The sequence below is a fragment of the Paramormyrops kingsleyae genome, chromosome 10 (assembly GCF_048594095.1).
Source record: "Paramormyrops kingsleyae isolate MSU_618 chromosome 10, PKINGS_0.4, whole genome shotgun sequence".
Classification (NCBI taxonomy): Eukaryota; Metazoa; Chordata; class Actinopteri; order Osteoglossiformes; family Mormyridae; genus Paramormyrops; species Paramormyrops kingsleyae.
Genome location: NC_132806.1, coordinates 13,722,596 through 13,847,438, shown reverse-complemented (window position 1 = coordinate 13,847,438; position 124,843 = coordinate 13,722,596). Strand labels below are relative to the sequence as shown.

Sequence of the window (124,843 nt, the reverse complement as noted above, 5' to 3'; positions counted from 1 at the left end):
TGGCCCATGCGGGACAAACAAAAACAAACAAACCTCCAGAAGAGGTGTACTCGTGTAAGAACGGCATGAGGGGTGGGTCGGCTCTTTCGCTCCGGTCACCAGCTCCACCTTGGTGGATTGTCCCCAAGGACACGCTGGCTTGCAGGCTTGCTGCTCATGCGCAAAAAAGCAATTAAATCCCCATTAGGAGGGATCCATTTGCCATGGGAGCAGCTGAAGGGACAGAGAGAGAGACACACACACAGGGAGAGGGCGGGAGAAGGAAAAGGAGGGATAGATGGAGAGAGCGAGAGACAACGGATCCTGTGGAGCAGTCCAGAGGCTGTGGTGTGTTTCCACAGGGCGCCCCCTACCTCTCCATCGAGGGAGTGCTTCCTGTTCTCCTACCACCTTGGCTTTTGGCTGAAGGACGTAAGCTTGGCAGATGTGGCGTGAACACCTGGAGGGATGTGACACGTGTGACATTGCAGGCCGGCGTGCAAATGATGTGAAACGGAGGCCAGAGGGGCAGCATGGGGGAATGCATCTTACGTGACGTGAGGGGAATCTCAGGGTGAAGTGGAGCCCTCCCTCCACCGGAAACCCAGTGCTTTGGTCACCCCAGGGTGCCATGGGTGGGGGCACTCTTTCGTCGCATCTCCCATTGACACGGAAAGGCAGGAGAACAACGAGAACCTTCTCCCGTCCGAGCAGAGGGCCAAGGCCGCCATTCCGAAGCACAGCGGCGGTAGCTAAGTCCCCCTTAAGAAGCTGTCATGTACGTGTCATTCGGGATTTTCGGGATCACCGCCAACCTAATTTCACAGCGCCAACTGTGACCACGAGCGCAATCATAGCCATATTAATGCGAAAGCCGTTCAGTCAGCTAGCCGCCCCAGGGGCCAGGCGGTCCAGCCTGCCTCCTGCACGAGAGGTTTGGGAGACACGCGTGTTGAGTCAAGTCTGAGGCTTGGAGTAACCTCTTAAAGTTGACTAATCAGGTCAGCGAGAAGTTCGGCTCACGTGCCTCGTTTCTGAAATGCATTCCACTCAGTATGAAGACTCCTTCCTCAGCCTGGAGTGTCATTTCATTTCAGCTACTGAAGCGAGGTCTGTGTCATCTGTGAGGGGACATTCTGCTGCTGCCCCCCTACTGGAGCATTGGCGGGAACCGAGTTCGCCCTCGATGGCCGCTACTTCTGAACGTGACGCCTGCTACCCCGTCTTCCAATATGTTTCAATAATTACAGGGCAAAAACATGGCAGCGGATATAAAATGTTGGAAAATAGATACCCAGAAACGTAAGAGAAGCGTGCCGGGGCCCCATTTTTCCATCTCCAGGCTGCATGACCTGCCGCTAACAGCTCCTAACAGGGGGTCATCCTCACTCTCACCTTTTATCAAGCAAATCACAGCATCGGGTTGTACACTGAACCTATGAGACATGAATTCAGATGCTGGCAGCTGGTGGGCTTGGACCAAAAACACTACTGCTGCCACTGCCTAAAATGTATTTTACAGAATGGTGATTTACAGAAAGGACTAGTGGGAAAAGGGACTCATTTTACAAGGCAGTGTTTAAATGCGCCGTCACCCTCCAGCTCCAAGCAGAGGATCTGTCAACCGCAGCCCTCCCAACAAAGCCAGCTCGCTGCCAGTGGGAGCTTGTTAGCGATACTTTAATCAGGAAACCGATTATTCCCCGTTCCTGCAGAACGTAATTCCTAGTCTCCTGAGCATCAACGTATAGTTTATTTCATTTGCACACCTTAAACTCATCGTTCAGACCAGAGTAGGCATGCACTGCTGCTGTCGCCAATTCAGCTGCATAGTGTAGGGCGCTGTTACAGTATGACCCCAATCGCTGAAGCGTCTTAGCAGGTTAGAACAGGGGATGCTTGTTTGGGATTTTAAGGGACATTTGCTCCTGACGTCCCCATAGCGATCCCAAAGGTCGCGGTGCCAGCCGTGGGTGTAGCACTGCGGGTGAAGCAGGTGATGGATTTGATTGCTGCCAGGCCGATCTGCTGTCGTCTCTAGCATCACCTGCCATCCAGCTTGGAGGTGACTCAGCAGCCGGTGATGTGCTGTCGCCTTTCAGCTGACACCGATAATGCCAGCAACATGCGAAGTCTTGTTGTGGGAAGATGAGCGAGGAGTTGCTCTTCAACTTGGTGGGGGTGCTCTTGTTATTCACTTTAATCACAATTACTTTGTTCAGTACTTGTGTAACCTGTTGCCTAAAATGCTAAGATTCGTCACCATTGATCCAACACAATAGTTTTAATCAGTTTCTTTGTTTTCTAGTCATTAGGGGCAGCTGATTAGTATTGATTGTTTTGAGGCTCATTGGCTGGGGTGGGTGTCTTTGGTGACCCTGCTCAGCGTATCTCTGGGTTTAAAACCAGAGTACAAGTTCGTTCCCTTTGGTGGGTTCCAGAGAAGGAACCTGCCCCTTCCCTGGCCCATTCCTGATGCGCCACGTCGGAGAAAACCTCTGCAGTGATCACCGGTGGGCTTCCGGTGTTGTGGAAAGAAGACCTGAAGGCAGAGGTAGCATAATGAGCAGCTTGCGTGGGAAGGACAGGAGTGGCATGGCCATCAAAAGCCGCCGCGTTAGCCTGGGAGAGCAGGAGAACGCCAAAGGCAGCCGACATAACCCTTCATAAGAGTTCACAGTGGAAGAGTGGAGACCAATCACGATGAAGCAGCCGCAAACTGGGCCAGTGGAGAAGAATAAAAACGTCTAAAGAAAATTCTAAATTATAACTCAGTAACTTAATGTATTGCCGTCACGTTAAACCAAAGAGGGACATGATGATGAGTTTCCATATTCAGTTCTATATTCTGACCCCTGGAGATATGCAGACGCCTTACCATGATCAGCTAAAGATGGATTATGTAGAAACATGCTTGTGCATAAATAGTTTTATATAAGTTAAAAAATGGGACGATTGATTTGGTAACTTCAGTATCTAAAACCGTGCAGGAGGCTCAGTTTAGAAGGAATGACGGGCTTTAAAAGTCACCGGTCTCCGATCACTCCGGCACCAACACGCAGGGGCGCCGTAAGGGGGAGGAAAGCTAGGACGATTCCAAGGGCCCCTGAGTGACAGGGGCCCTAAAAAATTAGGAATATAACTGGATTGGTTTGGACTGGGGGGCCTAATATGATATGCTTTCATGGGGCCCAAAATCTCTAGCAACGCCCCTGCCAACACGTATGGTCCAGCATGTCCTGCTAGCTCCTGGGAGATGTAGCTGTGAATGACACCACTTTCCCCGTGACTTTCCTGCCTCTCTGAAAGCTCATTTGCTTGGTTTTGATTTACTTGGTAATCAGAGACAGTCCCAGGTAACCTGCTACACCCCTGGACAACCTGCACATACCTGCAGATCTCAGTTTAATCACATTCTTACACGCACGCTTGTGATTTGCCTGCTCACGCCCAGCAGCACGATGACCTGGAAAGACATGTATAACATAAGGAATGCTTCCCTTTGACCATACAACCAACCACACAAATGACCCTGATTAAGTTGGCATCCAGTGTGGAAAACATTGATTTATTCTTAACTCACAGAAGATTCCTGTTCCCTGGTTAGTCCTTGAACTTACTGCATGGACAGTTCCTGTTCTGGACCTCAGTTCCCTGATTAGCCATTGACCTTACTGCATGGACGGTTCCTGTCTTGAACCTCAGCACCCTGATTAGCCATTGACCTTACCACATGGATGGTTCCTGTCCAGTCCTGTCCTGGACCCTGGCTCCCCAATTAGCCCTTTATCTTACTACATGTATGCTTTCAATCCCAGACCTCAGATCTCTGATTAGCTCTTGACTGTCCCACATGGTCAGTTCCTGTCCTGGACCTCAGATCTCTAATTAGCTCTTGACTGTCCCACATGGACGGTTCCTGTCCTGGACCTCAGCTTTCAGATTAGCTCTTGACTGTCCCACATGGTCAGTTCCTGTCCTGGACCTCAGATCTCTAATTAGCTCTTGACTGTACCACATGGACGGTTCCTGCCCTGGTCCTCAGCTTTCTGATTAGCTCTTGACTGTACCACATTGATGATTTGTGTCCTGGACCTCTGCTGAGGTTAGCTTTTGTTCATTTTACACGGACTGTTCCAGCCTTCAGCAGGCCATAGCTGCTGGCAGGACATTCTTGCAGTTGTTTGCATTTTATTTTTTTATTTATTATGATATTGACTTTTTATATCAGTTTCAATATGTTGTAATTAAAACCTAGAAATCTGGTAACATTATTTATTAATGGAGGTTGTTGATGGTTTTATAGTTGTTTGAGGGTTTAACTTGGTTGACCTGGTTTTTCAAGATATTTCAAAGTTTGAATAGACACGCTGGTTTCTATTGAATTTTTGTTTTCCCTCATTGAAGGCTTTTGGAGGAACTAATCTTACGGTGGGCCTGAGGCTGAGTGCGACGTAGACGGCTTCTCAAAGGCCAAAGGGCAGAGCCCCAGTATCTTCTGAAAACATGTAAAACAAGACAGCAGAACATTGCTCCAGAAGGGACCCAGCAGAGAACCACTGAGATAGATGGATCTACATCTATAAACTTTATCCCTGAGGTGAAATTAATGCTGTTAACTCAGGCATTGAACCAAATCCATGGCTTATGGCTTCAGTAAAGCAGAAATCCTCAGTAAACAGCTGCATACACATTGTGCTGCTTGTGGGACAGATTCCTAAAGATAAAGTTGCTTCATTTTACTGACTAGAGTATTAATACACTGACAAAATGCAATACGCTGGTTTACTAAATATATTCAACAAGTTGCTCAATGTTTCACGGCGTTTATTGGAAAGCAATAAATGTCTCCTAACGTCTCTTTAGGAAGGGATATATATTGATCTAATAAAGTGGTGTGTGACATGCAGAACATGAGGAATCCCCTGGCTGTGGTGCTGTTTTCTCACTTTTTGCTTTTCCTCAGGCTGCCAGGAGCCGCGACTCCTGTCTAACCAGCAGGGTTGTTTTATCGGTGGTCTGGTCTTCGTGTTCTTCTTCCCAGCCTCAATGCCGGTTTGAATTTTATGACTTTGCTGTGCCAGGGCCATTGGGAGGCACTGTACCAGCAGAGACACTCATGCCATGGTAACACCCAGAAGCGGTTCCGTATCTTTGGAGCTGCCCGGCCAGTCTGCTACTGTTGGGCGTCTCTGGAGCCCGTAGGCTACTGGCTGTGTAGTGGCTGGGAGCAGCAGGAGCTGGGGCAGAGGGTGATGTTGGGTGGGCACCCCCCGTGCCCAGGGGGACTGTGCCATCTGGCCAGGCTGGCTGGAGACCCGTCTCAGTGCATGCATGATGGAAATGCAACAAGCTTGTAGTACTTCATATAAACTCCATCCTGAGGTACTCTGGGCTGTAAACAAGACCTGATTTATGTTGAAGAACCTCTGCCTGTTTCGCGTAGGCAACAGGGCCAGCCTAGCCATCAGGATAGCGTCCAAAAGTTAGGCAGGACTGCTAAGACTATCAGAGACATGTTTATTTGGGTTCCATAAGTAGTTTCCACTCATTACTCTTGCCTTATTTCACTTGGGTATTTGACCGGTTGCTTGTCTGTTTTCTCACTGAGGTGAGTGGAGCTCTGTCTCCCTGAGGAACATGAAGTATATCAGAGGGGTCGTGTGTAGAGAGCTGCTCTGTCTCTGATAGCATGTACAGGTGATTGCCAGTGACTTGCCGTCTTTTCCTGTGTGGTCTCTGCCATCTGTCAGGTTGTTTTACGGGCTCCTCGCCTTGGGGGAGAGGCTTCCAGCAGGATGTCAGTGGTCGGTGCCACCAAAAAATGGCCAAATCTCCAGGTCTTCCAGGTTTTTATCCCTCCCTCATTCTCCCTCTCTTTTTATTGAGGTGTCAGAGCAGGCTGGGTTAGCACTTGGGTTCCCTTCATAATGTATGTGGTCCAGAATGATGCTGGCATCACATGCCATACTGGAAACATACCCAACCCTTTCACAATTGGGCTCAGTGCCTCTTGACAGGGCAGTTATATTTCCACGCCGATTAGACAGATGATGAGACAACCGTCATGGCACCACCACCCACAACATACAGTTCACTCTGAATTTCTAGGTTGGATCTGTTTAGGAGGTATAATTAGGGTACCTTCTGAAGTAACAAACCAGCAGTAACAAAAGACCGGGAACAGCCTGTTGAACAAATAGCAACATGAGGTATAGATCGCTGGGGGTATGTAGTGGGGATCTGAGTAGACAGAGAGTGTAAAAGAGAAGCTTGGTGCTGGCAGAGCATCAAGAATCCTTGACCACAGCCGGCACTGTGGGGGGGGGCAGGGGGTTGTTATGGAGACCTCCTGGCTCTCGTCCCCATCCCGTCCCGGCCCGGGAAGGTGAATGGCACAGAGCAGTGACAGCTGGGCCGGCTCCCAGCTCCCAGCTTGGTGCTCCATTCCCGAGTGTTGCATAACTCCCGCGATCCGCCAGCAAGGCCTGCCGCTGACCTGTGAGTAACCTGTACGGATGGCTGTAAAAGCATGTATGCTGTGAACCTGCTCTGACCAGCAGACCAGACGGCACTGCCCTCGAGTACTGGGCAACCACACATCTCCAAGTTCAACTGGTCAGACTTTTTGATTTCGAGAACTTACGTGGGAGAGATGATACCGCAGCCCTCCAGGGCTCAATCAGAGGACGCGTCCAGGAGGTGCGAGGGGCTGCTGTTCTCTTGATTAAAATGGCCACCTTGGGGTGTCTGCCCTACTCCATCAGATTACCTGCCCCTTTCTCATTTGTGACAGTTAACGTGGTGGAAAGAGCCATATGTCCACTGGAAATGCCCACGTTGCATTCGGAACCACGAAGGAAGTTTGACTCCGAACACGCCTTCGTTACGTCTCGGGACCGGAGAGAAGTCTGTATTAATGGATGTGTCAAAACATGTTTATTTATGCTTCCGTGATTTTGTGCTTTTTTAAAACACGCCTTCACAGCCGTGAGAAAGTGGATTGTACAGTCGTCACATAGCAGGCTCTGTCGTTACCGAGTGGGCCGACTGCGACTGAAATAACACATTCCCCTCAACCTCTTCGCATTATGACACTGATTTTTTTTATTCTCTTCTTTAGCAAAGAAGATCATGTTACAGTGAATCATAGTACTATTTCGTATCCTCAGTTGGTCAGAAAGGTTCCCTGTTTCTGGCTACCGTGCTATTGTTCCGTAAATTGGGTGGCCCTACCATAAAACCATCTCAGTTCAATCGCTGTGGACTTGGTCTCAAGTTTCTGATGACCCATTAGCAGGTACAGACTAATCATTGACCTGCATTGTGCAGGCAGGTATTGTACTTTATCACGTGCATTAGCTAGTGTCTACATAGACCAGTGCCCAGAAGATTACCTTCAGTTTAATTTTGCATGAGCACAGGGAATTGTGGGAAGTAAGTGGCAAGTGCATTTTGGAAATAACACTCAGACAAGAGGGAAACTTGCTCCGAGTGCTAAAGATTTCAGGAGTGTCCCAGGGCAGAGCGTGGTGGGCTTTCTTGGATGTGTATCTTGTTAGTTGTTGTGGCCTGAGCTACCCCATCTCACATCAAACCACCTTGGTTCATGACAAACATCTGCACTTCTCCAGTTGCTGTGGTCTTGGTCGTGTGTGCTTTTCAGGTGACAGGCATGTTCCCATCTTCCAAAACATCAGCTGGAGTTCGTCGATGAGTCGTTGGGAAAAGTGTGTCAGCTGGATCCCTCGACCTCACCTTCGGCAAGTCCGCATGATTATCCACTGAGGATTGCATTAGAACCCCTCTGAATGTCCTACACTCCTAGAAAACCCTGGAAGGCTTCATATCTGAAGCATACAGCAGGCAGAGGACAAGCTGATTGTAAATGCAGCCAGCTTCCTCTGTGTCTGTTTACACCCCACACAGCACGACCCTGTTCCACCGTGACTAAATGTCTTACACAAACAGGTTTGTTTTTCCCGTTGGAAGTCTAACAAGGCACTGAGGAGCCTCTGGATTGTGACATGACACATCCATAGGACTGAGTGCTGCTCTGCTCCTCAACCCATTGATCTCTAATGATTCAAACATTGGTAATACCTGCTAATCGAGTTCTTGGTAATTGTGTAATTTTCATAAGATGGTGACAATGTCAGTGTGGCCCCATGACTGTGTTTCCAATGCAGTGCCCCCCAGTGGTGATGCCCATGAGACATCATAGGCAGGCCTTACCACCGATACTCCCTCCGGCAAAAATCACCAGCCCGATTTCACTTTGTTTCAGATGCATACATGCCGATGGCCGCCTGGGCAATTTAAACTCTGATATTTCACTATTCCTTTATTTTGCTGAAATCTAGCTGTTTGTTTGTGAAATGTTTGCATATGTCTCAGATATTAAGATGACATGCGAGTGCAGAGCAGTGTGCAACGTGCGTCTGACTCCTGCTCTCCGGCGGTTGGTGTACTTTGGAGATTCTCGCCTCTGCCACGTGCTCCTATCTCCGAACGGCCACTCTACCCCCAAAGCGGGAGTGACCCAGATCGCTTCGGCACGGTCGTCTGTCACTCTGCCTCGTAGAGTGTAATCGAGGAAGCCCGGGGGTGTAATTTATCTCCACTCTGTTCCCTTGTTTTGAGCAGCTTCAGTGACACCCCATTGGCAGCGGGCTGCTGGCCGTGACAGAGGTGTCACATACCTGCTGAGGCGAGGACTGAGGAGAGAAGATAAAAGGCAGTAGATACGAGGCAAGGACACTGGCATCTAACCAAAAGGTTTGCCAGTTAAAATCATAAGAGAAAAGTCTCAAACGTGTCAATGTCCTGGTGAATAATGTATCATAATCCCTTACCTGAATAAAGTGCTTAGAACTAATGTGTCTGCTAATTAAAATAAATTCATGCTAACCTGCTACGGTGTTCTTTTGTGGTTCCAGCAGTACAATGCTTTTGCCAAGCAGATTGTTCCTGATCGTGGGCCACACTGTTCATAAATGGTACGACAGCAGAATATCGTACCTGCTTGCAGGCCCAGCCCGCCCTGTAGGCCACATAGGAATTCACATAGGGTGCCATTAGGGGGCGCTAATGAGCGAGTGAAAAAAATACCTCTGGTTGCATTCCATGACATTGCAGTTATTTGCACAAGTTTTAATATTTCATTAAATTTCTTGTGAAACGGACATAAATAATCTAGCTAGTTAGCGACCAAATACCATGTGCTACTGAAATGTTTCTAATATAAATGAACTGAGAAGATTTGATTTTAGCTGCTCGGGAGGGGGGGGGGGCTCAGCAGAATCTCACCTTGGGTGCCAAAACACCCAGGTCAGCTCGGTCTTCTATCCCCAGAGGGCCTCAGGGCAACGAGTGCAGATGTTTCCAGACCAAGGAACTTGTGGACAAGTGTTCCATTCTCTATGGTGACACCTGGTATGCTCTGTCGTTATAGCGACTAGCATCAAAAACCAGCACCACAAGTGTCATGGCAGCCGTCATGGACACCTGGGTCGCCTCCCTTCAGTTCTGGGTTAAAGGTTAAAGAATCTAATGACATGTGCTAGAACTATGTTTAGCTATACATGCCAAACTTTGGTCTATATTATCATAGCTCCTACCTATTGGGTTTGTCTTCGCAGCACTATAACTGGCCAGGGTTAAGTTCGAACGTGGCCAATGCATATTAGAAATGCATGTTAGAAAACTTTTACTCATAGCCAGTGTGGCTGTTGAAAATTGAAACCATTTGAAAGAAACTGCATGAATTCTATAGCACTAATTATACGCTCCAGCCCTTCTCAGTATGCGGTCGTGGAAACCAAAAGGCTCTGCTAATATTTTAGAGATGCATCAGTGGTCCTAGTGGAATGAAGATAGCGTGTGGATAAGCATTAGCATCCGTGCTTATAGTGGAATGGAGCTGGTGTGTGGATAAATATTAGCGTCTGTGGTTATAGTAAATTGGAGTTAGCATGCGACCAAACTTTGCTATGAATCATCCATAGTGGAATAAATCCAGTATGTCAGTAAACATTAGCATGGTGGTCAAGGAGCTCCAGGACATGGTATCAGTACAGAGTTTTACTGGACAAAGGGGTGGCCCACAATTCTTTCTTCCCTTAGCAGCAGGCCAAGCAGCTTTCATACTCAGCCCTTAATACTCTGAATACCCTATATACCAAGTCACCACACCACTCCTGTAGAGTAAAAGCTAACAAGTAATAAGACACCATCCTGGGGCAGGGGCTGATCACCACCCTAGTGCTTGAGGAGCATCTATCTTTGCTGTAGGGTTAGGGCGCTCTCATGACAGTGCACACCTCCACTGCTAATGTTTAAAGAAGATTCTTGAGCTTTGCTTATATGGTGTCACGTATTTTGTGTCTTCAAAAGGATTCATACCGAATACTGTTCAAACAATATGGAATCAACAGTAGATAAGAGGTTACTATAATTGCCTTTGTGGAAGTAGCTATTAACTGAGAGAAAATGTGGGCCTTCAGGAAGATTTCCGTAAGGTGTTACTCCAGTAACAAAAAAAGCATAAAAATACCAGTCTTTATTCCCCTTGTGGGCAGGCATTTCCGAAGATTACAGGTGTCCTTAATGATCACATTCCTGCCTTCCTTTGCCAATCTATGTCTTTTCCTCTAAACATGCTGGAATTTTGCTTGTGTAACAACAATTTGAACATGTCCTCATTTGAGGAGCGCAATGGTATGTTTCCCATTTGAGAGAATTGCTTGGCTCCTCACTGAAAAGCTCTTGGTTTTATTTTCCCAGCAGACTGCAGTAATCCCCATGCTGTGGCTTAATGGTTTGGCCCGCAGTTGGTGTTTTCTCCACCTGTCCCTTTGTCAAAGAGGATGGGGACTTTTCCGTTGGGAGTTACTTTGGAATAATGCTGAATGGCAGTGCTGTAACGAGATCCTGAAGTCAGGCATTGCTGCCTCTGTTTGGCGAATGACAACGACCATCCTCGACCAAACTAAAAATCATGCAAACAATGCCATACTCTCGTGACTGTTTGATCTCAGGAGCCATTGATATGCCTCTGTATTGAGGTCGCTGTGTGAAACGTTGAAGCCCATTGTTGCTGGTTGGGCGTGGTTTATCTTGTCCAGTGTCACACGAAGGGACCGACACATGAAACCTTTACATGGACCACATTTATGCCCCCACTCTGCCACCAGCAGCATTTGTGAGTTTGAATTGCACAAAAAATGCAGGTTCAAAGCAGGAGGCCAAAAACAAATGGAACTCCTCATTCTAACTTGACATTGTCCTCAGAGACATCAGTGGTGGGTGAGATTACTGAAATTATACACCATCATGACGACTTCAGAAGCATGGCATTAAACAATGCTGCAAGCTATGTAGAGTTGGAATTTTTAATTTTGGGGTTTTGGGTTTGAGCCCCAAGTTGTTTCAAGAATTTTGTCCCTGGGATCAGTAAAGTTTATCCTCTGTTATTGTCTGTGAAACCAAAGAGATTTTCTGTAGAAAACCAAGCAGCAGACCAGTCGACAAGCCCCATCACGACGCGTAATCTCGGCTTGGCGCTCGGGTCTGTTTTGGTGAAGCCACGCGGCTCCCTGGGCTCCCACGTCCGTTTCAGCCGCTGTCCAATTAACTTTCAAACGGGACACGTTTGTTGTGCTTTGAAGTCGTGCTTCAGGCTTTCTGTCTGGACGCCGACGCACTCACACTGTCAGAGAAGATTCCAGGGAGGCCTGGATTACCCTTTGAAATACGTGGCAAGCAGAACACATTCTAGGCAGAATGTTTATTTCGTAAATTTACTTTTCGTTTTTTTGCTTATCTCCCCATCCTGAAGTAAATCATCTTCATCTTTGCAAATGATATCTCCCCTTTTTAAGAGAATTTGTCACTTTGTGTTTTCTTCACATTTTTCTCGAGGAAATATTAGATATCTTGCCTTTTAAAAGCACTGCCTTGCACTGGGCGATATTCCCCTGATTCCGGATACAAAACCCAGAAATTTCACTCGTAATCTCTGATAAATTCCCCCTGTTCCCACTGGTTAAGAGGATTACACCACATATAAGTAATTACTGATTAGACTCTTCTGTGCACTCTATGTGCCTCTTGCTTGGGGCTCTTTCCCAGTCATACCATCAGACCACGGCCTTTGAAAGGGGACCAGGACCATGTCCGGCACCACACTAGAACGGCCAGGCCCCAGGGCTAGGGCCTGCTTTGATTCCCCTGAAGGATCATCAAACGTGGGTGGGTCACAACGTCAGCCTGTGTGAGTCAGGTTTGCAGTGACAAGTCGTTCATGCATGTGTGGGGACAGGGTCAGTGCTCACGAGAGCTGGGCTTCCTCGTTCGATAGCGACGCCCGTTCCTGCATGAACAACGTAATATGGGTGCATTGACTCCGCCACAGCGGACGGTCCAGCCACATAGCTGCACGGTGACGCGCTCGACCTTTGTGATTCCTCAGACCCTCATTCATGAAGAGGGTGGGGTCTCAGCTCACTCATCCCAGCGGCCCGCCACGAGTCCCCCGCCTCCCGTCCCACGCGGGCTCCCGCTTGCGCAGATATGCGTTGCACAAAGCGCCCTTTATTGGCCTGCCTCTGGGCGCAGGCTGCTCTCGGGCCCCGGCCTCCATTCACACGCGGCTTCCGCTGCGGCTCCCTGCCAATAGCCTGGATGCCTGGATCCCTCAGCCAGTGCTGCTGTCAGCCAAGGTTCCTCCGACTCTAAATGGAAGGTGCCTGTTTTTTTTTGTTTTTTTTTATCCCTGTTCGCTGTGCATCTCTCCCATTCCTCATAATATCTTATTTTGCCTTGGATTGAATTCACAAATATTCGCTCAGAGGCCTTTTTCCCTCCAGTCAAGCTTTTGACCAGGAACACAAGGTATTCTCAGATAAGTGGAATCTGGAGATGACAGGAGATGGACTATCTCCATACATCACAGGCGTGCCTTAAATATTTTCATGGATAAACACTGCGCTCCTAATCGCGAGGTACTTTGACCTCCTTAAGAGAAACCTTCACTTTCCTGTGACGGTGGCACATCTTGCAGTGACCCATGATGTCAGCACAGGTGACGCCTGGGTTGCAGGGAGTGGCCACTACACATGTAGTGCAGCCTGAAGCAAACTGGGAGAGGGGGAACCAGCGTGAGGGATAATGGAGCCAGTCAGCTGACAGCCCAAGAGACGCTTCGGAGGGAAAATGGGAAGGATGAGGGGAAAGAGTTTAAAAATGCATTACATTCATCAATGGGCATGGAGGGCCCAGCAGCCTCACTGTGGGGCTCAGCTCTGGCCGGGATCACGAGACCTCCCCACCGGATCCCCTTCCTCATCTTTAACTATTCATCCACGTTATTGTATGTGCCGGCCACAAAAACCCGATAACCCATCGCCATGACGCTAAAGAGAGGCGGGAGGGACGCAGCGTAGACAAGCTTTCCGGCACGCGTGCCTCAGCCCGCACTGGCTGTTTGTGTCTCCATGGCAGCGCTCCGGGCTGCTGGGGGCAGTGTGGAGGCCCAGTTCCCTCCGTCTGCTAGGTGGGAACAGCGTCACCCCGGGTAACGATTTAACGTTCCTGAGGACGTCATGGAATGTTGAAACTCCCGGAGAATTCAGGTGGTTTCTACAACGCAAACATTGAAATAACCCAAATCATCCCCAGAATGATCTTCGGGACTCGTAAGGGTTCTTACCTGAAGGGTAGTACTGAAGGAAGAGGTGAGGTTTCGTGTCTAATTTGCCTGGTTTCTCTTCGTTTCAGGTTATTGTGCTGTACAAATAATAATAATAATAAACCTGAGCGTCACTCCTGGTCTTAGCGGAGCTCAAAAACATGGCAGAGTTGCGCATCTACACCTCTGTGTTGACACAGCTGCTCTTGTGAATGAGCCCAGGAAGTGCTGCATGCGTCGCTGTGTAACCAGATAACTACCCTTTAAAATGAAGAAATGGTTTTAGCGTCGTGTTTGCAAAACCCAGGGTAGCATAAACAGGTGTCCAGGGTAGTGGTTGGTACAACAGCGACCCCCTTGTACTGGTGCTGACTTGACACCATCAGATACTAATTGAGGAGGACAGCTGGCCAGCCACAATTAATGGCCCCATTTAACTGCTGTTTATTTACGCGCTGATAGCAGTGTGGGTCCTCCCGCAGTTCGAACCCGTGGGGGTTTGCTCTCCCGCGGGTCGTGTTAGTCTCCTGACACGTGAAATGCGGATTACGGTGGGCCGTGCTCCAGAAGGCCTACCCTCCTGTTACTCTGTGCTGCCCCTGGCCTCCCCACTGCCGCTTCCCCCCTCCCTGGCTGACCCCCAGGCGTGCGCAGTCCCTCATCACTGTGCCTTTCTTTGTTTGGACAGCAGGTTCTGCTGCACGGATGAGTTTATCACCCCTGGTGAATTAAATCACTCCCACATGCCTCAAATAAACCCCCGTCTTCAGGGATTACATATTCATCACACCGGGCAGTGAGGAGGGACAAATGTCGTCTTTCACTAGTCAGGTTTTTTAGAGGAATAGAAGTCCGTTCATGTGAAACCGCTCCTGCTTTGTCGAGAGTACCCTGATTGTTGTTACAGGGAAGGGGCTCTGCCGTTTCAAAGAATGTTAAAGTGTACCTCAGAAATGTCTTATCAGAGCATTCCTGTAATAATATTCCTGTAATAAGCGTAGCATCAGGTGAACCAGAGAAGGTTTTACGGATTTAGCGGGTCCCGTCCTCGCTGACAGCAGCCCTAAATCAGCAGCGCTCTCTCCGTGCAGATGCTGACAACCTTGGCGCTGAGACAATGGAGACGGGATTCGGGATTCTGATGAGGAATGTGATGAAATTCCCCGACGAAGCCTGACAGGCCCTACAAATCAAATGCTCAAACTTCATCTTTACATCAAAATTTAACGGCACCAAAAAAAACGAACCATACTTGGCTTGTTTACATGAAAGAAGATGATCTACTTATTTGTACATTTATGGTGTGAATACACTTTTATAATGTAGATGCTTTAATGAGAATATGGATATTTATAGTCTGAAATGAGTGTAATTATACTTTTAAATGCGTCTAGTTGTTGTGGGAACTTTCTTGGCATTTAAAGTTGAATTGCGGATGCATTTCCTGAATCCATGTTCTGAGCTGGCCTTTTCTAGGTACTTCCTGGTAAAAACATCCCACACAGCAATACAAACGGACCATTTTCAGCAGCACGGGAGGAACGGGAGGGAAACGCGTGACTAAGATGCGAGTATGACGTCGGGGGGGGTGTAGGGGGGAGCGGCGTTACGCAACCGTATCTGCGCCGGGTGCCCTTATCGTACATGAAGCCACTCACCACAAGCTGCGGGTATTAATGCGACGGGATTAACCATGCAAATTTACGGAGGCATGAGGCCGCTTGAAGGGATGCGCAGGGTAGGACGTCTACTGGGAGAAGCCCCCCCCCCCACCCCACCCCGCGTGACTGCCTTGGCCTGTGTGCAGCTTTGGGGAGCCGAAAATAGACCCATGGAGGACCAGTCCTTCACAGCAAGGCAGGAGAAAGAGTGGGCTTCAGCAGAGAGACCCCCCTCGCACTCATGTGCTGGTTGCTTGCAGTCAGGGAACTTTGTGTTAGCCTGCAGGCTACATGCTGCCTGAAGGGAGCATGTGGAATGACAGTTATCATCCTCCCTTTTCGCACAAAATCAGCCTTTTGAAGACCAGAAACAAAACAATGAAAGGAAAATAGTTTTTTCACAAGGCTGATTCATCTTCTTATGTCGCCATTTCCATGGAAACCAGCTCTGAGCCCGCATGGGTAAACAAAACAAACAGCTTTCAGACTGCAGAGGAACTTTAAAATGTTGTTTCTGGTGGCCTGGGGGCGAAGTCAAGTCTGTAAATGTTGGGAAAATTTAATGGTTTTAGAGGCCCGTCCCCCGCCTGCCCCCCCTCCGCCTCCTTGACGTGACTGCCTTCCTGACACCACACCCTAATTATTGAATACCTTCTTGCAGTGGTTGCCTGGGCTGTCTCTGGATGGATGTTCACTGGCAGAGGGCTCTGACGGAGTGTTCCAGAAAGAACCGGAAGAAGCCGCCCTCCCTCTGCCCGTGGCGCTCCTGTAGGTATGAGCTGTTCAGCCTCCATACAAGTGAACAAAAGAATCTGACAGCTGTCAAGACGGGCCTCGGGGGCACCTGAGCCCCCCCAGCCAGTGTAGACACGTCAAACCCTTTGAAGGCAACAAGCATCTCCAGTAGGGGTCAAACAAGCAATTTTGAGCGATTCTAGGATTTTACCCTTATGGTTTTTGACCCATTTGATTCTAGCATTTGACCCCCAGCCATCTGAAGAAATATGGGATGCCTCCTAAATTCCTCTTTCCACGATAAATTTTTCAGAGCAAGAGGTACAAAATGTGTATGAAATTACAGGACAAATCGTTGAATGTGTTATAATGACTATTTCACTGGAGGGGCTAAAGTCCCCTTATTAAGGTCTAGAACCGCCTTTCAAGTGAAACATGCTTGATGAGCCCCCCAAACAGATTTCTCATTAATAAAAATGGTAAGGAATACATGCCCCCACAAACATCTTTGAAGCAGTAGGTCCTTGTCAAAACAGGATGGGCGTCCAAGGATGAGAGAAGCTCTCCTGCTTCCATCGCCACTTTCTGTGCATGAGAGAGAGTTTAGGCCAATTGCATCATGGGAGCAAGGAACCATCCTGGATATTTTTGCTGTTCGCTGAGCCTCTGATCTTCAGCTTATCTCAGAAATGTCTGGAATGAGCTTTATTATTCGACCCTGATTAGCAGTGAGCTGTAAGTAATGATGTTTTGATGTGGTCCTGGGGAATTAGGAGGTTTAAATGCATTTCCTCATAATTCAGCTATTCCCTTAAACATGAGGTGATTTTCTTGATGGCTAATCAGGCAGGCTGGCTAGGGAAAAGGATACTCCCTTGTTTAGCTAAGTGAAATTGTACATCTTGTCCTGTTTCTTATACGTGATGGGTTTCTCATCCAGTTTGGAGATTGGGTAAATACATGGCTCCTCTCCCAGTTGGCTGTCCAGCAGCCCAATCCTGTCTTATCGAGGCACAAGGTCTAACCTGGTTGACGGCGGGTTGATGCCCCATCACTGCTTGGGAACAAGGCTATCGTGCAGACTGGAGTCCCCTCTGCCTTAATGACTGGACAGGATGATCTATGCTTTCCTGGCTCCTGGCCAGTCAGGAGAGGGTCCAACACTGTTACTTTCCTGCCAGAGTCAAAGCTGACCGCTGATTTTTTGCCATATTTCCACAGGCATGTTTCCCAGCCCCTGATTCCCTTTCTCATTTACGTAGCCCCTGACCCAGTTTGAGGCCTCACATCGCTCCCCCCTGCCCGCCCCCCGCAGGTCCGCTGGCGATGAACTGCACCGGGCAGTTTTGTCAGGTGCTCCGTGTACAACTCGCGGCCCCGAGACAAAGCATTACAGATGGTAACTGGTTTCTTATTCACGGCCCTGAGCAGGAGCCAGGTGGCAAAGCGCTCGTTTGGCAGCAGACGCGGCCCCGTTCTGCTCGAGCGGCCCGGCCGCGCGCCACAGACGGCGCAGGGCGAGTCGCGAGGAAGCCCGTGATCCCGGGACGCCGAGCCGTTAACGGCTAAGCGGGAAGCGGGGTTCTTCACCCTCCTCCGACACCTCCCTGCTCGGGGTGGGGGCCGGAGACAGCGCGGCCTGCCATCCTCATTCAGCTTCCATTACGAGCCGAGGTGCGGAGGAGTTCGGATATCGGCACGGCTAGATCTCACTCGGGAGCGGGAGAGGCGATTTTGCCAGTCTGACCCGCACGGCTGTCTGCACGGTGAAACATGTCGCAGGCGAGCCGGGCGATTAGGGCGAGGCTGCTGTTAGTCACAGACCAGCGCTTATGTTATCCGTCACTGCAGGCAAACGTTCGTCCTTTTTCCGAGGAACACCGAGGGCTCTGCTTTGTGTCGTGCGACCTGGAGCGTGCAGGACAGCAGGAGCCCCTCCTGGGAGTGCTGGCGCACGGCCATGGGGGGGGTCAGCCCAGAGGCCCAATCCCGCTCCACACGGGTGGCTGACCCGCTGCCCACTGACGGCTTGAAGTGAGGTGTGGTGGCCACACTCTCTCTCTCTCTCTCTCGCTTGCAGCTAATTTCCTATTCCTTTCAGGGACAAGCCGTGCCTTCTAAGGACACCATTTTTCAGAGCAGCTTCTGCTTTGATTCGCACGCCTCCCGCTCTGAATAAAGATTGCGGCCCAGCCGGCTGGCGCCGCGCAAAGTGCCGCACGAGCACGGACAGCTGGGGCGACAGGCTGCGCTGGAGCCTCCCGCAGCTGGGCCGCCGGTCTGCACCGCGAGCTCTGTGGCTCAAATGCGGCCCTGCCAGCAGACGGGGGGGCACGGCCCTCGCCGAGGTCTCCCACCGGTGCATCTCTGCTGATCAGGTACACAAAAACCCATCAGTCACGTCAGACACGTAAACAAGTGTCGGTGGATTGACCAGTTGGTGTTTCGGTCCAAATTTGAGGATAGTGTCCTCACTCACCCTGGTGCCTGGCTATACTCTATCCATGCTGCAAATCAGCAAAATGCGCCAGTGTGAGCCTGATGTCTGTCTGCGTTTCCATCCTCACCACGTGACTCGGGAAACGCGGCTGTGATATCTGTGTAAATGGCATGGCTGGCAGAAAGTTGCCACAAACAGCATTCCACCTTAAGCGGCACAGAGAACCTGGCCCATAGCTCTGAGGGGGGAAATGGCTTGTGGAGGCACAGAGGAACTTAATGAGGATGACGAAGGTGAGTGATGTCTAAACGGGCCGAGGATGTGAGCTGAGGATGTGAGCTTCTCGAGGCAGCACCAGAAAACCGGTCATTAATCAGTGCAGGTCCTGTAATGACTGTTCATCTCAATTTCACGGGCAGGAATCCTAACCGTCCCATGAACCGGAGCTACGTGCTAGACATGTTTAGCTTTTATGGGGAGTGCAGCAAACTGAAGGCTGAGATCAGCTCTGATTAAACACAAAATTGCGCCAGCTGTGACACGATGAGCCAGAACGAAGGAATTTTTCACAAAAGACTACATTTAAAGGCCAGTTATTCTGCTGTAATATTTAGCAATCACCCAATTCTATCATGGCGAGTGTGTAATAAGCACAGAGCTCCGGCGACAAATAAGGAAATGTCCCGGAATTGAAAATAAAGCATCAGTAGTTTGCTGTCTTAATTTGGATAGATGACAGAATTACAAGCAGTCAGCATAACTTCCTGTAAAAGTGCTGCAAAACATAGAAGGTTTCCTTCCTTAAAGGACATGTGGTTAATACATAAAAGCTGAAACCCATGTGGTGATGAACAGTTCAAATGTTCTCCTGGTTTAGATTAGTCTTTGACACCAGGGACTTGACTGTATATACACTGATAAATAATTCAGACTAGCTTAAACCAGTTGAGACTAGTTAAATAGGTTTCAGTGGGAAATGCATGACACACTGGATATCAAGTCCTGTGGTTTCTACAGGCCACCTGAGGGTAATACAGTGCTCGTCCGATAGTGAGGGTGCACTCAGACTAAACAGCACTGCAGTCTCCCCACCCAAGACAGAATCAGGCCAAACCAGGCCAGGCTGGATATATATTTTTTTCCATTACAATCAGGAACCCAGAGTAGGACAGTCGTCATACGGTACTGCAATGCTCATCGAAACTCCCAGCTTGCCGTCCATTTAATTCAATTCAACTTACTTTATAAAACGCCTTTCACAGGAGTCGCCCCCCAGCCGCTTTATATGAATGTGTTGTAATACATTCTTACATCATTTATACAGAATAATTCAAAAACAGTGAAGACAAAGAAAGAAAGAAGGAATACCAGATGACAACGGAGGAGAGGAACCAAAAACTTTCTAGTAGGGAGAAAAAAATCCTCTAGGGGTTCAGAGTCGACTGGTTACCCACCCCCCTGGGCGACAGGACATCCAACTGGCTAACCTGATTTGAGTCACCTGAGGTGGATCCTTTCCCAGGCAACAAAGCACACAACCTACAGAAAATATAGGTGCCCCATCAAGCTCCACAGGGAGGGAAACTATAAGAAACTCGCACAACATGCAAGCTCCATACACGCCGATGGAGGTGGTATTCGAACCCACAACCCTGGAGGCGTGAGGCAACAGTGCTGCCCAACACTCCACCTTAAAGACACTACAAGCATTAATGCAAAGGAAGGCCGGAACACCAGCTCAGACTCCTGGCTAAAGTAGGGCTTCCCAAGGATCCCACCGAGCCACTGAACTCTGGCTGTTTTCTGTGAATTTGGTTAATTTCCAAAAATAAACTATTTACTTCCTATTTTTTACAACCCCTCTCTTTCACACATTCTATTTGCATCAGAAGACGATGTAAATGGTTAAACTGATGGTTAAACCTGGTTAACTACCCCATACCTCACCTTAGCTTTTTTATCGATTTGTGAAATTATCGTACGATATAAATGGTCCGCGAACACCCAAACGCTGGGAGCCCCTAGGTTAAGAGGACTATAGTCCCCTCCTGCCCCTTCCCCGTGGCCCCTTCCCCTTTAATGTTGGTCTGCAGACTAAAAACACAAAACACTCTTTCATTCACACACTTCAGACTGATGACTTCAAGTCCCACCTGCAGATCCTCTGCCAAAGCAGAGATAAATCATTGGATGTTGTTATTGTTTTGATTTTGCGTCACTGACTGACAACCACCAAACCAGCGTGGAAAATTAACAACCAGCAGCATGCAAGGCATCCTTGTGAAATGCGCTCCTCTCCAGTGTAACAACACAGTGTGGAAGTGGCCACAGAGATGACAGAACTTAAGTCTCCAGCCCTGAAGTTCCTCCTATGGAACAAAGCCGTCATGGTTTGTCACAGGTATTCACACAGAAAATGGTAATGGAATCATGACCCTTCTAGGTACGTTCTGGCCTGGTTATACAAGGGAGAGACAACAGAAGGATGTCTAGACTTTCCTACCTTTATTATAGAATCAGACTGTTGTTCATTAAAAACTGTGCTTTATGGGTAGGGTCATCTTGGAAAGGTCACCTTTGTGCAAATTCCAGTACAAGTTTTGAACACGTTGCAAATTTTGGACAACTGGCCTATTAGTCTGTGTAGGAAACAATATCTTAAGTAAACGAACACACCTTCAATGTACCAATTGAGATCAAGTAGAAATGCCTAGGGGTTTCGGCTAAAATTTCTATTAGGGCATGGGTACATGGTTTGAAGTTGTCTTCCAGATACATTTTGACGCGTATAGACCGAACATCCCTTTCTAAGTGAAAACGCCAATTACTTGCTCTGCCCTTGAACAAACAAAAAGCCCAATCAAACACAATTATCTTGGTTTTCACGGGGCCAGACTCTTCATTTGTCGTCTTTGTGCGCCTTGCCATTGTTTCCGCTCTTCTTTCCGTGCTGCACTTGTCTTTCAGATGTGACTGATTCGCCGGCTTGTCCTGCATATTAATGAGACGGGGTGAAGCGTTTTTAAAAGCGCCGCTGACTGCGCTCAATGGGCAGAGAGCAGGAGCGCTACGACGCGCGGAGAGGCGCTCAGGGAGGGAGGTACCGGCTACATACCGCAGTTAGAGCCCATCGCGAACAGCAACTCACATCTATACATACCGCATACTGAACAACGGGACATATCTGTGGACGTCCTCATCCGAGACGCGATGAATCGCTGCACGGCTGCGTTACTTCTCCTGGTTATTGCTATATATTCCCTGAACGTCGAAGGTGAGCCTTTATGATTTCATTCCGTCTTTATCGAATTTGGAGGTGTTTTTGTCCATTATAATGCGTTAGAGTGATTTAGGCAAGCAACTTTTTTGCCTAGTGACAGCCTTTCGAATAGGAGCCAGAGCTGTGCATTCACAGCGCATACGGCTGATATCCTTTATTTGCCGAAGAGACCGCATTTCTAAATTACCTTCACGTCTCTGTTTAACACAGTAGCTGTTTTTTTTTTAACTCCGTTCGCATACTCAGCAGTGAACCAGTTCGAAGATACGGTTGTATTTGCCATGATCACTTACCCGTCTATTTCGGAAGAGACTATGCGCCAGATATCGTTTATAAAACCATCCGCCAAATCACGCAAATCCTGTATAACTCGTCCAAACGGATCGTAATTGCTAGAAACATTGTTTCACCTTCGCCCGCTGCTCGGCTCAGAGCCGGTAGCACAGTTTGGAAACGCCAGGTGTTTGCTTCCAAAACTTACGGGGCTTTGCGGCGTTTTAATGTGGAATCTTAATTTATGTAGTCTGCGGCATTCGGACCTGCCAGAAAACCATGTATTTCTCTGTATTGTGTCCTACATTTCCTTATACTGGGTTTCATGATCAGGACGGAGACGCGGATCTGTATGCGGACTTTCGGACACTTTAAGCTGTGTATGTATAAATCTGGAGACCCTGCAAGAATGACTCAACCATGGAGCAGAAAGTGTTGCGAGCGCTGCACTGATCGGATTTCGCAGATATGAAAATATAACAGGTTTTATATTACAGCGAGTTTTAATGCATCGGGATATTTTTATAAAATTTGGTTGCCTCATTAAATCGCGTCGCAATTCTATAAATTAATTGGGGTTAATATTAATTGGGCTTTCGAGGAACTTTCTGAATACGGAATTACTGACTGACAGCTTTGATCGTTTAAACCTTCGTTGTTTAAATGTCTATCGTTCAGGGTTTGTAGTTTACTGATTAAATTGACATTTCTCGCTGGTAACAAACAATGCAGTCCCGACCCCTTAGTAAGAACATTAGTTTTATTTTTTAGAAAATAGATTTTTGCCTTAAATATAATTAAGTGGAGAACGGAAAAGCGCTAAACTTGTTACACATTTCGTACGCTCTAATTCTACTTTATTAAGTAACCCAGATATATTTTTATTTACTCAACTCTAGGCTGATCGTTTGGTGCGTCAGAAGTAATGTATTTCATCCATATACACTTCCCCAGAACATGAACGCCAGGTCACCTGTGAAACCGAGGAATAAACAGGATTTAAACACATATTTTAAATTAGCATAATGGCTTAGTTTTAAAGCCTTTGAAAGGGGAAACATTGGCTTCGGTTTCAGTATTCATAGTGGTGACTCTGTGGATCCCCGGTACTGTTTGTCCGGAGTTTTTCCTGATGGTGCAGAGACAGCTGGTACATTTCACGTGGGATTAAAAGGTTGCCTTGTTAAATCGAGAAATATAATCCATCCGGCAAGACAGGCCTTGTGTCAACCTCTATCGAGTTTAACCGGTAACAGCAGAATGTGAAAAGGTGAATGTTAAACGCAAATTTTATTTTACGTGCAAATGAGCCGGAATGTGAACGGCAGATGAGTAAGAAGCGCACTGGGCGGGATGGGAACGGGGCTGATGCCGGGGCCCTGGTACCCATCTCCCAACTGCTCCCGCCGTGACTTTGATACCCTGATCCTCCGCTTCGCAGCCTACAAGTGCCGCTGTACCCGAAAAGGACCGAAGATCCGCTACAAGGACGTACAGAAGTTGGAGATCAAACCTAAACACCCCTTCTGCCAAGAGAAGATGATTTTGTGAGCTATTACTTATCTTCGGTAGTTTTCAACGGGTTAACTTATATTATGTCAACATGTTAAAGTTCATGGCTTTGATCAGTTCATTCAATTATGTAATTTAATAGGCTACTATATCAAGTTACACAGGTATATTAATATTCAGCTCAATTAATTAGTTTATCCTTATGGCAAACGTGTTAACACATTTCATTAATTACATTCATCTTACATTGGTGCCTGTGTAATCATTAATCAGGGTCTAATTTTCTGCTCGGACTGGTTTTGTTTGTGTGGGGTTTGCGTCCCGACGCCCCCATTTTGACCGTAGATATTTATAAACTGCTCTCTTCAAGCGCGCCCTGCTGTGCAGCGTCCCCAGCCGGGCGGCTGAAGCGCACTCGCCAGGCCTTTTCTGGAGCAGCACATGTGCACTCGAAAGCTGAGCGTCTCCCACAGGGCCGCGATGCCAGCTGCGTGTAGGAGCGCCGGTGCGGCTCCCTGCTGGGGAAGGTGCTGCGCTGCGCTTGCGGATCCGCGTGAAGCACGACTGACGATGCGCCAATTCCCCGTCGGCAGATCATGCATGTGCCCGCTGTGTTGTCAGAGGTCGCCGCTCCAGTAACGAGGGCCAACACCTCATATTGTAGCCTTCAGTTTAAAACGTCACCTTTTCCTTTAGGGATCGGGAAGTCCTCATTTCTATAAAAAAAAAAGCTGTTGGTTCTGTGGACAGTGCCATGGTGGGCTTGCCTTAATTCTGGGTTTCCTCTCATCCCAATCTTATCCTCTGGTTCCGGATATGATTAATAAAATGTTGCGGAGCTCTATTCTCACCTTCCTAGAGTCGGTTACTCTCTTTCGACTGTCATTGCGGTTTTTGTGCTTTTTTCATCTCTTTTTCCAAAGGAGCCCCCTTGTCCGCTCAGATCATTGGACAAAAGGGTTACTGTTGTGTGGAGAGGCCTCTCTTGTTAAGCATGTGCTTAAACAACTGCAAATGGTCCTTCTCATTTAGCTCTCGTCACCGTAAACAGAGAAGCTGCGTGTAGGGAGGCACCTTGAACACCCTAAATATGTTTCGGATATTTAAACGTGTTGCATTGTAAGATTAAAAGCAAGCACTCGCATGTTTAAAATGGTCACATAAGAAGTTTAGTGAATGAGTTGCGTTCACCAGATGTCACCAATAACGTTGTCTGGGTCCATCTGGTGGTCACCCGTGGTATTGCAGCAAATGTTTCCCTACGGACAACGCGATGGCTGTGAGTCACAGGAAACACTAACAGAACATGATATTAATAAAAAATACCGTCTTCTCGCGTTTGCATTGCTTGGTTGGTAAAATGAAGGCATTCTGGTGTTTCTGTAACACACCCTTTGTTTGGGCCCTGTGCTGGCTATTATCAGTTTAGTGCTTTTGGGACTTAAGGGTTGATTGACTAAAGGTTGGCCACTTGAAAACACAGCCACAGGCATATTGCAAAAAAAGAGAACTCCCAATGGGCTACGGGAACACAGCCCATTCCCTGTGTGTGGTGTGTGTCATTTACGTTACCATTCAGGGAGCCTTTCCCTGCCTAAACACAGTGCCTGGACCTGAACAGGAAGGTAAAATAATGCAAAGATACACATGGTGCTGGTATGTGAGCACAGCTGCTGACGGGCACTGCCCTCTGATTATCGGTGTGAGCTGAAAGGAACCTGTGACCTGTGCTGTTTTTTTTTGTTTTTTTTTTTTTTTGCTGAGGGTGCGTAGAAAGTGGCTTTCACTGCATAGCACCCTTTAATATCCGGCATCTTTTTTTGAAGTAAACAATGTAACGGTTGTTTGGTTTGGGTCTTTTATATTTCTGTTCTGTGTGGTCAATTAGTGAAATGTTCCTTTTTGTTAATGTTCCTTCTCTGCAGTGTGACCATGGAGAACGTATCACGGTTCAAAGGTCAGGAATACTGCCTGCACCCCAAACTGCAGAGCACCAAGAACCTGGTGAAGTGGTTCAGGATCTGGAAGGACAAACACAGGTGTGCTGGGCTTCTTTACAGTTAACACTTTAATGTGCTTTGTGCCACCTACTGCCCACTGCATGTACTGCAGGACCTGTTCAATCTGCATGACGTCAGGATTTTGTCTTTGTGTTCACTATCCATGTCTTCTTTTTCAGGGTATATGAAGCTTGAGACTGTCCTGGATATGCAAGGGTAGAAAATGAAAGGAAGAACAGAATGTTTTTATAAAGCACAAGACATATCCCAAAACAAACAGCTATGGCGGGCACAGATGTGCAGGGTGGGATTTATCAAGGACGGCAGATATATATTTTTTTGTTTTGCTGGTGCCATTTTAAAATCAAGTATCCTAGTAGAACTGACTTAAAATATCAGTTTGTAGCAAATGGCCTATATGTATATATTTGACTATATATCTATATCAGAATTAACCTATATTGCTGTGGGACAAGTCCTTGATATATCTGGTCCATAGTGTTTGGGTAGAGAATGGTAGTCCTGGAATGATGTATGTCTATGGGACTGTGTAACTCTTTGCAAGCACATGATTGCAGTAGTATCACCTGGACATGACACTCCTGTAATTGTGTGCTTTCCAGAAGTATCAGAAATATGGTACAGGAGTGAAATGGAAGAAGGGGGTTTTATTAAAACCTTTTAATTCTTTATGTTAAAATCAGTTTTTTCCCATACCCTCCCATAATTCCTACTTTCAATTTTTTTTATATACATATATTTCAACATAACGACTGTTGTATAAGTATTTCATTGTATGAATCGTTACTGTAACTGGGTTTATTTAAGAATGACATCTAAGTGACCAGTATCTTTAAGGCTCTGGGCAGTGTCATGTATGACTCTCAGCATTCAGCTGGAAAGGTTGTAGCCTGGAGCCAGTGGTGGCACCAGATCGTTTTTTTTCTTGGGTGGGGTGGGGTGCAAAATAGTAAAATGGGGGGGGGCATCAAAAGAGGAAAAATGAAGGCTTTCACCATCTTTTTACTAAGCTCAAAATATAGATGAAAACATATTTTTTTTAAAAGTACACAATTATTATGACTATGACTCATTCTACATTATATGATCTATATCAATCAAAGGGGGGGGGGGGCTACCTGAATTTTAACTATGATTTTCCTGGTGTAAGGGTTCCCAGTTTATTTAGTATTTTATGTGAAATGCATTGTCAGGTTTGTGAGTACAAGGCAAAGTCCTGCATTTCATATCAGGGACAGCATTTAACGAGAACCCTGAATGTGGACCTAAATGAAGATTGCGGTCATGCTGTAATCAGCATTCCCCAGAGATACTGAACAGTGTCTTTAATGTCACCTGGGTGTTAGGGATTGGTGAGGTTTTACAATGGGATTGGTCAGTTCATCCTCAGATTTACTCCATCTGTTTCAAGTGGAGATGTGTCCATCCATGCAAAGACCCTTACTTCTTAGGGAGGATATTTTTAAGTGTTTACTGCCACCTGTCTTTGGTTTGCTGCCACTAGCATTTTCCACCAAACTGAAGGTTTGTAAATCTAATACTTTTCTTTGCTAAACCTGTGCATTTCACTTGTTTTATATCTTATATATACAAATGTATAAATGAGCATATTGTAAATAAATATCAAATGGTACAGATAAAATTCATTTAATATATCTTAGTGTATTGCAGTTATCATTTTGCTATTTAAATGTTCAATAACATTCATGTCAGACTTTTTCGTTGGAATTTATCATCCAACATGTTTTTAAGGCATTCCAAGGAGAGTGTGTAATTACCAAGCAATAAAATAAGTTTGAAATGATAAGGCTTTGGATTTTACTCTCACAATGCTGTTAATCATTTTGTGATTTGTAAGTGGGCAGCACTGTTACCTCACACATCTGTGTGGATGGTTTGCATATTCTCCCTGTGTTATCATGCAACTAAAATACATGCAGTTTGGCTAATTGGTGTCTCAAAACGAATATGAATGTGAGACTGCCATTGTATCCATGGTGTACCCCATGCTGCCACCTACCCCCTACCTTAACCAGAATAGGCTGTAGATGGAGGTGGGATAGATGGATGGTGTGTAATTATGCATCTGGTGTCCTCTCCAGAGTGCCTCATTCCCTGTGCTTACTGGGATAGCTCCAGTCTGACTAAGACTCTGCACTGGATAAGCAGTTTGAAGATGGATGAATGAATGGAGAGAAATTAATCTACAATTGCTAGGCCTATTCCTCATCATATTTATGCTGACCTGCATTTAAAGACTCTTTCATTGTCGTAAATTGCATATTAAAACTTTCAACTCCCACCAAGCAACACATGCGTAATATTCTTGAATGTCCATAAATGATTTTTTTTATCATTTGACTGTCAGCCTCCTGCAATTTGCCAAACCACCGCCATGTTACCGCAAGCCGATGGTTCGCTCTGTACTCCAAATGACATATGCGTGCTGCTCAACGGTTAGCGACGCCTCCGCCCTGTTACGCGAACTCGTCCAATGAGCGGTCCGATCAGTGGAGTTGGCGACATAGGGACCAATCAGCAAGCTCAGGCTGGAGGGTGCCGTGTTGTCAGCAGTCCGTTATCGGCCTGGGGGCGGAGCTGCGGGCCTAGTCTTTTCAGGATTGACACCGTATCGTGCTGCCCGTACTCGGAAGTGCACTCCACCAGATACCGTGAGAAGCGAACAACACTAGCTTTGATAAAGAAAATAAACTAGTTCGTCTCACCACAAATATTATAACGCAAGATCGTCGTTGTATCCGACATCTTGTCTCAATCTAGCTGCTTTTGGAAGGGCAGGTAAGTGTGCGCATGCGTAAAGCGCCGAACATCAGCGTTGCCAAATTTTTGTGGTTTAGGGCTTTAGGGTGGAGTATTAGGCAGGTCCGGTGTTTTATCTCTCTAAAAACGTCAACTGCCGCAGTCCGGTTCATTGCGATGCGTACACCCAGCGGATTCATTAATTAATCGCCACAGTGTTTATATAACATGTGTTTTGCCGATATCTGTCCATTCAAGTGTGAGACTGGCAGTGTTGCATTACCGCTTGTCCTTTCAGTTGCATATGTCCATTTCGTATATAGATAAAACGCAAATACTGCATCACTTTCTGGAAATGTAGGTTAAATAATATATTACGTATGTGTTGGGATTATAGTCACATCTGTGATATCTAGTGAGTATAATTGTAATTCGCACAATATCCCGAATAACGATACATTACGATTATTAACCCCTTGTCTGATGAAAACCGCTAAATTATTGCACTTCGCACTGTGTGGTAATGCATAGGTATGAACAGTAGGTGGCGTTCGTGGTCTTTCTTTGAGTGGTCCCTGGTTGTTTCCGTTTAGTGTTGTGAGGATCCGGAGACTTTTCCTGAAGCACCGCTGGTACAGATTACTATAGCGTTGTTGTTTAATTGACATCCATCTATGTATTATGGTCTTAAACACCTCATAACAGTTATAAATGGAATGGTTCAGAATATGCGCCTTGTTGAAGACCACAACAGCCAAAGAGGATATCCGTGTCGTGTCTAATAATCTTAACATGATCACCAGAAAAGCGGTTATCATATTTCTCGTTTTTTATCCCGCTCATTGTCGCAACGTTTACTTTTATTTGCAGATTGCATATAACAGCGCTGCCACTCCTGAAAACTGAACACAGAAAGTCATGTCGGGCCTCGCAAATATAAACAGTTTAAGAATGGTGTGGTTTAGGTAAAAGAGTTTAAAGTGCTTTGCTGGACTTTGATAGTTTGATGTACCGTTTGAGCCGACAGCATTTGCTGGCTATATTGTACATAGGTTTATTGCGCAGCGGCAATAAACCCGAGGCAGGCGTGCTACTTGTCTTATTATCGGAGCAGGTGTTTCATTAATCCGGGCTGCTGTGAGGAGTTGGAGGGTCCGGTCCGGTGCTTAGTAGTGATCAAACCGACAGGTGCACTTACATTAATCGGATTTTCTCATAAGGTTTTCCTGAACTGTAGAACGTCCGTACGGAAGCAGTGATTTTTTTTCGCTACGTCTACCCCACTATTGCATATATTCAATTACATGTACAGTAAAGCAGCATTTTAACAGAAAATGAGATGGTGGAAAATTGTAAAATGAGCCCATATGGACGAAATAAGAAGGTCATTAATAAAAAGTTTCTACCATGCTACATTTTCACATTCAAAGGGTTACAAAACGTATGTACAGTTACAACAATCGTTTGGTGTGTATCATTTACTATGTAACGGAATAATCATTAAGATATTCAATTAGATAAGACTAAAATGTTATATTGTTCATTTCAGGCTGAGGCGGTTTTTTTTCAGGCATGAGTTTGAATGTATTCAAATCATACATGGTGTTCATTATGTAGTGGGAATGGTGAAATTTACTGTTCAGTTTCGTGTTCGTCTCGCGTAGTACAAGATCCCGCATAACAAATATTCTGGAAATGCGCGAGGCGCTAACGTTAGCCACGAGCTGCACTGAGACTACTCGAGCTCCCACTTAGAGAATGTTCTGGAAATCCGCGAGACGCCAGCTTTAGGGGGCTTTATCGTGTTCCCATACGACACAGTATCCAAGCGACGGAAATTTGATAAACGAACCCTTATCGTGAGGCACTTACAATGAAATATTTCAATAAAACCTGTCTAATAATCGCCGAAGCTGGCCAAAGTGGCCGGTGGCACCCTATAGCTGCGCAGTCGACGGGCGAAGTTTCCCGGGTCGCGGACTCAGCGAGACTGAGGAGGGGGAGGAGGCGGGACACAAGTCAGATAGTCGAGCCTCGTAGTGGGCGTGAGCGCTTTCTTCACGGCGAACCAGGGTTAGCTGTTAGCTCAACGAAGGAGGGTTTCCAGTTTGTCTGAGGAAGGACCGACGAGCAGTTTCCATCATTAAACGGGGAGTGATGTCGCCTTTGGCCGCCGTCTTGTTATAACAAGCCGCTCGACATCACCTTAGCTGAAAAAAAAAACACGACGCTGTTTATCCCTCGCATCACCGGCTCCTGGGTTTGACCTGGTAGGTGCGTCGCCTCGCCCCGGCAACGCCAGTTGGAGCGCTGCGATGTTTTGTCTCTTCATCACGCTTAAATGTGTTGTGTGTTTGCAAGGAGCGGTTTATCTGTATTTCATCGGCCACGGGCGACGTTAGTTAGCGTTAACGTGTTGGTAGTTAGCAAGCTAGCTAACCCTGTGTTGGGCGAGTCGCCCCAATTCCGGTTTTTTTTTTATGACAGTGATTGTTGTGGAGACGAAACCGAAACCCATACATGACTTAGCGAATCCAGCAGAAATGTCCCCCTACAGAAATTAGGTTGGTTAATTAAAAAAAAATATATATATGGTTGGTTGGGTCCGCTTGGGACCTGTGGATGTCAGTTTCTTCCATCTATTCATCCATCCAGCAGTCCGTCTTCGGTCCAGTTTTCTTGGAGTTGCGGTGAACAATAAAATATGAATATTCACCTTTACGGTACTGATGTTAATACCAATGTCAGTTATATTAGTGGTGAAGTTTTAATAGCCTGCCGGGTCGTCTCCATGCTTGATAATCTGGGCATTTGAGACGTGACCTTAAACTCATCACCGCGCGCAGAATCTTGGGGTCGGTCCCATTTCAACGAGGTTATATACAGCATGAATTAGAAGTCCCAAGGTGATTCCTCTCCCTGCCGTCCTAACCACTTTCTTCAATGCAGTTATATGTATAGAATGATATTTAAGAAAAAATTACCGGTGTTCTTCCTTAACGTTACTTGAATTTTATGTAGTTAACGCTTCATTTGTGGTTGGATATTAACGGTAAATAAATGAACTGTTACTGTTTAGTATTAACCTAAATTGGTATTAAAAAAATATTTTTGGAATGTCTCTGTGACTGCCACCCTCAACAAGGGATCTGGAGATACGTAGATGTATGTATGTATTTTTATAATGGAATAATTGTGCATAAATTGTCTTTTTAAGCACCTGTTGTATTTCTGTTTTATCCAAAGTCACATAAGATGGGACATGTCAAGCTGCCAGAGTAAACAGCTCTTTATTATGTCAGGACACACCTGAAACCTTGTAGCCCAGGATGACAAGTGATATGTTTGACATGTAGTGCCTGTATAAAAGAAGTCTGCACAGTACTTACATCTAGGGCAAAGGTGTAGGTCCTTGTGCCAAGCAGTATTCTGCTATTAATAGACTGCGGAGCTCTGGCATTAACATCTAATTTCTTTCATATTTCTTATAGTAAATATACCACCTTGTGCCAGTACATATATCTTCACTTAGATTTCAATTTACTTTTGACCTGTATTATATATTTACATAAAGTTTGTAAATAATGAAGAAAGGCCTTTAAAAATGTTTTGCTAGTAAAGTTTGATAACTGGTTTTTGTGTTTCAAGGAACATTTTACATGAAAGTAAGGATTACATGACAGGTTTGCAGTGGTGGTTTGATTATTGTGGGCAGTCTGCAGTTATACCATAGTGGTGGTGGTCTGTTGCTCTGCTCAGCAATAATTCATATGTCCTTTGGTTAAAGAAGCAGGGATGACCCCCATTTTTGCTTTGAAATAATGTGTCTGCCAAACCCTCTGTACCTCAAGTAGTATTTTGGGTGTACCGTAATATTTATTACTTTTATTGCTCTGACTAGCTATGCATGTGTCATTGTGTCATTTGCAGGCATTGCTGGTTGTGTGGCAGAATATGAAACTCAAGGTCACTGTGCTTTTTGCTTACACATGCTGTTTAGGTCTATGCATAATCCTTCTTTCCTCATATCAGATGTTTCACAGTATCCTTTTGGTAGCATTTTGGGTTTGTTGTAGTTGTACCATTTTTGGAGCATTTCTGTCACTGAAAATTTAAAATAGGGAAGAAATGTAATGAAAAAGAAATAGAGTGTGAAATACATTTATCATCTGAGGAAGTGTTCTGTAAACCTTGTTTGTCAGACACAGACGTGTGATCAGTATGTAACAATTTTTGTGTTCTTTAGCCTCAGGCAGCACTGATTGTAGATGGGTTTTTTTATTGAGCCATTAGTAGATCCTTCATACAGGTCTCATGTCATATAGACATTCTGCTGCCCTTGTGGTGTACTGTGAAATGCTTCCAGCGACAATGTTAGGAAATATAGAAACTGAGTCCCTCTCCCAGGCTTAGCATGGAAGACTGAATTCAAAACAAGGTCACAAAAAATGTATTTTTTTAAAACAACATGACTTGTGAAGGGCATGCTTCCATAAATAGAATAAAGTATTGTTAAGGCTCTCTGCTGCGTTGTGGGAACTTTTCCATTTTCTTTTCCAGGAAAATATTTGCATAAATACTTATATATTATATATATATTTGGCTTATTAAATGTAAATGAATATATTGGTTTGTTTCTGAGAAGCATCTTTGGATAACAGAGAGAGAGATAAATCATGTTAATTTATCAAATGGAAGTGAGGCCCTGTATGATACTTAGTATTTTAGTATTATAATCTTAGATATCAGTATTTGTGATGTGAATTAAAAAGAAACCTAGGCATGTCTAGGTTAGCAGTTTAGCTTATATGGTGGAAACCAGGGCAAGGAAAATGCTGAAGGACTCAAGACACCCAGCTACACGCTGCATGGGAGTGTATGTGAGAGATATGGTTGCTTTTGTTTTTTAAAGTCAGCAGGCTGGGTGAAATTGAGCAGGTTGGGTAATTTTGGGGGGGGAGCTAAGGCCACTGAGTCTCAAAGGATGGACTAGGCCATGACATTGGTGTTGGAATCAGTCCAAACTTTTAGTGAGTTCCAAGAGCACAGTTGTTGGAAGAACAGCTTCTTGGAATAGTTAACCCTCCACAACCCTCCTCCCACCCACAGTATGGAGGTAGATCCTATTCACTTAGTGTGGAGGGATGTTTTAGAGAAGGCATCTTGTCCTTCTAAACATGCTGATCAGGTCCTGTTCAGATTACCAGCTGGAGTTGGCTGTCCTTCAGGCGATTTTCCCATCTTGCCTGTTCTTCGTAGTGATGGTCTCGCACACAGGCTTTCTTAGTGCAGCAGCCTTGGCAGGCCAGAGCTCCATTTCGAACAGCACCATGTTCATTTCCATATATCTGCTCCCCCATAGACAAGCGTCTGTTTTGCTTTTTCCAGGATGTTTTTTTTTTGTACGCTATTTGTACAAGGGTCATTCCATCTTGGTTCATCTGATTTAAGAAAAACTTCCTCCCTCGACAGATTTGCCTTAGAAAATCCAGGGGGAAAATATACTCCTTATTAGGAAAAGTACACAATTTCCCTACTATCATTAGTTTCCTCAAAAAAAAATTTAAGGGATCGCAGTAGGGGTGTGTTCAAGCCATTTTTTAGCATTGTGTATTGAGAGGCTATTTAAAAACTGCAATTGTTGAGCTAGGTTCTTCAAATTTTATAAATTAAGTATATGGTTCTATGAATCTGGAATTTCAGGAGTATAGCTTAGGGTTCACAAAGAATGCTGAGTGCTTGAGTATCCCCCCCCCAAAAAAAAAATCAGCTCTGCGGCCTCAATTTTAAAGGCAGGGGAGTAATATTTTATATACAGCTTCACATATACAATATGCAAGTATCCCCTAAGTTACAAATGATATCCGTTCCCAAAGCCTGTCTTTAAGTCAAATTTGTAGGCAAGTTGGAAAAATAATAATGCAGTACATAATAATAATACAGTTATAAAGTAACTAAATGTGGTACTGTAAGAACTGCCGACGAACTGCTGAAGCCGCGATTGTCACAAAGTAGTGCGCGTGTTTATTACAAACCATTGTCTTTAACCCAAATTTTTTATGCGACAGGTTCGTAAGTACAAGATGTCTGTAGGTCCAGCATTCTTATCCCAGGGACTGCCTATATTGTCTTAAACAGTCCAAATCAGATTGATGGTTTCAGAGATGTTAAAATTTGAAGAAAAAAAATCATTTTCAACTTCAATGCAATATTCCCCAGGTATGGTGCTATGTACCATATTTACCAAATATGTGGATGTGAATTATCTTCAGTAACCAGGTCAAGATTTGTGGTAAAAGACATTACTGCCAAATTTTTCACATGTATTTTTTTGGACTTTAAACACCACAGAAAGGATGCCACTCACTCCCATTATTTTCGAAAACTCCCATTTCTTTGGCCGATATCTTCAAAACTAGGCAACTCCCAGTAGACCAACCTATATGAATAGCTAGAACTAAAGCCCCTATAAAACTTATCTTTTTCAGTTTTGGGGTGAACTGCCCCTTTAAGCCCTATATGTTGAAAAACTAGTTTTTACAAGTGTTTTTTTTTTATTATTCAATTACCCGGCATTGTATGTTTAAACTTGAACTACACTCCTGAAAGTCCATAGTCATAGTACTATATATTTACCCTATACAACTTGAAGCACCCAGCTCAAGTATTTTTCTAGATATTGCAGTTTTAAAATTGCCCCTCACTACATGATGTTAGAAAAAGGTCTAAAACACCTCGATCCCGTCCCTTAAACTTATTTTGAGAAAACTAATGAGAGGAGAGACTTGAAATTTGTTACTTTTCCTATTAAGAAGTATATCTTCCCCCTAGATTTTTTTTTAGGCAAATCTGAAGTAGTCAGGTGGTTTCTCTTATTTAAATGTCATTTGTAAACGGATAAGGTTTTTTGGCTTTTAAATTTAACAAAATTTACTTGAAAATTTTAATTGTATAAACTTGATTTGTTCTGAGCTATGATCTTTTTTTTTTATTTAATAAAAAATTATATATTCTGGTATCTCTACTAAATGTCAGAATGAGTTAATTTCTTGACTCATTAAGGATTTAGCTAGCTAAACTAAGTTTGAGATATTTCTAGTAATAGAAATATCTGGTAATTGAAATTTAACCATGTATGATTAATTTTTACATGAGGCACAATTGTAGTTTTTCAGTACTTTGTGGTTTGTTTGGTCCCAACTTACTTGATTGATGATGCTTACATTATATTATTAAAAATTGAAGTGTGTAACGGTGAAGTAATTTTTTAAAAGTTCTTACCATGCATTTCAGTTCCCACTATGGGGCTGCAGGGAGCCATCTATACAGCACTGTTCTCTTCTTATTCTCTGGTTTGCAACTGCAGGCACATTTCGTGGCTAGAATGGCACACATTCTATAAATTGCTTAGAGCATGTTAAGCCTCACGTCCGACCATATCTCCCTTTTTTTTTTTTTTTACTCCTTTTCACTTCACATCGTTCTGTTGATATCCAGTGATACCACTCATCACCAATGCAGTACAATGACAGTGAGTCCAAATTAGATTAAATTAATTAGATTAAATTCAGTTTTTATAATTTAATTGTTCAATTGCTAAAAATGGCACATTAATCATTGCAAATTATCAAATCTATTTGCATTTGAATAGAATTTGGATACCTAGTTTCTTTTGTTACTTGACCCACAAAGTATTCAAAGCACTTCACATTTATTAATAAACAGCTCTAAATGTGTTGAAGTGAACTACCATTGAAAAGTAGCTGATTATTTTTGTAGTACAGTATTCCTTTTAAGGGCAGACTTGCTTAGAGTCTTATCTCTTATTAAATCTGTGTACTCTGTATAAATGTATTCTTTGGTGAAGTAGTATGTTCTGTTACCTTTTCAAGTCTAGGGAGAGAGAACACCTGTTACATGTTAACTGAAATGAATTCAGAGATGCAGTGTTTCCCCCCCCCCCCCCCCCCCAACCTGAACCACGGCTTGGGCAGACCTGAAGTGAAAAGTGACCCAGTGGGTATTAAGAAACCTCACAAAGAGTTCTTTTAAGAGCTAATGTCACCTTTAGACCCAGTTAGGGACATTTTAAGTGGGCTCTATGGGAGTCACGAGAGAAGAAATCAGTTTGATCATGCTCAGTAGAATGGCTAGATATATGCTCCAGAAAGCAGCATCTGAATGAGAATAGAATATTAACATGGGATATCTGTGATGGGTGCATCTGTGATAGGAGTTCTCTAAATTGCTGTAAATGTGTTTTTATGGCTGAAGCTGAAACATGATTTTCCACTTGCAAGGATTAATTTGTTCTTTAGAGCACAAGAAACTGTATACTTTAGGCCACACAAACGAGGCCAGCATGATCTGAAAACAGTGGCTTGCCTGGAATGTTCTGCTGCCACAGGTGGTGGCATGGGCACCTGTCTGTTTTATTTGGTCTCCTGGTCCTCTCTGAATCCACTGCCGTGAGAGAGAACTTGACTGTACACGTCAAGGGGTCATTTGGTGTACAGCACAGCATGTCACGACACTTATGGCATCTGCCCTCCTCACCTAGTGGGCGCTGTGTCACCTGCTCTGGTCTCATAACCATCGTCATAAACTGGGGGAACCATGTATTTGGAATGCAGAGAATGTGTGCCATTAGGAAAGATTGCACAAAAGCCAGATTGAATGCCATGCTTGCATAATTCTGTGGCGGGGAGGGGGGAGATATTTACACTTAGCATGCGGGTGAGGGCCAGTTTGCAGACACTCCTGATCTGAGCAGCCGCAAAAGAGCTAAATGGCACTTGGTAGGGTGCTTGGGAAACAGGCATCTCATCTCTATAGAAAACATGTCATCGCCCAGCCTGCCAGAAACAAAGCTAGCATTGTGGTTGGAAAGGGCACACAGGATTAATACTGCAAAAGGCCTGTCATTTATTCACCCCTCTGCACAAGCAGCAAGGTTTTCAGCCAGCTGGATCTAATGCACAGTGTGGTCTGAAGCACACTTTGGAGGACTGAGTGATCTTTTTTTGTGTGGGTAAGGAAAGAAGGCAAAGCATCTCTGTTTAGAAGCTCTGCAAGAATGAGGAAATATATGTGAAAGAAAAATTATTTATAACCCTAATGCCCCCCCCCCCCAAGGGGAGGCTGGGAGTGAAGCATTATTCATACGGCTGCCACTGGACGACAATTTTTCTATCGATTAATCTATCAACTATTTCAACGATTGGCTGATTAATCTAAACGATTCATTTTTCTCCAGAAAAAATTGACTGTTTCATTTCTTATTTTGATAACAAAAAATTGTATGCCATTTCATTAGATAACGGATGCCAGCTTTTTGGCACTATATGTTACTTGACCCACAATTGGATAAGCATATTAGTAGTACACCTAAAATATTAATGAAAGGTATATTCTGATGCTCAGAAGTTAGTAATCTGTAATCTGTATAGATTCATCGTATTCTTATGCTTATTAAATTCGGTTAGCGGTGCACGCCACATGCGACTGTTTTGTTGTACCATGGAAGCAATAAGCACTGAAGTTGCAGTGAAGAAAGGGACAGCTCAGCAGCCACAATGTCTTTTAAAAAGGAGATATTGCGGTTAAACAAAGTGAAAAGATACTTTTTGCAGTTTAATACCCGGCACTTTTTTTTTGTAAATGTAGTTTCTCTATTTCTATTTTAGCTCCCGAATACTTTAAAAAAAAAAATTAGTTTCTGGTTTGTTTTAGTTTATGATAGTAACACTGGTCCTTACCAGCTCAACACTAGTGAGGTCCTTAGCTATGTGTTAACTTTTAAAATGGCAGTTTTTCCTGAACTCCCCCTTTTATCTTGTGATGCATTGTAAAAAATATTCCTGGCAACATTTTTCAGTTTTATTGATGTTTAAAGGTGGCTGAAGCAGCTCGAATGGCTAAAGCCTAGTTTAGTCATCCACTGTTGGTAATACTAACTAATCTGTTGGGTCATTCATTTGATTGTTAGCAAAAATGTGCTAAACATCTTATTTTTTGCAGTTTACCATATTTCTTAACATTTGGTAAATTAAGAAAAATCAAGAATCATTAAAACATCAAGAATCATAAAGTTTGACCAAATGAAACAGCATGTAAAAAATTGAAAATATGTGAAACTTAAATTTGTGACAAAAGTTATGAACAACAAAAGGCATTATCTTAAAAAGTTCTTATTGCGTGGTTGGTACCTGAATTTTTTAAATAACAATTACTTAAAAAAATACAGTTATTGCAATCAAGAAAATGAGTGTAGAAAAATATGCTAGAGAGCACCCTTGATGCTAAACTGAAAAAAAAGATGCTTAGCACATTTTTGCTAACAATCAAATGAATGACCCGAGAGGTTAACATGTATTACTGAATGTGGATGACTAAACTAGGCATTAGCCATTCGAGCTGCTTCAGCAACCTCTAAACATGTTTGGAAAATCATCGGAAAATTCCTGAAATGTTTTCTTATTTCTTATATAAGATAACAAAATTAGGGAGTGAGAACTGCCATTTTCAGATTTTTAAGGACCACTCTACTGAACACCCGCACACACCAAAACCATTAATCAACACAGAACAGATTCTAGCCTAGTCATTTTCCCAAACACTTATTTGATGGAAATTCCAAGGTAGAAGGCAAACAAATTTATGGCTTTAATAATGAGTGTATTTAGCAGATACAAGGACAAAACATATTAAAAAGCTATCCATATTAATGGTAATTTAATATCCATGAATAGACAACACTTAAGGTAGGTCTGCCTGTTCTGGTGGTCCACAAAGTAGGATTTTTTAGTTAACTTATGCTACAAGTCATGATTGTCCAATAACGGTTTAGGTAAGGAGCAATCCTATTGGACAATAATGACTTCTAACTTAACTCCGCTAACTGAGAAATCCTGCTTTGTGGAACACCCCCCTGTGTGTTTTCTCTTCAGGTGCTCATGAATAGATGAATAGTGCTAGTGCCACCGTGGTATGTCATCGAAACCTTGCACCATATACACTCACCTAAAGGATTATTAGGAACATCTGTTCAATTTCTCATTAATGCAATTATCTAATCAACCAATCACATGGCAGTTGCTTCAATGCATTTAGGGGTGTGGTCCTGGTCAAGACAATCTCCTGAACTCCAAACTGAATGTCAGAATGGGAAAGAAAGGTGATTTAAGCAATTTTGAGCGTGGCATGGTTGTTGGTGCCAGACGGGCCGGTCTGAGTATTTCACAATCTGCTCAGTTACTGGGATTTTCACGCACAACCATTGCTAGGGTTTACAAAGAATGGTGTGCAAAGGGAAAAACATCCAGTATGCGGCAGTCCTGTGGGCGAAAATGCCTTGTTGATGCTAGAGGTCAGAGGAGAATGGGCCGACTGATTCAAGCTGATAGAAGAGCAACTTTGACTGAAATAACCACTCGTTACAACTGAGGTATGCAGCAAAGCATTTGTGAAGCCACAACACACACAACCTTGAGGCAGATGGGCTACAACAGCAGAAGACCCCACCGGGTACCACTCATCTCCACTACAAATAGGAAAAAGAGGCTACAATTTGCACTAGCTCACCAAAATTGGACAGTTGAAGACTGGAAAAATGTTGCCTGGTCTGATGAGTCTCGGTTTCTGTTGAGACATTCAAATGGTAGAGTCAGAATTTGGCATAAACAGAATGAGAACATGGATCCATCATGCCTTGTTACCACTGTGCAGGCTGGTGGTGTAATGGTGTGGGGGATGTTTTCTTGGCACACTTTAGACCCCTTAGTGCCAATTGGGCATCGTTTAAATGCCACGGCCTACCTGAGCATTGTTTCTGACCATGTCCATCCCTTTATGACCACCATGTACCCATCCTCTGATGGCTACTTCCAGCAGGATAATGCACCATGTCACAAAGCTCGAATCATTTCAAATTGGTTTCTTGAACATGACAATGAGTTCACTGTACTAAAATGGCCCCCACAGTCACCAGATCTCAACCCAATAGAGCATCTTTGGGATGTGGTGGAACGGGAGCTTCGTGCCCTGGATGTGCATCCCACAAATCTCCATCAACTGCAAGATGCTATCCTATCAATATGGGCCAACATTTCTAAAGAATGCTTTCAGCACCTTGTTGAATCAATGCCACGTAGAATTAAGGCAGTTCTGAAGGCGAAAGGGGGTCAAACACCGTATTAGTATGGTGTTCCTAATAATCCTTTAGGTGAGTGTATAAACCACCTTTTCGTTTTGTGACAATTTGAACTACTCCCATGATTGCATAGCAATATTGTAGGAAAGCATTTGTTATAATGATCTGAAGTGTTTCACAAATCAAAAAGATACTTAATTAAAATCACAAAAAAAAACTAAAAACTGCGTAGATTTCAAATATTGATGTTGACACATTTTCAACGTTGACGTTAGGGTTGAACGATTTATCGATTTCAAATCGAAATCGCGATTTGAAACAACGCGATTAGCAAATCGCAAAGGCTGTGATTTAGGACATACATTATACAGCACGTCGGACCCAGGGTTTAAATCTGTTGTAAGAATAGTTTTCCAAACTCATACCATGCTTCCTATGTGACAGTCGTTCTCACCAATCACAAGCGCCGTGCTCCTTATGTGACAGTCATGCTCACCAATCAGAAGTGGCCCGAGGCGACAGAGTACACGCCCACTAACAGCGAACACGTGAAGAAAATGTTGCATTCGCGGTGCGGAAAAAATACTGATTCCTCTACTGAGCTATAAGTGAATTGCCTTCCTATTTCATGGTCCGAGATTGTTTCAGAAAGGTCCTATCATCAATAGAACCGGCGACCTCCTTTTAAACACCAGCTGCGATATACTTCAGCGTATCACACCTTTTTGTTTTTGTTAATGGGAAATCACATTAGCATATTACCCGTCAAAACAACGAGACAGTCGGTAATCCTCAGCAGTCTGTGACCCCCAGAAATGCTGTAAAATCCATAATACAGTCGTGTTTTTGTCATATGTTTTTGTGCTCATTGATTTTCCATAGATTAATCTTGTGAAATTAATCTTAATACCACAACAGTAATAAAATGAAAGCCTCGCTTTAACACAAATACTAAAAGAACAGATCGCTTTAATCGTTATTACAGTTGGATATGGGAATGGTCTTATTGTTTAAAAAAGGTATAAAAAAGTGACGCATATAATGTTTTCTCCGTTTTATATTTGTCAGAGCAACAATTAAGGCAAAGGAATGATAAGCTGCTTCAGTCGAATCTTTGGTCAGCTGCCTGGAGTGAGGCTTTCTGTTTGAGACGAGTCTGCACATACATTTACGTGTATGTAAAAGTTTTATTACCATGTAAATACAGTAAAACTGGTCTAAGTCGCCGGCTTGTAACTCGTCAATGTGCACAAGTCGACGCTCAAGCAAAAGTCCCGATTTTTCCTAATGATGTTTCCTTTAAAATTCCTTGTGTAACTCGCCGCTTGTAAGTCGTCAAATTCCCTTAGTCGTCACCTAAATCCCGAACAACACAAATGAATGGATCTTCCTACCTGTAAGTCGACGCCCCAATCGCTGCATTCCCGCCGCCTGCTTCACACCGCCTGCTTGTCACCACGGCAACGTAGAAACGGGGAATCCCCACCTATCGCACTAGTCGCTCCCTGGTCTTAAGTCTCGCGTGTATAGTGCGGTATCACAGTAGGCCTGTAGCACATGGAAGGGTGCGGTTCTTTGCCACTGTTATTCAAAATGGCTAGTGGCAGTTCAAGGCGCAAATTAAGTACAAAAACTTATAAAGAGAAGTATGAAATCATAAAGTACACGGAGGCCAATCCAGGTCTAACAAAGATGGAGATTGCAGCGAAATTTGGCATCAAAAGGCCAACATTATTCAATATTATGAAAAACAAACAGAAGGTTATCGACGCCATTGAGAAAGGTGAGACTGTGGACACAAGGACAGGGTCAGTTAAACGAATCAAGCACGTGTCGTTTGAAAATGTTGACTCTGCACTCATAAAATGGTTTCGTCAGGTTGATTCTAAACCTGAAATCCGGGTTGGTGGTGAGATGCTGTTAGTCAAGGCACGCCAGTTTGCTGCAGATTTGGGGTATGACGACGTAGAGAAAATCAATGACGGTTGGATCGAAAGATTTAAAACGAGGTATGAAAATAGAAAAGTATTAAAGGCAGGCGAGTCTGGTGGTGTCGGTACAGAAGTCGTTGTGGAATGGAAAACCGGTAAACTGAAGGACATTTTGAAGCGTTACAAAGTGAAGGACATTTTCAACGCAGATGAAACTGGGCTGTTTTATCTGATGCTCCCAGAGAATACCCTCGGCTTTCTTGGTCAGTCCCATCATGGGACCAAAGAAAGTAAGGTCAGGATTACGTTGCTAGTAGCAGCTAACATGGATGGATCAGAAAAGTTACCCATGTACGTGATAGGGAAGAGCAAAAATCCGAGGGCTTTCAAGAATGTACGCAATTTGCCGGTTTCATATTGTGCGAACAAAAAAGCTTGGATTACGTCAACGCTGTTCGATGACTGGTTGAAGAAGCTTGATCGACAAATGGCAAAGGAGAAACGAAAGATCTGCATGGTGATTGACAACTGCCCTGCGCACCCCAACTACGAGTATGAGAACATCGAACTTGTCTTTTTGCCACCTGGAACTACAAGCCATACACAGCCTATGGATGGCGGGGTAATCAAGAATTTTAAGTGTCACTATCGCAGGATTCTTGCAACCCGACGTCTGGATGCAGCTGAGCAGGGAGTCCCCCTGAAATGGGACCTACTTGACACGCTGTACGCTGTCAAAACAGCATGGGGACGTGTAAAACAGTGAACCATTGCCAACTGCTTCCGCTCTGTGGGATTTGTCGCTGAAAATGATGATGTCGGTGATGGACCAGAAATTGATCGTGACAACCTGGAGGTGGTCGAAGATGAGGAGGAGACAAGGGAGTTTCGTAACGTTTGGGATAGGCTCAAGGATTTCTTCGCGGCTGATGCCATGCCATCCTTTGGAGAATATGTTGATGTTGACAGACATAAGTCGCCGAAGTGTCGACTTAGGTGTGCAGTTTTAAGCTGGTCGTCACTTTTAAGCTGGTCCCGCGAGTGTCGACTTAGACCGGTTTTACTGTAGTCTGTAGGGTATGCAAACTGCCTTAACGTTTTTGATGCAGCTAAGTTCATAATGGAATAATTTAGATTTGCCATAAGATTTCTTGCGTGAGAGTCTGAAAGCGTGTTACCCAAACCCGTGAGAGTTCTCAACCCTGAACACATACATTTTTTGTTTCCCCTGAATTGATTTGTATAAAAATAAACGTATACAATTGTTAAAAAGCGGAAACGTAGACCAACATGACCACCAATAAACTACGTGTATTTATTCGACATTTTATAAAATGCATACTACATTTGAAACTTTCCAGCTTTAAAGTTTCAGGACAGAACAGCCACTCTGTTATGAACATTGCAGCTTTTTGAGTGTTAGATTCGCTGCTGTTAATAACACTAATAACACATTAGCGCAAACAAAACATGCATACACCGAAGTAGTTCTTGCTTGTTCACTGGTGTGGGAAAGGCGGTTCTAGTGTTATTAAGGGGGTAATCAGCGTTACCTGCAAGATCGCTATTGTTTTTCTTTTTGCTGCATTTGTTCATTATTACATTATTTAACTTAACACACCACATCTTTAATATTTTGATGGTATCTCATGTGGTAATGCTGCATCATATGTTTTAAATTTACTACACACTGAATATTCAGCTGAAGCTTGACATAAAAAATTATATCGCAAATCAAATCATAATCGCAATGTCTGTCAGAAAAATCGCGATTCAATATTTTCCCCAAATCATTCAGCCCTAGTTGACGTCATAGACTACATCGACTAATTGCAGCCGCCCTTGTTATTTATATTATGTGTATATCTTATATTTTGTGTGATCCCTCTCATGGCACCTTGAGGTGGGGGTGTGAAATTGTCTTTTTTGGACCAGCCTAAGGGACTGTGATATCATAGCTGGAGGATATGATGCATCATGGCATTCTTGCGAGCTGCTACCCCTGAATTGCTGTTGACGTTTGCAGCAGATAAAAGCTTCTGCTCAGCTTATCTAATTACGAGTGTGTCCCACATGACAGCTGTTGCAGACGTGATGGAATTAACGTTTGCTGAAGCTCTTTCATCTGCTTGCTTTATTTGTAATGCTGTGCCATGCATGTCTGTTAAAGTAATGCACGGTTCATTCTGAGATTAGATTTTTAATGAGTATTTAGTGCACAAAATGTCCTTTTAATTATATATTTTATATAGCAAAAGTATTTGAGCAGACATTTGTTGTTTAAATATAAATGCATTGATAATAAAATCATTGAGTGTAAAGTAATCTGAACACTTACCTTTATGATGATTTTTCCTTTTTCCCCAGCTTAACCACTGAAGTCCTGAAGGGGATTTGCGGTCCGTCAATGAGGAACTACAGGCTTATCTTTTGCCACAACCTGAAGCAGCCATAGATGACCCTTCTATTCACTGCAAGTGGGCGGAGCAGAAGATAAGGCCAACTTTTGGGTGTTTGCATACTCAAAGGTGAGTTATCAAGTGACTTTTAATCTGTATACTATTTTGATGATCATACATGAGTGCAGCATTTGCTGTGCAGTGTTCATTATGTGAAGACAGGAATGCTGCTCTGATGGATGAGCTGTATGTGTTTGACTTGTTTGTATAAAAGGCTATTCCGAGTTTTGGTCTTTTCGGTTTTCACCACGGGGGGCAGTGCAGTGTAAGGGTGGTGCAGTGGTTAGCACTATTGCCTAACACCCCTAGGACCAAGGTTCAAGTCTCTGCCAGGGTTCCATGTGTGTAGAGTTTGCATGTTCTCTCTGTGTTTTTGTGGGGTCTTCTACAGGTACTCCAGTTTCCCCCCACAGTCCAAAAATATGCTATACCAATAACTCATACATGTAACCAGCTTGCATCTGAAGCCAGGTCTCATAACTCTCCCCTTAAAATGAGTTTTTCTGTCAGATGTTTTTTTTTTTTTTTTTAAATTGGACCTCCTTATCTAGACTGCTGTACTGGGGTAGGGGTGGTGGTAAGGATAAATAAGTGAGAATTAGTCCCAGAACAAGTGCATTTACTTGCCTCTTTTTTTTTTGTATGCTATGTCTTTTGGAACCCCGTACCCCTTCTATTCAGAACGAGTGGAAGCAGCTCGGCTGTGGAAGCGATGAGGAAGAGCTTCTCCCCTGCCCTCGGTGACTCTCTTAGCACAGCCAGGGTCTTTGGGATCCCTCTGGAGGAGGTGCGCCGGAGTGGGCAACCTGGACAGGAGGTCCCCCTGCTGGTGAAGCACATTGTGGAGTACATTGAGGAGCATGGTGAGTGATGGCAACCAGCCCGGCCCGGCTTGGTGTAAAGGCTGAAGTTGCCATGAGATGCATGTCCAGGGTTTGAGTTATTTAGTAGCCTGGCACAGTGGCAACCTTTCTCCCAGTTACTCAACATTCACACAAGCAGGATGTAGCACTTGGCTTTTTGTTGAAATGTACCAAAAGGACAAAGAAAATCACAAAAGCAGACGTGAGATAGAGGAGCTGGGGAATCTTATGTGGCCCATCTGGGCTCTGCAGGCTGCTGCCAGCAACATATGAGGTTCTTCAGAACCTGCTGGTTTCTACCCTTCTTCAGAATTACTGCACAGGTTTTATATACCAGGAATCTCATGACTATTTTGCCCCCCACCTATTTTCCCTGAAATCATGAAAATGTCACATGATGGCTTGATAAGCCCACTTCAAAATGCCCGGCTGATGAAAGATACGTTTCCTACATCATAACACACCCTGATCTTTTTTGGACTTGATATCCATCTGTAGGAAAAAAGGGTGTGCTTCAGTGTTTGCTTTGGTTCAGTTTACTTAGGCTGAGACACACTGAGGCTTGCTCCATTCTGATTGTGTCAGCTTGACCTGCTGTGTTTTACAGAAAGTCGCTTGTTTTTTAGCTTGACTTGACTTTATATGGCATTGTGGGAAATGAGGCCTATTTCAAATGTTATGTAATGTGATTCCTGCTCCTCCTGGTCCCCCACCACATGCAGTGCTCCCCTGTGTTGCACAGTCCCGCGTTCTGTGCTTTCTTTAATCCGTCTTTGTACAAACAGGATGCCATAGCAATGATCTCACTAGAAACCTGGTGGGTGGGGGCAGCATTCTGATGCATGCTGACATGCTGATATATTTCACTCCAAACTTATTCTCACCCAACCTGTCATGGTGGAACATCTCAGTGTAATAGAAAGTAGGTGAGAGAAGCTGCTGGAAAATGAAATCAGTTTAAATAGAATGAGAGAGAAGCCGGTACAGCTTCCTGCGTAAGAATGTACGTTGGTGTTTGTATCTCTCAGGGAGCTAAAGCAGACTTGGAGGGTTCCTTCTGGGGTTTGATTTGTAGGTGATTTTCAGGCTCCCGAGTGTGGTGGATTAAAAACTGTCAACTTATGTCCAAAGGTTTTGGCCTGAAAGGAACGAGAAGTAGCTGCCCTATGCTAGCATATATGACCCATGAGTAGAAGCTGAGGAACATTGCTTCAGGTGCCTCAGGACCCCTCACTGGCAAGCTTGTGACAGGTGTTTTTGTGTGTGCGTGTGTGCGTGCATGTGTGTGTGTATGTGTGTGCGTGTGTGTGTGTGTGTGTGTACGCACCAGGGGGCTTGGACCTGGAGGGCCTGTTCATGGTGAATGGCAATGCAGAGCGTGTAGAGTGGCTGCGGCAGCGCTACGACAGCGGTGAGGAGGTGGACCTGGAGAAAGAGGCTGATCTGGCCTCGGCTGTCAGCCTGCTGCGCCTCTTCTTGCAGGAGCTCCCAGAGCCTGTAATCCCTGCCAACCTGCAGGCCCACATCCTGCAACTGTACCAAGGTGCCCTACCCTGGCCTTAATGCTCAATCATCTCCTACCTGCCCTTACCACCTTGTTTTAAGACTTTCCCTGTCTCCTTCCCGTCTTCCTGTTGTCTTCCTTCTGTTCTCCCTTACCCTTTGAGTTCCAGTGTTCACCATTGGTTTTTCCCTGGGCTGGTACCATATCCCTTTGCCTGCTTCACAATAACCTGGCTGATCTGAGATGCTATGGTAAATAACTGGATGAGATGTCAGGGGTACAGTCGCGGTTCTGTCTCTTCTAGACCAGCGTGTACCTCTTTGTCACAAACTGCAACCAGTCACACCTCTGCTGTCTTTTCTCTGTAGCATCATATTTATCACTCTAATCCTGTTGTTTTATGGATCTTCCTTCAGAACACATCGTTACCGGTCCTTCCTCTGTTTTTTTTACTCATGCTGTTTATTTCTTAATTTTCTGTCCATCTTTAGGTTACAACAATGAGGAGGAGCTGGCTAAGAACATAAAGTATTTCCTGCAGCAGTTGCCTCAGGTCAACTATAGCTTGCTGCGTTTCCTGTGTCGTTTCCTGTCCAGCGTGGCATCCCTCCAGGAGGAGAGCTGGAGCATCGCGGGCCTTGCAGCAGTCTTCGGCCCTGATGTCTTCCAGTAAGAGGAGCTCTGAGTGTGTGGTCTGGCTTTAGGCAACGTGTAACATGTCTTTATGGTCCATGGTCTGGTTTGAATGAGATTCTGATGTACTGGTGAAGGGTCCAGAGGATACATGCAACCCAGTTAAATGTACCTGTATGTTTTTATAGACATGACTACTCAATTTTCTCTCAGGCAAACTTGTGATTTTTTTCATACCTGAAGCAATATTTGAAGCACTAGAGTAATGGAATATAAGAAAGGTTTTTGAAATTGCTTGGATGATGACAGGGCTCCTACTTGAGAATGCTGAAAACAGGTGTTTGTATGTGTGTATCAGGTGTGAGTGAGTGGGATTGTGGGAAAAGATGGTGACCTGCTTGATCTCTCCTTTGTAGCCTGGACACGGATGTGGAGGATCTCAAGGAGCAGGAGTCAGTGAGCCGGGTCCTGACGGAGCTGTTGGAAAGCCCGGAGGATTACTTTGATTCTGAGGATGATGATGTTTCCACCACCAATGACTATAGCTCCATCAATGAGCAAGTAAGACCCTCCGGCCCCGGTCGCTCTCCCTGTTCCTCTCTATTCCCCTTTGGATTGTCTTGTGTGCGTAGAGAGGTCGTCGGTGACTTAGGTACCATGATAACTAACTGATGGCCCTGGTGTTGTACACTGCCTTATGTGCCTGTGCACTACCTCCATGTTGGTGAAAATGAGGCAATGGTCATATTTGTCCCCATGTTGACTGCCTGGTAGTGGCAAAATGACTGGCATTATGTTTTGCCTTTTAATGTTTTATGAATGCAAAAAGTGCTTTTTTGCTACTTATCTCTGAGTAAATCCCTTTAAAAAAAATTGGATCTAATTCTTAGATAACCTCCCAGAACATGACTGAACACAGACTACAAAGTTATTTGTTAAATCCCAGGAAAAGAGTTGAGTTTTTATAACAAAGTCACAGCATAAAGTCCTTCAAGGCCTTTGAAGCAACTTAGTGGACTGGCACTGATCAAGTTGAATGGCCTGCATAGATTGGTAAGCAGGCTCACACATTAAGCTGTAAGGATATGATGATTCCTCTGCACTGGTGTTATCAACGCCCACCTCTCCATAGCAGTGCCTTCTGTATTCCATGAATTTCACCTCATCTGTTATCACTAAGGTTTTCTGCCAGTGAACTTGGTGTGTGCTCGGTGCTGTTTGTCATACTTGGTTTACCCTTTACTAAATAGTGTTTGGAGAGTTTTATAAATGCCTCACACAAGTCCAAAGCTGACACCTGGACACAACTTAGGTACTAAACGAATCAGAATATTATGGACCCGACTCAGTTCAGTGAGAACCAGAGGTGAGAATTGCTGGAAAACAAAATGTTTTTTTTTATGCTGAGCTATATTCTAAGTGTGTGTGAAATGCAGTTGAACTGCACAGACTAGCTATTTTTTGGGTGGAGTTCCCCTCCAATCTTGCAGCAAGATCTAGCTGAGCATGCAATCTGATCTCAGAACAGTTTGCTGAACATTGCTTTCAGTGTTATGCTCTTCACAGGATGTCGGATGAATCTGGTGGTCCCAGTTTGTATTAGTAGCTTGTGGGTGCAGAGGAGTGCTCTACTGTCTCAGTTTCAGCTCAGACTACGGAATCTGCCTGGGTGGTACCTCAATAGCATGTTCTGGCTAATCATTGAACACTAATGGTCTAATAACAAACAAAACCCAATAATTTGGTAAATTAACAATCCAGTTCCAGCCTTATCCCTTCATGCCCCGATGTTCTTAGCACCAATGGCATTCCCGTCTCTCTGTGCTTTGCGTGGGGTCCACTTTATGAAAGAAGGTCACCCTGTGAATACTGGGCTAGTGTTTCCACAAGCTGAAGACAAAAGCCTGCTCAGACTCTGGCCTGATCAAAAAATGCAGTCCTGTGGGACTGGGTACATTGCGGCGGGGGTGGGGTTGGCAGTCACTGGAGTGTCACTTGATCTGGAGAAAATAAGTTAACGGCAACTAAAATACTTCCCTTTGTCTCTTAAAATGGTCCAGAGAACACTGAGGCCATTTCTGTGAGCATGTGTTTCGCTGTCAGGCGATTGTCCCAGCCATGTGCCTAGTGGAAAACAGAATGTTATATTTTACTACCAGAGTTGTGCATTTTCTTTAGTGTCGCAAAGAATCAGCAGGGTCTCCTTCCCCTTGTTTCATTGCTGTATGTGTTTTCTTTGCCTTCTACAAGGAGATGATGGCAGAAAAATTCTGCATGTCTTTCTGAGGCGTCTTGAGGAATTGTAGCTACCTTTGTTTTACAATATAGCTATGCAGCCCTCACACACTGCCCACTGTTAAAGCACTTTTGGGGGACCATATTGTCTATTTATTCTCTATATATGCAAAATTATAATCACATTTCACGTGTCTGGACAGTACCTCAGTGAATGCTTAACGATAATAGTAGCCTATAAGCATGAAGCAGTGTGATCCACAGCCATGTCATATCCGGCTCAGGGCGAGCTGGTCCTCAGCTAGCCATGCAGACATACATTAACAGATCAATCTCTCAAAGGGCTGGCAAGCCTCACAATGGACATGTGACTGTCTTGCGACATATGGCCCATATTAGTTCCACACACCCACACACAAGTAGTGTGGGGTGAATCCCTTGATCCAATCAGATGTGATCAGAGTGGGTTGCTATAGAGACAGAATCCCATTACTGAGCTAGTAAGCAGATGTTTAGGCCAACCTATCCAGGGTGCTATGTCTGTTTTGCAAAGGCTTGTTCAGTAGAGCCTACCTGGCTCTGCTTACACCTTGGGAAACATCTCTATGTGACTCTGACTTTTAAACCATTGCACTACAGGCCTGCAGCTGGCAGGCACATTGCTCTCAGAAAACTTGCAAAGAGGAAATGGTAACTGTTGATGTTTTTGATCTTCAGGGCTTCACCCCCTACAGCAAAAGTTCAGGTTTTTTCAAGGTCTGAAATTCTTACCACAAAGTTACAGTTTCAGTCTGCCTCACTTATGTATTTTCATAGAACTTCATTAGTAGTAGATAGTTGTAGTAAATAAAAAAGTCAGTATCCTTCCCCACCCCCTAGATCACAGAGCTCTTGGATGACGACAAGTTGGAGCCATGTGAAGAGCTACCACCAGATGGTGTGGAGAGCCTCCCAGCAGATGAAGTCCGGCTCTCCCAAGTCACCCCATCCTCCAGGTAAACTTTACTGACTAACCTTCCTCCCATCTTTGTGAAGGACATTCACACTGTATGCTGTTACACATTTATAGCAATCAGGGCATGTGTTGTTTTTCGTACTATTATCCCCAGACTAATCGGAAACAGATAGAACTGACCAGTTTGTAACTTTAAGTCTTAACTAAGTGGTGCAATGGAAAAAAAAACCGTTATACACAAGGATCTTCAAGACCAGTACAGAGCAGCACTCCAGGGCTTTAGGGTTGCACTGTGAGATATCCAGCAACCCCAGTCCAGGTTTACATGGGTGAAATAATGACCCTGCATTGTTTTCATTGCGTATGCTTTTAAGTCGAGGTACAGAAGTAACAACCAGATTGTGGTGGCCTGCCGCTTATGTAGCTTATGGGCTGCAGTACTGCCCTGCTTCTGTTACTAGAAAGAACTGTATAGTTCATCCCTGTGACCTGTTTCTCCATTAATTCAAGATGATTTAATAAATTAGTCCCTAATTCACAAATTGGTCAGACTTGTGCACCTGGGATGGGTTGCTAATGCTCTTTGTTCTCAGCTGATGAAGCAAATGCACTGATGTTTGTGCTATCACATGGGCGGAGCCTTCCTGAGCAAGTACATTGTCTGTGGCAGCCTTGTCAAGGTGGTCTTCAGTCTTTGTTGTTGTGAGCAGGAAATCACTTGAGCCCCCGCCCCCAGAAGAGGAAGTACTGTTCCCATGGAGCTGTCATGATATCATTGAGGTGGTGACCACAGTTGGCTATATTTTATGATCTTGACATGGTGGCATTTTTGGTGCCAGTCTGAATGGTGTTAACTATGTCAGAGTGAATCTGATGACCAGTGCATGTTGACTTAATCTTCACATGCTTGTGTTACAACAGTAACCTTCAGCAGACATCAAAAGAAACCGAAATCCAGCCTCCACCATTTTCCACTTTCCATTCAGAAAAACCCACATGAAACCTGCCAAAACTTTTAAAGGCTACAAAATCACCTTAAGAATGAGCCTTGCAGATCCTGTCCCCCACTTGTTGATTTTGACTTATTATATTGTTTCTTAAACAGCTAATGAGAGAGACTTCAGTTTCTTTGGTGTTTCATATATCTTAAAATGAGCCACTGTGCAGCCCTTAGACTAAGTGGGTGCCATCATTGGTTCTCCTGTAGGGTTCTCTGCTTTGTGTGTGCATGGTCTTCCCATATCTGGTTTCCTTTGGATGTTCTAAGTCGTTTAGTTAGGGTAATTGGTATAGTGGAGCAAATGCCTCCACAATGCGATTTTAGCTTGTGGGGACATTTTTCGCGCACTCTGTGATGGACTGGCATCCTATCCAGGGGCGTTTTTCCACCGCACCAGGTACCGTACTTTCGGTACTTCCATAAAGTGCCGAAAGTTTGGTACTTCTTTCATGTCGGTTTTCCACTGGCGTAAAAAATGGTACCGGCGCCAAATGACATCATCAGTGACCGCCCCTGACTGACAGCCCAAATTTAAAACTAACAGTTGAGTCTGGAAAATGCGGTTTATTGTTATGTCAGCTTCTATCACAGTATAAGATTCAGTAAAATCCAAATCATGCTGCCATCAATTACGTTTACGTAGATACACTTACTTTGGCTAAGCCGATCAAAGCAGTAAGAATTAGCTTACTGCTAATTCAGTCTTTTGAAAGCAAACAAATTTTTTAATTATGTTTCAAGCGGCATTGTTCGGTGTTTCGCGTGTGCCCTATTTCTTCCAAGTGGCTTGGTATTACGGTGTTCCGGGCAATTCAGTTATCCTATGTTTCTCCTGTCTATCAGGAAATAATGTTTACCCCAATATTAAAGCAAAGAGGTATGTGAAATTTCTGAAAATCACTCAGGTACATTATTACATGTGAATACAGTAGATCGTCACGTATAATATAGTCTTATAAGCAATACTATACCGTTTTCATCAAGAAATATCTCTATCGAGCGAATTAAGTAATTTCATTTATTATCTGTAAAAACAGAAAACATAGAAAAGACATGTGATTTTTTAAAATTAATATATGGCTTGTTTACCTCGTAAAAAGACATGAAAACAACAGCGAAACCGTGTACAAATCAACGCGCGACAGGGGAAACATAGGAAAACTGAATTTCCCCGAACGGCAAAAACTTTTTTATTTCGAGTCGTGCCATCCAAATCACACTGGATCTGTTCATCCGACCATATGGCGATTAAAACCATCCTTCCTTCTGTTTATATTTTTGTTTCTACTGCTTTTTATTTTGTTTCTCGCTGTTATCGCCCTGTTCGCTGTATGTTTCAAAAATGGCGGTTGTATTTTGTGTTTCAGCGGCAGGATATTTGCATAACCAATCGACAGCAAATATGTTTGCAAGTCCCACCCCAAAGTACCGAAGTACCAAAGAAGTACCCCAACTAGTATGGCACTTTCGGTACTTTAAACTTTCGGTACTGGTACTCGACCAGAAGTCAATAGAAAAGCGAAAGTACCATACTTTGTGCGGTGGAAAAGCGCCGCAGGTGTACCAAAACCTTGTGCCCTGTCCTATCTGGACTGATAAGTGTTGGTAAATGCATCTTCTGTTTTTATAGTCCTCAGATTTTATGTATCAGTAAGACTCTGCCGTGTCTGAGCGTCTGTTGCTTTTATGGTAAAACTGTGGAATTGCTTTTGCTAATTTCAGGGTAACTCTTTCTGGAATTGGAGGTGTAGGCCTGAGAAGTGGTGTGGGTTTGTTGTGTTGAGTAATGCCAGCTCAGACCCCTGAGGTCGTCAATGTGTCTGTGTGTCTGTGTGTCTGTGTGTTCGATCTGGTGTATTTTTATCTTTTCACATTTTTATCATGTTCCCAGCATGGGCTGCAGTTCAGCTTTGAACATATTATTGCTCAGATTATTCCGGTCTGTTTCCAAACAGCTTTTTAGTAACTCCCCTATTTGATAAAATGGAGGGGGAATAATTAGTGCTGATAAAATTATTGCTATTGATGTTAATGATAATAATTATTTGTTGTTTGAATATTCTACTAAACTGTATTCAATATTGTAGTAGTACAATATAAAATATTGATATTCTGTTTTAGGGTTGTAATTAAAGGAAACAGTTAATCTCTGCAGTTCATATTGCTGTGAGGAACTTGTGCATTGAAGTACATTATATGGACAGACGTATTGGTACACACTTCTTAATCATTGAATTCAGGTGTTTCAGAACAATTACATTAGGGGTGCATGAAATCAAGCACCTAGCCATGCAGTCAGGTTTACAAACATTTGTGAAAGAATGGGTCATTCTGAAGAGCTCAGTGAATTCAAGCGTGGTACCATCATAGGATGTCACCTCTGCAGTAAGTCAGTTTGTGAAATTTCTTCCCTGGTAGATATTTCACGGTATTATCATGGTATTATTGCAAAGTGGAAGCGTTCAGGAACAACAGAAACTCAGTCATGAAGTGGCAGACCATACAAAGTAACAGTGCGTAAAAATCGGCAGCACCCTGTTGACTCAATAACCGCGGAGTTCACAACTTCCTCTGGCATTAACCCTAGCACAAAAACTGTGTACCAGGAGCTTCATGGTATGGACTTCCATGGCCGAGCAGCTGCATGCAAGCCTCACATCAGCAAGCACAATGCCAAGCGTCGGATGGAGTGGTGTAAAGCACAGCACCACTGGACTCTGTTCTGTTGGGTGATGAGTCATACTTCTGTCTGGCAGTCTGATGGGCGAGTCTGGCTTTTGGCAGATACCAGGAGAATGTTACCTGCCTGAGTGCATTGTGCCAGCTGTATAGTTTGGTGGAGGGGGGAGGAGGGTTGTTTTGCAGGGGTTGGGCTGGGCCCCTTAGTTCCAGTAAAAGGAATTCTTAATGCTTCAGCATACCAAGATATTTTGGACAATTCTATGCTTCCAACTTTGTGGGAATAGTTTTCTGTACCAGCATGACTGTGCCCCAGTGCATAAAGCAAGGTCCATAAAGACATGGTTGGGTGAGTTGGGTGACTTCAACGCCACTGAACACCTTTGACACGAATTAGAACAGAGATTGCAATCCGAGCATTTACGTCAAACATCAGTCCCTGATCTCATAAATGCTCTTCTGGATGAATGGGCAAACATTCTCACAGACAAACTCGAAAATCTTGTGGTAAGCCTTCCCAGAAGAGTGGGAGCTTTTGTAGCTGCAGAGGAGGGACCAGCTCCATTTTGCTTTTCTGGGGGTTGCGATGTGATAGATAGGAGTTTGGGGGGGCGTCACCAACCCCAGTCCTAAATATAAGACCCCATTGCAGCTGACCCATCAACAGCTGTAGAAAATAGCGTCATGTGCCATGCGACTTGTTTGTGCAACACTGGCCGTCAGCTGGGAGCCCAGACCAGGACTTGCTGACCTGGGTGAGGCACTGTGGGGCCAGCAGATTACAAGATGCATGGCAGATGGGTTGGGGCACCTGTCGATTTGTGTTTGTGTAAGAGTCTGTGTGTGACTGTTTGTGTCCGTTACTGCATATTCGTTAGCGTAGACTGGTCTGATTTTGCAGGCACACTTTTGCTGTTGCACGTGGAGGAGTCTGAACAAACGGCATGCGGTTGGCTCTATGAGTTCTGCATGCCGTCTGTGGCCTTCAGAGTAAACAGCCTTATATTTAGAAGTGCCAGTAATCTGCATCAACTGTTCTGAAGTAGTCTGCCTGGTTCGCTTTGTCAGCTGTGCTGATCTCAAGGCCAAATCACATATTGTCAGGCATGACAGATTTCACCCCATTGCTGATAAGATGATGTGGTTTTGGAATAAGTGCTTTCTGATAATGGGCCTTGCCTACAGTGCACAATACATATCTAATTTCTTTTTAAAAACGAGAACTTTAAAACATGGTTTATCTCTAATGTAAGTGCCATGGATGTGGAAGTGTTCAAAACAGGCATCTTCGGATGGGTGGAGAGTCAGAGAAAGGCCAGGACTCTTCTTATAAATGTGTCCTCCCTGGACCTCTGTTTGTCCCACATGGCCTGACACCTCTGAAGCTGCAGAAATGGCTCTGCAGGTTTGCTCTGAGCCTGTCCCAGCAGCCAGGATTTAGAATCGAGTTACAGCTGCCTGCTGCTCTCGTCTGTGAATGGCACAGACGTTACATAAATGAAGGTTTTGGCATGGTGGAAGGGGCACAGAGAAAGGAGGGGGTGTGGGACTCTGAGGATGCCCACCCCCAGAGCGCTGCCATTGGCCGCCTGTGCAGTTGCGTCAGACGGACCTGTATTTGAGCCATGGTGCAGACGGTTCACTGCAGCACTTTGCAGTAGCGAGAGTGGAGCAGAGCACGCAGCCAGCAGACACGGGGCTTCACAACATGCACCCGGGTGGCCTCTCCCTACCCTCACACCTGCTCGTCCAGACACTGGCACCGCAGAGCGCTCAGTCCGGATAACTAGACCTCCCAGAGTGGCAGGGTTCATCACCATGGCCTGTGAAGTTTTACTGTGCAGGTAAAGCCATGAGGACAGGATGGTGTGTGTGTGTGTGAGAGAGAGATTCTCTGGGGATTCTGTGAGAGTTCATGTGTTTTTGTTGGTATTCTGAGGCATGCTTTCACTGCCTAACTGATGGGTGTATATTTGACTGCTGCTGAGCATTGTGGCCAGCCTGATAGGCTATAGGACTGTCCTCTCTCTGTCTGCTCTCAGTAGTGCAGTAGTTAATTGTAAGGAGAAGGAGCCAGATATGACTGGCACTCTTATCCCAGTGCAGCCGCCTATCATCTTACATGTTTAAATAAACTACCAGGAGATGCGCTGCACACATTTATTTAATGAGAACGATAGGATGGCAGCAGGACTGTACAGCAATTTAAAACTGATTTTCTGTTCATTTTAATCACACATATACGGATGTCTCTGAGACATCTGTCTGGGTGGGGACCTGGGCTGACTCTGGTCCAGGCCCAGGTTTGGGTCCAGGTCAAGGTCAGGTTGAACTGCCAGCTGACTGTTATCATACAGGGTTTGAGTGCAGGAACCACAACGGATCCTGTGACCCCTGGCGAGTATAACCAGTACCTGGGCCCCACTCTGGCTCTGGTTTTGCCACCTTACAGTGTGTGCCCTCAGTTAGCTCGATGAGCTGTCCACAGCCCAGAGCACAGCCTGTTCTGCCTGATATGTTCATTAGAGTGTGGGCACTGGTCATCGGCAGAGCTCCAGAGATAAGAGTTTATAGCCAAACTGCCAGAAAGGCAGGGGTGTCTTTTAAGCTCTGTATGTAATGTGCGTTTGACCAAGCTTCCTATGTATGAGTGGCTGAAGATTATTTAATATTACATTTATCTTAAAGTCACGCTCGTCTTCCATGGGCTGTGCTGGGTATCTCTGTTCTGCTGAGACATGAGTGAGCAGGCTGTGAACAGGCTTTGGTGCCCTTGGACTGGGCCAGTGGTGCCTTGTTTTGCCAGATGACGCAGTGCTGGGTGAAATGGACCAGATACCAGAGGCTCCAGCACCCAGCCCATCCACAGCTTCGTAGTGTATCTGTCACCCTAGTGTTAGCCTCCCTGCTGTGGTTTACGTCACACATTAAGGTCTGTTGCCATCTGCAGTTCATGTAGTTACCTAACACCACGCTAGCAGTGGCGAGCCCCCAAGCTCAGTTCTTATCCAACGTTAAGTAGGGGGATTTCCGATGTACCACTGGTAGTTTATAAAGCATGTGGGACTGGTGAGTCATGTGACCTCACTTCCTGTCAGTTATCGTGCTGATCTTGGGCACATGCTCCCCCCCCCACCCCCCCCCCCGTTGCTGCTAACACTGGCACTTCTCTCCCCCCTTCCCAGCTCGCACATCAGTCCCATCAGCATCCTGCCGGGATCTGCAGAGTAAGTGAAACCGCTCACTCCCTTAGCCCAAGAACATAGCCAATGGGGGTTGGGGTTCGGGATAGGTGAGCTCCATCCTGACAAGCTGTCCTGGTGCTCTCTGCGCAGGATTTTGCAAAGGACTATCCGTGCTGCGGTACAACAGCACCTCCTGGACCTGAAGAGCTCCATCGGTCAGGAGATCAGCAGCTATGAGGGCCAGGGCTTGTCCAGCCAGCTGTGCCACGGGTATGAGAGACTGTTCTGCACGGATCAGACATGAGCACACGATCACAAACATGCCCAGTTTTAGTCTGTTGTCACAGTTAGGTCATGTATGTAAATAATATGTGGTGCATGCACACCTGTATAGAGAGCGGGGCTTCCCTTAACTCTTTTGTGTTCTCAGGGAGGAACACCCAGCAGAGCCAGCAACAGAGTCAGCAGAGGGCAGTGGTGAGCTGGTCACATTGTGTGCTACCCAAGTGACACCAGTGGGGGAGCATCAGGTAGGTGTGTCGGCTGTTCAGTGCTCAGAATAGAAGGTACAGGGAGACCTTGTGGTACCCTGACATTGGTATGAAGTCTGCCCTTCTGGGCATTTGTTTAGGGGCCCTCAAAACATGTTTGTTACCTCATAGCCGCTTTCTTGTGACTGGAATAGATCAACACCCCCCGAAAGAAGTGTGAGTGACATTACCGGCTGTAGAGATAAAACAGGAAGCGGCTGTCAGTCACTATCCTCCAGGAGTGGCCCACTAGTCAGAGCCCTGAAGCTCCATAGCTAATGAAAATATGCAAGGCCAAAGCTCAGCTTAACACTGAGGGGTTACCAGAGGTGCAGCTGGACCGGTGCTGTCATGGCCGCGTTGGCATGTGGCTAAAGTCACAAAACAAGGCCCCCCCTAATTTCCGATTTGTTTTCACAGGATGTGCAGAACCCTCAGTCAGACTGTGCAGCCCTAGAGGAAAGTGTTGGAATGGACTTGGACACCAGAGCTCTTGTAGATGCTGAAAACAATATCACCACAGGAAGGTTAGCATGCTGTCATGGGCAAAATACTATGCTCACATGGCCCCTGGACCCGGAAGGTGTCATTCTGGCTGCTGCTGACATTTCACACTCCAAATGCTCCACATAAGGCTCATGCTACACATGCTGTGTGAGCTGTGGTACCATTGTGGCTCATTCTCTCTCCCCTACATGAGTGTCTGACCTAGTTGGCCTGGTGAGAATGGGCCTTAAGATCACTAGAGCAGTTTTGTTTGAATACCATTGCCATTTTGTTTGGACACCAATACGTCTGCTGGTGTGAAATCTTCCACCCAGTCCTGTTTTATGACCTGGAAGCAACTAAAAGTATCAACTTCCTGGTACGCTGTAGTTGCATGTTGCTGGCAGGCACGGAGTGTGATCCTCTACATTCTGTGTGATTCTACCTTTGCAGATGGGACAACTGCCAGGTGTGTGAGATGATAGATGGAGTCAACATAAACACCTGTGTAAGTCCACTTGTGACCATTTCCCCTAGCATTCACCATGCAACCATGGCTACGAGTGCGACTCCTTGTTCCTCTCCTTCTCACTCTCAGACGTTTGGACAGGAGGGGTGTGATCTGAACGCCAACTCAGAGCTGAGGGAGTGCCCTGGCCAGCCAAGCAGCACTGCCACTGCCCTGGATCTGCGGGGGATCTTTATCGAGAGGGAGTGGGAAGGTAACTACATTTCCCATGATTCCATGGGCTGAGCAGTCTCCTTTGACCGTACAGAAGAGTGGGTACTGGGGCAGTGTGTAGAACGATGCTCTGTCTGCACACAGAGTGTTTAAGGGTGTTGGGGGTGGGTGGGGCAGGCATGCCCTGTGTAGGTGCACCTGCCCGTAGCTCTAGTCATGTCCGCAGCTCATCACACTCTTCTCTGCTATCTCTCCCTGCCCCCCACCCCCCACTCCATCAGCGCCCTGTCCTTACATTTTCCCCCACATTGACTTCTCATGTATGCACCTGCAGAAAGAAGGGGAGGGTAAGTAATGCTCCCATGAGTCATGACCCCTGTACGCTGCCCTTGACACTAATCCCACTCACCCAGGCGGCTTTTCCTGCAGTGCGTTGACTGACTGGCTGACTCATGCTGTGTTTACCGCTTTGCTGAAGAGCAGCTGAGATGGGAACGTGCACTTGGGGAGGGGGGGGGGGGAATGCGGGGAGCAGGGCGTCTCCAGAGTCCGTGTCTCAGATCAGCTTAAAGGCCGGGGAAGAATGTGATCCATGCCGTCTATGAAATGGGTGTATACATACATACATCTTTATACATACAATTATGCTGCTTTTTTTTTTCTTCCTGTGTACTCCGCAGAAAAAAATCTCTTTCAATCTCCCCCAAGCTGGCCTATCATCTCCACCATTTACATATAAATCCATGCTGTATTTCAGTGAAATTGTCCTACGCATTCTCAGTCTCAGGTTGGACCTGCTTAACTCTGTCTGACACATTGATCTCCTGCTGTCTTGGTTTTAGTTTTACTTGTCCAGGGAAACAAATTTCCCTCATTCAGTCTGTATTTTTACTGGAATTTTACCATGTATCGGTGTAGGCAGTGCGTCATTATCGTTGTGCATTACAAAAATGTACAAGACAGATGTACTGAGGTGTGACTGTGTTGCTAGAAAAGTATGTAGATGAGCCTGGTGTGATTCCTGTCGTCACACAAAGAAGCCACTCTGTGTAGCTGCAGTCACCTACTGTAGATCTGATAAAAAAACGGTGACACTGTATCTTCACATTGAGCTTTTTGGGCCCCGTGGGCAGTGGCACTGATAGCATTTTTGCCCCCCATGAAAGGATATCCTATTGGGCTCCCAACCCAGATTAGTCTAGTTATATTCCACATTTTTTAGGGCCCCTGTCACTCTGGGCACCTTAGAATGACCCGACCTTTCCCTCCTCTATGGCGCCCCTGCCCATGGGTGTGGCTGGGGTTCTGTGTCCCACTGGTCGCTTAAAGCATTCCACAGAAACCTGCAAGCTTTGCCCCGCCCACCAGTTGATGCTGAGGAACTATGTGAGGTCCTGATGGTGATACCAGGTCTGATCCCCTGGTCCCCATTCACAGCATTTCCTGCAGTGTGTCTCTTACAGTGTGTGCCTTACCCCCTGTCTCTTACCGGGCTTTCTGTGCTGGGACTCTTTGTGGGGAATCTCAGCAGCTATTGGAGAAGGGACAGTACCCAAGGGAGTGTAGTTATGTTCTTGCAGTGTGTTTGGCCTTACCCGCACCCTCCACCCAGAAGCATGGTGAACCCTGTTTGACCTGGAGATGCTGTGTGTGTTTCATTCCATACACCCAGTTTGGGAGGTGCATTTATTGCTGTTTCTGCCTCCCTCCAGATCCTGTCCCGGCCTTCATGTCATGGCAGGAAGACAGTGAGTCTGGGGAGGCACAGTTGTCCCCCCTGGCTGGCCGCATGGTGCCTCCACCGCTGGGGGATAATGCCCTGCAGCTGCAAGCCCGCCACTTTCTCGATTTCGGCCACAGTCAGCGCTTCCTGCACCAGGACCCGGATGGAGTCTCACCCGCCAAAGCGCTGCCATGTGGGAGGTGAGCTCAAATGCAAAAGGACGCAGCTGTAACACTGCTTGCTTGAGTTTGCCGCTGAGCAGCATATCCGTCTGCAGCCACAGGCCCCGTCGTTCTTCCTTCAGTTCCAAAGAGAGCATGAAAGGGGATGCCGTCTCCCACCAGCTCACCAAGAAACTCCAGAACCTCAAGAAGAAGATCCGGCAGTTTGAGGAGCAGTTTGAGAAAGATAGGAACTACAAGGTAAGCTTCACCTCTAGCGCACTGTTCGTCAAATCAGCAAAATGCAAGTGGGACTCGTGTGTAAGACCACCCTGTCCCATAGGCTTCCTGCTCACCTTTCCTCTTTTCCAGCCTTCTTACGGAGATAAGGCAGCTAACCCAAAGGTCTTCAAGTGGATGACTGACCTCACTAAAACACGGAGACAGCTTAAAGGTAAATAAAAGGACTGTGTATCCCTGCCCCCCCCCCCCCCCCCCCCCAAAAAAAGTGGACCCTCCCCAAAGACCTCATTTGGTTCTCCAAAGCCCCTGAGGTGCCTCCCTCTTCCTCCTCCTCTTCAACCCTTTTGACTCTTATGCCTCTGTCCAACTCCTCAGCATGCTAGTAACAGTGGTCAGCCAAACCCCCTGTGGTTTTGTTGACTGACCCATAGTACGCACGGTTTGGACAGGAGTTGTGCCAACACATCCTAACAAGTCATGTCCTCTTCAGATGCCAAACAAAAGGTGGAGGCAGAGCTGGCTCCCCAGACACGACCCAGGAGCAACACTCTGCCTAAAAGCTTTGGTTCCACACTGGAGCAGGTGGCACATGATGGAGGCTCAGACCGCCGTGTAACCCGTGAGGAGACCCTTGAGCTCATCCAGCGGCGTGTCCGGGACAAGCGGGAGGAGGACCGCTGGCCCGAGGATGTCCGGGTGAGCAGCGTGGTTAAGGGCACCACCATTGGGGCCCATGTGTCACCAGCATTCACTGAAGCTTTGAATCTGTTCCTTCTTATAGAAAATGAGTAAGGAGCAGCTGTCCTGTGAGAAAATGGTGTTGCAGAGAAATTTGCTGCATTATGAAGGACTGCATGGCCGTCCAGTAAGTCTATAACTGCCATTCTTGCTATTAGATGTATCAGTGCCTGCCGCCAACTTCATTGCGGTGCCCTTTTCCTGTGCTGACAGGCAACACGCGAGGAACGGCTGATCGTGAAGCCCCTGTATGACCGGTACCGTCTGGTCAAGCAGATGTTAGCCAGAGCCAGCATCACCCCCTTAACAGTAAGCTCTTCTGATCTCTCACCTCTACACTGCTTGGGAATGTGTCACCACAGTGGTGAAGGCGTGACAGCAGATCGGCGAGAGCACAGAACTGAAGGCAGTGTCTATGCCGCCCCCTAGGCATCGCCCTCCAGCAAGCGCAGGAGCCAGACACTCCAGCCCATCATCGAAGGAGAAACCGCGCACTTTTGTGATGAGATCAAAGAGGAGGAGGAGGATGAGGAGGACGAGGAGATAGGCGGGGAGCTGAGTGAACTAGAAGTTGTCATTGCCCCGGACCCAGCAGCTGAGCCAGGCTCCCCACAGGTCAGGTCCGATTCCTTGGTGCGGCCCAAGACAGAAGACAAGCTGGCCCTTGACCTGCGACTGTCTAGTTCCAATGCCGCGTCCAAGTGAGTGTCCCACACACCACATTCTTCACACCAACCCTTATAAGAACATAAGAACATAAGAACTATACAAACGAGAGGAGGCCATTCGGCCCATCGAGCTCGCTTGGGGAGAACTTAACTAATAGCTCAGAGTTGTTAAAATCTTATCTAGCTCTGATTTAAAGGAACCCAAGGATTCAGCTTGCACTACGTTATCAGGAAGACTATTCCATACTCTGACTACACGCTGTGTAAAGAAGTGCTTCCTTAAATCCAGTTTGAAATGTTCTCCCGCTAATTTCCACCTATGGCCACGAGTTCTTGTATTTGAACTAATGCTGAAGTAACTATTCGGTTGAACAGCATCCAAACCTGTTAGAATCTTATAGACCTGGATCATGTCCCCCCTCAGTCTCCTTTGCTTGAGGCTGAACAGATTTAGCTCAAATAACCTTTCCTCGTATGACATTCCTCTAAGACCAGGAATCATTCTTGTGGCCCTACGCTGCACCTTTTCTAAGGCCGCTATGTCCTTTTTAAGATATGGTGACCAAACCTGTACACAATATTCTAGGTGAGGTCTCACCAAGGAATTGTATAATCTTAGCATTACCTCCCTTGACTTAAACTCCACACACCTGGAGATGTACCCCAACATCCTATTGGCCTTTTTTATTGCTTCCCCACACTGGCGAGAATGAGACATGGAAGCATCAACATACACACCAAGGTCTTTCTCATAATCAGCTACCTTTATTTCAGTAGGTCCCATAAAATACCTGTACTTTATATTTCTGCTCCCTACATGGAGTACCTTACATTTGTCTATGTTAAATTTCATCTGCCAGGTGTCAGCCCAGTCACTAATTAAATTAAGATCCCGCTGTAGCTGCTGAGCCGCTAGTTCAGTATCTGCTACACCACCCACCTTGGTGTCATCTGCAAATTTCACCAGTTTACTGTATATATTGGTGTCTATATCATTTATGTAAATTAGGAACAAAAGTGGTCCTAAAATTGAACCCTGCGGTACCCCACTATGAACGCAGGCCCACTGTGACATCGAGCCTCTTATAACTACTCGCTGCTTCCTATCCGTTAACCAGTTATCAATCCAAGTCGCTACAGTTCCTAAAATACCTGTCGCTTTGAGTTTAAGTGAGAGCCTCTTGTGGGGAACAACATCAAAAGCCTTTTGGAAATCTAAATAGATGACATCATAGGCCTTCTTATCATCAACTTCCTGAGTAGCTTCCTCAAAAAACTCCAACAGATTTGTTAAACAGGATCTACCTCTCCTAAATCCATGCTGGCTATCCCTCAAAATGTTATTTGAGTCCAGGTAATCTACCATTTTCTCTTTGATTATAGCCTCCATAACTTTACCAGTTATACAAGTTAGACTGATTGGCCTATAGTTTGACAAATTACTTCTATCCCCTTTTTTGAAAATGGGCGTTATGTTGGCATGCTTCCAATCAGAAGGTACCACACCTTCAGATAAGGATTTTTGAAACAGTAATGTTAAGGGTCGGCAAATAATATCCCTCATCTCTTTTAACACTATAGGTAAGATGCCATCAGGGCCCTGTGATTTATTTATTTTGAGCTTAGCTAGGCTTTGCAAAACATCAGCTTCAGTTATATATATATTAGTTATAGACGATGTTGAATTAGTAATAAGAACTGGTAAGTTACTAGTGTCCTCGACAGTGAATACCCGTGCAAAACTATCATTGAACTCATTTACTATGTCAATGTCGTTTTCAATTATAAGACCCTTACTATCCTGCAGATTAGTAATTTCAGCTTTTAGAGCTCTTTTAGAGTTAAAATACTGGAAGAAACTTTTAACGTCATCCTTAGCCTCCAATGCGATCTTCCTTTCGACATTCCTTTTAGCTCGTCTAATGTCATTTTTTAATTCAGCCTGTAGATTTAGATACTCTTGCTTTATTATGTCATCATCAGTTATTTTCCATCTCTGGAACAAAGCCCTTTTCCTCCTTACTTTATACTTTATGTCCCTATTAAACCACCTAGGTTGCAATTTCCTAGATTTATTCTTGCTAGAAACAGGTATGAAGTCCTCTTGTACTTGCAATAATGTGCTTTTAAAAAATTCCCATGCCTCTTCAACAGTTTTGTTATTTAACTCCATCCAGTTCACGGTTTCTAGTTTTAATCTCATACAATTGAAGTTAGCCTTCCTAACATTATATATTTTTGATTTGGACTTTGCTCTTCGGGCACTAAACTTAACCTCAAATTTAACCATGTTATGATCGCTACTGTCAAGTGGTTCTAAAACATCTAATTTACCAATCCTGTCCTGGTTATTAGACAAAACAAGATCAAGAATGGCATCTCCCCTGGTAGGGGTGTTAACAAACTGAGTAAAAAAACAATCCTGTACTAATTCCACCATCTCAAGTTCATTTTCAGAAGAGCCAGCAACAATGTCCCACTGTATCCCCGGTAGATTAAAATCACCCATAACTACCACATCATTTTTATTGCTCATAATCCTAATATCACTGTATAACAATCTGCTTTCCTCAGCAGCTACATTGGGTGCTCTGTAACAAACACCGACAATTAGGCTATTTGAGTTTTTAGCATCTAATTTTACCCATATAGCTTCCGTACTTTTACTTATATCAGTAAGCTCCCTTGCCTGCAAGATTTCCTTTACATATACTGCAACACCACCTCCCTTCTTACCTATACGGTCTTTACGGAACAATGTGTAACCATCCATATTATATTCTTGTCCATCCTTATCACTCAACCACGTTTCAGTTATTGCTATAATATCATAAGAGTCCAATGAGATAAGAGCCTCTAAATCATGAATTTTATTCCTAATACTCCTGGCGTTTAAATACAGACAACAAAGGGTAGGCTTATTACAGTGCCTACTTATAATATGATTTTTTTGGGCTTTCCGTTTCCCCCCAGTTACATACTTAACTAACCTCCCTGCCCCCCCAGTCCCTAGTTTAAACATTCCTCAACTACTCTACAAATACGCCTTCCCAGTACACTGGTTCCCCTCCGGTTCAGATGCAACCCATCCGGCTTGAACAGGTCCCACCTGTTCCAGAAGGTCCTCCAGTGCCCCATAAACCTAAACCCCTCTTTCCTACACCATCCTTTTAGCCACGCATTTAATCTCCTTATCTCAGCTAACTTAGCCTCACTTGCGCGTGGCACGGGGAGTATTTCGGAAAATACCACCATGGACGTTCTGCTTCTAAGCTTATTGGCGACTTCTATAAATTTATCCTGCAGAACAGCCCTTCTACCCTTGCCTATGTCGTTGGTGCCAACATGCACCACGACAACTGGATCCACCCCAGCTGGGGCCAAAAGCTTGTCCACACGATCTGGAAGGTCTCCTACCTGGGCACCAGGCAGGCAAGACACCGTACGGGACCCTCTATCACGCGTGCACACATAACTGTCTACTCCCCTAATAATTGAATCCCCCACTACCACAACCTCCCTCTTTCTGGGGGGAGGGGGCTCCTCAGTGCCCAAGGGCCCACCTGCTTCCCCAGTCCCTTCCGGCTCTAAAGCTGGAAGCACCTGAAACCTGTTAGACACAGACACCTCAGGTGATGCCGCCTCTGTAACGTGTGTACGCCTTTTCCTGCGTCTACGACCTACGGTCACCCAGCTCTCTCGACCTCTCTGCTCTTCATTCTCCCTCCCCCCCGTTAGTGGCGTACACACCGTCTCCCTAAACGGCGTATCAACTAGCTCATCTAACTCACTGTTGCATTGGATGCGAGCCAGTTGCTCCTCAAGGTCGCGAACCTTGACCATGAGTGAGTCCACTAGCTTACATCGCTCGCAGATGAAGTCCGACTGGACACTAACGTCCAGAAGGGCAAACATCTTGCAAACGCAACACTGAGCTGGCCCCATAATTAACTAACTCACTATGACCCCGTACTCCCAGCCCAGTAAATTTATATAGTGTATTTAACTATAAAGATTAAGATTATGGGTGTCTGCACCTAACATACTGAGTTGACCATCAACTATGATGCTTTTTATATATTTATGTAGACTTGCTGCATTTTCTGCACTGTCCCACTGCTGCAAGGCTAAGGCCCCTCCCTGTGTGGGGACAGAAAGCTGTCAGTTTGAGTCTTTAGCTGGATAACAAAATAATAATTTTAAGTAGTGTAGCTGGCTACATGATCCCGGCCTGGGTTCCTGCCTGATGGGTCTAAATGGGGATGGACATAACTAGTATGCAAGTATGCATTCACCTTTACTTGTTTTATGCACATTTATGCTGCTTTGACAAGACATTTCAGTGCATTTTAACCTTTATACCATGAATGAAGTATGAATTAGCATATAAAGGTTAAAATGCACAATAATTTCTTGTCATATCACTGCAAATGCACATAAAATGCATGTGCATTTGCACTGTTACAACAATCGATTGATGCACATATCGCTTTTAAAGGTGAATGCGTACTTGCATACCAGTTATGTGCATCCCTGTCTATAAATGTCCCTAAACAGGTTTAATCTAGTTCTGCTCCTACCAGGATGTCCCCTCACCCCACTGTGCTTGCTCTTGCTGCCCTCTGTTTTTCTAGCAGTATGAGCCTTCAGCAGAGGTCTCTCCTCATCTTGGTGTGGGCTGGATGAAACCTGACCCCTGACCCCTGACCCTTGTCCTGTGTCCCACAGGCCTGAGCTCCTGGAGCAGCTGTGGAAAGCCAGAGCGGAGAAAAAGAAGTTGAGGAAGACCATCCGGGACTTTGAAGAAGACTTCTACCAGCAGAATGGCAGGTTGGTCCCCCCCCTGGTTCTGCAGGCTTTACAGCTGCCTGATCTGCTCGCTGAGCTGCTTTCTGTTTGTCAGGAGAGGCCACAGGCCAGCAGGATGTCCACTACTCTGTAAGTGGATAGAAACCATGTGACCCCACTTTGGTAATGCTGTCTCCACCCCCAGGAATGTGCAGAAGGAGGACCGTGCCCCCATGATAGATGAGTACAAGGAGTACAAGAGGGTGAAAGCTAAGCTGCGTCTGCTGGAGGTGCTCATCAGCAAGCAAGATTCCTCCAAGTCCATCTAGGAGGAGGCCTGCTCCCTCACCAGATCACACCACCCTCCTCACAAAGTTAAGGACAAAGGAGATGAGGAGGATGCCAGCTGGCAAGATCTGACAACCACAGCCTTTGCCTTTTTTTGTTTTTACATTAGCTAGATTTTTTCCATTTCCTCCTCCTCCTCTTTTGTTTTTCATTTCAAGTTGACAGTTTTTCATATAGAGAAACCATTACTGTCTGAGCAGAGACAGATGGATGACTGTTTCACGGCCTGTTACACATGCACTTGGACAAAGAAAAGAGACTCATTTACATGGAAGGGAAATGGAGCGGGAATCCCATCCAGACTCTGATGGACGCCTTTTACCTATCTGAATATTTCCATTCACCAGTACTGGCTTCTGTTACGTGGATGTTTGGTTATAAATCAGTGTGTCTCTGTGTTCACACACATGTGTCACTTTCTGCCACCTCTGAGCTGACAGGACATCTTTGGTCTGTTTTGGTCACAATCTTTTGTTAGGTAGGCAGAGGATATCTCTCTCTCTCATTGTCTGAATCTATCCAAACACTAGTATATTTCAATGTACTCCAGAGTTAATACCAGTGAAACCAACAGTGACCAACTATGGGAGGCCAGGGCTCAGATGGAGAGGGAGGGGCTCTTATTTTCAGCATTTGAACAGGGTTGTGTGCTATAACAGGCAAAAAATGTCTCAAAAGGCCAGTTTGTCTCAAGGTTGCAATCCCATTCTTCAGCCAAAAAGCTTGTTGGTCATTGCTCCACTCTTCCTGAGCTCAAGTGCTTGTTTCACAATCATCTATGTATTGTGTTAAACTTCTGTCTCAATACAAGACGGGAACAGACCCATAGGGCTGGATATTGGATGTTGGTAGTGGAATATGAATGGGCTTTTGTTTACTTCTGAACACCATCCCACTAGGATCTGTTGCTGGGCTGCTGCACCTCCTGGAATGAGGGCTTTGCAACCATTTCCAGTTGGTTCCTTAAGGTTTTTTTCTGTCTGACTTTGAGAATTGTTGGAAACTAACTGCATAATTCAGGACACAGTCACAGAGCAGACAGTCTGAAGGCCACAAGTCTTGGTAAATCTTCAGACCCTCGAACCCCTGCACCGATACAGATGCAGCGGAGGCTGGGCTGTTTTAGGTTCCCATATCAACAACCATCCAGCCGCATTTGTGGTGGCAGTTTGGCCCAGGAGTGGCGTGTGGGGAGGTGCAGCCTATGTGTTGTTAGTTGGTTGTTCATAAAGACTACTACAGGTGTTCTGTAGGATACAGGTCGGCATTGCTAAGCTGAGTCCGGCTCACACCTTGATGTTAGATTTACTATATATATAATATATAAAGTCATTTTCTAATCCTCTTTTTTTGTTACCTTCACTTGTAGTGAGCACCCCTGTTTAATGTCAGGCTGTTTTCCATAAGTTGGGTTTGGTGGCATCAGCTTGCAGGGCCAGACCTTTTCATCCCATTAAGATGAAGCAATAAGTGGCATTGACGACTGTGGAAAGGGGGCCTTGATTTCCCTCACTGAAGGAGCTGGACATCACTTTTTTATCCGCTGGTCTAACCTGTTTGAGTGTATCTGAACTAATGCACTTGTCATATTAGACACTCAATGTCGTATCTTATTAATGTGTGGGGTTGCAGGGGTTATTATCCAAGAGCGTGAGACCCTTGCATCCTCTGTCTAATGCTGCCTGGCTTTCTACTTTGCTAACCTCATGTCCACTGTGCTGCAGCGAGTGCTAAATTTGTATCACACAGGATGTACATTTTAAGACCTGGTACCACCCCAAGCATGTTTGTTTTCACTGCCGGAGGTGTCTGGGATGCTTTGTGTCAGATTGCATGAGTGGACACCCCTGGGGCTGTTTCATATCTGAAATATGTATCTGTGGATGTCTGTGTGAATGCTTGTTCGTTTTCGACATGCCAACATTGGTCAAAGTGCAGTCAGTAACAGTATGTTTAATGCAGACAATAAAATGAATGTAATTTACATGCGTGGCTAAACTTTTCTCTGCTCAGCGCTGCATGATGTTTCATTTGGCACATGATTAACACTTGAAGTGCCAGAAGAGGTGAGTGACTGTGAAAGAACACGAGGATAGACTGTAGCTCTTGAAGATAACTGATAACCGACTGCAAGAACTGGGACCCCCACCCTGAGCATCCCTTCAGCTCAACACTGCTGCCAGTCTTAAATGGACAGTCATCCGTTCACTGATACATTTAAACAAGCATAAAGTTAGAGCAGCATTGAAGGTTGTCATATTAATGTTATGATTACCAATACTATAGCCTCATTCTCAGTAGTTTAGTCTGCCCTCTTGTGGCCTCAAATGTTATTACACCAGTCACCCTGATATTTATAATCCAGTGGAAAAAGCTGACAGGAGAATGCCTCCCACAGGGTTTGCCACCATGTCTATGGACCCGGAATTTGCTAAGTCCTTTTTGTATGGAGAATTGGGTCACACTCAGACAAGCATACCAAGAAACATTATTTTTCTAGTCTCTTTGGTATACTATTTTTGAACAGGCTGCAGCCTCTGGGGGAAGCCTAATGTGCCCACCACCTTTACAGGTGTGAATAATTTATGGCCTGGCAAACATTCCATTTCATTTGTTACACATTTTTGTTGTTGTTGTTTAATCCAGCGTCATTTAATTGACAGCACTGGGACACAAACGCACCGAGCTGGATCCCTCGCGGGGCAATTAGTCACACAGCACAGGTCAAAGTGCGAGCACCTGCTCTCCCCCCAAACCAGGTGGGTGGAGATGGACACCAGCTGCTCTAAATTCGTTTCCTTTGTGCATTTGGCGCCACCATAAGGCGACAATGAGGTGGGGGCTGCTACACCCTCTGGCGCGCGTCTGGCGCTTGGTGGGAGGCGAGTCCGTGCCAGCTCCGAGCCGGATCTCCTGCTGACTGGCTGCAGAGACGACCGTGTGGCACCGCCAAGAGAGGGCTGGATTCCATCAGGACCCGCCCTCAGTTTCTTAATTAACCAAGTGGCACTCTCAGGCTGATATGAAATCTACGTATATGTTTAATTTACATACACAAAAATTAACAATCATAGTGAGATTTCAGTTTTCTTACCACCGTTTTTTTGTTTTTACTATTTCTAAAAAAGATCTACAAAGACAGGATGCCCATTCCAATCCGAGCGAATTAAAAAGTGACACATCAGTGAGCAAACAGTCTAGTCCATCTCCCAGTAAACAGGCCCACGTGGAAATCCATCCTTCCAGCACCTGAGCCCATCATCAGCGACCACTGTCATCTCACTCTTAGAAACCTACATAAGATACACTGAGGATCAGCTATAGCTTTAGCCCCACAGTCACCCCTTAGGTCAGGGGTGTCGAACTCTAGTCCTGGGGGGCCGGAGTCCTGTGTAGCTTAGTTCTTTCCCTGTTACACAACAAATGATTCAGCTCAAGAGCTGTGTGGTAATTAGCACAAGGAGTTCCATCAGTGTTAAATGAGGGGAAACCAAAAAATGTGCAGGGCTCCGGCCCCCCAGGACTGGAGTTTGACACCCATGCCTTAGGTGAACTGAATTTCTCATGCCAGCTGACTGCCACTGCGGTCTTCTCTGCTCTTCCAAACGGGGTTTGCTGATGGCCTCCACGCTTAAATGGGAGAGGCTCTGTCCATCAAAGCATGAGAGATGGAAAAATAAAAAATCTCATCAGTGCATTTCTGGTCAGTAGTAAAGACAGGCCTTCATGGGCACGTTTCCAGGGCGGCCCATCTCCTGTAGTCCATTTAGTGTAGTCAAAATGGTTTAATTCCAAGTCATGGACTGCTTCAGTTTCAGATGGTAATTTGGTCCCTTTATGGTCTCATGATGCATGTGGGGAAAATGCTAATTCCCCCCAATCACCCATGCTACTACACTACCTGTTCAGTAGGGGGCACAATCCTCATGAGGTTGTTAAGCTCAAGGGGAAAAAAAAAAACACCTGACACCATGAAGATGTCTGTGATGGAGGTCGGCCCTACCCATTCCTGTATGCACTCCTAACCCAGTCTCCCACTAAGCTAAACTGGGTCCTTGCTAGGATTAGCCAGCCTATCACGGTGTCTCCTCCGGGGTGGCTGTAAGTCCAGGCCACCCAGAGCTCTTGGTCATAAGGGCTTATCAATGACTGATACACCTGGAGAAAAACAGAAAAGAGACACGTGCTCCAGCTATCTGCTGACCATTAACAGTTTTTATGCTTCATTTTATGTTACACATCCGTTTAATAGAGCTAGCTGCTGCACGATTAACAGTTGGGAAGAAGCTGGGCTGAAGTAGCCCCTCCCACAAAACTCACCTGCGTAGCTCCGCCCATTACTCATGTTTGTGGGGAGTAGGCTCCACTTGTCTGTAGCAGGGTTATAGTACTCCACTGAGGACAGGTTGCAAGATCCGTCGTCCCCACCAATCACGTACAACAGCCCATTAATGGCACACACTCCTATGGGGGGGGGTGGCAGGTCAAAGGTCACACAGGGAATATTTTCAGTTATAAAACACTGACCAGACATCCCAACAAGGGTTTGGTGCGGAGCCCAAAGAACACAGTCACACCACAGGGTTATGCCTGAAGGGGGGCGCTGTTCTGCTAGTGGTCATGTTAGCGTGTCTCACCGGCATTCCGTCTGCACATGTTCATGTCGCACACCTGCTTCCAGGTGTTGCTGGGGGGGTCGTACACCTCCACACTTTTCCTGACCAGGGGACCGTCGTGCCCCCCAGCCGCATAGAGCTGCCCGCTCAGCACGCCCACCCCTGCAAGCCAAAACAAAAATGAAAGGAAAACAAACGGCAAGAGGTGTGCCAAAGTTTCCCAGGACGTGGGGGAATGCCTTAAAGTGATTGTTCTGCAGCACCATCTGCTGGAAGCTGCAAATGGCGCAGTCTGGAAGGCCAGCACAGCCCTACTCCACTCAGCTCGCTGGCGCCCTCTCTTGCTCATGGTGAACGTGACAGGAGACAGTAACGGCTGTCCAGTAGGACGCCCTGTGCTGACGGTGCCACGATGTGTATGAATTTTTGAATATGATGCAAGATGCTGTGCGCAGATCCGGAAGTGGGTTTGGTGTGTGTGAGAGGTGGCAGGATGTTTGGTGTTGGGTCAGGGGGCCCCGAGGCCTCGGGAGCAGCCCAGCCCACCCTGAGGTGGCACCAGGAGACCAGGAGGTACCTGCGCCACTCCGGCGTGTGCTCATGTCAGCCACGTAACTCCACTCATTGGTGACAGGGTCGTACGCCTCCACGGTGCTCAGGCACTGGCGGGAGGCTCCATCGTACCCCCCCACGGCGTACAGCTTCCCTACGGGGGGGGTGGGGGAAGTGGAGACACAGAGCAAATTAGCTGATGGTGATGCACACAGCTCATGCAGACACGCAGTCGCAGCCCAGCAAAGCCACGTACCATCCACCATGCCGACCCCCACGCTGCTGCGCCGCGTGTTCATGGGAGCCACGGAGCTCCACTCGTCTGTCTTGGGGCTATAGGCCTCCACAGAGGATAGGCCTGCAGGAGGCAGTCAGAGTTAGGGAAGGTGCCGGCCTCACGCAGCAGCTCCATAAGGATATATCACGCCCCAAGTCTTAACAGCTTGGTTACATTTTACCCTTGGGGGGCAGGGGAGGTCTTCTAGGTCCGTAGGTAGGACACAGAAGAGGACAGAACCGGACCAGCGAAGGGGCGGACGGCAAGTGACAGCCCCTTCGACCGAGTGCAACAGAAACAGAGCGATCATGAACCGGTGTGGACCTCGCTGTCACCCCAGCGGAGCACAAACGGAGGCGGGACATACCAGTGCTGCCGTCAAAGCCGCCCACGGCGTACAGCAGGTCCCCCAGCACGGCGGCCCCCAGCGTGCTGCGACGTTCCTGCATGCTGCAGACAGAGCTCCACTGGTCACGCGCACTGTCGTACATATCCACTGTTCGCACACGCAGCGAGCCGTTGAAGCCCCCCACGGCATAGACGCGGCCAGCCATGAAGACCACCCCTACAGGGGCAGAGGGCATCCAGCTGAGAGCCGAGCCTTCGCTTGGGGGGAGGCCAAAGCGCGCATCCGCCACGGACTTACCCGCTCTACACCGCCGGGATGGTAAGTCCGCCACCTGGTACCAGCGGTCTTCCTGCAGGTCATAGCATTCCACACCGCGGATGGCTTTGGGGGCCTGGCCTCCAACCACCATCATCACCTTCCACACACATGGGGGGCAAGGTTTAATACCATAAAAGGAGTATGACCAGGAGGGGGGGGGGGATCCCGGCATGAAGGCCACCTTGGGCAGGCTGACGGGCGTCCGCGGCCGCGTCCGGTCCGTCTCCATCAATCGCCGCTGCTCCACAGGAAGGAGGTGGTACTTCATGGCCTCGATGAGGAAGTCTTTGCAGGTGCTGTTGTTTTTCACCAGTGACTCCTCCTCTACGATCTAGAATGCAAGGGAGTTACTGTCAGTATCAGGACCCGCCGGACACCCTGTACTAGGCTTGGGCGGTATCAATTTTTCGTACCATCATACCTTCTAGACATTTCACACCAGTATGTGACGGTATATATATATATATATAAAAAAAACTTGTAGGCTACTGTAAAGTACAGCATCAGAGATCACCCAAATGAGATCATCAGTGTGGAAGTTGAGCGCGAGGGAAATGAGGAGGCAACTCCTGGCTGAAGAGATAAAAAGCCCACCCATCATTTACTGACACCAAAGACCACCCATCATTTACTGACACCAAAGACCACCCATCATTTACTGACACCAAAGACCACCCATCATTTACTGACACCAAAGACCACCCATCATTTACTGACACCAAAGACCACCCATCATTTACTGACACCAAAGACCACCCATCATTTACTGACACCAAAGACCACCCTTCATTTACTGACACCAAAGACCACCCATCATTTACTGACACCAAAGACCACCCATCATTTACTGACACCAAAGACCACCCATCATTTACTGACACCAAAGACCACCCATCATTTACTGACACCAAAGACCACCCTTCATTTACTGACACCAAAGACCACCCATCATTTACTGACACCAAAGACCACCCTTCATTTACTGACACCAAAGACCACCCATCATTTACTGACACCAAAGACCACCCATCATTTACTGACACCAAAGACCACCCTTCATTTACTGACACCAAAGACCACCCATCATTTACTGACACCAAAGACCACCCATCATTTACTGACACCAAAGACCACCCTTCATTTACTGACACCAAAGACCACCCTTCATTTACTGACACCAAAGACCACCCATCATTTACTGACACCAAAGACCACCCATCATTTACTGACACCAAAGACCACCCATCATTTACTGACACCAAAGACCACCCATCATTTACTGACACCAAAGACCACCCATCATTTACTGACACCAAAGACCACCCATCATTTACTGACACCAAAGACCACCCTTCATTTACTGACACCAAAGACCACCCATCATTTACTGACACCAAAGACCACCCATCATTTACTGACACCAAAGACCACCCTTCATTTACTGACACCAAAGACCACCCATCATTTACTGACACCAAAGACCACCCTTCATTTACTGACACCAAAGACCACCCATCATTTACTGACACCAAAGACCACCCTTCATTTACTGACACCACTTAGCTTCTCTTAATCTCAGAACACGCCACATGACCACCCCCTAGGGTATATGGGAAACGTAGTTAGCCAGCCTATGAACAGGAGTGTGAATTAAATATTAGTCTTGCATGCAAATGGTCACCACAAGCAAATTATTTCTAGTCTACTTCCAAATAATACTTCTGTTAGCTAAGTTCCCTGCTGTAATAAATTAATTTAATTTTAGATGTGCATTTTCCATCAGTACAAAAAACTTCTGTTTCAGGTAACTTTATTCATATGCACAATGTCCACAAATAGAATGAAAATTAAATTAAAAGACTGGATGGGGAGTCTATTTTCACACAACGATTTATCACCATTATCTAAATTAAACAAGTGCAATGGATGCCACTATTTTTCTTTTTCACTAATGCTGTTATTGCGACGACTTGCAGTTGCCACCTTTCTCACCGGTAGACTGACCTCTGGTGGCGTGTGCCGTGCATTACAATACATCACCTCCATACAGCATCTCTGTATCAGTTAAATAGAAAGAGGATCGTCTGTATTTTTCAGTATTAAAAATAATACCTTTGGAATTTAGAAATACTGGGGTAATACCATAATACCGCCCAAGCCTACCCTGTACCTCATGCCTCAGGGGACAGCAGGTGATTTGTGTCGGGGAGGGTTCAGTGACATGCCACACCTGCACCAGGTAGGCCCGTGACAGCAGGGGGAGCCGCACGTGCTCCATCAGCTTGGGCATGTGGGTCAGCCGCACCTCCTCGTCATGCTTTATCCAAGAGACCATGGCCTCGAACACCTGTGGAGACAGGAGCGGGTTGCGGGCGGCTTCCAGAGGCATCCTGCCACAGCCTGCCTTTCCAAGGTTCCTCCTAAGGCTGAAGCACTCACCTTCTCCTCGGTGGACACGGTGAGTTTGTCGCTGGAGATGAGGCAGCAGACCTGCTGCAGGGAAAGGCTCAGGAATTCCTCCCCCAGCACCACCTCCGAGAAGCGCTGCTCTGCTCGACACACGGCACACCCACAGGTCACAGCGTGCAGCCAGTTCCACTCTATACACGTCTCTCTCTCCACACTAAACCAGTTAGGACTGCAGTTAAACTGTTAAAGAACTAGTGACTGACAAGTGAAGCTGAAAAGTTCACGCCGCAGAGTAACCAGTGTGAACCATGCAAGATGACAGTATCTGACATGCGAGTTAAGTTTAGCAAGATCCGTACTCATAAATCCAACTGTGGCTGCTCAGCGCCCCCTGGTGGCTCACCTGCATAGGCCTGGGCTTGGCTCATCAGCTGGGTACAAGCGTGCAGGTCAGCGAAGGCACGGATGCCCAGGCAGTTAGTGGAGTGCAGCTGGGTGCGCAGGAAGTTGCAACACACCTGACGCACGTCCATCAGCTGCAGGAGGCTGGCAGCCGGCAGCAGGACCTGCAGAGATGGGGGTGGCAGGGCCCTAAGGATCCCCAGTACTGACAAGCAGTCAATAGAACATAAGCTGGGCAAGATGCCCCCTAGTGGTCAGATGAAGCCCCCGGTTCTACAGTACAGCAGGAACATGCCACAACGCAGGCAGCAGGAAACCATTTAGTACTGCACTCACGTAAAAGAACGACTAACAGGCAGACGTGCCTTAAACATTCAGCGTGTCCACCTACTGGTGACAACTGCAGAAGAAACTAAAAACAAACACACTATGGTTCATACGAAGTGGGAGGGGGAGACTCAAGACAGGAAACCACCACATACACGCATTGGCCCAGAGCTATCCAGCCAATGGCAGAGGGCTCTACACGCATTAGCCCAGAGCTATCCAGCCAATGGCGGAGGGCTCTACACGCATTAGCCCAGAGCTATCCAGCCAATGGCAGAGGGCGCTACACACATTAGCCCAGAGCTATCCAGCCAATGGCGGAGGGCACTACACGCATTAGCCCAGAGCTATCCAGCCAATGGCGGAGGGCACTACAAGCATTAGCCCAGAGCTATCCAGCCAATGGCGGAGGGCGCTACACGCCCAGTGTCTCTGTGGACACACACGCACACACAATTCTTACACATGCCTGCTGTAAACACAGAGAGGATATCCTGTTCAAGCACAATAAGAGGAAATGACAGAAAGGCTGCCTAGCACTGGAGGGGGCTGCCTAGACGGTACTGCCCACAGGGCTGGTACTAACCCCACCAAACCAGTCACCATCACGAACGCCATCATGCAAACCTGGGAGTCCATTTTCACACCATGATGTATCACCTTGTTATGCTGAACAATCATTCAAACTTCCAATTTTGACAGAAAATGAAAGTGAATATGAAAGTTCAAACAAGGAGACCTAATGAATGCCAGCCTGTCCAATCACATTGGTCCTGATTTTTATATAAGGAGTAAGTCTAAAACGCTTCTATGCTGTTACAGCTATTCAGTCCGCCCCCTTCCTCCCCTACACCACCCGGCTCCCCGTCCCAGTCTGGGGTTTGGCTCCTTCACCTCCTGCCTGGTCGCCCAGCCAGATCTGTCAGCTTCAGAGACGATGGAGCCAATGACCAAGAGACGGGCTTCGGCAAAGCAAATAAACACTCTTGTTGAGTCAAACTATTGAGGTCTCCTTGGTTGAACTATATTTGAAACAAGTGTAAACCACTTTTTATCACGTTGAATTCAAGCTACCAAGCACATCAGTGCAGTCAGGGGACAGGGGACAGGCCTTGCATGTCTCAGACCCAGGAAGCCTCTGTCTTTGCTCTTCTCTCTTAAGCAGGCCATGGGCTTTTGGTTTTCTTCATTTTCCCCTATCTCTGCGCCCACTTTCCTGAGTCCCACTCACCTGCACGTTCTCCTCGGTCACCTCGATCTCCGCTGTGTAGATGTAGTCCACCAGCCGCTGCAGTGTGTACCCGTCCACATCCCGGATCTCCACTTGCTGGGCCGTGCTCTCGCTCATGTCTCCTGTGCGCGAGACAAAAGGCTCTGCGCATTAAAATGACTGTGCACTGCAAATCGGAGCTTAGCCTGCACAGCGCCGATGCCTCACTCAGCTGCAGAGGGCACTTCGTCTGTCTAACACAGGGGTCACCAACATGGTGCCCGTGGGCACCAGGATGCCCCAAGGACCACATGAGTCGCCCGCGGACCTGTCCTAAAAATAGTACAACCAGTGAACAGCGTCTAAAATTTAATTTTATCCTGTTGCTATTCTTCTTTAATCACATTTGCATTTATATAGATTTGAAAATGACAATATCTAAAAAAAGCATTTAAAACATGTTTATTATACATGAAGTTTAGATAAGTTTAGGAGGGCGTTTCAAACTGGTAGCCCTTCGTATGGCTCAGTACCCGTGAAGTAGCTCTCAGTTTCAAAAAGCTTGGTGACCCCTGATCTAACACTAATCCAACCAGCTGCAACATGCTACTCAAAGCCACGGCTTCATTAGACCACTTCACACACACACACAGTGAACTGGTTTAGCTTTGCTGGTACAAACAGAATGAAAGAGGTCACATGAAGAAGGGCCCATTGAGAGTCAGGAATGGAGTCTGACTGACCATACATGTTCAGCCATCATCTGAATGTCGTCTACAAGACACATTCTGCATATCAGACTCTACATTGGCCCCAGTAATGGACCTGATCCACTGAGTCTTTCAAAGACCAGAAGTAAACATCTATGGTCTCCATCAGGGCCATCACAGCAGACCATAACGTCTCGACATTGGCCAACCTTTCAGGAAGGGGGGGTCTAAAGCCAGGAAGCTGGTGGAAGTTACCTGTGAACATGGCGCAAAAGTAGGGACTGCAGGAGGCCAGAACCACCCTGTGCGCTGGGACCTCCACACCATCGGCCAGAAGGAGGACGTCACACAGCATCTTCCTGCTGCAGAAATACAGCCGGCTTAAGAAACGACCATCCCCCTCCCACACACACATCCAAAGGGGGGAGGAGGGGAAGGGAACAAGTTGTGATTGGACTTTCGAGAGAGAAGCACACGGGGTATTGCTGTCTTTCCACAATTGCTCACTTGTTTACCTGCTAGACATTAGTAATCTTTCACAGGGTACCTTTAAAGGGGAGGGTTTTACAGTGGCATCCATGGTAGGTGTGGTCGACCCAAGCCCAGGGTGCCAGGACCAGCAGCACTATACCTCCTGAGGTCATTCATCAGTCGGAAGGCCTTCTTCATGTGGGTGTGATTAAGGGGGGGCACCCCAGAATCCTTCTCATCCTCCTGCAGGTCTGGTGGGGGTTGGGGGCTCAAGTTTTGGGTCCTTTTCAGTGAGAAAGGGGGGGGGGGGTCAGTGATCTTAGTGAGTTAAAATATTTCTCAGTTTTTGCTATATTTTTGTTTTATTTTATTTTTAAAAGGAAAAAGAGACCCACTGACTCACTGGCAAAGACTGACCCCCCCGCCACTAACATTCTACGACATGAACTGTTACGTCTGTACACAGTGAGTTGAGACAAACTGGGCCCGCATATATATATAACTATATTTAGAAGGTTTAAATCGGACAACAGTTGCCAGCCTTTGAGATAAACCACAGTCTGTTATTATATCAAATAAGACACTGACCAACTGACTTGACCCTTAATATAAAATTACCCTCGAATATTTTAAAATGCTTCCTACGCCCTAAAAATCAGTATGACCTCATATTTCTGCGTTTAATTTCATCTCGCAGCAGGGCAGGCTCTCCGGGAAGAAGCGACTTGTCCGTGGGGCAGAATGGTGGTTAGGGCGCACTGACGGAGCTATGCACTGGGACCGGTCAAGGACGCCAGCCGTCGTCGAGTGAGGGAAGAACGGCCAAGCGGAGGCGCCACGGCCGCCCGTGGGAGCACTTCAGGGGGGACAACGCGAACGTGTCATATGGCTTTTTGGAAAAACGCCGCATCCTTTAACTTCTCCTCCCTTGCAGGTTATGTATAATCATAAAAAAAAAAGCATAAATGCAGGTCCAGCTGAGAGGTGTGAGCGGGACGCTGTTTATCGGTAATGCTGTACAGTAGTAGTACATCACATCCCAACAAGCAAGATAAGCCCGCAAGGCGACCTCGGGAACACTCCGGTGGCCGCGAAACGGCGCACCCCGCAGGGGGTAACCTGCTGCAGCCGCGCCGGCACACGACCGCCCGTTAGCAGCTTCCCTCCGGAATGACGGATCGTCCGGCTTTCTTACCCCGCATATTCCATGGCTCCGCTTCTACTGCATGTACTCCAGCGCTGGGACCGTGGTTCCTAAGCACCGCTCTGCTGCTCCTCCTCCTTCCATTGAACGCTCGGAAGCGCAGCGTTGTGACCCAGGTAGACGATGCTATGCTAAGCTAGGCTAGGCTAAGCTAAGCTAGTAGGCAGTGAGCCCGCCCCCACACCGACTCTATCACCATTGCACAAGCGCACCCACTTGGGGTGGAAGAGGCTGTTTTCCCAGCATCCTCATCCCCAGCCCGCCTTCCCAGTTTCCCTTAGCGCTGCCGTGTCGCGTAGCAACAATACACTCAAATGAATGTGTTCGCGTACGCATAGGAACGCTACAGATCGCTGCTCTGCGCATAACACTTCGGTGTGGACAATTTCTAACAAAAGGAGCCGGCAATTTCCTTAAAGCAAGAGGGATTCATTCAGCTGTATATGTTTACATACACTATTTATTCGTGTTCAGTAACTGGCACGCTGCCATCCTACAATTTAAAAAGGAAAGTGATGCATATAAAGTGTGGCTTATAAAAATTAAAAGCAGACTCCTGGGTTTAACCAGCCTTCACCTAACTAAGATTTAAGATATTTGTCTTCGAGGATTGCGAGATGGGAGTAACCAAGAACAGTGTAGATTGAGCATGTTAATAAACCAGCACACAGATTTTCAGTTTATAGTGATTTTATTGAAGAATTACAACTAAACAAAGGAACAATTCATTTTTAAATAAACAAATCACCAAATCCTTGCATGTAGGGATCCTCTGACACCTAGGATATATGACAAAACTTCTCCCACCCTACTATCACACCTAAAGGGGGTCTTTGGTTGCGCCAGGCCCCTGAGCAGCCCACCTATGTGTAAATTGACCCTGCATGCAGGATCTGCATGCCACGTGCTTCTTCCCCATATGGATGCATTCCTTAGCCAGGCTGCTCCATGCCTACTCCGGGTCACCAACAGGACGAAGGACATCATGTGAAAAGGTATTCCTACAAGAGGTAGAGAAGTTGCATTAGAGCCCATTTTCAGGAATAATTCACTCGTAAATGTTGCCATTGTCGGCCGGAATATTTGTAAAACCGACTATTTGGGTAAACGCCCGCATTTTACATATACGCAGTGTGATTCTGCTGCCATCTTGCGGCAGTAGGAAAATGCGCATATCCAACCGATCAGTCACCTCAAATCGTGAAAGCAGCAAATCACTAAAATACACAATTTAAGATTAAAATTCTAAAGGCTTTGTGTTATATTTCTAAAAGAGTGCGTTAAATTATCACATATTGTACGTGTTTATTCTAGGTCCTTCTGCGTGTGCAAACGGAAGTCGTACGATAAATCAGGAAAGGGGAAATCACCACTTATCGCTGCCTGCTGCGTTTTCATCATCTGATACCGCTCCGACGCGAATGCACAAAGCGATGGTGAATCTTTTTTATGGCATAGATATGCTGCAGTTCCAAGCTGGCATGAGCAGACGGTGCCTTTTCAAGCCGATGGGGGGGCGGATGACACCGCCTCCACTTCCAAAGCCTGATGCAATCCTGCACCGCCTAACAGATGTCCGAGCCTGCAACCCGCCCCTTCTCCACCCGCAGCACTCCGCCACCGCCCGGCTCACAGAAAGCACACCTTCCAGTATGACAATCCCCATTTAAATAAATAATGAGCATTTAGGATATGCATGCAAGTCAATACTTCTGCATGCAACCAAAGAGCCAGATAAACATCCAAAAATAGCCGCCGTCACCCCCAGTACAGAGGCACCACACGCGTCCGCTCGGATTCCCTTACTTATTTTGGACCTATAAGTTTCTGAAGCATCCCGAAGAAGCGCCCCTCATTTTCACAGGACGTTGGTGCAGGCGTTTTTTTCCCCCCACACCAAAATGAGGCTTCCCGTCAGATTATAAACACGTAAATATGATTTTATTTTTTTTTGGGCAGCGCATGTACCATAAGTCTCATTCGGGCACAACCCATATGTGTGCCTCGGTTTTACATAATTTAAACGATACATCGGTATCCCTTCATTGAATTACTCGCTCTAATGACCAGTTTAAATCAAAATGAAAGCTCTCACACAAGTATTTTACAGCTTCACCTAGTGGAACAGATGGCCAGGCACCCCTCCCCCCAAACAGCACGGGGAGAGGGAGGTCCACATTCTGACCTCCCATAAAGGGCTGAGAATTCAATAATAACCCCACAGTTGAGCATATACTATAATAATATTACACCAAAGACGAATTTAAAACTGGAGTCAATTTTTAGATGGAATAAAAATAAAAACACAAATAAGATTAAGAATAATAACCGGCCGACCAAAGAAACCCTTTCTTGAAGTATCCAGGACCAGCATATTTATAAGTATCTCCAGAAAGGCCCTCCTGTTCACACACATAGGGCCAGCAGACACTTACCATGATCTCACCCGTGGTCTGAGGCAGAGAGCTCCAGTTCTCAGCTCAGTTTGGCCAGTCTGAAGTCAGTCTGGCGCCATCTTCATCAAACAGGACTTAAAAGTAACAATTTATTAAAATCCATCTGCTTTGTGAATTCTGGGGAGGAAAAGGGAAAAGATACAGCTTTAAAACAGGACGATGGGTTTTAAACACAAACGACTATATTAAAAAACTGCCCATCTACCTCTCTGCCCACTTTCCAGCATGACCACTGCAATGGGCCCCTCTGGAAAAGATCTGTTCTCCACACTAACATGTACCTGCTAAATTTGGTCACCAGTACTGGAGGGGGTGGGAGCAAATAAGACATCCTTCCAGATGCGAATGCAATACAAATTTGGTTGATTTGTGATGGAAAGTGCTTCAAATAACCATCAGGTACAGTTTACACAGTCACTTTAAGAGAACCCGCTGAGTGCCAATACAAGGCCACTGGGGTCATAGCAACATATGACCATTTACATCTAAACAGAAGCTACCAAATGCATTAAGTGGGCAGGACTACTGAATCGCATTAAGATGTTGGGGGAAAGGGAAGGTGGTTAGGTGTAGGAGAAGTAACTGAAGTCACAAACCTTGCATACAAACGCTGCTCTCCTTGAATTGGGTGGAATTAAAAAGTGGAGCTAAAATCGTCAAGTAAACAGGAAGTCTAAGCCCCACTCCGGTACGACCTCCTTAAACTGAAAACTGTCTGGAATATGGAGTTATAAGACATCTGAAAACCAGAAGCACATCTAAACTTTTAAGAAAGAAGTTTCAAAAAAGGAAAAAATAAAGTCATTGACTCTATGGCGATTTAAAGTGAAATTGACATCGACTTATCTAATGAAGTAATTGACTTACCTATTTAAAGAAATTAGTCAACAAAGACTAAAAGACAGGTGCATGCACTTACTTTACATTAAGCTGCAAAACACTTGGTTGGTGCAGCATAACCTGCCTTACAGAATCTGTATTTAGTAAGATACACACTTCATTAACACGTCTTGTGGATAAAGTATTGCTACAAACCTGAGGCGCATATCCTATGGATTTTCAGCTGGGTTTCTACAGCTCTGGAGTACCCCCTGGAGATTCCCATGACGCAGTAGGCACAGCTAAGGTATACATCCAGCTTTTTTGTTCACTAAAGGTTTGGAACAAAGCTCTAACATTTATTTAGGAAGGAAGATACATTGTACATAAGCTCATCTTGATGCTAGGAGGAGTGCAGAAGTAACCAAAGGTTTGTTTGTGGCTTCAAAACCAAGTTTTAAAATACCTGCTTGCAAAGTCAGGATTCCTTCATGGTCACCAGGGGTCATTGAGACCCCATTAAAACAGAGGCAGGAGATAAACAGAGAATAAAGAATGCTAAGACATAATGTACTGGTGAACATTGCACAGGCCCTGGTACCAGGTATGCCCTGCAATTCTGGCTCAAATAGTATTCATAAAACACTTTAAATACACTGGGAAAACTTTATTAACTCAAAAAGTACCCCATAAGGCTTGTATCCTCAAATAAACGTAACTTCTATATAGAGTAAAAAGTTTTATTTAAATGGAAATACATACAGTTTACCGGTATTTGAAATAGACAGTAGAGGTTAATCTATGTACCAGAAATACAATGAAACAGACATATAAATGTCAGTATCCATAATGGTGCTGAAGTCCTTTGTTTTTGTAATGATTTTACTGGAAAAATAGGAAAAACAATCTTGAAAATGCTCAGATAAACCTGTTTTTTTTTTTTTACTTCTCTGTGATTGAAAAGAAAAACATATTCACCGTAACAACTAACAATGTCATAATAACGGCAACCACTTGACTATAACATTCACACTAACTGGGAGCAAACCACAGGTCAAGCACTAAAACGGGGCTTTTAGATCTGATTTAGTAACAACGGCAGTGAACCTACATTACTTTGAGAAGAGAGTGACCTAGTCCTTAAAAATCCTGCGTCAATCTTTCCCATTTGGACCGAATAAAACTAGACATAAATTATTCTATCAAACACTTTGGTATTTTTCAGGGGAATACGATTTTGATTTTAGACAGCAACTAGTTTTGTGAACTGGAGCCACCTAATTATAAACAGAACTAAGGACTAAATCAAGTTCACTGCAATTGACTACTTGGCTACTTAGGTCAAAACATGGGGTCTCAGGAAAAAAGAAAAACACTTAATATAAACTTCAATACAGATGTTTAAAAAGAAAAGAGGCAATTAAGTTACAAAACACATAAACTAAAGCAAATGAAAAGAAACCAGACCTGCACTAACAAGCAAAGCATCTATCTGAACTGACATGTCAGATGTGTATGGGAAGAATACAGTGAGCCGTAACACGTGGAGTCCACCCCCCACCCCGGAAATTAACAGGAAGCGTGAAGAGTCCTCCTACACCCCCCTGGCCTAGGTTATCTGGATGGATGGAGAAGGGCACGGCCGCCAAGCTGAGGACTGCCTTGCGTGGGCTGCCCGGTAAGGAGCCCCTACCTGCCTGCCCCCGCCCGGGGGCATCCACAGGACGGCCCGGGTAGTCTAAAGTGAATGTGGTGGGAGGCTCTGCGTCTGGCTAGGGGATGAAGCTGCAGGGGGGCGCGTTCTCAGGTCCTTAATACGAGCCTCCGTAACCCCCCCTGCCGTAACCGCCACCGCCTCGGGAGTACGGCGCGCCGCTTCTGCCCGAGTAATTACCTTTCATTGGGCCGTAGCCAGAGGACTGCTGGCCGTAACCGCTTCCAAAATCATTGTAGCCGTTCCCGCCGCCGTAGCCGCCCATTTGATCGCCATAGCCTCCGTATCCACCGCCGTAGTTGCCTCCGTATCCACCGCTGTATCCTCCATCATTCCCCCCGTAGCCGCCATAGCTGTAGCCGCCTCTTCCGCCTCCGTAGCCATTTTGAGACCTTCCCATTCCCCGTCCGCCGCGGCCCCGGCTCCGACCACCGGCGGCCTGCATCTCCTGCTTGGTGAGGGCTTTCTTCACCTCCACCTTGTGTCCATTGATGGTGTGAAACTTGAGCACCACCGCTTTGTCGGCCGAATCATTATCATCGAAGTAGACGAAGCCGAAGCCGCGCTTCTTGCCGGTCTGCTTGTCGCTGATCACTTCGGCCTTTTCGATTGCGCCGAACTGGGAGAAATACTCCTGGAGGTGCTCTTCCTCCACGTCGTCTTTCAGACCGCCGACGAAGATCTTCTTCACCTTGGCCAGGGCCTCGGGTTTTCCGGCGTCTTCACGGGCCACGGCCCGCTTTAGCTCCACGTTGTTGCCGTCCAGCACATGAGGTCGGGCGGCCATGGCGGCGTCAGCCTCCTCAGCGGTGGAGTAGGTCACAAAGCCGAAGCAGCGCGACCGCTTCAGTTGCTGGTTCTGGACAACCACGCAGTCAGTCAGCGTCCCATACTGCTCGAAATGTTTGCGAAGACCGTCGTCGGTGGTTTGCACGTTTAAGCCGCCGACAAACAGCTTGCACAGTTGATTTTCCATCTTGGTCGTTAGGTTAATGTATTTATGTATATGTACGCCTGTGCTACTTCGATTGCAACAACAAAGTCCGTATGCTTTCACTCAGCTCGAAATGGCGGAAGGTTGGATGCACAGGAGGATAAGAAATGGCGGATAAGAGGCGTTTCCTAGACTTCCAAACGCCCAGTTGTGTCGTTTTCATCATCCATTGGCCGGCCGATGCCTTCTTTCATCGCTCTGCTTCTGAGCTCAACCCCCTCCCCCAGAGCAGCCACCCTCGCGGCTCTTTCTTCGCAAGCAGGCAGTTTTTCGTAATATCGCTAAAAATGAGTATAGGAAGAACCTATTATGTGAAGATGGTTTGTTGAAGTAATCGATGTTCAGGTGTTGTGCACAGTTAAAACGAGAAATCTACAACGCCCTCGCGAAATACGAAACTGGCAAGTTTGATCTTACAATTCCCCTATTATAAAAACAGCCCTCCCCCATAATTTTAAGAAGCCTAGCTAATTCATGAGTTTGAGACTCCTTCGCTGTTGCCCCCATGTTGACTGGATTAAGTCAAAAACACACCTACACGCAGAGCTTGGTTTAGTGAGAGGACACTCGATTAAGGCGGCGTTTCCTCTAAAAACATCATTTTGTAGCATGTAAAAGTAATTTAAGTATCAGAGGGAATCCCGCTATGCTGGTTCCAATACGCCCGTCCAGATTTTGCGGCGCATCCAGCCCAAGCTCCACCCATCAGTCATTCAGCCAGAGTGGATGAAGACAAAGCGGCAAGTGAATGAACTCGGCGGACTGTAGTTATACAGCCAGCATCCGATGGTAAAATACAGGTTGGGAACATTAAAAATTTTATTACAAGCCAAAATCATCAAGGTGTACAATACAATTAAAATCACATTCCACACACAAGCACGGGTCTCGCGGATGGGGGTGGGAGACCCAGAGGGGGGAAACGAAATCACATTACAAAATAAAAATGAACACTCACATAAGCATCAGGGCATGGTGGGTGCCCAAAATAACTTACTCACAGCAAAAACAAAACCGAGGATGAGTATATTTTGAACACATTTCCGTTCCCCTGAGTTTGGTACGACTAAAGCGAATTTTAGAAGTCGCATGATACGATACAAGGGATTAAATTACAGTATGTCGCCCTACGTTTCGGGGCTTATAAAAACGACGAACTAGAGCCATCACAGTTACAATCTTGACAGTATTACAGGAAGTTTAAACTAACTACAAAATGTCCGTTCAATAGGCGTCACTTGGAAATACTGAGGTCGGGAAGCGAGGAGATGAACATGGAGTCGCACGTCCTTCCCCGGGCAGATACAGGTAGTGAATACACCGTGTGTATCCGGATCGGCACATGTACAGGTGTCTCCTTCCCTCCTCGCACGCCGATGCATTTACAAGGTCCATGTTCAAAATCTGTAGGTCCCCAAGCAAAGTCCCGAACCGTTAGTGGACGTTACCAAGTGAAAATGACTAATAGCTACCGTATCCACCCCGACCGTAGCCACCGCTGCCACCTCGGGAGTAAGGTGCGCTGCTCCTGCCTGAATAATTCCCCCCTTTCACTGCGCCGTATCCGGAGGACTGCTGAGCGTAGTCGTCCCCAAAGTCACTATAGCCGTTCCCGTAGCCGCCTCCCATCTGGTCACCGTATCCCCCTCCGTAGCCTCCCTGGTTACCATAACCACCGCCACTGCCGTATCCACCGCCGTATCCTCCATCGTTCCCCCCGTAGCCGCCATAGCTGTAGCCGCCTCTTCCGCCTCCGTAGCCATTTTGAGACCTTCCCATTCCCCGTCCGCCGCGGCCCCGGCTCCGACCACCGGCGGCCTGCATCTCCTGCTTGGTGAGGGCTTTCTTCACCTCCACCTTGTGTCCATTGATGGTGTGAAACTTGAGCACCACCGCTTTGTCGGCCGAATCATTATCATCGAAGTAGACGAAGCCGAAGCCGCGCTTCTTGCCGGTCTGCTTGTCGCTGATCACTTCGGCCTTTTCGATTGCGCCGAACTGGGAGAAATACTCCTGGAGGTGCTCTTCCTCCACGTCGTCTTTCAGACCGCCGACGAATATCTTCTTCACCTTGGCCAGGGCCTCGGGTTTTCCGGCGTCTTCACGGGCCACGGCCCGCTTCAGCTCCACGTTGTTGCCGTCTACTACATGCGGCCGGGCGGCCATGGCGGCGTCGGCCTCCTCCGCGGACGAGTAGGTCACAAAGCCGAAGCAGCGCGACCGCTTCAGTTGCTGATTCTGGACAACCACGCAGTCAGTCAGCGTCCCATACTGCTCGAAATGCTGCCTAAGTCCATCATCTGTGGTCTGCACGTTAAGGCCCCCAACAAAGAGCTTACACAGTTGGTTAGTCATGACTTGATTAAACCGCTTTTTCCCGCAGCAATTCGAAATGCTCGCCGCAGCTGCGGGTTTCTTCTTTTGAGAGAATCGAGGGCGTTTCTGTCCTGCGTCACGAAACGCGTCACTTACTGCGATTGGCTGCCACCGCGCGGCTTCGAGATCTTCAAACAGATTTAAATGGTCGCATTAGCGTTCGTTACTTTCTTTTATCCCTCTTGGTCGAGTATCTCCATTCTTCTCACTGATACGATACCCACAATATAGAATACATGGTTTAAATAAAGAAAAAAACCCGCAGAGGTACACTTACCTTCTTCTCGGTCTACTTAAAAATATTCATATCGAAATGGCTACAATTACCTATTGTCCACAATTGTGCTCATTTTTTACGTTACTAGAAGCGCGTGCGTATATGTACATACGCAGCATGTACGCAACATAAGCGCATTTTCAGTGTAGTCATGTTTATCCAATTTGTTTGTTTAAAAATTGAACTGAACCCTGACAGTGTATATTTAAACTATAGAGGAGCAAAAATCAATCTGGACAGGCACAAGATAGCCAAGTCAGTCCCAAATACTACCAGTTTATTTTACACATTTAGCAGACATGATCTAGAATATAATTGTGAAAGCAGGGACAGCCAATCCCTGAAGTAATTGGTGGTTAAGGGCCCAAAAGTGAAATTATGCCAGCTATAAGACTTGATCCAGCAACCTTCCCATTTGCTAAAAAGATTTAAGATACACAAAGATACCTAGATACAATATAAAATTAAATTATGTAATCATTTGAAGAGATTTTCTCTGATTTGTTGAGAAAAACATCCACAATAATAAAGGTGATTTTCACCTCACATATACATGGCTCTGGTTAACAGACGAATTGTAACAGTGCATAATTATTTTTAATGTGCAATAAACTGAACAGTGCATTTGTTATAATACAAGCATGTAGAATTAAAGTTTAAGCTCAAATGAGGTCAGCACTTAAAAGTTGATTTTAAGGCAACAATTTAAAAGGTCTAATACAAATATTTGAGTGCTTATTCTTCACATTACCAGGCCTAGTAAATGGTTTCCATTTGCCTCAAAGGGTAATGATTTCATGACGACACATTTGATGAATTTATTAGGAATTGCATTTACAAACTGTGACATGTATCTCAAGAGTGGACATTAAGTACACAATAAAATTGAAATGTAACATCTTTTCTACTTGACAAACAGATTTAAGAATTTTAGGAGACAGTGCACTGAAAACAATAATGCTTGAGAGAAGATGAAAACAAAAGACAATCTTAAATGTGCCACTGGGAGACCCAATGTTCTTGAACGATCTGTTGATAATCCTTCAGATATAACAGAAAATTTTTGCTCCTGAGGTGTTCCAGACTTTGATTTAAATATTCTACGCAGTAAAACTGCAACTCATCATGATTTGATACAATTAAAAAAAATACTAATGGGAAAAGAACCCAGGTGGAGCTTGTGTTTTTCTACACCAAGTAGTTCTTGGTATTTATTGAAGAAAATTACTGAAGTATATCATGAAGGTTTGGAACCTGTGGATGCTGAGCAACCATAAGACATCCATATTCAGTATAGCATATGAACCCAAACACTGTCATGCACATCCTGCAGGCAGAATCTTGTCTAATCATACCATAACAGGTGGCTCCCTCTCAGACACAAACCCAAACCTACACACAGCCCTGCAGCTCAGCCTTCAAGTCTCCATTTAGAGGCCAGTTCATGGAGCCCACGCTGAATCATGACTACATACTCCCAAGCAACACCCTTCTGACTTCGTCTGAGCTACAACAATTCAAGACGGTACATATTTTATTGCCCATCTATGCAGTTGCCTTACGCCTGCGTAGTTTGGAAATCTTTTTCACATCCTCCGAGTGTTGTGTGGGGTTCTTCCTGCAGATAGTTAGGGCTAGGGCACATGCGCCTTGCGATGGAGTGGCACCTCATCTTGTGCCCTGTCCGTCCTGGGATGGTGCCCAGAGCACCATGGTGGCTCAGCACTGCATAACTGGTCAGAATCTTGTATATAAAATTCATAAAAATTACCTACGTAGGAAAAACACACTGCTTCACCCATCTTTAAACTGCATATTCCAGTTAGGTTTGCCAGGGTTTCGGGAGCCTATCCCAGACAGCAGGGGGCAAAGGGTCCATCACTGGGAACAAACACACATGCATAAACTGGCCAAATCAGACCCACCAGCTAGACTGACTTCATATCTATGAATGGAGGGAGGGAACCCATGTCACAGGGAAAACATGCAAATTCCATACACAGAGACATTCAAACCAAGGCATCAGTGCTACACCCTGAACCACCATGATGCGCCAAACAACTTCCTGTTATCCCATTTCACCACCATTTGAAGTCATGGACCTCAAAATAACGGACATAACGGATTTTAATCCAGGACCTTGTACTAAAGATGAGATTCTGCTTTAACCTAAATAAAACAATTACAGAACCCTATACAGTACCTTTAACACACATACTTCAAAATCTGTACATTCCGCATGAATTTGTCAAAAGCACCTCAGTTGCACTACGTGTTTTTCTTTAAAAAATACTCTTACCCCAGCTAAGCATATATTTATGAAGCAGACTGCTGCTAGTTTATGGGAACTGTGATTAATTTCAATATGTACAGATTAAAAAGCATCACAAAAATAGGCAGGCACTGTCAATGCTAATAAAGGCAATTACAGACATGCCAAGATAATTCCACATGAGAAATTAAGTATCAAAACTGTACCTATACCCTGTATGTACCTTTTAATATATACTGCACATTGACCTGCTGCTGTTCGCAGAAAACTACCTCAATCTTGTATTTTGGACACGTCTGCTGCTAAAGTTACAGTATAATACAAAATTCATTCAAACTAGCACCGTTACGGTTTTGTCTTGCTTGTATTGTAGCTCATCTTTCTTGCACTTTGTGTAATTGTCCTGTCTCCATTTGGGTAGTCTTGTGCCGTTTTAGGTTGTGTTGCACCACGGCCCTGAAGGAAATGACAAACCTACTTCACCTGAACGTACATCTGTCATGAAATAATCCTCAAATGTTACATAAATCAGTGATCATTGTACTTAGAAGTCAGGTAAGGAGGATTCCTAATGGACAATCATGACTTCTAGCTAGTTAACCCAACTAAAAAAATATAAATTAAAATAAAAATCATGCTTTGCGGAACACCCCCAGTGGTGAGAGATGAGCACCACTCAGCTTGAGAAATCTGCTTCATCAATTTGGAAACCTCCCAGGAACCAGGTTCACTTTTTGGCCTTCAGTTCATGTCTAACTTCACATGAACACTGACACAAGGGAACTGCTGATTCATGTTACACCCTGAGAGACTCAAGTCTTCTCTACTGCGTGTATACACCACAACAGGCTCCACACTAGGGTTGGGTGCCATCAAAAAAAATAAATAAATAAATGGTTCATCCTGAATAAAATCACACGAGTCATCCAACACCCCCTCCAATACACGACACCAAATGGAGCACTTAAATCATGTCGGGAAGATGCAAAAGCAATTGCTAAACCTGCATTAAAACTGGAGAGGGGGACCTTGCTATTTTTTAAGCCTCTGTGGAAGTGTGGAAGTCAGTGGGCCAGATTAGTCTACGTGTATATCAAAGTACAAGTGTCCGGACTATTTTCATTATGAGAACTACTTTCATAGTTATGTCAAGACCAACCTGGAAACATGTGACAATATACTGTTCAATCACGATTGAACACTCCTGGCCTAAAGCAATAGTTCACAAAAACTTACAGCAAGCTCTAGCCACATACCACCATTAAAACTGATGTCCACAAACACCAATAACTTTGCATAACATGCATCTAGGAGGAAAACGTTTCTCAGATACACAGGCTAGAAGGCTGAACTGAAAGCCAATGTACAAAGCTTTATCTTTCCGTCTTGTATGTAGCATGTAGCCCCGAGTCTTCTCCCCTGACAAAGGTGATAATCACTCGCCAGTTAGTCAGCTTTGAACAGACACAGGGTTACTTGTTACTTACCAAAATTGTCAAATAGCCCAGCCCTACACCACACCTGTGTGCACTGAACTGCTCTCGCTCGGAGAGATCATTCGCAGACACACAAGACTTGAACCAACGTGAAATTAAAAAGGAAAAAATCTGCTAAACTAAAGTCACATATTTTTTTAAAAAGTGTGGGGGGGGGGGGGGGGTGAAGAGATCAGACTCAGTTGTAAATGGGCTGATGTAATGAAACTGGTTACACTAAAACACAACATACACACAAACACCATGAACTGCGAAGCAGGTTATAATTAAACACATGACATGCGTGATAACACTTGCATTTTGATAAGCACATTTGACAAAAACCAGGCACTCATAAGACTTAGAATCCATAAGTGAATGTTTTTATAACAGGTTGATGCAAGTAACCCACTGGTGTTTGACAAAACATTTCCATTTCATTTTGCGTCCTGAGCAGTTGCTCTAAAGCACAGCAGCCACATAAACTTTACTCAGTGTAGACTAAAAGTGTGATCAAACAGCAAAGAATTGCACTCCCTTTAAATAGATCGTACTGCAATGTCAAACCAGGCTAACTAAGAGCCTATGACTGAAAAGTAACAGATTAAAAGGTCATGCCATTCGAACTGAAGACTTCATTGATTTAAAGGATCCATAAATCACAAATTTAAGACAATTCAAGAAGTATTCAGAAGTTATTCAGTCTGCGGCAAGTGGTGGATCAAGACTGATCAAACTGTTCCTGAAAGAGAAATAAAAAATTAATAATTTGGTCTTTATTGCACACATGAAGACAGGTACTACACTGTGCTCTGCTTACAACGTGATCCAAAACAGAGGAAACCATGTAACTTAAGTCTATATTGTAGCAGCAAACCTTTCAGTCCAATAGGGACCATCACACAAGTCTGACATCATAGCAGCTTACATACACAAGTGCGAATCATGTAATAAACTGACTTACCTTCAGCAGTAATCAGAAGCAGCTTATGAAACTAGTTCTAATCCATATACCTAATGCTTCACAGCAAGTTAAATCATTTCCCATCCCCCAGTCTCTAGCCTACCTGCATGAATGCTCCCACTTACCAAGGCTGCAGTGTTTCGGTCACACCTAGGTCCGCCAACAAGGCAGCAGGGACCAAGCCATCGAGATCAGGCCTCCAGTCACCTGGAGACAAGACATCAGCAGGTTGAGCACAAAGCAGAACATAGGAAAACCAACCATTTTCACCCACTTAATCATAATGAAGTTACAATCTAAAATGCAAGTTATTGACTGGTGTTTTAGTTACATGCAAGCACCAAAATAAATTCTGAAGTTCTTAGAACCAAGAAGTATTTAGAGACAACGAGTTACATACCTAGTTTTGAAGGATGTCATCCTAATGAAATATCTGAGTCCTACCACAACCCCCAGGTACTGAACACAGCCCCTGTATAAACTGCTATGGCTATTTTGGGGTACGGTACCAACACCTAAATACAGGGATCAAAAATGCAAGCCCTCCGTTAAGATGTAAGAAACAAGTCACAGTTTATCCATGCAATGTGGATAGCACAGGAGCACAAGGATCCAGCCTCCAGATGTGATCACCTCAACAGTACGGACGAAAGCCACAGTTCTGGCTGGATAGCTGCTGGATCCATTGGGCAGCAGTGCTGTTAGACCTACTTTCGCAGGATTCCTACATGTAAGTGTGCTATAGACGTTAAACCTGCAAGTTATTTGCTTCATAAAGAGAGACAGTAAAACCTGGAGTTGCACTTCGTTTTTATTTTAAAAGGTAAACATACAGTTGCATACCAATGTTTAACAATGCTAAGGTGTTTTAAACGGCAACAAGATTATACAATATACATGAAAGCATTTTGAGGGATGGGGGAAAATAATCAGCTCAGCCTGGCGAGGGCGAATGATCCCTCATCACTAGTCATACAACATTTGGCAAAGAGACATCCGATGGCACTGCAGCTAAACGACTGCGGTGAACTTTACAAGCATGAAACTCCAAAAGTTTTAACGCAAAGTATTCAAAAGCATATATATTCGGCCACATGGTACCAGCCGACTACCGCTACCGAATCCCGGCCACATTACAGAGTTTAAAAAAGGAATCTTGGTAAAACAATAGGTATAAAACCCAAACAAAAGACCTGGGCTAAGTTTCGCCACTTTTCAGAACATGTTTGATTTTTTAAAAAAAACTTCGTCCACATAGCATAATCAAATAAGTGTTTGGGGGAGTCTGCAGTGGGGTGGTCTTAGAGGGGTGGTCGTGCGTGTCTAGATTTCTGGAAGGGCGTCTTCCTACCTGGAATCGGAGATGTTCTGCGGGGGGGGGCATCGCCCGCTACGCAGCAGCGGTCAATTTGTGTTCAAAAGGTGGTCCAAGGTAGTGGCCATCATCGGCGCCAGGGGTGTTCCCGGGCCCAGTCTCTTTCAGGGTTGGATTCAGTAGGAGCCGCCGTAACCCCCTCGGCTGTAGCCGCCACCGCCGCCCCCTCGGGAGTAAGGCGCGCTGCTGCGGCCGGAGTAGCTGCTGCTGCCTTTCATGGGGCCGTAGCCGGAGGACTGCTGGCCGTACCCGCTGCCAAAGTCACTGTAGCCGTTCCCTCCACCGTAGCCGCCCATTTGATCGCCGTAGCCGTAGCTGCCGCTTCCTCCGTAGCCACCACCATATCCGCCCCCACTGCCGTAGCCCCCGCCGTAGCCACCGCCGTATCCTCCATCGTTCCCCCCGTAGCCGCCATAGCTGTAGCCGCCTCTTCCGCCTCCGTAGCCATTTTGAGACCTTCCCATTCCCCGCCCGCCGCGGCCCCGGCTCCGACCACCGGCGGCCTGCATCTCCTGCTTGGTGAGGGCTTTCTTCACCTCCACCTTGTGTCCATTGATGGTGTGAAACTTGAGCACCACCGCTTTGTCGGCCGAATCATTATCATCGAAGTAGACGAAGCCGAAGCCGCGCTTCTTGCCGGTCTGCTTGTCGCTGATCACTTCGGCCTTTTCGATTGCGCCGAACTGGGAGAAATACTCCTGGAGGTGCTCTTCCTCCACGTCGTCTTTCAGACCGCCGACGAAGATCTTCTTCACCTTGGCCAGGGCCTCGGGTTTTCCGGCGTCTTCACGGGCCACGGCCCGCTTCAGCTCCACGTTGTTGCCGTCTACTACATGCGGCCGGGCGGCCATGGCGGCGTCGGCCTCCTCCGCGGTGGAGTAGGTCACAAAGCCGAAGCAGCGCGACCGCTTCAGTTGCTGGTTCTGGACAACCACGCAGTCAGTCAGCTTCCCATACTGCTCGAAATGTTTGCGAAGACCGTCGTCGGTGGTCTCAACATTAAGGCCACCGACAAAAAGCTTACACAATTGATTTTCCATGTCTCCGGTTCTTTGTCCGCAGTTAAGCAGCCTGTCCGATCAGCTCTCTACCACACAGCGGCGGGAGTGAGCACGAGTATCCGCCTTTAAAGCCACGTTTACGTCAAAAAAGACGCGCGCAACCTATCACGGCAAGTCCCGCCACAGCTCGCGGAAGCGATTTGTTGAGCTCCATGTGACAGGGGCCAAGCTGGATGCCGTATACGGAGACATAAAAAGTATACATAGACGATGGTGCAACTGTTACTATCTGCGTTATTACTAAATAAAACCACTATAAATTCCATTCTCAGAACCAAAAAGCAATGGTCTCAGTTTTACTCATATTCAAAATATGTTACAATTTAAAAACACCCCCAATATCAACCGTACGTTATGGTAATTAAATAAAAAAAATCAGTTCTATTCATTTAACTGATAATTCTTATAAATATAAGCGTATAACTGTGTTCAAATACAGTTGACTGTACGCCCAATAAGGCACATCGTCAATAAACTAATTGTTTAGTTCAGATGTTTTGACAACTAGGCTATCATTTTGAGAATTCCACATATCACAACAGTCCAGGGCTGCGTTTTGCAAAACCCTCGTAGTGCTACGATCAAGTAACTTCAGAGAGATCATTCAAAATGACGACCCTTGGGTAGATTGGGTCTCTGTTGATCTGAAATGCTCTAGACTCTCAAATGACAGCAGACGCATTTCAACCAGTTCACACGCCACACCTTGTGTTCCTCACGCTGCGAAGTAAGGGATAACGCCGACCAAGCTGCCCCTTTAAATAGAATTAATAAACGAGGTGCGTGGCAAACGGAGTGGAGTTTTCCACGGAGCTCATGACTGTCCCGAGTTAATAGCCACCTACCAGTCAATCATAAAACATCATTTCTTGTTTCTGGGTAAATTCCAAAATAAGTTACGTGTGATCCCGCTGCAATCACGTTATTACATGGATGCGCATAAAGATGAAGTGCAGGAAAGGTGGAAGGGTACGAGCAAGATGAATGCGGTAGGTAGGGCCCTCAAGGCTCACGTATGGACTGTGAGACAGGTTTCGCCCCTAATGTGATCTCACTCTAAACATCCGATGAAACTTGAGGGCCTTGCAAATGCTTGTGCATGTCATGAGAAAACAAGCGAATGTTCTCCCAACTGGTCAAACAGATCAACTAGATTTTTGGTAAAGAGGAGAACTCCATGGCTCTGGTGAACAAAATCAAATGTCAACAGTTCAAAGTATAAATAAATGCACAATCTAGATGTTTGGTGGATGTTTTCTGTAGCTTGCTATCTCACACCTCATATACTGAACGAGGGTGAGCATTTTACTACTTCAGTGTCCGCTTTGATTTGAACCAGCAACTTTTAGATAATTCTAGTGGGACATTTCCACCCCTCTTTATTTGCCCATGAAATTGTAAGGACTATTGAATTTGGTAACCAGAGATATCACATATTCTGATGTTGCATTGGAACAAGTAACCATGAGATAGCGAAGTAATTGGTTGTGCTGACTTTGAGAAAACAAGGCGTGAGACTCTTGATAGCTCCTATTTCCACAACAACACAAAGACATCATCAGCACAAGGCAGGGAACAATGTAGGATGGGGCACCCACCCATCACAGGGCCCATTCACACCCCATTCACACCTATGAGCAATTCGGCAAGTACAATTAACCTCAGCACGTCAGGGGACCAAAGTACCAGGAGGAAACCCCACGGCGACACCATGAAAACTCCACACAGGTGAAACTCTGGTGGAGACTCAGACCCTGGTCCCAGGGGTCTGAGACAAACACTGCTACCCACTGCACCAGCATGCCCCCGAGGCACTGTGATTAGACAGCCTAAACCTTGCTAACAATGCATTTAAAACTTGAAAATAAAACCTCATGCAGACAAATTCAAATTTCTACATTATCATTTTTTAATTAAATTAAATTCAATTTGTATTGTCGTTAACTCAATGAGCGGGCACATGTGTAAATGAAAAGTGAGTTGTGGCTTCATCTGTACATGCCAGGCGTAGGGGGACAGGAAAAGTGGAGGGATACGTACATTATACATAAATTATACATCCATACATACATAAATTACACATACATCACATACATTATATATAAATTATACATGCATACATAAATTACACATGCATTACATGCATTATGCATGTTATCCAGACATACATAAGTTAAATGTACAGGCTAGACACAGATATGCATATTAACATATAGATACAGATATACATATCAGCATATGTCTCCGTAGATGAGGTAGTGTCTGAGGTACTGAAATGGAGCTGAACAGTGCATGGTAAACATAACTGACATAAGTTATGACAGATGAAATAGTACAAATGGCGTGTGAGGGTTTAGCTTTTTGTGAAATGACAATGGGGGTATGAAAAAACTGCTAAAAATTGTATAAGTCATCTGCTACTTGTCGGCCATATTTGTTCTTCAAGGGCCCAGGAGGATTTTCAGTTTTATTTCTGTAGTATTTTAGCCAGTTTTCTTATTTGGATATTTGTTTGGTTTTAATCATAAGTAATAGAAATGTTTTATTTTACAGAGAAACAAATCAGTTTTAAAAGTGTTGCACTTGCAAAAAAACAAAACAACCTGCTGTCAATTCTAAAGCCACTTACACAGTTCAATGGCGACGTGCTCTCACGCCCGAAACAGTGAAATCTCGCGTGATTCGTGCACGAACTGGAGCTGAATTCAAATGATGTGAGACCGAGACCGAGCGCGGGCGAGGGTGCGCTGGACTGCTGTTGTAGAAGTAAATAGCAAGCTATCTAACTAGCCAGTGAAATTAACGAATAGTTCGCCCCGGACTCAGTATTGTTCAGGTATTATGCTGCTAGTCTTTTCAATATCTTATCGTTTGTTCTTACTAGAAAAAAGCTTGGAATCGTTAGGACATAACTTGGTTAACTAGTTAACTAACTGCTAATAGGAGGAATTGTATCAGTTTTTGTTTAGGAGCCGTCCTACTAGTTAATGTAATCATACTATATGTTAATTATTTATATTTACCCAGTTCTTTTGTAAGTCTAAGTACTCGATGTTAATAGCTTTAGTTCATTTGTTGTTGCGGATGTCTGATCCAGTGGCCAGCATACACAGGACGCTGAAGTACTCGGTCTTCTTTAAGTTAAAACAACTGTTTTTAGAATGCGCACTCACCTCGCTTACCGTGGTGAGTTCTCACGTATTCCTGTTGTCATGGGAACTCGTCCTCTTGGTGCAGCCGATCAAAGCTTGGCAAAGAAACATGCTATTTTCACCATCATCCCCCATTAGTCTGCCCGCTGGAATATTTACTTGTTGCATGTCTTCCATTTTGGCCCGTAGAATTGAATGAATTCGCGTTATTGAAGAGTTTTAAGAATTTTTTTTTTTACAGCTTGTCAAATGCGTTTTAGTGTGTCTTATGCTACATGTTCTAACCAAAGTGTTGCAAGACCATCTTTACATTGTTAAACTCTGTGTATACTCTGGAAATGATTGGTTACAATTAGTCATTGCTGGGATCCAGCTTCTACAGTCTGTAATAGGTTTGATTATGCTATGCAGTTATTTGCAGCCTTGATGCTTCCTGGCCACTTTATATATGTCCCCCGGTCTTTGAATTTTTATATACCGTAAACAGTAGGCTATTTGGTCCTAGCTGGAGGATGTACATGTTAGAGTAAACTGAAATATTGCAGCATTCTTCATCAGAGATGGCAGAGACACAGAAGTTGTGGTTTTTCCTTGTTTTTTGTTGTCCTAGGCATTAGCGTAACAGCGTGTTAGGTGGGTGCACGCTGTCAGGAGGTTCTGAAAGCCAAAGTCACTACTTCTTTCAGGCATCAAGATGTCTGGAGACAGTGAGGTCCAGCGGCTGCGATGCAAGTTGAAGGAAGCTGAGGAATCTCTACAGAAAGCGGCCCAGTACGGTCTCCAGCTGCTGGATGGGCAGCTGGACCTGCAGAACCAGCTGGAGGAGCAGCGTGTGGAGATGACTAATACCTTAGAGGTGAGCAGTGGGCCATTGTCATCTGCTTGGTGAATATGTCTGGCCCATGCTCTATATTAAGAGCTGTTGCTAGGTGCCCTTTCAGTTCTTTTGAGGATGGAAGTGGGATGTAATCCAGGCTCCTGGAAGCCAGCAGCAAACATGAACACTGTGTGACTTGCGTTTCCACCAATGTAGGCCCTGGAGCAGGAGAAGTACTCCCTGCAGAGGGAGGTGGAGCTGAAGAGTCGCATGATGGACAGTCTGAGGTCCGAGCTTGAGGCACTCAGGGGTCAGCAGAGGCTCATGTTGGAGAAGCAGGAGGCTCAGTTGGAAAGGGGCTACACCTTAGAGCTCAGCGAACTGAAGAGCAAGGTCAGGAAGCTGGCCGACATCTTGTTCAGAAGAACTTCCTGAATGTATTTTTATAATGAGGAGAATGTGAAAACACCCAGAGCATGTAAAATTGTGTATTGAGGGTGTATTTCTCATGGCTTGACTATTGGAGGAGGTGTTTTCTAGTCCTTCAGCTTTGTTTTTCATAAGGGGGACTGTTCTATTGGGGTAATTGACTCAGAGAAAATGAGGGGGAACAGCAGAAACAGTCATTGACTCATGTTGCAGCTTGTTGAGCATGTGTGCCTCTCACAATGAGCTCAGGTGGACAGGCTGATGGCGGAGCTGGACGAGGCGCGGCTCAGCGAGAAGCAGCTGAGACACAAGCTGGATCTGCAGGCGGAGACCCTGGCCAACAGGACGGAGGAGCTCCGCGCACTGACGGAGCGTGCCCATGAGACCATGTCGTCTGAGGTGCTGGAGCTACAGGTGGAGAGGGCGGAGCTGGTGGCCGCCAAGGTATGCAACTCATGTCACATGACTGACGTCACAGCGACGTAGGGATACCATTTACCCACATTTTTGTGTATATCGTGGTTTTGGGGCCATGGTCATAAGGTTTCTGTATCCTTATATTTAAAAAATACAAAATCACACTTTAATTAAACAATTAACATTCCCCCCCCCCCCAAATAACCATATACACTGGTCAAAAAAATTTAAGGAACACTTTTTAATCAAAGTATAGCATCAAATCAGTTAAACTTCTGTGATATTGATCTTGTCAGTTTCAGTAGCAGAGGGTGTTTCAGCTGCTTTGGTGTTAATGAAATTAACACAGGTGCACTGGAGGGGCAACAGTGAGACGACCCCCAAACCAGGAATGGTTTAACAGGTGGAAGTCACTGACATTTTCCCTCCTCATCTTTTCTGACTGTTTTTTCACTAGTTTTGCATTTGGCTACAGTCAGTGTCACTACTGGTATCATGAGGTGATACCTGGACCCTACAGAGGTTGCACAGGTAGTCCAACTCCTCCAGGATGGTGCATCAATACGTGCCAGAAGGTTTGCTGTGTCTCCCAGCACAGTCTCAAGGGCATGGAGGAGATTCCAGGAGAGCTGGACAGTGTCGTAGAAGGTCCTTAACCCATCAGCAGGACCAGTGTCTGCTCCTTTGTGCAAGGAGGAACAGGATGAGCACTGCCAGAACCCTACAAAATGACCTCCAGCAGGCCACTGGTGTGCATGTCTCTGAGCAAACAATCAGAAACAGACTTCATGAGGGTGGCCTGAGGGCCCGACATCCTCTAGTGGGCCCTGTGCTCACTGCCCGGCACCGTGGAGCTCGATTGGCATTTGCCATAGAATACCAGAATTAGCAGGTCTACCACTGGCGTCCTGTGCTTTTCACAGATGAGAGCAGGTTCACCCTGAGCACATGTGACAGACATGAAAGGGTCTGGAGAAGCTGTGGAGAATGTTATGCTGCCTGTAACACAGTTCAGCATGACCGGTTTGGTGGTGGGTCAGTGATGGCCATGGAGGGACACACAGACCTCTACAGGCTAGACAACGGCACCTTGACTGCCATTAGGTATCGGGATGAAACTCTTGGACCCATTGTCAGATCCTACGTTGGTGCAGTAAGATGAGAGTATGCAGGCAGTTCCTGGAGGATGAAGGAATTGATACCATTGACTGGCCCCCAAGCTCGTGTGATGTAAATCCAGTAGAACACCACTGGGACATTGTTTCTTTTTTCACTTCGATTTTCGGGGTGTCTTTGAATTCAGCCCTCTGTAGGTTGATCATTTTAATTTCCATCAAACAATGTGGCATCCATTCCTTCCTAACACATTACCCAGTCCATATCCTTATAGAAATCCAGCATGATTGAGATCCCCATTGAGATCTGATGTATTTTCAAAGTGTTCCTTTAATTTTTTGAGCAGTGTTTTTAGCTTGGTAGCAGCATGTTTACTTACTCGGTAGGGGTGTCACAGTCCACAATATATCATCTAACCATTCGGTATGATACCGCAGTATCTCCTATACTGTAAGTACCAGCACAAGATTTGGTGTGTTTTTTCCCCCCCAAGAAAAATCCATCTAAAACACTGGAATTGTCTGATTTTCGAGGGCTACAATTTAAACGTCATTAGACAGAAGCAAATGGCGTACTGAACCACGATGCATACCAAACTGTGGGCAAATGGTATCTTTAGACTCATGTTTTTCACAGCTCGGTACTGCTAGACCAATAGGTGGCTTGGTGATGAGACACAGGATTGTAGCCTGAAGGTATCTTGCAGCCTCAGGATGTTTGGAACATCTATCTATCAATCAATCGATCAAGCAGGATCCCTAACCTGAATTTCTCTCGTAATATAGCTGGTGTCATCACACTGGATAGAAGCATCAGCCATGCGAGTTTTCTGTTCATTAAAATGTTTGCATAATAATATAATGTCTAAATATGTCTAGGTTATGACAGGTGTGAATTCTGCGAATGGGGACATGCATGTATGTGTTATGTTTCTGGTGAAGCATGTCATTGCATGCAGCGTGGCAGAGACCATTGAGCATTGCATGCAGCGTGGCAGAGACCATTGAGCATTGCATGCAGCGTGGCAGAGACCATTGAGCATTGCATGCAGTGAGGCAGTAAGCACTGAGCGTCCTCTTCTCCCAGGTCACTTTGGAGCGTGAGCTCCAGGAGGGGCACTACAAGGAGCAGCAGCTGGGGCTGGCCAATAGCAACCTGCAGCAGCGGCTGGCACGGCTGACCGAGGAGAAGGAGGAGCGCGAGAAGGAGGCCGTATCCTGCTTCAACGCTTTGGAGGTTTGGGATTCCCTTCCTGTCAGGGATTGGGGGCTGGAAAGGATCAATGCCACTAGACATGTTGACGGGTTGCTCATGTCTGCCATCTGTTGTCGTGCTGCAGAAAGCACGTGAAACCAACCAGGACCTCCAAATCCAACTGCACCAGCTGCTGCAGCAGGCCCAGGACCCCAACAGCAAGGGCAACTCTTTGTTCTCTGAGGTGTGCATTTTTGTAAATGGACCTCAGAAACTGAAAAGTGTCTTCATGTATGCAGACGATGGCACAGATGTCTCTGGCCTGAGCTGATGCCTCTGCTGTCCCCCAGGTGGAGGACAGGCGGGCTGAGATGGAGAGACAGCTGATCAGCATGAAGGTGCAACATCAGTCTCTGCTCAAGCAACATGCCTTTTCCAGACAGCAGCTGCAGCGTATGAAGGTATGTTCACCTTCGCATTCTGAGCCGCCAGCGCTTGATGGGTCAAGACTTCTCACAATGCTGCGGCAATTCACGTCGGTCTCAGTCTAAATATCAGTTATTCCCTCCATTCATCTTCCAAGTGCTAATGCTGGTCATGGTCTTGGGCGTGCCTTGGAGGCTATCCCAAACAGCACAGGGCTATGGTACCTCATTGGCAGGACGTCAGTCCATCAGCATACACACGCACGGTCATATACTATGGGCAATTTAAAAAGCTGTTAGTTAGTAGGGCCTTAGCTGACTCAGAATCTTCTCAGTCGAATCGAATCCAGCTGTTCAATACGAATATTTGACCATTTGTCCCTCCGCCCTGCTTGTACACTGTCTGGCAATTAGAACATCCATTGGCATGAATTTCAGTGATGATTTCCACTTGCTTTCAGGCAGGTCGACTACAAAAGCCCGCGCTTCCGCTTTGTTCTATGTTTACGTTATGGATTTGTTGGAATAATGAGGCAGGCAGCACACATGCATTTCTGCTTAAATCAAGCTCTTATAATCTCATTTTTAAATTAATTAATCTTTTTATTTTTTGACACGCGCACACTGCATGTGTCCCTCCCCAAGTCCACGTAGTAGCACAGGGCAACAAACAACCACCAGTAAATCACTTTGAAATTATATTTATTTTGGCATGTTAAATTACTGCCATTTTAGGTCTGTTTCTTTCTGTACATGCCATATAAAGCACAATATACACATCTTTAGGAGTCAAACCCAATTTCATTTAAATAAAACTGCAGCGATATCCTACCTGATTCTATGGCTGTGAATATTCTGCTGGCCTGGTGTTGAATGCACAGAGGGTGCTTCCAATAAATCAGAAAGAGAGTATATACTTGACTGCATTTTTTTCTTAAGTTTTTACCTCTTTATTATCACCCAAAGAAGCAGCCAAATTGAAATTGAGTACACAGGGGTTGGACTGATAATCACAGCCTCATCTATTGCATGCAATTCAGAGAGCCTGTAATGCAAAACCGGAACCTACCAGTTAGCCGGAACGCTGCTTTGTCAACCCACCCGATCCGCAGGCCCACCCACACATCACTACTGCCCAAATGATCGTTAATGTGGATTTTTTTTAAGCAATCACCCTGTTAGAATATAAAAATATATCCATGGTCCCCCTCATTTATTTGACATGCCATACTTTTTGTAAGCTTCTGACTGTTATCGTGCTGCTGTAATGAACACTGACTGACAAAAATAGGAAAACAACTGTTTGACTTTAAGAATCACAGTGGACTCAAGGGACTCTGACTGAATATTTGAGCCCTACTAGTTAGGGCTCGAAGCATGTCATTGCATGCTTGGACTGTGGGAGGGAACTGTAGAACTCTGAACAGCACACGACATTACTCGCTACATTAAATTTTTATATTTCCTTTGCAAACACTTGTGACATACAGTTGAGGATCAGTGAGCAGAGTCAGCTAGTCCCTGTAGCAGTTCGGCCCTGCTCAATGTCACACTGCCAGTTACAGGATCCTAATCCACAGAGCCTTATGCCACCCAGTGTAGCAGTTCACTTCTGGTTCTAGTTGTACTGTAACTTCAAATGTAGTTTGGAAAGTAGACGTATTCTGAATCCCCCCCCGACACCAGGTACAGATTGCCACCCTGATGCAGCTACAGGGGTCAAGGGCGGACCCCGGACAACTGGAGCGACTGCAGTCCATGTTGTCCGAAAAGAACAACGAGATCGAGGCGCTTATGGTGAAGGTGCGCCGTCTGGAGAAGGTCGAGGTAAGCCCGCCGTGTACGGGAAGACTATGTGGACCCGCTGTCTCTTTACTCATGGATGCGATGGATTTCAGCGTGTCATCGTTGAGGAGGTCCTCACCTGTTTTGGCAGACACCCTTTGACTAGTAGTGCCCTGAACGGGCACAATTCCTGGTCCGTTTTAAAGGCACTGTATATGTGCATTTAGATGGCGGTGAAAGCTCAGCCGTCCGGCATGACTGGGGATGCAGAGAGCACAGACGGCACTTTCTACACTGACCTCCTTAAAATGCAGCTCTCCAACTCTCAGTGAGTACATTAGTGGTGCTGCATGGCAGACTATGCCACTGAAGATGGACCTTTGACGTCGGCTGTCAGATTCTATCTGTTGGCATTTTAGAGTCACTGTAAGGACTTCAGTGTGCACTTGGACTGTTGGTGGTAGTGTTTTTGCAAGGAGAATTGTGTCTGTTCTTTACCAAGCTGTGCATTGGGGGTTGTGTCTGTGCATGTTTGAAGGAAAGATGCAGAGCAGCTGGGGGATGAGCTGTCCCGTCAGAGGATGAAGGCTTTCTCAGAGAGCCAGAGGGTGCTGGAGCTGGAGAGGAAGCTGTTTAGCACTGAACGGGCCCTCAAACTGTGTCAGAGCACCAACATCAAGCTGCAAGTCAAACTGGACGAGCTGCGTCTGCAGTACGAACCCAACGGTAACCCATCCATTGTTTGCACTCATCTGCTGTTAAATCAGGCTCAGAAATGAACCTTTTCTTGGTTCTTTTCTGTTCATTTTTGTGAAGGACATGCTGGTTGGGCATGACGCCAGTCTGGGTGTCCCACCATTGTAAATCTTACTGAATGCTATTCAGTAAAGATGAAGAGTGAACCTAATCCATTGGGGGGGTGTAGCAGGGTTTCCATGAGTCCTTAAAAAGTCTAAAGTCCAATAATCTGAATTTTAGGCCTTAAAATGGTTTAAATACGAATACGAAAAAAAAAAATTAATTACAGAACGATTCATAAGTTTAAAATCATGCACCACACAAGTACAGACTGTAAGCTAGTGAGCACCCTTAATAGGCTAAGATATATTTAAACAAATTTGTCCTATTATAGGTTATGTACAGCAGGGCAGAGTCCTGCATGGGTTCGGGTACCTATAGGTACCCGACAGGTAACCCGCAAGTATTGACAGAGCAGGTGAAAAATATCCTAAACTTTAATTTGCGGGTATAGGCACAGGTGGAAATTAATAGGGCACAGGTGCACTCCAGTTCTATATGGATTTCTCATTTCTTAAAAAATGGGCCTAGTTAAGAATTGAACAGGGGGTCAATTAATTATTTCCCTCAGGGTCAAATAATTATTACCCTTTTGCAAGAAATTTTGGAATTTTACTTCACATATTTTTTTGCTGTATGGATGTGAAATAGGTCTTAAATTGCAATCATAATGGTCTTAAAAAGGTCTTAAAATGTCTTAAATTTAACTTGTTGAAACCTGCAAAAACCCTGTGTAGGTCTCTACATTGTGGAGGTTTTTGGTTTCTTTATGCAGAAGCAGAGTTGCAGCTTTATCTGGGCAAAAGCTAATAATAATAATAGTGCATGTCGTCTGCAACTGTCACCAGAGGTAAAAAAGAGCCAGGGACAGAAGCGTCGACATGAGAAGCTGCCAGCGGACGCCCCCGAGGCCCCCCCAGTGCCGGAGAAACGGGAGGCCGAGGCCGTGGGACGCTCCGAAGGGAGCCCCGAGGAGGCCACCGCCATCGCAGCAGAAAGGCCACTGGCTACCCCGCTTCTGCCGGCACGCGCCACCAAGCCCGGCCGCTCAGCACGCGACACAAAGTGCGTCCGCATCTGTGAGGAAACCAGCACCATTCCAGATGCTCCCAGGTCAGTTGCCGCCTCCTCCTGCCGGCCCCTCTCACTTTTCCTCCGCTGCATCAACTCCACCTTCTTCATCCTCTTCCTCCTGGTGGGCTTCGTGCGGACCCTCACCCCTCGTCTTCCGTTGCCCACGTTGGCACTGCCTTTCAGGAAGTCTGTAGCAAGGAAAAACCTTTCCTGACATTCCATAGGAGACCTCTGGGACACTGCAGTAATCTAGTATGGAGTCTGTGTTTTATAACAACAATCATATGGGAGCACAAATAAATTGTAACTTTTCCCTCTACTCTGTCGCTTTGGATAAAAGCATCAGATAAATGAGTTAAATGTAAATGTGACATTACTGTGTTAATGCACTGCACTTAATCATAATTTTCCTACATGGCTTCTAGCTGCCCTCTGACAATTTTGTGTAGTACATAACAATGACCTAAAGGGGGCAGCCTTTTATAATACAAACCTCAGTCCAGAGGTATTCAGTTATATTTTGAAAACCGAACTGAAGCAGAGATGTTGATGCGTCAAGTGGGGAAAGATGGATGAATGTGATTTGAATGACCTGGAGCAGTATGATGTGGCCATAAAGTAGGTGGTTTAACTATGGAATTATTCTTTTTGGGGTGACATGGTAGCTCAGTGGGTAGCTCTTGGGTGCATTTGGAATTTGTATGTTCCTAATCTGTTGGAGTGAGTTTTTCTCCAGATACTCGGGTTTCTTTCCGTGTTTCCAAAAACGTGTAGCTGAATCGGTGTCCATGTTTTCCGCTACATGCGAGCGTGTGGCCTGTAAAGGTCTGGCACCCCATCCAGTGTGCCCAGTGCTTCCTGGGATCGGCTCCAGGGCCACCTCAACACTGCATTGGATATGCGGCTATAGAAGATGGATGGACTTGTGGTTTATTCTTTTAATAGGACTGACTCGTAAAAATATGAATAAGGAGATGTCTATACTAGTTTTTCCATTGTTTTGGTCAGTATTGTATGTATGCTCCTCCAGCACCAGCTGTGTATAAGGTAGGGTGGGTGGTAAGATATTACTTGTCACATTTATGGAGGACAAGTACTGGAAACAACAAGCGGGATTACGATAAAGAAACAAAAGTGAGATGCGGGAATCTGTGGTAGCTACAACCAGCATCAAGCTGGCTCTTTTTCCCCTTGTTTTTGTTGTTCTTAAAGGATCTCCTCTGTGTCTGCATGGTTTTAAACCTGTTGAGTGCTTGTGTGTCTATCATTTTGACTTTATGCTTAAGAATATGACATTTTCATACAATGTGAACTTGATCCGTAAAATAAATGCCTGTAAGCTGTGCAGTGCTCTATCCGTGCTGAGCAGTGCACATGGTAAATTCTGCAGTAATACAAATGCATACACATGTATTGTCAGCTGACCTTCTGTTTAGAATTAGTGTCTCGTTTGATCTATTGGTTAAAATTAGGCTTGACAAACTAAAGCAATTCAAGGGAAGTGTTATTGTCAGCGACAATGTATTGTGTTGAATAGCACTAGGTAGCTGAGGCTGCGTATGCGTATGTAGCATACCTCAGCTGCACACACATGGTCCTGGTAAAGCTGAATGCCAATCGGATGGTTTGCCTGTAGGTCTCCCTCAGCTGACTGCACAGTCAAGACAAAGAAGGCGGAGGTGGTGATAGATGTGGGAGACGAGAACAGGAAAGCAGAAAGGAAAAAGCACCACAAGTCCCAGGGGGCCATCCATGTTGCCTCTGAGCCCACCATGGAGGACCAGTGTGTCCAGCAGTAGGGTGACCTGCTTGGCAACCTCTTTGTCAGTGCTCACCTCTACCAGGGACCATCATTGCCTAATGGTGTTCTGCTGTATTAACTGTGATATTAAAATGTTTTGTAATGTCATTATTTATGTTTTGATTGATTGTAGCTAAATAAAAAAATGAAAAATGTTTCCTTGTTAATGCCCATGTAAATCACATCTCCAGGGTTAGGGTTTGAGTCACCTACAATAGTCCTATCGCCACCTGGGTGTATGTGGGTTTTGTGTTTTATGTGATCGTATGAATTTGTCTAGGCACTTTGATTTCCACAGTCTAAAAGTATACATTATCTTCACAATAAAAATATTTGAAACCCTGAAGATATAGTTCATCTGAATGGTACATAATGTGTGAGAGCTTGGGAGGAGTGAAAATGTGGACGTGTGGGACTCCCTGAGGATAGAGAAACGCTGACCTATTGAACAAATCTGGGGAGTTTCCTCCCAATCCATTTCAGGGATTAAAAAAACACATTCCGTGCTTTAAAAACCATCTGTCTGTGCCGAGGTATCAATAAACAAGACAATTTAAGGAACTGAATGAACTAATCAATGCATGGATGTGACCGGCTTCACTTAGAAAAAACGAATCATTCACGAACAACAAAAGTTTAATAAATACAGGAGATACAATGAACTGTCTAAAAATTAAGTATACGAAAACGAAATGAAACAGTGGATGAACTGATGCATTACTTAATACTACTACTAGGGATACATTTTTGACAGCAACGGAAATCACTTATTTTGTACGTACTGTTTTAGAAGTAGCGCCGCAGCCAATCAATGATCCATTTAGAAAGGACGTGGCGGAAGTTAACGCACATCGAACCTGATTGGTCTATATCGCTGACGTGGGATGTTCGGAGTACTTGTGCTGTGCTAATTGCTAAATATGTAATGTTTGTATGGTATGAGTAGGGCAGTGAAAGTGGTCAACATTGGATCTTACGAAGTTGATAAAAACGCACCTGATCATTTGACTGTCAAAAGAAAATGAAGTAGAAACGTCTCTGTTTCAAGAACCAGATGTTGCAACGATATTTAGAGCAGTATTGGACTTGGTATTTACCTGCCTTACGTTTTTTATCTTGCTAGCCAGCTAGCAGTTATTAAGAGGCGGAACTCAGGTGAGAACCATGACTCGTCAATAGCAGTAATAAACATCTGAATTTAATGGCAGACTGTAAATGCAGGACTCTCCTTACTGCAGTACATCGCGTGTGAAGAGCTGATTCGGTCTCCGCCTGGGAGCATGAGTGCCGTATTCCAAGAACAGCGCAGCGGACGAAGGGTGGCGCTGCTTACCGTATGCATCCTTTTGGTTCGCCTGGCCTCAGCCAACTACGAAAAAGTGAGTAGGTTAATAAATAGCACAGGAATTACGTTATACTTTGTGGTTAGTTTGGACTCATTTACATTGATCCTAGAAGCAATCCCACTTAAATCTTGAAGATCTAGCGTTGTTTTTGAATGGTTAATAGTGACACAACGAACAATCTCCCTCTCCAGCAGAACCCTTAAAGGAAAACAGTCCCAGTCTCTATACCCAAGTTTCAGCCAAAGAACCCTTACTGACAGAAATTTTGTGACAATTCTTCCCAGGCTGTCTCTGCACTAACTGTGGTGGAATCCGTCAATGGGGATGAAGAAGCTCACGTCGATGATGAGGTGGACTCTGAAGATGTTGAGGTGTTCCAACCAACCAGCCAGTGGCAGACTCTGAGACCAGGTAGACATACAGAATAATAAAATTAAGCAGAATAGTTAACAGTCTTTTGTTTTAGTGGACAATTAAATTGTCACCTCAAGGGCTAATATAGAACTGCAGTGCAGGAAGCCAGCTTGGCCTGCATGAATTTATTTTTACTACCCCTTGTTTATTGGGAATTTACCTGATTTCCTCCTAACAGGTCAAGCAGTTCCTGCTGGATCTCATGTTAGGTTGAACTTGCAGACAGGACACAGAGAGGCCAAACTGGATGAAGAGGTCTTGAAGTACTGGAGTGATGGAAAAAGGTGACCTGATACATCTTCAGGGCACTTAGATTGTCCCAGGATATCATTGGGGACCATCAGCTTGCGCATTTTAGTCAGAAATGTATGAACTATGATTTTAAATTTCAGTATAATATGATATGATGAAGTACACAGCATAGTTTGAGCTCAGTCATGGGTGGATGTGTGTAATGGGACTTTTGACACATGTTGCTGATTGTGCTTTCTACCCTGGGAATCAGGCAGGGCATTGTCAACACCAAGGCATCAAGCTTCACAACTGAGGAGCTGAAGAAGGCCTTGAAGAAGTTTAAGGAAGAAGGTGTGGAGTCGCTCCACCAGGACTCCCAGAAGGTAGAATTCAGCTGAAGGTCCTGCTGCTTATTTTGGGAAGGTCTTTTTGGTTCTCACCACCTGCGTTGTAAGGTGAAGGTTCTCATTTTGGTGGCAGCCCGCCAGCAATATTGTCAGATTTGGGCATTCCAGCCGGACAGTTTTCAGGTGAACAACATGGGATGGATGCTCCTGTGACTCTCTGAAGAGAATGTGAATCTTTGGAGTCATTTGGCTTTTACCTGTTCTACACGGTTCCTAGACCCCTTTATGATTAATGCTTCCTTTGGTCCATATACCCAGCATTGTACAGTAGCAGAAGCCCTAATATGATCACAGCTACTAGATACACATTCCAAGGTGCCACAGTAATGTTCCAGGCCATGACCCTCTTATATACACTGCTAACACCAAGTCTAAAGAACGGCAATTAGTACAAATATGCATATCTGGGGACTGTGATCATTCAGCTGTATAAAATCAAAGTTTATAAGTAACATATAATTAAGCAAAGCCCATGTTGTTTGACAAATTAAGAATAAATGTCATAATGAGTACTCAGGTCCCAGGCAGCCATATTCCCAGGCAAGGCAGGGAAATATAAAAAAGGAATATATATATTCCTTATATAGTACATTCCTTATATAGTATTCCTTATAGTACATGTTTTCTTTTGGAACTAGCCAGCCAAGCATTTCACTACACATTGTACTGAGTATAACTGCGTATGTCACAAATAACACTTTTGATTGCATGTCCTGGTACAGAATAAAAGTCGCTGTATGTAAGTGAGACAGAGCATGTGTGTAACTGCCCTTGGCTTCTCACGCCATTCTGCAGGAGGCTGAGCTCAAGTCCCAGTTTCGTCCACTAGAAGAGCTGAAGAAGGATATGGCTCAGCTGGACCTAATGGTCGAGACAGACTTCCAGGTGATGAGCCGGCTTGTGGCACAATTGAACCGCTCTGTTGCCACTGTGGAGGAGCGGGTCGCGGCGCTGCTGGACCTTGAGTATTTGGTGCATCAGGTGAGGAGATTAGGGACTTCTGTGTTATTCTCAGGCTTTCTGGGATACTGGTCAGTCTGGTTGTTTTCTTTTATTGACTTTTCCTGTGTACTTCCTCTGTTTTGTGTTTTACGATCGGTAACACACTGTGACACATTGTTTAAAATTTAAAAAATGCAGACGAGCAGGTAGGCTTTTGGTGTCGACTACAAAAATGATTTGGCAAGCTGAGAGAGAGATCTAGAATAGAGACAAGCGGAGCTTTAGACATGTACCGTTGGTATGTTTTGTTTTTGTTTTGCACTTCCTGTTTACCTTCTGGCCTCGCGTGTTCAGGTGGACAATGCCCGTGACTTGGTGTCCATGGGAGGTATGAAGCTGGTGATAGACACCCTGAATGGCACGCATCTTCAGCTGCAGGAGAGCGCGGCATTTGTCTTGGGCTCCGCCGTGTCCAGGTGATTCTCCGGCCGCGCTCAGCACATGGGCACCGCTGCTATATCCATCTTCTGTTGTCTTCAGTCTGCCACTTCTATTTCCCTGTGGCATCTGCATGAAACGTAACATCATGAACGAAATACTAATTTTAGAAACCACGTTACGTCAAAGATGAGACTCATGGGAGGAGAGAATGTGATTTCCACATTGTGTGTTTTCCAGAGTGAGGAAAACTGGTTCCCCTGTATAGATCATTGTTCCATGTCGGTTAATTAGTGAAACTAATGTGTATATAAGGGTGTATGTTGGATGTCATTGGTTGAACCCAGTGATTGACTGTACCTGCCTTGTAATCCAGTGGCTTGTCATTGGTGCAGCATTTTCAGGTTCTAGAGGGGTGTAATATGTGGTTCTCTTGCTGTCCCCCAGCCTTAACCGTAACCCCCCCTCCCCCACAGTAATCCACAGGTCCAGGTGAGTGCAGTGGAAGCTGGGGCTTTACAAATGCTGGTGACCCTTCTGGCCACAGACCGGCCAATCAGCGTCAAGAAGAAGGTTTGTAGCCGCCTGCCCGCCCCGCCCCCTTACAGATGGCAAACTCCCTCTCTTTCTGGGGTGGGTGGTCCCTGGCCTTTCGGGAGTACAGTGCTCTCTCTGCTTCTTTAGCCATCCCCAGACACCCCAGCTGGGCTCCAGACTATCACAGACTGAGAAACTATGAAAGGGAATCAGAACCGCATTGCACTTTGAAGGAGTATTATGGGCTGGGCAGCCAGGGCCTCCCTTTATGTCTTAGCTGTCTGGCATCATGAACCAATTATACTCTTAATAAAACATGTTCATATGCTTAGTTTAACAGTATTATTTGGTATGCTTGAATTGATATACAGACACTCCTCACTTAATGACCTACCTGTTTAACGACCGGACTTAAGACTGGCTGTCCGACCAGCCGGTATTGTACGCTGCACGAGAACTTTGGTCATGGAAACAGCTGCCCGGCGTCTCAGTGTCGAGCATCACATTTCGCATCACCCTTTCCCAGTCTCAGTCTCGTTTCCGCAGTTGCTCAGTTTTCACTGCATTAGCCTTTGCAATCCCCAAGACTACATATTTCGTCTATAAACTTGTACTTTATTGTGCACCCCATAGTACAAGATATTGGTGAAAATAAAAACGATTACCTGCTACCTGTAAACATTTATAAATGTTACTGAAAATGTTATACTAAAAATGTTAGAAATGGTGCAAAGGTGACGTTAAAACAAGGTCTAAAAATGGTTAACAGGTTATTAAGGTATTACTTTTCCCCATGCTAGTCCAAGTCGAGGTTCCTTATTAACATTTAAGGTGGGAGTAGAGGTCTTGCTGTAGGTCGTGTTGAGTTTCAGTGTTTCAGGACCTATGCATTCTTCTGACCCAGCTTGTGAGGACGGAGCGCCTCTGGTCTTTTCACTGCTGCATATCTATGTTCCTGAACCCCTCCAGGTGCTGTTTGCTATCAGCTCATTGCTGAGGAACTTCCCCTTCGCTCAGAGCCATTTCCTGAAGCTGGGTGGTGTGCAAGCCCTGGGGGACCTGTTCCGAGCCCCAGGGAGCGAGGGCCTGCGCGTGCGCATGGTCACACTGCTTTACGACATGATCGTAGAGAAGGTACGGACCGTTCGCTGCTCCCGAAGTGGGTCCACGGGCGTGAGCTTAAGACAGTCCAAGTTATTCATCCTATTGAAACCTTTGATAGGCTTACACTTCTCCCTTATTCCCTTTGTTTTTCACTGTATTGCTACTCACACACATCAGCTGTCAAAGGTTGCTAGGATACAAAGTGCCTTGGAGTGTTGTGTCCGAAACTGTCTAGCTCCACTGAGTAATTCCCTTTGTAGTGAACTTCATAGACCTCCTCATATAGGGAATGGAGAGTGAGTGAACCATTCTGAACTCCCTTTGAACTTCTCTGAAGGTGTCGCTAAGGCCTGGCATGGGCCAGAATGCCGCTCATTTGAGAGCATGGAGAACACATCATGGAGAACATGGAGGGACAGAGTGGTGTTTTCTACCAAAGGCAGCTGTTTGGAAATAGAGCTGAGTGACGTAACTGAGTTGAAACTCCAGATGTGATGGAAAATCTGTTTCCTCTTGCAGGAGTTGGTCTCTCAGGCTGGCCTGGACACCATCCCTGACTCCACCCACCAGGAGCGACTCCGTCAGTATAATCAGGTGTCCTTGCTGCCCCTGTTGGCCGAGCAGGGCTGGTGCGGCCTGGTGCCCCAGCTGCTGCTGACCCCAGAGCATGATTGGAGAGAGAAGGCACTGCGCACTCTGCTGGCCATGTCGTCCCACTGCGGGCTTGCGTACCGCCAGGACCCCGGGCTGGGTCACGCCCTCAGCGCCCTCCGGCAGCAGTACCAGGAGCTGGCACTCAGCGAGGAGGGACTGGCTGAGGAGGATTGGTACTTCAGGGAGATCCTGGAGCTGCTGGACTCCGCACTTCTCAAAATACACTGAAGCCAGGGGAGGATAATAAAGACTGTGTTTGCTGGATGGATCTGATCCTGGGTTAGTTCTGTACATTCTCTCCCGCACCTTTCAGAACCTGGGAAGTAGGCTGGTCCAGGACACCTGTCATTTGGCTCTTGTTCTGTTGCCATGGCCATTGCTTCCCAAACAAGCTTCTGGCAAGGTTTTCCATACCAAGTGGCATATTCACCATCCTTGTGTTTACAGGATGATGATCAAATGTTGGCCTATGGCTTACATCTTGCTGTATGACACATCAGTAAATGTTGAACAGTGAAGTTCCTTGTTCCTGCCCCATTCATCACTGTTATTTCTGAAATAATTTAAACATTATTTATGATGAGGGAGTATGAAGGCCAGTTCAGCTCAGCCCTGCGTTGAGGAATTCTGTGATCTAAAATCTCAGAACGTCATCTACATCTGTGTCTTTCACATCTTTTAGTCAATTTGGTTTATTCTTGTAGTGCCTTTCCCAAAGCAGTGGTCTTAAAGAATCTGACAAGTTGGCATTTGCTGATATGTCACAGTTAAGGATAACAACGGTGTGAGCAGTGGAGAAAATTTGGAGGATGACAAAAGAGAAGAAACAAAACTCATACTTCAAAGTTTGAGAGTTGGAAAAAAAGCTTTAGGGCCCACGATGAGCTCTCTGGCCATATGGGCAAGCTGACACTGATCCGGCCCGGAAGTAGCATATGTTTTTGTGTAGCGCTGTCTTCCATCTTGTTGTCTGTGGTTGTGCATCCTGCAGAGCAGTCTTCCGTCCTCTACTGACTAGCAGCTCTGCCCGTGCTATGCTGTGTGACACAATGAGTCAGGACTGATTCTGATACGTTACCCACAAAAGCAAAGAGGAACTACAGCGTGTACAATAACACCAGCAGCCTTATGCGTGGCAGGCTAGGCTACAGTAATGTGGTTTGAGTCTGAATAATGAGACCGATGGGGCCTCCCTCACATATGCTAGCAGACTGTTCACTAAGCCAGGGGCCCTGTGACTTAAAGCTGTCTCCAACAGTCTTTTTATTTATGTGAGAAACTACAAGAAGGCTTGTATTCTATGATCTTAGTGAACTTTCGTGATCACACGCTTTTGTCAGATGGGTTAGATAAGCAGGAGTCGCACCCCCGTAGGAATTTTGCCGTCCTGTACTGAACAGGACACCAGTGGAGAGACATCAGGATATCAGTAATACTGTCATATTTACTTCTTGTAATTAAAGTTTTCACGCTAGATTTTCAAACTGCTGTAGGGGAGAAAGTGTCTGATTTGTTATATAAATGCATGTATTCATCTTTCTGTATCGTCAAAGGCTAGACAACACCTCACTTTAGCATCTGTAATGCAAGCCCTCAACATTAAGTGCTGATGAAAAGGCATTATGAGTGATGTCATTATCACCATTAGGCAGTCTCTTTTATCATTAAAGCAGTTGACAGGTTTCCCCCGTTACCCCGAAAGTAGAACGTTCCTGTGAAACCTTTCATTAGATGAAACAATGTAAAGTGAAGAACCAATTGCCATTAATTTACATGGGAAAAAAATTTTGAGCCTTGTGAGACCGAAAAAAATTACCTACCAAATCATACCAAATAACATATGAAACCTAGCACTAAAGTAAAAGTAGCCATGATATGTTAAATGCGCTCCCTTTATAAAGTAGAAGTAACGTGTTTACAATGTAGGTTCATCAGCATCGATGCAGTCTTACGTCACTTAATGACAGGGATGTTCTGAGAAACGCGTCGTTAGGCGATTGCACCTGTTCCTTTCCGCCCGAACTGTGGTACTTCTAACGCAAAATGTTCCCTCCCATCAATTTACCCTGAGCCATGCCACCCTTGTTCAAGCACCCACACCAGGAAAGCCTGTGCCCGGCCCTGATAGGACTCTTTTATGACTCTCCCTGCATCGAAAGAGAGCAGCACATCATTTATGACTCTGGGTACAGCTGCTGTGGCTTTTACTGGAATTTTGTGTATTATTGTTCATGTGTGCTTGCATTTGGGTGGCTACTATTTTCTCAAGGATTTTTGAGAGGAAGTCCTCATTGGGGACAGGTTTGGAATTGTTAAGAACATAAAGGTCTATGTTTGGCTTCTTAAGGTGTGGTCTGTTTACAGCCATTTAAATTTTATCTGGGACAATACCAGAAACTAAGGAGGTGTTAATTATTTGAAGTATCGGCCACATCAGTGCTTCCAGTGTAAAGTAATTTGACAGGGATAGCATCTAGTGCAGGGGTCACCAACATGGTGCATGGACCTGTTCTAAATATACCACTACTCACCAGTGAGCAGCATCTAAAATTTAATTTTATCCTGTTGCTATTCTTCTTTAATCACATTTGCATTTATATAGATTTGAAAATGACAACATCTAAAAAAAGCATTTAAAACATATTTATTATACATGAATATTAGAATTTAGGAGAGTGTTTCAAACTGGTAGCCCTTTGTATGGCTCAGTATCTGTGAAGTACGAGGTAGCTCTCAGTTTCAAAAAGGCTGGTGACCCCTGATCTGGTGTATATGTAGTGCTCAGGTTTTGGAGTATATTTTCAAATTCTAATTTATTGACTAGCTGGTAGTTGCTGAGTACACACAGTATGCCAAGATTCATACTGCTTCATGGATTCATCAACAGCATCTAAAATCTGAGGTTACTAGTTTTATTGTTGGAAAAAGTCCATGACGCTGGCATCGTTTTTTGTTTTTTTTTTTAACCACAGTTGCTTAGCAGTTACTATGCGTTTGGGTGGAGATGCTAGTTTTCAAAATACACAAACAAAATATAATCCATGGGTACAAGTCGCCCAAACAATACAGATCAGTTTTTTGTTGATTAACCATTTAAACCAATAAGTCTACCCTTACAAAAAATATTGCTTGAAGCATTATAATAGCAAACTTAATTATTAAGGTATATAAAATACTGTACATATTAAAAAAACTGACCCATTAAAGCAAAATAGCTTTTTTAATTCCCACCCTCATATTAAAGTCTTGTGTACAAAAGAATATTTATCACTTTGGTCAATAACTACGCACATCTTAACTCAGTTGACAGCAAATACAGGTGTACAATGGATAATTAACTTAATACACGTATGATATAGATTTTTTTTTGCATCAGTAAGTAGTGTTTTTGCGGAACATGTGAAAGACTTTTACTTGTATATCACTTTGGGCAAAACTGCCTGCTAAGTAACTGTACATGTAGTGCTTTATTGAGATTCTTGCAATGCCTCTGAAATATGTATTGTGGATACAATTATAACTGGATACAATAAAATATCATCAAATCGACCACCATTAATAACAATAGATACTTCATTGATCCCCATGGGAAAATTCTCTTTATGTCTCCCCCCAACTTGCTCTCTGTAGGTGAGAGCAAGCTGGCCATGAATGTCAGCCACCCAGAGAGCTGGGGGTTAATGGCCTCGCTCAAGGACCCACAGACGTGCCAAGGCCGGGCTCAAACTGGTGACCTTCCGATTGCAGACCCAGAGGTTTAGCTCACTGAGCCACATGCTGCCCCCAAGACAAGAACCTCCTTGCTGTTTCTCTGCCCCGCTATGCCATCCACTGCATCATTGAGGATATCAGCATTGTCTCTCTGGAGTTTGCGGTCATTTACGTTGCCAAACAAGGAACTTCACCATTTTTGAGTTATGTCCTGCACAGTACAGTAGCTACTTAATTAGCCAAGTTCAAGACACAGGATTCATTCTTGCAAAACTTACCAAATAGTTTTGGGGAAAAAATTTTTTTTTATTAATTTTTTAGTAAGTACAACAAAATATATCATTGAAATGATTATCAGAACGATATTTATTTTTACATTTTCATAACAAAATACTAGGGTTGCTTTTCTGATGTTAGGCTGAATCGTAGGGTTGTTAGCTAATCCAAGCTCCTGGCTCGTGCTGCCGCTGGGTATTGCACTGAGAGCGACGGCTTAAATCGGTTGGGCTAGCCATTGTAGCTCAAAGGAAGCGAGGATTACTCCAATATCATTGGCATGGTAATAGCTGGCTGCACATGTAAGCTGAGTTGTTCTACATTCATGCATATGCACACACCCTACTGGCACTGGTGTTACAGCGCTGCTGACTGCTTCGTAATCAGTTTGCCAGCAGGTGGTATAGCAGTTAAGGAAACATTAGGAAACATGGTCCAGGCTTAAGTAAAGGAGTACACGCACATGTCATGCAGAATGGATTTTTTTTTTTTTATTATTATTGCATCATTAATCATTCATCATCATTATCAAGAAGTAGCTAGCCCACTACCCGGCTACCCTTCTTCCTCTCCAAGGCTCCTCTTATGCTTTGGAGGGTGCACAGCTGCCTTCACGAGCGATACGCACATCTTTGCCGGATTGGCTGTAAGACAAAACACACCATCATCAGATCAATCACACAGGTGAAGACAGGAAGTACTACCAGATGTTCGACACGAAAATCCAACCTGTTTTGTGGGCTTGAGAGAAAATCTCCACCTTTAGGAAAACCACTACTCCTTTTTGCTCTATTTAGCCATCAAAATTAAGTTTAGCTTCTAGCGTAAAAGGTCATTTGTAAGCTATAACAACAGGTTCCCAAAGATTGCCTCAGAATTGCGTGTGATGTTCAGTACACTTTCCTCCATAATCAGGCACTCTATCACCAGTTCAAGGGGACCACCTTCCCCCTTCACAAATTCTCACACTGCTGGGTAAACATTTACTCAGTGTGAGCTCCTAAACCCCACCTTGCTCTCAGGTCTGTGTTGTAGTTTGGGACAATAATGATGAATCCACCCATGTGTTTAATATGGTGACCATCGACATAAAATGTTCCATTGACCAGAGAATCCTCTTGTTTTTTCCACAGAGACTTTGCTTGATTTGTGCATGTTACTTACCTGTTCTCCATACAGAGCATACACTCGTTGGAGTATGTCAAGCCATTATTCCCACAGACTGGATTGTGCTCGCGGGTACAAATCCCATTTTGGATGTTTCCACAGCGAGGCTGTAATGAAGACAGAATTACGTATTATACTAGGTGTGCACCGCCAACGTCCCGTGTGCAGTGTCACACAACACAGAATCTGTGGCTAATGGTACAATGCTAACATGCGTATGGAGAAGATTTAGTTATTAAGTCTAACAAAGATCTGACTGCCACTGCCCTGTCCTGCCTGTGTAGGTCCCAGACCTCGATGATGTTGACATCAGTATGATACATATTACAAGACAATTAACAGTCTTTCAATTGTCAAACTAATTAATAACTGACATACTATTATTAAACTTACCCTACCATTCAGACGACCATTAACTTAACTGTATGACAGCATCCTTTAGAATTTAGTGGTTAATTGTTGTTGACACACCACAGCACACAGTGCACAACAACAAAATGTGTTCTCTGCATTTAACACATGTGACAATGTGACATAGCAGGGGGCAGCTAATTCAGCACCCGGGGAGCAGTGCTTGGGGGTGGTACCTTGCTCAGGGTACCTCAGTGGTACCTTGCTGGTCGGGGATTTGAACCTGCAATCTTTCAATTACAAGTGCACATCCCTAACCATTAAGCCACCACTGCCCAAAAAAGGGGTTTTCCCACAGGGAAAACCTTCTGGACAAACACTAAAAAGCAAAAACTCCTTAGCAAAAAATCCTGCAGTTTTTATGGCAGAAACATAGCCTCTGATTGGGGGAGGGGGGCTGGCTTCAGTGACTTACTGCTCTGGGGTAGGGCCCATTCTCATCCTGGCTGCCTTCAACAGACGTGAAAACTGAAAAGGGGGGAAAAAAAGAGAGCTTGTGGGTGTCTCCAGCGAGAGCGCTGTCTTTGTTTTTGTTTTTGAATGCAGTATTGAACAGACAGGTTATGCACCTTTTGTGGTCAGGACCACGCCCCCACAAGGTGGATACGCTGTGCCTGTTGCACTGTTTTCAGCAGGTCTGACAAAGACTTTCTTTGGCACAAAACGTTGCCAGAAGCTTTCCTTGAAGCCTAAGTGACGCATTTTCATTGGTGCGGTTTGCATTCTTCCATATTTGCAGCTTATTATTTGAGGCACAGAAGTGACCTTTATGGAGATAAAGCCCCTGACTTAAGCCCTCCTTCTGCTCTGCCCTCTGGTCTGCAAAGCTATGGCTACTCTGTCCCCATTGCCACCAGTGGCCAGTGACAGTGGAAACCATGGTTACCCCAGAACAAATTCACGCTTCCAGTGGAGTCACAAAGCGAGCCTGCAGTGGTCTTGAGACCCATGTAGACCAGAGGTGGCCGATCTTATCCACAAAGGGCCAGTGTGTATGCAGGATTTTGAGATAAGCTTTAGGTCAGCTGTCTGTCCAAACCCAGGAGTGAGGACTCTTCAGCCAATCAGTCCTCTAATTAGTAATCTAATTAGGGAGTTGCAGCAAAAACCCGCATACACAGTGGTCCTTTCTGGGTAAGATTGGCTGCCCCTGCTCTAGACAGAGGTACTCAAACCCAGGAAAGAGATTTGCAAGCTTTTGTTGGCATTGTGTTTCCTGAAAAGCTGTTGTGTATCGTTGTTCCTTCTGCTTTAAAAAAAAATGTTTGAAAAGAGAAACTGTTGCAAAATGTGTAAATGAGTACATTCCCAAACCTGTTACCCACGACATAAAATGAATGCGTGACAACACATTAAAATAAAATGATTTTAAGGATCCTCTAATTCACTATGAGCAGGGGCGGATTAAGGTGCACAGAGGCCCCTAGGCTACAGTAGTCTGTGGGCCCCCCAACCCCGCCCCCCTCCGCGCCAATGGGGGCCCCCTTGCAGGCTGGCGCACGTGGGGCCCCTAGGCTTAAGCCATATCTAGCCTGTGCGTTAATCCGCCCCTGACTATGAGCATTTAGTAACATATCCACATGAAATAAACAAGTAAATTAACCAAAGTTATGAAGAGTGACAACCAAGCACAGGAAAGCAGAAGCTGCTTTCATGATCTTTGTGCAAGTTCTTCCTGTAGAAGCATTAGGAAATTCACCTAAGATATGAGCCTTTAATTATCCCCACCGCCAAGTCAGAAGAAATGGTACAATGCCACTCACCAAACAAGACAAGTAGCACGGAAGAACAGAGCAGGACTGTCGACTTCATGGTTGTTCAGATGCTGGCAGTTATGCGTGATTGACTGCTTAGACTAGAGACTCTGCCTGACCTTTCAGTCCTTCACGATTTATAATAAGCCATCCCTTATCACTGCCTCCCGCCCCCACTTTACTCTCTCCGCCTTCTCAGTGCAACAGCAACCTCTGACAGCTGGGACACGGAGTAGAACAGAGCCCCGTGCCAGTGATACACACATTTTTTTTAATGACTGGCACTACTTAAAAGTAGGGATGCGCCGATCTGATATTCAGTTTCGGTATCGTTCCGATCCCAGCCTAAATTACTGGACCCGATATCGGAGAGGAATAAAAAATGTAATCCGATCCATTTAAAATCATGAAAATACTTGACAGAACATGCGACGTACCGTATGTATCCTACGTTCTCACACAGGAGCAGCGTGCGTCACTTGAGAAGAGCTTCTGTTGCGTGTGAGAACGTGACTTGTGCAATACAAGTGTTTCACGGGGTGGTAGCAGCGTTGGAAACTTTAACACCACAAACCTGATTAAACAATGCTGCTGCAAGTGATAAAGTTTAAATAAAAAGAAGCAGCATTACTCAACTGAGTCATGATTTTGGTGCAGTGTACGTATTTATTCCTTATTATGAGTATAATACAGTGGAAACCGTTTACAGTGATCACATCTGTCTGGGTGAAATTGATCACTATAAACGGATGATCACTATTTTTTTTCCCTTTTTCTTTGTGTCTCAGGCAGATAAATATACAAATGTCCATTACATGGTAATTGGGGTAGAGTGGGGATGGTTGCATGATGGCTTATTCTTAAAATCGGGAATGAGCTGCAGTGATGATGTTCATACCGCACACGCTCAGTTAGCCCCTCCTCCTCCCTGGAAGAAGGCAGCCACATATGACCATTCCTTCTGCAAAAATACTTTTCATGGTAAAAAGTATTTTTTATGATCAAAGTTTTTGCTGTTTAAATTGCATGAAGTATTGTAAAGTCATATTATTTAGCTTCTAACATTTTTCGCTAGTATGTGTCAAAGCTATTGTATCAAGCTAGTATAGCAAGTTTTTTAATTATATCTTTGTGGGGACTCTCCATCCATTTCTGTGGGGAAAACTCCAATCCCAACATGACCTTAACCTCTACCCAGCCCTAATCTTAGCCATAAGTAACCAAACAAAATATGAGACATTTTTAGTTTTTGGTTGCAGTCACAGATCTTTGTGGGGAACTAAAGAATGGTCCCCATAACGTCAAAATAACAGGGCATTTGGTCCCCACAATGTAATATAAACATAATCCACACACACGCACATGTAGGGTAAACATATCATTATGGGGACCGCTCATTCATTTCAATGGGAAAAATGCTAACGCTAACTATGACAACCTTAACCCCCACCCTGCCCTAACCATAACCATAAGTAACCAAACAAAATACAACAGTTTTT

The 124,843-nt window shown here is 45.4% G+C and overlaps 9 protein-coding genes, 2 long non-coding RNA genes and 1 other non-coding gene across 20 annotated transcripts; 4 read left to right on the top strand and 8 right to left on the bottom strand.

Moving 5' to 3' along the window:
* Window positions 1-21,539: 21,539 nt before the first annotated feature.
* cxcl14 (chemokine (C-X-C motif) ligand 14) lies at window positions 21,540-27,398 on the top strand. Its single transcript, XM_023794822.2, has 4 exons — window positions 21,540-21,779; window positions 23,500-23,605; window positions 25,496-25,609; window positions 25,750-27,398. Exons 1-4 carry the CDS (start codon window positions 21,716-21,718, stop codon window positions 25,763-25,765), a joined length of 300 nt encoding a protein of 99 aa, XP_023650590.1. The 5' UTR covers window positions 21,540-21,715; the 3' UTR covers window positions 25,766-27,398.
* A 796-nt stretch (window positions 27,399-28,194) lies between these two features.
* On the top strand, window positions 28,195-70,297 carry fam13b (family with sequence similarity 13 member B). 6 transcript variants are annotated; one of them, XM_023794966.2, is made up of 23 exons: window positions 28,195-28,390; window positions 44,801-44,961; window positions 45,574-45,755; window positions 47,086-47,298; window positions 47,751-47,928; window positions 48,309-48,453; window positions 51,007-51,122; window positions 57,947-57,988; window positions 58,097-58,216; window positions 58,377-58,476; window positions 58,897-59,003; window positions 59,416-59,470; window positions 59,573-59,684; window positions 59,926-59,991; window positions 61,357-61,567; window positions 61,645-61,789; window positions 61,901-61,982; window positions 62,262-62,467; window positions 62,553-62,636; window positions 62,723-62,818; window positions 62,939-63,210; window positions 67,906-68,007; window positions 68,171-70,297. In XM_023794966.2, the coding sequence occupies exons 3-23, from the start codon at window positions 45,605-45,607 to the stop codon at window positions 68,292-68,294; spliced, it is 2,727 nt and encodes a 908-aa protein (XP_023650734.1). In that variant the 5' UTR covers window positions 28,195-28,390; window positions 44,801-44,961; window positions 45,574-45,604; the 3' UTR covers window positions 68,295-70,297. The 6 variants fall into 6 exon arrangements, with proteins under 6 accessions (XP_023650734.1, XP_023650732.1, XP_023650736.1 ...); XM_023794964.2 differs by having other exon boundaries at window positions 59,561-59,684; XM_023794965.2 differs by lacking the exon at window positions 28,195-28,390 and adding an exon at window positions 30,305-30,621 and having other exon boundaries at window positions 59,561-59,684.
* Window positions 70,298-71,331: 1,034 nt separating this feature from the next.
* klhl3 (kelch-like family member 3) lies at window positions 71,332-81,711 on the bottom strand. 4 transcript variants are annotated; one of them, XM_072717325.1, is made up of 16 exons: window positions 81,150-81,711; window positions 80,620-80,810; window positions 80,115-80,237; window positions 79,739-79,845; window positions 78,795-78,916; window positions 77,238-77,400; window positions 76,865-76,974; window positions 76,656-76,772; window positions 74,607-74,756; window positions 74,405-74,522; window positions 73,940-74,323; window positions 73,738-73,839; window positions 73,507-73,635; window positions 72,951-73,091; window positions 72,634-72,777; window positions 71,332-72,471 (listed from the first exon to the last, which is right to left on the bottom strand). In XM_072717325.1, exons 2-16 carry the CDS (start codon window positions 80,622-80,624, stop codon window positions 72,443-72,445), a joined length of 1,944 nt encoding a protein of 647 aa, XP_072573426.1. In that variant the 5' UTR covers window positions 80,625-80,810; window positions 81,150-81,711; the 3' UTR covers window positions 71,332-72,442. The 4 variants fall into 4 exon arrangements, with proteins under 4 accessions (XP_072573426.1, XP_072573425.1, XP_023650738.1 ...); XM_072717324.1 differs by lacking the exon at window positions 80,620-80,810; XM_023794970.2 differs by lacking the exon at window positions 80,620-80,810 and having other exon boundaries at window positions 74,126-74,323.
* Window positions 81,712-81,830: 119 nt separating this feature from the next.
* On the bottom strand, window positions 81,831-87,254 carry LOC111835060 (heterogeneous nuclear ribonucleoprotein A0-like). Its single transcript, XM_023794978.2, has 3 exons — window positions 86,328-87,254; window positions 83,594-83,731; window positions 81,831-82,159 (listed from the first exon to the last, which is right to left on the bottom strand). Exons 1-2 carry the CDS (start codon window positions 87,121-87,123, stop codon window positions 83,679-83,681), a joined length of 849 nt encoding a protein of 282 aa, XP_023650746.1. The 5' UTR covers window positions 87,124-87,254; the 3' UTR covers window positions 81,831-82,159; window positions 83,594-83,678.
* A 688-nt stretch (window positions 87,255-87,942) lies between these two features.
* Window positions 87,943-89,579, bottom strand: LOC111835061 (heterogeneous nuclear ribonucleoprotein A0-like). The gene has a single exon (XM_023794979.2). It carries the CDS (start codon window positions 89,494-89,496, stop codon window positions 88,603-88,605), a length of 894 nt encoding a protein of 297 aa, XP_023650747.1. The 5' UTR covers window positions 89,497-89,579; the 3' UTR covers window positions 87,943-88,602.
* A 1,018-nt stretch (window positions 89,580-90,597) lies between these two features.
* On the bottom strand, window positions 90,598-100,247 carry LOC140593288 (uncharacterized). Its single transcript, XR_011993557.1, has 3 exons — window positions 100,115-100,247; window positions 94,631-94,712; window positions 90,598-94,283 (listed from the first exon to the last, which is right to left on the bottom strand). It is a non-coding gene; the product is annotated as an uncharacterized lncRNA (long non-coding RNA).
* On the bottom strand, window positions 95,299-97,000 carry LOC111835059 (heterogeneous nuclear ribonucleoprotein A0-like). Its single transcript, XM_023794977.2, has one exon. The coding sequence runs from the start codon at window positions 96,918-96,920 to the stop codon at window positions 95,997-95,999; it is 924 nt and encodes a 307-aa protein (XP_023650745.1). The 5' UTR covers window positions 96,921-97,000; the 3' UTR covers window positions 95,299-95,996.
* spdl1 (spindle apparatus coiled-coil protein 1) lies at window positions 99,607-110,299 on the top strand. Its single transcript, XM_023794974.2, has 12 exons — window positions 99,607-99,777; window positions 100,780-100,949; window positions 101,127-101,303; window positions 101,589-101,783; window positions 103,959-104,108; window positions 104,212-104,310; window positions 104,417-104,527; window positions 106,178-106,318; window positions 106,504-106,604; window positions 106,815-107,002; window positions 107,923-108,187; window positions 109,785-110,299. The coding sequence occupies exons 2-12, from the start codon at window positions 100,788-100,790 to the stop codon at window positions 109,945-109,947; spliced, it is 1,752 nt and encodes a 583-aa protein (XP_023650742.1). The 5' UTR covers window positions 99,607-99,777; window positions 100,780-100,787; the 3' UTR covers window positions 109,948-110,299.
* Window positions 108,112-110,762, bottom strand: LOC111835063 (uncharacterized). The gene is made up of 3 exons (XR_002836145.2): window positions 110,732-110,762; window positions 109,725-109,799; window positions 108,112-108,336 (listed from the first exon to the last, which is right to left on the bottom strand). It is a non-coding gene; the product is annotated as an uncharacterized lncRNA (long non-coding RNA).
* Window positions 110,763-110,805: 43 nt separating this feature from the next.
* On the top strand, window positions 110,806-119,574 carry sil1 (SIL1 nucleotide exchange factor). Its single transcript, XM_023794975.2, has 10 exons — window positions 110,806-111,104; window positions 111,188-111,328; window positions 111,580-111,706; window positions 111,888-111,993; window positions 112,215-112,326; window positions 113,146-113,331; window positions 113,647-113,768; window positions 114,207-114,303; window positions 115,237-115,401; window positions 115,891-119,574. Exons 2-10 carry the CDS (start codon window positions 111,230-111,232, stop codon window positions 116,251-116,253), a joined length of 1,377 nt encoding a protein of 458 aa, XP_023650743.1. The 5' UTR covers window positions 110,806-111,104; window positions 111,188-111,229; the 3' UTR covers window positions 116,254-119,574.
* A 904-nt stretch (window positions 119,575-120,478) lies between these two features.
* LOC111835062 (serine protease inhibitor Kazal-type 1) lies at window positions 120,479-123,518 on the bottom strand. The gene is made up of 4 exons (XM_023794980.2): window positions 123,354-123,518; window positions 122,006-122,058; window positions 121,177-121,286; window positions 120,479-120,656 (listed from the first exon to the last, which is right to left on the bottom strand). Exons 1-4 carry the CDS (start codon window positions 123,400-123,402, stop codon window positions 120,596-120,598), a joined length of 273 nt encoding a protein of 90 aa, XP_023650748.1. The 5' UTR covers window positions 123,403-123,518; the 3' UTR covers window positions 120,479-120,595.
* LOC111835088 (U7 small nuclear RNA) lies at window positions 121,873-121,928 on the bottom strand. Its single transcript, XR_002836154.1, has one exon. It is a non-coding gene; the product is annotated as a U7 small nuclear RNA (small nuclear RNA).
* Window positions 123,519-124,843: the final 1,325 nt, after the last annotated feature.

What these genes read in the sequence shown, in the direction of transcription:
- LOC111835061 (XM_023794979.2), bottom strand. Translation starts at nt 89,496, where the DNA reads ATGACTAACCAACTGTGTAAGCTCTTTGTTGGGGGCCTTAACGTGCAG.
- fam13b (XM_023794964.2), top strand. Translation starts at nt 45,605, where the DNA reads ATGAGGAAGAGCTTCTCCCCTGCCCTCGGTGACTCTCTTAGCACAGCC. An exon ending in TCCAGCCAGCTGTGCCACGG is followed by an intron (nt 58,217 to 58,376) that starts GTATGAGAGACT and finishes TTGTGTTCTCAG; the next exon opens with GGAGGAACACCCAGCAGAGC. An exon ending in GAGTCAACATAAACACCTGT is followed by an intron (nt 59,471 to 59,560) that starts GTAAGTCCACTT and finishes TCTCACTCTCAG; the next exon opens with ACGTTTGGACAGGAGGGGTG.
- klhl3 (XM_072717324.1), bottom strand. An exon ending in CTGATGAATGACCTCAGGAG is followed by an intron (nt 79,846 to 80,114) that starts GTATAGTGCTGC and finishes GTATTTCTGCAG; the next exon opens with CAGGAAGATGCTGTGTGACG. An exon ending in CCGTGTCCACCGAGGAGAAG is followed by an intron (nt 76,773 to 76,864) that starts GTGAGTGCTTCA and finishes CTGTCTCCACAG; the next exon opens with GTGTTCGAGGCCATGGTCTC.
- spdl1 (XM_023794974.2), top strand. Translation starts at nt 100,788, where the DNA reads ATGTCTGGAGACAGTGAGGTCCAGCGGCTGCGATGCAAGTTGAAGGAA. An exon ending in AGATGACTAATACCTTAGAG is followed by an intron (nt 100,950 to 101,126) that starts GTGAGCAGTGGG and finishes CCACCAATGTAG; the next exon opens with GCCCTGGAGCAGGAGAAGTA. An exon ending in TCAGCGAACTGAAGAGCAAG is followed by an intron (nt 101,304 to 101,588) that starts GTCAGGAAGCTG and finishes CAATGAGCTCAG; the next exon opens with GTGGACAGGCTGATGGCGGA.
- cxcl14 (XM_023794822.2), top strand. Translation starts at nt 21,716, where the DNA reads ATGAATCGCTGCACGGCTGCGTTACTTCTCCTGGTTATTGCTATATAT. An exon ending in ATATTCCCTGAACGTCGAAG is followed by an intron (nt 21,780 to 23,499) that starts GTGAGCCTTTAT and finishes TCCGCTTCGCAG; the next exon opens with CCTACAAGTGCCGCTGTACC. An exon ending in TGCCAAGAGAAGATGATTTT is followed by an intron (nt 23,606 to 25,495) that starts GTGAGCTATTAC and finishes CCTTCTCTGCAG; the next exon opens with TGTGACCATGGAGAACGTAT.
- LOC111835059 (XM_023794977.2), bottom strand. Translation starts at nt 96,920, where the DNA reads ATGGAAAATCAATTGTGTAAGCTTTTTGTCGGTGGCCTTAATGTTGAG.
- LOC111835062 (XM_023794980.2), bottom strand. Translation starts at nt 123,402, where the DNA reads ATGAAGTCGACAGTCCTGCTCTGTTCTTCCGTGCTACTTGTCTTGTTT. An exon ending in ATGGGCCCTACCCCAGAGCA is followed by an intron (nt 121,287 to 122,005) that starts GTAAGTCACTGA and finishes TCTTCATTACAG; the next exon opens with CCTCGCTGTGGAAACATCCA. An exon ending in ATGCTCTGTATGGAGAACAG is followed by an intron (nt 120,657 to 121,176) that starts GTAAGTAACATG and finishes TTTGTCTTACAG; the next exon opens with CCAATCCGGCAAAGATGTGC.
- sil1 (XM_023794975.2), top strand. Translation starts at nt 111,230, where the DNA reads ATGAGTGCCGTATTCCAAGAACAGCGCAGCGGACGAAGGGTGGCGCTG. An exon ending in TACTGGAGTGATGGAAAAAG is followed by an intron (nt 111,994 to 112,214) that starts GTGACCTGATAC and finishes CCTGGGAATCAG; the next exon opens with GCAGGGCATTGTCAACACCA. An exon ending in CAATCAGCGTCAAGAAGAAG is followed by an intron (nt 114,304 to 115,236) that starts GTTTGTAGCCGC and finishes GAACCCCTCCAG; the next exon opens with GTGCTGTTTGCTATCAGCTC.
- LOC111835060 (XM_023794978.2), bottom strand. Translation starts at nt 87,123, where the DNA reads ATGGAAAATCAACTGTGCAAGCTGTTTGTCGGCGGCTTAAACGTGCAA. An exon ending in TGGCTACGGCCCAATGAAAG is followed by an intron (nt 83,732 to 86,327) that starts GTAATTACTCGG and finishes TTTCCTCCCCAG; the next exon opens with AATTCACAAAGCAGATGGAT.